This window comes from Delphinus delphis, chromosome 10 (genome assembly GCF_949987515.2).
Source record: "Delphinus delphis chromosome 10, mDelDel1.2, whole genome shotgun sequence".
Lineage (NCBI taxonomy): Eukaryota > Metazoa > Chordata > Mammalia > Artiodactyla > Delphinidae > Delphinus > Delphinus delphis.
The window spans coordinates 95,758,017-95,898,574 of record NC_082692.2 but is presented as its reverse complement, the minus strand read 5'-3'; the positions used below and the strand labels follow the sequence as shown (position 1 = coordinate 95,898,574).

The window sequence follows — 140,558 nt, the reverse complement described above, 5'->3', positions numbered from 1 at the left end:
CTTGATGCCGTCATTCCACTTTTAAATTCTGAATGAAGGAAATAATCAGATAAACACAAAGTTTGTGTGCAGCACTGTATGTCGTTTTTGAAGTCCCCTGTTGTATGCTGATGTCATGCCTTGCAGAGGAGCTGTACTAGCCCCATTTCAACTGCCTGTCAGCCAGGAGGGTGCAGGTCTCCAGGTAGCTTTGCCTATGGGGAATTTGGTACAACCTCTCCTCAGGGCCTGGCCCCGCCCCCAGGCCCCAGCCCCGCCTCCCCCAGGTCCCACCTCCCCCAGGTCCCACCTCCATAGGTCTTGAAGGGGAGCCAAATGCCTGTCGTGAGGTGCGGTGGGTGAGAGCTGCTCTGCTTCCAAGAGTAATACGTATCCGTTTTCTACTTTCCAGATGTTTCTTCTCTCTGGGGCCAATTCCATGGCTCCCTGGAAAGTGATATGATGACCTTGGGCTTGAGCCCAAAGAACACAGGAGATTTTTGGCAGGTTGCGAGTGGGTTGGTGCCAATCCACTTAGAACAAAAAACACTGTATGTTGTGCTCACGTGGCAGAACGTGTCTGCACCTGCCTCCCATGGGCTCGGGCATACCAGGAGACTGAGGGGGCAGCCAATCCCCATGGCGGAGAAGCAGTGGGATGTGTTGTAGAAAGAATTCATGGGTGGGAGTTTTATGAGAGAGCAGGCACGCACTGGCTGCGGAATCAGGACACCTGGGCTGTAGAGACCATTGGTGCAAAATCAGTGGTCACGTCAAAAGCAGGTATTTGAGACTTTCTGAGTCTCGGTTTCCTCACCTGTGTGGGTTAGTGCTGGAAGGGTTTCTAGGGCCTTTTCCATCGAGTGCACATGCACTCACGCATGCATGTGTGCGAGCACACACGCGTCCAAAATATATGTTCTAAAAAAAAAAAGAAAACAAAATATATGTTCTGTTGTATAATCCACTTGCTGGATAGTAGCTAGATCCCAGCTCACTCACCTGTAATTTTCAGCTTCCTCCTGCTGCCCTGGTGCTGTAGATGCACTTGGTGGATTCTTAGTAGCCGCTATGGAAACCTAGGGCCACCTTTCCCCTGAACAAAGCCCTCTTCCTGTGAGTGCCCGCCGTGGCCCCATCGTTTCTCTTGGCTGGGTAGAGTTCATTTTAATGAACTCTAGAGTTTATTTAATTTTAATCAAATGAGTTTATTTTACTATTTTAACAGTAACTCAAAATACAAGTGAGAAAGTTGATTCTCAGAGCTTGTGTTTGAATTTATCCAGGGTTTATGCAATTACACTCCATTACTTTTCCCTCTGAGCACCGGCAACTTGGAGTTGCTGGATGTGGCCATCTTACAGATGTGGAAACTGAGGCTGAGAGAGGGGACGTGTCTAGCCCAAGAATGCCCACCCAGTGAGTGGTGGAGCCAGGACTAACGTGTAAATCTCTAGGTTCCAGGCTGGCGCTTTACTTATCTTACCTGTGAATGTTTTCTGGGAGTCCTTACAACTCAGAAGCAGATGGGAGTAGTGGGGAGGGGGCTACGTGTGGTTCAGAGCCTCATCCACTAGGGGCTTTTGAAGCAATTCCAAATCGGGCTAAAAACCAATGATGTTCACCAAGCAGCCTGCCCTATTCATTCTCTTATTCTCTCATTCATTTATCCATCCAGCAAACGTGAGATGAGTGCTTATTTTCTCTTTGGCCCCGTGCTTAACAAGTGAGCTACCTCGTGTCTTTCTGATACATTCCCTGCCCTTGCCTTTCTTCCTTTCTTAAATTACCCAGAATCTTTGTATCACTTTCTATCAAGGAGCTGCAATAGGTGCAGGGGGTTTATACCATCTAGTGGTGAAACAGCTTTGGAAGGTTTTAGGCAGGGGAGTCTCTGGGGCAGATTTGAGTGTTATATAGGTCAGGCTGGTGCCGAACAGTGGATGGCTTGGTTCCTGTGGGGATAGGGGTGGGAGATAGGAGGCAGGTAGATTGGTTAGATAGTTTTGATGACCAGAAAAGAAATGCTAAAGGCCTAAGCTAGGTCAGTGATTGATTGCATTAAAGGCAGGAATTTGTCACGGTTAAGAGCTTGGTCTCTGATGGCAAACCTGGGTTCAAATCCTGACTCCACCACTTACTTGGTGTGTAAACATGGGCGAGTCCCTTAACCTCTCCAAGTCTGTTTCATTATCTCTAAGATAGGCTGGATGTGATCATCTCTGCTTGTGGAGTGCTGGGAGGATTTACTGAGATAAGTGCCTGGCTCTTAGGAAGCATTCAGTAGATGCCATCCATTGCTGACGGTGATGCTAGTGAAGAGGTGATGGTGATAATGATGGTGATAACAGGAATGGGGATGGCAAGTGGGGTTTGAAAGAAAAGTCAGGGACGACTCCTGGAGTTGTAGGCCTGGCGACCGAGAAAATAAAACCCAAATAGAATATATTCAGATGGTTCTATGCTTTTGTAGAATTTGAAAAGTTGGCTGTGGGATATCTTAACCCCAGTCAGTGAAGATGCCTTCCCTGTCCTCTCTGATCTCTGCGCACTGTCCCTTGTGTTGGATGGAGGTGGGGCAGCTGCTGGAGGGGCCCGTGCAAACTTCATGAGCTCCATGTTAATTCTGTCTGTTTCTTCACACTTTGCAGAACACCTGAATTATATTTGCTGAACATTTCTTTGCCTTGTCTTACGGTTGTGCATGGGACGCCAGCATCATTTCCATACATGGAAAGCGGCTGCAGAATTAGACATGATGAAAATCAAAGTTGTTCTATCTTAGCTAGATCTTGTTGTCTGCAAGGACCCCAAACCTGAGGTTTGCTCTCTGTTTGTTAAAAGGGAAATTAGCTATTCTTAGAATTAAAGACTTACTGGCAGCAAAGTGAGACTTTTCCTTGCAGTAAGCAGCATGATTTGGAGAGAACTGACGACGAGAATGGTAAATCTCCTGCTGTGTGAGCCAGTGTCATTTCATGCTGGGTCTGTGGACCACCCAGAGCCATCCCTGGGCTGCCAGTGGAATTCACCCTACACCAGGGACAGTCCTGTCCTGAAGTCAGGCTGTCCTATCACCACACCACATGGCTGCATGATTCAGGACCTCTGGAAATTGACATAGACAGGTGGATGCAGGTAAAAATAAGCTCAGGATTAATCGGCGTGGCCTGCCGGCCTGGCTTCCTCAAGCAGGCAGAGGGAGGCATCATCACACAAGCCTTCTATTTAGAGAAGGCATCTGAGCAACTGGGTTTGGATGGGCCAGGCTCTGTGGAGGGGTTGCTGGAATCTCCAAATCAGGCTTGCTGGTGACGTCGCTGGAGCCAGGGTACAATAGCCCTGCTCCGAGACCACCACGGAGCGATTAAAGGGACGGGAGACCCGCCACATCTTCTAGGAGCTTCCCCAGAGGTACTCCCTTCCTATGAAGGAGGCTGAAACCAGCACCTTGGTCTCCTGGAAAAGAGAAGTGAGGATGAACGATGCTTTGGCCGTGTCTTTAATGAGCGCTTTTCTCAATTCCGCTCAATCGGAATGTGCTCACATGCCTTCCAGAAAGACTAATAAGCGCTAACATAATCACGGACCCCAAAATTGACCTTTGCATCCTTTACAGATTCTCTTTCTAGGCTGTGACGTTAGCGGTGATGCTCAAAATATTGGCAACATCTCCTTTCTAAATCTTTAATTAGAATAAATTCCAAACATATCCAAGAGTAGAGAGAATGGTAAGTATAATGAGGCCCTTGCACCCGACACCTGATCTCAGCAATTATTAACGCAGGGCCAGTCTCGTTTCATCTCTTACCACCTCCCTCCTTCTGTTAATCCCACTGGGTTATTTGGAAGGAAATCCTAGAATTGTGTTATTTCATCCACAGATACTTCTGAATGTACAATATTAGACGGAACCATATGCAATCGCTAATCGGCAAACATATTTCTGTATAGTTGGTTTGCTTGAGTGAGGATTTGAACGTGGTCCTTCATGTTGCTGCTTCTCCTCCCACCACGTGTTGTGTCTCCATCCTTTTTCTCATGCCCCCCAGGTTTATAGTCATTCCAAGATGGGAATTTGGGAAGGAGGTAGATTTGTCTTTGGAACCCCCAAGCTCTTCTGGGGGTTATCTGCTCTGCGGGCTTCCCACCCACCTCCTTTACCTGCTTAGGACCTTTGATTCCCAGCAAATTCTGATCCGCTGAAAAAGAAGAGGATCCAGGGATGAGAGAGCCAGTGGATTGCTTGGTAGAAGGGCCTTCTTGGTACTTCTGGGCCTAGTGGGGCTGACAGTTCTGTTTAAGAATTGACTGAGGCCTCGGCACTGCTCTGTGACCCTCGCCAAGTCACTTAACCTCTCTGGGCTTTAGTTGCCTCCAATGCGGCAAGAGAGAATATCTGTTCACTGGTTATTCCTTTCTTTTCCTACTGTTAGACTCGAATCACTGTAGCAGAATGCCTAGCACGTAGGGAGTGCTCACTCATCCGCTGGGTGAGTGGGTCAGATGCCCAAGACGCGCCAGTCCTGCCCCACTTCAGGATGTTTCTCGTCCTACTCCTGGCTGTGGGGCATCTCCCATATCTGACTTTGCTTGGCTGATTGAGGAGAAAACAACTGCATACAACAGTGGAGGGAGAAGAGGTAGGCAGGGATGTTGGAGGCCACGTCCCCAGTGTCCTTGACTGGACGTCCCCTTCCTGGGTGACAGCCTGTATCCCAGCACTCAGCTCTATTTCGGTTACTGTTTGGCATGGGTCGCCTTACAGGGTCCTGGGCTCTCGGGGACAAAAGGCCAAAAGCTGCTACAAGAATGGTAATTTGAGGACCCTTGGCGCCCTGCCCCTGGGGCTTCGGTGTTCTTGGGACAAGTCAGTGCTGATATCATGGACTTAATTACTTTCTAGAGCACGTAGGGCCCTTGTCTCTGGTCTCCAGCCGGTGTGAGGCCCCAGGGAGCCTAATTTAGGAAAAGGAATCAGTGGGATGGCAGCTGTTGAAAGTGCTTGGCTCCTGCCTTTAGCCAGGGAATTTAAGGGAAAGGCCTTTGGAGACATGCCGCTCAAGGGAGAGGTCTTCCCTCCTGAGGTCTCCCAGGAAAGGCTCAACTCGGAGATGAAAGGTCCCACAGAGGTCATCTTGGCTGGCCAGTACCCTTCCCAACACCCCTAAGGAGGTGGTCATTCTTCTTGTACTTGATTACTTCCAATGACGGGGAACTCATTCTCTCTGGAGACAACTTGAAGTGCTAGACAGCACCAACCTGACTTCTGACAGGCCAGTTTGCCTTGATGCCACTTCCGTTGCCCTGATTTCACGCTGTGGAGCCACAGGGAACCCACTAAAGTCCCTCTTCATTGTGACAGCCCTTCAGATATTGGAAAGCTGCTCTCCTGTCCCCTCTGAGCTGCTTCTCCAGGCTAAACATAGCTCTTGCTGCCATCGCTCGTATGACATGACTTCAGTCCACCCCACTGTCCTCATCATTTTCCTGTGGATGGGTACCAGCTCTTTGCTGTCCTTTTGAAAGCGTGAGGCCCTGGAGGCGCTGCTCGGAGCAGAGAGAAGCCGGGCACTTCCTTTATTCCGACTCTCGCGTAGCTACAGTCACAGCCCTGCTTGGCAGACACCCCGGCTCTGGACACACAGCGCAACCCCCATGCCTTTCTCACACACGCTGCTGCTGTCAAGTGCTCCGCCCCCTCTGGGATTTGGGCAGCTGTATTTCGGGGCCCAAGTACAGGGCTCCCAAGCATCTGTCCCATTAAAGTTTCGCCTTGTTGGATTCATTCTCTTCAGGCTGTCTGGATATTTTTGGGTCCTAATTCTCTTGAGGTTGGCAGCCCCTCTCAGCTCTGTGCTGTCCACACCGTGGATGAGCACGCGGCTGTGCTCGCCCCGTGGCTGAGAAACACGATCTGTGGGGCTGGGCACGTGCGTCCCTGTCAGGCTCTGGTGAAGCCATCATTCAGCGCCCTTTTGCTGGGTGCTCGTTCAGCACCTTACAGGCCGGACATCACGTAGCTCCCGTTTCTTCACTCACCCACGGGTGCTTGGGGAAGCCGGGCTGTGAACCAGGTAGTCTGTGTGTATGCATAACCCCCACCAAAGTGACTTGTCGTTGTGTTAAAGCAGGGAGGGGGTCGTCCTGTGCACGGTTAGCTGTTTCCCGGTAGCCCTCGCCATCTGTCTGGAGGACCAGGTCTTCAGGTGCCCCTGGAACCCAGAGGGAGGCAAGCCCGACACAGCCGCCGCCTGTGTGGGTCCTGGGACCTGAGGTCACCAGGAAGGGCTGGGTCGGGGGTGACAGATGCAGGGAAAAGGGAGCCTCCTGCCTACAGGTCTGTTCACGTGTGGAACCTTTTCCAGGGGTTGGACTCAGTGGTTTTATAACTAGAGTGACTGTAGGTCTCACATTTCTCGGGTTTATTTTTTCTTGCTCCTTCCCTCCTTTTCCGCTTTCCCTGACTTCCTTTCCTTTTTCTCCTTTCTTTCAGTGCCCCCATCCCCAGCGCCCCCAGCACAGTTTGTCTCTGTACTCGCCATCACCCAATATGCCTCTGTCCTCCAGGTTGCAGGCCATTGGGTGAGGCACATGTCAGTCACCAGCATCCATGACCCGGTGCGAGGCGGGCCCAAGGTGTCGCAGGATGCTACGGGAACGCGGGGTTCCTGGGTAATCCCAGTGTCTGAAGTTCTGTCCCGTGGTCTTCGTAAACCGTTGAACTCTCCCTGGAAGCATCACACTTTGGTGTCCAAATGACACCTTCCTAGATTGACTGCACACTTGAAGGAGAATAAAATTCATCTGTTAGACTCTGAGCTTGTTTTTTGGTTTGGAAAATGTGTCCCTGTAATAGGTGACCTTAAAGTCAGCCCAGGTCATTTTGGGATTCAGAATGCTTTTGAATTTGGGAACAAAGCCTGATAAACTAGGTCGCTGTGATAAATTGGAACCAGGACCTCCTAGGTTGCTAGGAGCCTGGGAGAGCCAGGAACTCTTAGGACCTTCTGGAAAGAATACAGATTCTCACATCAGTCTTGGGTTTGTATCGTGGCTCTTCCTTTCACTGTCTGTGTGACCTTGAGCCTCTTAACCTCTCTGAGCCTCAGTTTTCCACATCTGTAAAATGGGGGTAGTACTTTGCAGTATTAACTGTGAGGATTAATTGAGTTAGTGCAGTTTCTGGTATATAGCAGACATTGTATTTATAACTTCACTCTTATGCCTCTAATAACACTGTGAGCTCTTTCAGAAAATCTGACTCTTCTAAAAAGAAAACAAAATGTTGGAGAACATGAATAATATAGATCCCATAGGGTGCTTGAATTACGGTTTCAAAGTGATTTCTGTTTTTTATGCAGGTAACTGTAAATTGGCCTTTCTTTGCTCTTAGGTTTTGTTAGAGTCTTTTCAGAGGGGAAAGTACAACTGCCTCTCAAAAGAAAAATGCAGGCCTTGCCTTTGTTTGGGACAGCTGGACACCACGGAGCAGAGGTCTGGGAGTTTGTCCTGATGACAGCGACAGGTGGGCCAGGGCTTGCCCTGACCTATGCTATGAGATTGGGGGAAATCAGGGCGCCCCCGGGGTGCTGAGCTAGAAGAGCTTTTGCATGGCTAGGACAAGAGGACAGATCAGTGCCACGGAGTGCCACACAGGAGGGACTTGGGGTTTTGCCATTGACTTCTCCTGGGCTCCTGTCTAGGGTTTGGGGTGGAGGAGTATCAAAGTGGGGACATCCTCGTGCTCCTCTGACCTTCACCTCCCTCCCCCATTTTCAAGGCCAAGATCTGAGTTCCATGTTCTCCATCCCAGCCACCATCCCCACTTATCTCCTCCCAGGACTCAGCGCAGCCTGGCTGCCACTTAGCCGGAGGTCAAACGGACCCTTGTCTGAGGGTCATTACTCTCCTGGAGTCACCTCCTTCCTTCCCCTTGCTCCTGGGTCCCGGCGTGCACCATTTTATTAGCATTTCCCAACTCCGAATTCCATGACACGGTCAGCCCATGCCATTCCTCACTGGGCCAAGGCAGCAGATTTCATCCTATTTATAGGATGAGGCACTTCAGACCTGGCAGCCACAATGGACTTTGTTTTCTTTCCTCTTTTTTCTTTATTCTCTGAGGTTTTAAAAGTAACTATTCTCACAAGTGATATGCAAATATATTCTCACCAGAAAAGATTTTAAAAATAGAGAGATGCAGAAAGAAAACAGAGTAAAATATTCAGGTTACACTTCCTTCTATTCTGACTGTGCACAGTCTGTAAGTTTCCTTCCAGTCTTTCTTCTAGGCATTTATATATGTATCTGTGTAAGTACCAGCAAATACATGTGTGTATATGTAGTCAAGAGTTTCGCCTTGCCCCAGGGGAGGTCTGACCTTTACCCTCGGCTCCTGGGAGGCGATCTTTGTTTGCCTGGGTCAGCCAGACAGTAACAGTGTGATTTAGGGTGGGGCTGGCCATTCCAGAAAGACCAACAAGGTGATTTAGGGTGGGTAGGTCAGTCTACCAGTTGACCTGAAGATTAGACCAACCACGGGGCAGTCAATCAATTAATCAATCAGGTCTAATGGCGCCGCAGTGAACGTCCTCAACTCTGAGGCTTGGGTGAGCTTCCCTTGCTGGTGACACTCTGCATGTCGTCCCATGTCAACGTCGGGCGAATGAACTGTCCATGACCCCGTGCAAAGGGGGCAGCGGAAGCTCCGCGTTTGGCATTTCTCATGGGCTCTGCCTTACGCACTTCCTCTCCCGGCTGATTTCAGTCTGTATCTTCTCCTTGTAGGAAACCGTACCTGTGAGTCTAAGAGCTTTCATGAGTCCTGTGGGTTCTAGCAAAGTGTTGAACCTGAGGGTTTCGGGAACCACTCCGAGTTTGCAGCTGGTGTCAGAAGTGAAGGTGGTCTTGGGGACAGTGCCCTCTAACTCTATATTTGACTTACACTCATCGCAGTGTGTGAATTTACATGCATGTGTGTGTGTTGAAAAGTGCATAATTGGGAATTCTCTTCATAGTTCTGGGACTTGAATCCTTTCATCTTTCATATGCTAGGAGACCTTCTTTAAGGCTCCTGTGTCTTACTTAATGTGTAAAATGGGGTTAATAGCAGCACAGGCATCCACAGGGCTGCTCTGATGAGCAGATGAATATTTGTAAAGCTCTTAGGACAGTGACTGCCATGGAGTTAGAGCTACATAAGTGACGATGATGGTGGTGATGATGATTTCCACATCAGATCATTGAAATTTAGCTTATTGCTTTTATCAACTGATGAAAGGATATCACTTCTGTTAGTTCCCTCTGGGCTTCCCACAAAGAGAGTAGTAGGTTGGGGGCTGGGCCGCTTTATGGGAAAGTAGTCTTTTTGCATGACAAGGTCGGGTGAATTAGCCAGCGGGTCTCGAACAAGTATTGATCAAACACCGATCACCTATTGAGCAAACATTAATTTGCCCACTCTGTGTGCAGAGGCCCTGCCCTGATAACTGTGAGGTCATAAGAATAGTGTATTAGGGGAAGAACGAGGAGAAGAGAATGACCCTCCACGGGAACTTTGACTAAGCGTCACACACTGTCAATCCCTGATTTCATTTTATCCTCACGGCACCCTAGGAGGAAAATGTTATGACCCCCATTATCCAGTGAGAGTTTCAGATTAAGAAATGGACCCATGTTGACACAGCCAGAATATGGCAGGGATAGATCTGAAGCCCAGGTATGTCTTGTGTCAAAGCCTGTTCACTTTGAGCTGTGTTTCACTGCTAGATAAGCCATGGACCTGGCCCTGAAAGAGCTCATTGTTTCTTTGGAGGAGGGGTGGGAGAGGGGGGAGACATGAGACAGTTAAAGAATGCCCAAACTTGGGGAAGCAAGGTCCCACTTCTGAAGTTGCCTCGTCACTCAGCATGTCATTGGACTGCTTAGAACACCTCTGACCTAGGCAAGCATTATGATTCCCGTTTACAGATGAGAAGACTGAGGCCCAAAGGGCTAAGCACCTTGCAGCTGAAACATTTCATAAGAACTTGCAGTTGAGTCTGCCTGCTGTGTCATGTGGGGGTAATAATATTGTGAATGACCATCTCTGTGACCGGGAAGGTCATGCTCCTTCAGGCAGGGGGCTCTTGTTCAGCCCCAGGACCTCTCCCGCTGTCCCTGGAAGGCGGTCTGCATCTTCTTTGACTCCCAGCTCCTTTCTCCTCTGGTCTAGCTGCTCAAGCCCTCAGGACCCTGAAAGTAGATTCCTCTGGGCTCTTGGTAATGGAGCATTCCAAAATTGAACCCAAATGAAAAATAAAAGCCTTAATTAGGTTCCTTTGCAGCTTTATCTGACGACAAATAAATGGCTGCCTCTGGAGGGTTTCCTTCGTTTTTTCCAGGCATGATTCATTGTCAGATATACACATCCTCAAGATACAGTAGAAAACTAATGAGAATTTAATCTCTGCTGACCAGAGTAGGAAAAACCCAAGTTGAAAGCAAGGATGGCCACAGGGCAGCCAGTGAGTGAGTTAGAATGCTTCTCTACATGACCTGAGTGTGGGCTTCGAAACACGGGCTGAGCTCTGAACTGCTAAAATAAGGTCCTGAGTGACACTGGCGTTTAGTTTTCTATGTGAACTTCAGTTCGTGAGGCACCCCATAGACTCTCCCCGCCCTGTGGAGGGGGCCTCCGAGGGCAGGCGGGGTACAAGCGCCACGGCCTTTTCAAGGATACCAACCGTTCCTCCCTCTGGCACAGCTGCTGCCGGCAGAAAGGTGTCCTGATCTCTCCTGGATTTTTCCTCTTTGGAATCACAGGTAGACCTGGGACAGATGTTGTGATCACCCTCTCAGGCTCTTGTCCTGAGAACCACAGGATTGCTGGGATTTGGGGAATTATTCAGGAAACTTCCGCTCTGAGCAAAACAATTAATTTGCCCATTCATCCAGCTTCTTTAAATTGGGTACCTGCTACGTCCCCATCCAAGGTGCCAGCAACTGGGAGCACAATCAGGAACACAACAGATGCAGACCTCCCAGGCAGCTTGCGTTCTCTTTCATCATGACAAAGGATTGCACAGCCACAGTCTCAGCAAGGACGCTGAGGATGCAGGGATCGGTTACTCCCAGCTTCCAGATGAGGAAACAGGCTGGGGAGAAAGCAGAGTGACTTGCTGACAATCACAAACCAGTGTCGGAACCAGGTCCTCCAAGTCACAGCTTTTTCTAAACCCTGAACTTCTCAGCCAATAAACTGTGCAGACTTCGGGGAAGTTTATTTAATGTTTCAAAACCTGAGTTTTCCCTCCGATAAGGGGGATGATAGAATATGTTCTGCAGAGTTGCTGAGATGGGTTTAATGATATTAATAGATATTAATAGATATTAATAGATAGACGTCTATCTGTAGAAAGAGAGAAAATAGACAATGATATGCTTAAACCCCTTGACATACTGCTGAGACCGTAAGAATAACCACCAATGGGCTTCCCTGGTGGTGCAGTGGTTGAGAGTCCGCCTGCAGATGCAGGGGACGCGGGATCATGCCCCGGTCCGGGAGGATCCCACATGCCGCGGAGCGGCTGGGCCCGTGAGCCATGGCCGCTGAGCCTGCGCGTCCGGAGCCTGTGCTCCGCAACGAGAGAGGCCACAACAGTGAGAGGCCCGCGTACCGCAAAAAAAAAAAAAAAGAAGAACCACCATTACATTAATAATACTAGCTAATAGTTATTAAGTGCTTCCTATGTTTCGGTCAAGTTCCACTAGTATCTCCGTTTTACAGCTGAGAAAAACTAAGTGTAAGGAAGTGGGGTCACTTGCCTAAAGTTACACGGTTTATAAGGTGATAGAGCAAGGATTTAAGGTTTATAATACAGGTATATTATATATGTATCTCCATCACCTCCTTCCCCTCTTATTTGTCCAGTGGAAAGAAAAGGCAGGGCTTCCCTGTTGGCGCAGTGGTTGAGAGTCCGCCTGCCGATGCAGGGGACACGGGTTCGCGCCCCGGTCCGGGAAGATCCCACATGCCGCGGAGCGGCTGGGCCCGTGAGCCATGGCCGCTGAGCCTGCACGTCCGGAGCCTGTGCTCCACAAGGGGAGCAACGGGAGAGGCCACAACAGTGAGAGGCCCGCGTACCGTAAAAAAAAAAAAAAAAAGAAAAGAAAAGAAAAGGCAGGTATTTTGGAACCACCAGAGGAAAGGATACAAACTTTCCTCAAATAATTTTTAATACCCATAGACTTTCCAGGGCTCGTGTAGGCTCCCGAAGGAAGACTGAGGCCTGTTTTCTTATCTGTTCCATGGGGACTATTGTAATTCTCTCAAGGTGGTTTTGAATATGAAGTGAGAATAGCTGGATTGTATGGTAATTCTATGCTTAGCTGTTTGAGAAACTGGCAAACTCTTTTTCTGCAGTGGCTGTGCTATTATACATTCCTGCCAGCAAAGCACAAGTTTTCTAATTTCTCTGCATCCTTGCCAACACTTGTTATTTTCCTTTTTTTTTTTTTTTTTAAGATATGTTTCTTTTAAAATTCTTTGTTCCATCAGAGATGTTAAAATCAACAAGGACTTCCACTTCTGGGATGGCAGAGTAGGCTCCTAACAGGCTGATCCTCCCTCAGAGAACAACTATAAACTGAATAAAATACGTAACCATGGGCTTACCCGGTGGCGCAGTGGTTAAGAATCTGCCTGCCAATGCAGGGGACACAGGTTCGAACCCTGGTCCGGGAAGATCCCACATGCCACGGAGCAACTAAGCCCGTGTGCCACAACTACTGAACCTGTGCTCTAGAGCCCTCAAGCCACAACTCCTGAGGCCCACGTGCCTAGAGCCTGTGCTCCGCAACAAGAGAAGCCACCGCAGTGAGAGGCCCACGCACTGCAACGAGGAGTGGACCCCACTCGCCGCAGCTAGAGAAGGCCCATGTGCAGCAACAAAGACCCAACGCAGCCAAAAATAAAATAAATAAAATAAATTTATTAAAAAGAAAAAGAAGAAAGGTCAGCCAGAGGAAAGCTGACTGTTTAAAAACAAAACAAAACATAACCAGGACCTCAAGCCTCTGGAAAGTGCACAAAGTAAGTAGATTTTGGAGAAAACTTGAAAGAAGGGACCCAACATTGAGTAGTTTCCAGTTTTTATGGCTTTAGCTTGAAGGTACGGTGCAGTCATGGTGAAATAAACAGTAGCTAAAACTCCAGTAGAAATCCTGCCATATCTCTGGGCTGGGAATCAGAGCTTGGTTCTGTGGGGCTACTGTGGCCACTGGAGAGTGACGGAGTCCTGGGCAGGAGAGAGCTGGAGGGGAGAACCCCTAAATTCTCCATATTCTCCAAAATGTCTCTGGCTGAACCTGAAAATACATGTGCAGGGCAGATGTAGGCAGCTTCCAGCTAAGGCTAAACAAGATCACCTGTGTTTTTATGTATTGGCAGTAAACAATTAGAAAATGAAATTTTTAGAAATTACAGTATCACCAACAATTTAGGAATAAATTTAACCAAAGATAGCCAAGACTTTTGTAATGGAAGACATCTGCAATAAGAGAATGAAGGAAGACCTGAATAGATGGAGTGGTATACCATATTCATGGATTGGGGTACTCAGTGTTGTTGAGATAATTTTTCCCAAATTGAGCAACATAGTCCCAATCAAAATCGCAGCAGGTACTTTTGTAGGAATTGATGAGCTGATGCTAAAGTTTATATGGAAATGCCAATGACCTAGCATCAACCAAAACAATTTTGGAAAAGAACAAACTTGGGAAACTTCCTTTTCCTGGTCTGAAGACTTACTATATCAGGACAATCAAGGCAGTGGTGTAGTATTGGTAAAGGGTAGACACATAGATCCGTGGAACAGAAGAGAGTCCAAAATAGACCTACATACATATGATAACTGATTTTCAACAAAGGTGCCTAAGCATTTGGGTTGGGAAAGAATGGTCTTTGCGTTCTGTTGGCCAAGGCAGGTCCCAAGGCTAATCCAGGTTCAAGGAATAGGGAAACAGACTATATCTCTTGGTGGGAGGGCAGCACATTTGCACTGCAAGGAGTGTGGAGACAGGCAGACACAAAGGACTGGAATCCTTCATGATGAAGGATGGATGAAGATCCACCTTTAAGATTCATTGGGAGCACTCAGGAGATAACTCTGCCCATGCAAGTTTCAGGTCAAAGGCCACCTCCTCTGAGAAGCCTTCCCAGATGGCTCTACCTCAAGGTGACCCACAATTACCATTTATCACACTGCCCTGTTCAGCTCTTTCATATCTCTTTTATAATCTTGTTCGTTTGTTTCTTTGTTCATTGTCTGTCTTCCACATTAGGATACGATTACAGTTTAAGATGGCTTTGAAGAAAGCCAGAAGAATTGAGGCTGGAAAAGTAGCCAGAGGCTGGGCCACAGCGGGTTAGGATGCCCCAGTAAGGAGTTTAGATATGAAGTTGTAGAGAAACAGAGAATCAGAAGTTCACAGCAAGGGCATGACCTGATACAATTGATATTTTCTAGAAGATTCTTGTGACAAGGGCAATGGTGTAAGATTCTTCTTTGGGGGATGTGTCAAGGGAGGATTAGAGGGGGTGAAAACAGGGGCATCTGAGGCTGTGACAGTCTGAGTGAGGGTGGACAAAGGGTCAGTGGGAATGGGGAGGCGGGTCTCTGAGCTCTGATAAGACCAGACCTTCTGATTTTTCAACAGAATGTGGACATTTAAATGTTTTCTGTGGAATCTCACAATGTTTCATTGTTGGCAGCTAAAAAATGCTTAAACTCTGTTGGTGGGGAGTGGGGCTGGGCTATGGCCTGAGTCCCATTGGACAGCCTCTCTGCCAAGCATAATATAGTCATGATTTCACAGGCGTAATTGTAGTTTAACTTGAACACCCGGAATCCAGGTCATTGCTCCGAATGGCTTGTGTGTGCAGCCCAAGATACGGCACCCAGGAGAGCAGGTCAGGAGGTGGGCGGGCGAGGAGCCGGAGGGGGCTGGGGGCCCTCAGGGGGGTGGAGGCCCAGCTCTTGGCCCTGACTGGGGGAACCTTGGACTCTAATACATGATGAATAGTCAAGGTACAGCTCTGCCACTTCTTTGCTTCAGTGTCTTTCTCTGCAAAATGGGAATAGTAGTCTGTCCTCAGAGCTGGTTGGTGGAGAAAACAAGGACATGTAATTACATATGTGGTGATGCCCACGTGCCACACGCAGCTCTGTACCCCCTGCCTAAACAGGTTCACTTAACAGTCACAGCGGCTCTCTGAGGGCATTATTACCCATCCCTTTTCCCTATGAGGACGCACAGAGAAGTTAAGTAACTTGTCCGAGTCCTCACAGCTAGAACGTGGCAGAACAGGATTCAACCCAGGCTTCGAGATCCGTGCTCCCACCCACCGTGCTATCCTCCCAGATGGGAATGTTCCTGGCACTTAGTCCGCCCTTATTATTCATTTATTCAACTGGTATTTCTCATGTGCCCGCTGTGGGGCGGGCAGTGCGCTAGGCTCTGGAGGTAGAGCGGTGGGCTGGGTGGGCATGGCTTCTGCCCTCGTGTGATCTTGTGGCATGTTTGTTGAGTGCCAGGCTCTGTGTTTGGGGGTAGGAGACTGCATGAAAATGTAGGTTTCATTACTAGTTATGTAGGATGAGGCCAACAGATCAGGAGAGGATGGCCATTGAAAAGAGAGTTGGGGGACTTCCCTGGTGGTCCAGTGATAAAGAATCCGCCTTCCAATGCAGGGGACGCGGGTTCAATCTCTGGTTGGGGAGCTAAGATCCCGCACCCTGTGGGGCGACTAAGCCTGCACGCCACAACTACTGAGCTCGCACACCTCAACTGTAGAGCCTGCGCGCCACAAACTACAGAGCCCACGCACCGTGGAAACCCACGCGCCACAACTAGAGAGAAGCCTGCGCGCTGCAATGAAAGATCCCACATGCCTCAATGAAGATCCCGTGTGCCACAACTAAGACCCGATGCAGCTAAAAATAAATAAATAAATAAATAAGCAAACAAATGATAAATCTTGAAAAAAAAGAAAAAGAAAATAGAGTTTGTTACTCATTCCCAAGAGGAGGGGGCACACCACGCCATGGGGGGCTAGGCAGGGGAGCGCCACATTCATCAGGCGAAAGGAGCGAGGAGAAGGCGTGGGCAGGGTCCTTTACTGTGGTTTTCATGGGAAGGCACGGGAGGCAGGGTGAGTAAGCTCTGCTGCCGAGGGCTGGGTAGTTTGGATAATTTGGTAGGGCTCTGGGCTACAGGAGGGTTTTGTGAATAGCCAGCATCCTGAATTGGACAAACAGGGTTTTCCTTTAGTTGGTGTAGAGGACTTTTTCCATCCCAGGGAGGGATATGGTGCAGAATGACCAGGGACGGGACTTCCCTGGTGGTCCAGTGGGTAAGACTGTGCTCCCGGGGCCTGGATTCGATTCCTGGTCAGGGAACTAGACTCTGCATGTATGCTGCAACTAAGAATTCACATGCCGCAACTAAGAGTTCACATGCCGCAACTAAGAGTTCACATGCCGCAACTAAGAGTTCACATGCCGCAACTAAGAGTCTGCATGCCGCCACTAAGAAGTCTGCATGTTGCAACTAAAAGATCCCGCATGCTGCAACGAAGATCCTGTGTGCCACAACTAAGACACGGAGCAGCCAAAATAAGAAAAAAAAAAAAAAAAAAGAATGACTGGGGACGGCCTCTCTGAAGAGCTGGCATCTGAGTCGATGCCCAATGGCAAGATGTGTGTGACGATCTGGGGAAGAAGGAGCATCCCCTTACACAGCAAGTGCAAAGGTCCTGAGGCTGTTACCTCTCAGTGCCATGGAGAGGCCTGTGTGGCTGGAGCGTAGTGAGTAAGGGAGGGAGTGGTGGGAGATGAGATTGGGGAGGTTGGCGGGCACCAGATCATCCAGGCCGTGACACGGGGACTGGACTTGATTCTACGGGAGACACCACAAGGCTGTGAGTAGGGAGGGACTTAGGCGTGTCAATCACCAGCTGTGGAGAATGGGTCATGGGGGGACAAGGGTACAGACCAGTTGGGAGGCGACAAGTGCCAGGTGCTACGCCGGACGATGAGGGTGCCCCAGGACAGGTCCTCCGGACTGAGTGGAGAACAGAGCACCAGGGAGCAGACCCGTACAAACCGGGGACAGAGACATCCCCCCACCCCGTGCTGGCTTGGTGAGCTTGCCTTTCTCACTGGGCCATGGGGTTCCCAAAGTGCTCAACTTTCTCTTCAACATTGCTCCCCTGCCGGGAAACCAGCAATGCTTCTTATAAAGTGGCCCCTTGCAGAGCCTTCTTGAGGGCTGGCAAAGCTGGGCTCTTCCCGGAGTGCCAGGGAAGAGCCCATGATGGAACGTCCTGGGCCCCGAGCTTCCCGCTCCACTGCCCTTGGAGTGAACTGTGAACAGAGTCCAGGAACCTGGGCCGGTGCCTTGATCTGGGCGGCTCAGCCGGGGTCGTGAGCCGTTTTTCTTGCCTCCTGTTAACACGTCCTCATTGGAGTACGAGGCTCAGAAGTGTTTGCCGGGCCAGCCAATATTTTAATGTGGATTCTGTGAGAATGGAGGTCATATTTGCCTCTCGGTTCATTGAACTGCAGTCAAAGTGGCTAACACAGGGTTTCTGTGAGCCCCTGGGGACCGGGCCAATGTGGATGAAACTAATTGGGGTGGTGGGATTTTGTTTACTTTTAAATTGAGAGCAGAGGACCAAATTGAACTGCAGGCAGAATATATGGGCAGAATTACAATAAAACAAGAAAAATGTGAGTGTGTTTAGGATCAATTCCTCCTTTGCTTGCCAACCTCAATTAAATTCTCTGAACTTTGGTCAAAAAATTACAAGGAAGACAACAAAAATAGTGGCAAACACATCCTTAATAATTGCTACTTGCTTCGCCGGTTATTAGCACTGCTTTTACAGAGGAGGTGAAAAATCTCAGGACCAGGAACCAGGAAAACGGGCGTCCAGTCCCAGCTCTGCTACGTCCCAGTCGTGTGGTCCTGAGCGAGTCACAGTTGACTTGGGGCTTCAGTTTCCTCATGTATAAAATCCCTACCACCCAAGTTATCACCTCTCCTGCTTTGCCAGCTCTCCACCAAGTGACCCTCGGCTTGTTCCATAACCTGTCTGAGCCAGAGTTTTATCATTTGCAAAAAGGAGATGAGTCACCCCTACTGCGGTGTAGGTAGAACATGTGTGAGGGTCGCCAGAAACAGTGTTTCTAGGCTGCGTTACGGTACAGTAACGCCTGCCTACTTGAACTGTCCTTACATTTTCCCCGGTGTAGTCTTCCTCAGCTCCACACTGGATATCTGGCAATGTTCAGTGACACAATCAAGGAAATAAACACCGTTGTTTCGAGCTTGCTTTTGCAAGAGCCACAGGGTGTGTCGGTTTGGGGGAAAACCGGGACTGAGCTAGTAGCCCTGGCTAATTATGTGAGGCCAGGAGCTGTGATCGTGTTTCACGTTTAGGACCCGTTGTCTCCTGATCGAGTGTGAGGTCGGTCAGACAGAAGGGGCGACCCCCAGGGTAGCTCCAGGTCCTTTTCGAGGCTAGCTCGCCTCCTGACATCAGCATCGTGGGTGGGATGGGGCCCCAGTCCTCTACCTGCAAGACCCTGAAACTGGCCTGGGAACCGGCTACTCCAGGGCCAAAATGCTTCTCCACCTGGTTGGCTGGTTAAGAAAATGGAACACGTGGGAAGTTCCCTCCGTTCCCCTCGCGTCCATCACCACGTGGGCTGTCTGGACAGAGCTTGGGTGGTAGTTTTCGCTTGCAGCGTGTGAGGAAAGGCTGAGCTTGACAGGACTTGAAGGGGAGTCATGAACCTGACCTTTACAACCTGGGCCCAAGTTGCCAGCCTCGTTTCAGGCCATTGGGCGTTTCGGAGTCCTCGCCCCCAGTGACACCCCTTTCCGCCCCTCTGATTTGAACCATGTGGTCAAATAAATGCTCTGTTCTGCCTTCTCTTCCCTCCCAACGTCCTTCCTTAAGGAACTTCCAGAAGGAGATGGGTCTGGCTTCTGTTCCTGTCTCTCAAGGATGAGCCTTAGGGCACGATCTGGTCTAGAGCTCCCCCCCCCCCCCCCCCCCCCCCCGGTTCCTGGGAGCCCTGGGGTCTGAGGGGAGGCCTCAGCTGTTGCCGTCAGTTTGATGCATAAGTGGATTGGGTGGGTCTCTGGCTGCCTGCCTGTAGCTCGTGCTACAGCCCTGCTTTAATTGATTTCATATACGAGGAAGCTATATAAATATCATTGACATGAAGAGTTCGAAAAATGTTTGCACGTGCCTGAGTTAGCCCATTAGGGGCTGCTGAAAGAATGTTCATCTCAAACCGGATCGGGAGAAAGCCAGTATTTCTTCTGAGAATGTCAGATAAGCAGACTGTGCGTGAATAGGGCTCTTTACGATTCACACACATCCTTCCTCTCCTGTCTCCCATTTGGTCCACAGCAGTGCTGAGGCGTGGGCGTGAGGGACGCTCAGCCCCACTTTGCAGGTGATACTGAGGTGAGAGAGCTCCCGTGACTTCCCGGGGCGCAGGAGAGCCCAGGGCTGAGCCCAGGCTTTCTGCTTTCTGGGCTGGTTCCCTGTTGTCCCCTATCTAAGAACCCCCAAGAAAGAGGGCCCTGGCTAGAAAAGGTCTAGGTTAAGGATGCTTGTGGGAATGCACCACCCCCAAGTGAGCTGAAGGCCATGAAGAAGCAGCAGATGCAGGAAAAGCTGTGAAAACAGGGCGCAGAAGGACATTTGGATTCACAAAGGAAACTTCTATTTGTAAAGGTAGCTCCCTGTCTCATCGTTTGAAGAGGAGGACTCTTAACAGCTGTGATTAATGGAGAACGCTTGGCCTTAAACCTGCCTAACAAACCCTCCTCAACAGCTCTAGTTCATTGGACTTGTCCTGGTTACCTTCCTGTAACTGCCCTGCCTCCATCCCCCAAAGCCCAAACCCCTTTGTTTTTGTTTTGCGGTACACGCCCCTGTGGCCTCTCCCGCTGCGGAGCACAGTCTCCGGACGCGCAGGCTCAGCGGCCATGGCTCACGGACCCAGCCGCTCCGCGGCATGTGGGATCCTCCCGGACCGGGGCACGAACCCGCGTCCCCTGCATCGGCAGGCGGACTCCCAACCACTGCGCCACCAGGGAAGCCCCAAACCCCCTCTGTTTTGTCTAAGATGCTCCATAAGCCTCATTCATCTGGCTGCCTTCTTGAGCCACAGTTTTCTTTGTGAACTCCTGGGCACAGGTATGAAATTAAAAGATTTTGTCCTCCTATTAATCTTTCTTTCATCAGTTTGATTGGTGGGCCCCAGCCAGTGAACCTAAGATGGGTAGAGGGGAAACGAATTCTTCCCTGCCCTACCCTAGTCTGCCAGCAGGGCCCAGATACCAGGCCAGCAGAGAGATGGGTGTAGAGTGGTGTCCTCGTCATCAGGAACCTCAGAAAGTTCCTCTCTGTATGTAGCAGCTGGGATTCACTCCTCCAATGGGTCATTTGGGGCTGGGGTAATAGTGTGAGTTCTGTTTCCTCTTCCTAAACCTTTTCCTGCAACACTGCAGCTAGAGTGTTTGCAGAAGGGAAGGAGAACCCAGATGTCTGGCCTCCAGATGTTATCTAATGCAAGTTCGTGTGCCTGACACACGTCGAGACCAAACCAACTGAAATGTCGGAGTTTGGAGCAGAGAAAGGTTTATTGCAGGGCCACGCAAGGGGTGGGGGGTGGCTCGTGCCCAGAAAAGCCCAAATCCCTGAAGGGTTTCAGCAAAGCGCTTTCAAAGGCAAGGTAAGGGAGGGGCGTGGTTGTTTGTTGCAGACTTCTTGGTGTTGGAATCCTTTGTTCTTGCAGCTGTCTACCTAGGTCGTAGGTCAGGTCGTGACGTTCCTGTAAATTTCCAATAAGACAAATGTTATCCTCTGCTCTGCAACTTTTTACCTTTATATGAATGGAAAAGTGTTATAACCTTAAAGGTCAGAGCCTTGAGCATGGGTTATCCTATATATTTCAGGCCATTTATATATATATATATATATATATATATATATATATATATATAAAGGTTTTTCTATATATTTTATATATTTATATATTTTTCTATATATTTCAACATTCTTAACTGAAGCAAAAGCAATAGAGCACAAAGGTTAAAGTAAAAGAAACAGATGTAATAGGGAGTCAAATTTGTTCTTCCCTATTACAAAGTTACCAGGGAGGGGGGATGGCAACCTGTCTTCTACCCCGCCGACAGGAAGCCCAGCGCTGCACGCATTTCTAATAGGGTCCCTGGAATAATCATTCAGGTCACTGCACGGTTGCCCGCAGATGACTTAGCCTTTTGAATAAAAGCCATGTAATTTTAAAGAATTAGAGAAAATATCTGTAGTTCTTCATTATAAATGGAACAGATAAGGTTCACCTTTGCTCTCTTTCTAAAGACTATTCCTTTCCTCTTGGAAAGTTTCCTAGCATGGAGGATGTCACATGGTGTCATAAAACCTTTGGAAGTGGGTTTGCCTTTGGGATAGAAAGAAGTTTCCTAGAGTGAGCAGTGCCCCGACACCAGCGTGAGCTTCATCCCCAAGTCACTCTCCGTATGAAGCCGATGGCCGATTTTTAGGGCCAGGTGTGCATTCTCCTGCAGGATTCTCTCGCCAGACGTTAGAAGGCAGTCACAATTTGGGCAAAATCTGGAAGATCTCACCCTCACTGGCAGATGGACAGTGTCTCAACCACCGAACCGAAACAGACACGTTTACCTATCAGAAGGCACTTGACACTCTGAATATGGAAGAAGCAATAAGAGTTAGAAGAAAAGCCGACCTCCAAGGCCGTGGCGGGCTGCCAGGTATTTTCTGACTTCACACCAGTTCAGCGGACGCGTCTCTGGAGCCACGTAAACTGCTGTTCGTCCTTCCAACATGAGGTGTTTTCGCTTTAGGATGTGGGTGTTTCACCTAGAACATTTGGCATTTTCTTCCAGGTCCTTATTTTAACAATCTTTTGATTCTAAAAAATGCTTTCTTAAAAAAAATGTGAATATATAGATGCAATCATGGCCCATTCCCTCAGGCCCACACGCTCATTTGGAGCTTGTGATAATTCAGCCTGTACTGAACTGATTCCTTTTAGAGAAGTTACACCGGTCACATATGGTGGGAAAACCACTTTGGCGGAAGTGGGGCGTTGTGGTGGGTGGTGGCGGGGAGACGTGCAACTTCTGAAAGTCGACGACAATTTTCAGTCTCTGGTTCCACGTGAATCCCGTCAGGTTACCAAAGCCAGCCATGCGGTTTCTCCTAGATGGAAAAGCGCTGGTTGCCCTGACCTAGAACTCCGGCTTGCCACACTCCGTCGTGCTGTGACAGAAGCCAAAGAACACCATGTCTTAGAGCAGCGCCCTTGGAGGAAGATTTCCTTACGCGAGTTGTTTCCGGTTGATGTGATGTCACCTCATCTGTGGATTTCAGCTCGCTGCACGTACCATTCACTCAAGTGACAACTTTGTAGGGGGCTGGAGGGCGAAACTCAACCACGGTGAACGTGCATCGTCCCTCCGAGATGAGTCCCCATTCTAGGAATGCCGTGTTTTCATTTCATGTGTACCTTGGAACCAAGGAAACAAGATAGTTAACCTCTGCAGATTCACAGAGGACAGCACTTTACATTCACAACTGTGTGTGTGTGTATGTGGAGCAGGATGCTGAAATGTCTCTCTCCGCGGGTAGGTTGGTCATATTTGGGCACTCGCCAGGTCTCAGAGATGAGAAATAAGAAAAGGAAGTTTGCTGATGAACTTAAAATAAAAATACAAAATTAAAAACAACAGCAGAGAAAGCAAACCACTGTTTCCAAGAGTAGAGGAGATTCCAATTAAGCCGTCTTCTTCCAAGGTCCGCTGTTGGGTAATAGAAGCCACAGCGATGATGAAAGCCAGTACTTACTGAGCACTTACTGTGTGCCAGGGGCTGTTCTAGGTCTTTTAACATGCATATGCCCACTTAATCCTCAGAACAGCCCTGTAAAGGAAATGATGTTACTATCCCCATTTTATAAAGGAGAAACTTGGGAACAAAGCGAAATGACTTATCTAAGTGACACAGTGGAGTTGGGTTTAGACTTGAGGCACCTAGCTCCCAAGCCCGTGCCGTCAGTGGCTGTGCTGGCACTACCAGACGTGTAGTATCTATTTGGTGAGCAAGGGAGGTCTGTTACTGGTCGCTCTCCTCTGATAGATGTTGATGCCATGAGTGCAGAAACCATGTCTCCTTTGTTCACTATTGTATTTCCCAGGCCTAGCACAGTGCCTGGGGCATAGGAGGCCCCGGGTAAAAGCATGGTGCATGAGTGAATCAAAGAATGAACCAGTGAATGAGTTTTGCCTGTTGTTCGGAAGACAAACGTGGAGTCTGACATAAGTACAGTCTGGTCAAGGGCCACATCAGGTACACAGTTGGTTGAGACTCTGAACATCTGGAGGAATCAGGAAGGGCTTCCTGGAAGAGGGAGCATTCCTGCTGAGCCTTGAAGTGGAGGCGGCTGAAGGGTGGCTTTTTGGGTAGGAACAAGCACTGAAAGCTCAGTGTTTACAAGCTCTGGCTTAAGATGTCACAGACACCTCCCCTGCAGAGGGGACCACACAGGCCACATATTGAACAAACACCTTCCTCCTTGGCCGGGGGCTCTGGCTGGAGCATATTCTTCTGTCCAGCTTTGGCACAGATGGTCTCTTTGCATTGGCCAAAGATGCCCGCCCACCCGCTGGCTCCTGCTTCCTCTCCCCTTATCAGCTGAAGATGAACTCCACAGAGCTCTCCTGTCAGACGATGCACAAACCATTCCCTTGTAGGGCAAAGGCTTGCAATTCCTTGCAACAATCTTGCATAATTTATATATTTGATTAAAACCCAGAACCCGTGCCAGCAGCCTGCATAATCTGGCATATTGGGATCATTAGCTGCTTGTGTCACTCTTCTATTTTAAAACTTGCCATATTTGAACTCCTGGAAGTACATCCTTCACATTTATTAAACTTTTCCCATAAAGACCGTTTAGTAAGTCTCCATCATCTTTCATGTCATTAAAAAAAAAGGTCCCAATAAAATCCTTTAGGGAATACCGTTTTATGCAGACCTTTAAAAACATGTCTTTTCTTGCCAGTAATTTAAAAGAAATCAAGACAAATGAGAGTTTTAGTAGCATGATAATTAGTTCAAGATGAGTGTTGTGACTTGGCTTCTACCCTTGCTGTTTGCTGTGCTCCCCTGGGAGCCTGCATTCCCCAATCCCGGGATGGTCTTATCCTTAGATTCCTTGGCTTGGCTCTCTTCCAACTTCTCGAACTGCTCCTTCTCTGTGCTTTGCTCCTGTAGTTTTATCCATCCTGCCTCTCTTTGCCCAGAAGGATTTCCTTTGCCACCTGCAGTTCTAACAGGGACTCTCTTTTCTACAAGGGGCCTGATTTACGTGATTTGGGGGTGGCTGTCTTTTCTTTTTTTAATTAATTAATTTTTGGCTGCACTGGGTCTTCATTGCTGCGCGCGGGCTTTTCTCTAGTTGCGGTGCACGGGCTTTTCCTTGCGGTGGCTTCTCTTGTTGAGGAGCACGGGCTCTAGGTGCGTGGGCTTCAATAGTTGTGGCACATGGGCTCAGTAGTTGTGGCTCACGGGCTCTAGAGTGCAGGCTCAGTAGTTGGGGTGCACGGGCTTAGCATGTGGGATCTTCCCGGACCAGGGCTCGAACCTGTGTCCCCTGCAATGGCAAGTGGATTCTTAACCACTGCACCACCAGGGAAGCCCCAAGGCGTGACAGTCTTTTCAAATCCCTTCTCCTCCCCTCAGGGGTTGGCTGGTTGGCACGTGATCAAGGCACTGCCAATCAGGGTACCCCGGCTGTCTGGGCACAATCATTGGTCGAGGGATAGGCACATGACCCATGTTGGGCCAATCAAAGTCGTTCCCAGAAAGCCCCAGAAAGAGACACTCCCCTTTCATTGGGCTCACTGGCTCCGAGGGTGAATGTGACCTTTATTGGGTTCTGGGGGCCGCCATCTGCTACCGTCTGGGCTGGTCTGCCTGAGGACGAAGCTGACATGGAGGAAAACGGAGGCGAGAGATGGAGAAAGGAAGCAGATTCTCAACGAGAACGTAGATTCTAGAATGTGGATTCCCTCCAGGTTTTTCTTTTCATTGTTGTTGTTTAAACTGGTTTGCATTGGACTTCCTTCCCTTGCAACAAGAGAGGCCTGGATAATATTTCTTCTGTCTGCAAGTCCAAATCCTTTCTACTGTTTAAGAACCAAAGTTGTGGGACTTCCCTGGTGGTCCAGTGGTTGAGACTTCACCTTCCAATGCAGGGGGTGTGGGTTCAGGGAGCTAAGAACCCACATGCCTCGTGGCCAAAAAACCAAAACATAAAACAGAAGCAACATTGTAACAAATTCAATAACGACTTTAAAAATGGTTCACAAAAAAAAATCTTAAAAAAAAAAAAAGCACCAAAGTTGTCCCAAACTCAGACCAGAGAAACACGATATGCTGATGCGTGCGGATTCTATTATCATAGGACCGGGGGAATCAGTCCAGGAGATCATTTTGCTTCAAACAAGTAGCATCTGAATGAACACAGATCATGGTTGAGAAGGAGCAAACATACTTCTTCCTTCAACATCGTCATCTCCAGGCTCAGCTCGTCAAAGGCATGGGTGGTCTGCAAACATGCCGTGGCACCCTCTCCGCTTCCATGGAACTGTCTCGTATTTGAAGCCAAACTTTTGGAGCCAAAGTCTGATAACCCAGTGAGTCAAGCCCTCATGTCACTATCGCCTGTGTCCTCCCCAGACAGATTTGTTGAAACATCCAGATGAAGCAGAGGGTGTAATGGCTTCAGAAATGTTTAATTCACTCGAGCTAAAATGTGAAACATCTTGGGTATTAGTCCCATCGTTTCTGGCTACGATGAATAAAACCTCACTAAAGAGAAACTATATGGTGAAGAAACGTATTACACAAGTAATACATGTATAACGCAGCATAAAGAAGAAGGAAATTGTCTCAAGTAACAAGAAAGCCAGAACTAAGTTCACTGGCTTGATGATATAACCAAGGATCTAGACACTGTTTGAGTCCCAGCTCCATCACTCTCAGCTTATTAGCTTGGTTCACTTGTGTCTTCAAGGTTCTAAGATGTTCCAGCCTGACAGCACCCAGCTTAAGAAGACGAGACTCCTTGAGAAATGGCTGAATCCAAAACTGGGGCAGGAGAAGTATAAGATGAACTGAGAGTTCCTTGTGGTGTCACAATGTAAAATTATGTTCAAAGGATGGTGGGGACCTGTTAAAGGGACATAGCAGCCAGCTTGTAAGAGCTTTTCATTGGCCTAATTTGGGACAGTTTGAACATCAAAATAACTAATGATAATAGATTATAAACAATTTAATAAAATAGAAGTCCATCACTCCAAACTGATACGAAATATGAATAAATACATAAATAGGGAGAAAACAGAGCTTTTCCTTATAGTAGAATGCTAAGTAATAAACATGGAAGGAATGATTGAATTAGAAAAAACATCAACATTTGGCAACTGTCATAGTAATAATTCAGTCAAGAAACCTCAGTGGATTCTGACAACCTATGGGTGGAATTTTGATGAGGAACCAGGAGGTTAACATAGTCTCAAAGCACCCTCCCACAAAATGCTCGTTAAACACCAAGGGAAAAGGAGTCACTTGACAATGGAAAAGTTCAGTATCATCAAGTGTTGAAAATTAATAGCAACACTAATGGAACAAATAAAAATCTTGTATTATCTGATAGCATCACTTGCATGGCCTTCCTGCCAAAAAAGCATAACCTGCATCTGATTATGAGGATATCAGACACAGCCAATCTGAGGGACGTTCCACTCACTATGTGGCTTTTAATCTTTTAAGATGTTGAGATCATAACTGTCAAGGAAGGAACTAGAAACACTTCCCAATTGAAGAAAACTAAAGAGACAAGTTAACTAAACGCAGCGCATAATCCTGGAGTGGATCTTTTTTTTTTATAAAAGACCTTATTGGGACATCTGGTGAAATTATTATAAAAGACCTTATTGGGACAACTGGTGAAATTATTATAAAAGACCTTATTGGGACAACTGGTGACGGGGATCTGAGGATCAGACTGGTAGAATGTTAGTCCCTGATTTTGATGGTGGTTTCATGGTTAGGTAGGAGAATGTCCTTGTTTGTAGGAATCACACACTGAAATATTGATGGGGTGATGGGGCATAGTGTCAGCAACACCCTCAAATGGTTCAAGAAGACAAGTTCTTTGTTGTGGCTTTTTTTCTAAGTTTGAAATAATATCAAAAGAAAAAGAAAGTAGGGCTGTTCCCTCCAGAGCAGCTCTTTTCATCAAGGAAGAGAATATTTCTAAGCAGCTCCCCAAAGGTGAAGCCTCGTTGGCCAGCCTTGAGTCACATGCTGTTTCCCCAGCTGCAGAAGAAGCTGGGAAAGTGAGTTTGTATCGCGGGAAGTGGGCTCTCCCCACAAAGAAGGAAATGGGGCGGAGGATGGCCGCACATAGGCACCCAACGGCGTCTGCCTCATTCTGAAGTTTTCATCGTTGATTTAGGCCCTTTTGGAATCCAGTGCCATGAGCAACAGTGAATCCTCGAAGGGCCCTCGGCTGTTTATTCTTTGATTTTGTTGCTAGGCATTATTCTAAGGATTGGAGGCTAAAGATGAGAGTATTTTCTCAAGAAGTGCATGGGGGAGCCTTTCTCAAACTAATACTTATAGCACAGTAGAATCAGTGCAGTTATCGCCGTAAGCCTGGGGTATTCTGAGAGCACAGATGAAGGGCAAGGGCCCCTATGATACCCTTGTAGGGAGGGTGAGGCTGGAGAAGGGGAGTGATGAGAATGGCAGCTGTGCTTCCTGCTGACATGGGGGATAAACCATGCGAGAATTAACGCCGTTACACTGTAGAGCGTATGTCTTTCCAGTTTTGGTGCGGCGTCCCGCTCAGTTATGGCAGCCCCACGGAAGAGGCAGTAATAGGGCACCGTGTGGGGAACTCCAGGCAAAGGGAACAGCCGGGGCGGCGGGCAGAGGTGGGGAAGGCTGGGTCCCAGAGAGGAGCCTGCGTGCAATGCATTTGCTTCTGGAAAGGGAGCAGTAAGCAAGGTGGGTTGGGGCCGGGAACATTAAGAAACTTGATTGCAAAGCTAAGAAGCTTTGACTTTCTCCCATGTGCGAACAGGGAGCCCCTGTTCTGTAGAGGAGAGTGCACGGCGAGGATGTGTTTCTGAAGGGTCCACCTGAGTAGTGTGTGGACAGGGTGAGTTCGTGGCAGGGAGACTCACCAGGAGATCGTTGTCAGTCTGGGCCGAAAATGTTCAAGGTGAAATACAACGTTGGGGATGGAAGGAAGAGGTGATGGGAGAGAGGACTGCGCTGAGTGACCATCAGAGGGGAAGGGGGGTGTCAGAGAGGATTCAGTGTTCCAAGTGCAAGGTTGGTGTCATTAGTAGACACCAGGAAGGCAGGAGCACGTTCTGGGTGGCATCCACTGGGGTCTGTGGGGGACATTACTCCTGTCCACAGTGGTGTGGACAGAGGCACCAGGACAAAATCGATCAGGCATCACGCTGGGGTTTCAACAGAGGAGAGATCATGTATCCCGTAATCTCTCTGTCCCGCCATCACCAACCCCTGCTGAAAACTCTCGGAAGGCTCCCCGTTGCTCGTAGGACAGAAGCAGGTCTTTTCTGTTGCCCACAAAGCTGGTGACCCTCTTGTACCTCAGCATCCGTCCTCCGTCTGTGGACCTGCCACACCCATCTTCTTTCAGTCCCATTCATGGTCACCACTGTATCTCCAACAGCAATAAGTAGATATTGAATAAACTGGTGCTGCTTCAGCCACAGGGTCTTTGCACATGCCATCCATGCATCCATCTTTAACCATCTTCCTTTCCCTCTTCGGCTACTCGGCGTCTACTGCCCTTTAGATCTCAGTTCAAGTGTCACTTTCCCAGGAGCACCTTTCCTGACATCCCTGATTAGGTCCAATCTCTTTCATTTGCTTTATAGAGACCCGATTCCCCACCCCCACCCCACCTTCATACCATCCATAGAAGCAGTAATTTTACATCAACTTGTGGGAATATTTGCCCGAGGCCCCTCTCCTGCACAGACTGTAAAGTCCAGGGGCGCTGTTCTTTCTGTGAGCACTGTACCCCCTGTACTCAGCATGTGAATTGGAATTCTGTAGAGCTCAGTGAATACTTGTGAATGAATGCATGAGGGAATGAACAGGTGCCTATTCCATTGGCGCTTCAGGGAGGGCTGCTGAGAAGCAGGTTATGTTTCAGAAGCTCCTTCTAGGACAGGTAGAATTTCTGTAGAAGGAATGGGTCTTCAAGGACCCAGCACAGACCAGGGCAGTGGTGGCAGGGGAGAGGGTCTTGATCAAAAGGAATTTCTGAATGTTTACGTGAAATAGGGAAGTCGAAATCTAGAGAAAGAAAGGGTTTTAAGACCAGAAGGACAGCTAAGCCAAGTGTTGGAAGGACTCACATGTCAGGACGAGGACTTGGTTGTTAAGTTGAGGGGCAACAGGGATCCTGGAAGGATGGGTCCGAAAGCTCCTCTTGGAGAAGGTGGACATGGCAGAGAAACACGGGGGTTGGAGAGATGAGCTGGAAGCAGAAAAACACCTGCGAAGGGTAGGGCAATAGCTTTCGTCCAGCTTGCAAACCACATGAATGGAGGTATTGTAGACGAGGTAATGCGAGCAAAATGTGGGTGGTGAAATGAAAGAAACTGGGCAGTAGACGGGCAGTTTAATAAAGAGAGGCCAGGACTTCCCTGGCGGTCCAGCGGTTAAGACTCCGCACTCCCAATGCAGAGGGCGCGGGTTTGATCCCTGGTCGGGGAACTCATGGCGTGACTGAAAAAAAAAAAAAAAGGAAAGAGAGGCCGTGGTGATGAGACTGTGAGCTCCTAAGCCTCAGGTCTTTTTCACCTTTATATCCACAGTAGAAAAAGAAAGGTCTTTTTTTCTGAAATTGTGGGGAGGAAACGAATTTGGAGACTGTAAGTGCACAGAGAGGCCATAAAAGAGAGACAGCCTCACCCGAAGAGCTATTCTGTTCGGCTCATTCAGTGTTCCGTTGGCAACGTTTAAAAAAGGGAGCGATTTCTCTTAAAAGCCATATTTCTTCAGGTTGGCCAGCACTGGCCACCGTGTCCCATGTGGCGCCCATTGGTTGAGCTTAGGTGGCCCTGTTTGGTTGCTTTGAGTCCCCTGCCTGGTCTTCCACCCAGAGGGGCTCACTCGTCACCTGCCGGGACTTGGAGAACACCTGAGTTGCTGCTCCCCGGTTTTCAAGAGGCTGCTCTTAGGTGTCCCATGAAACACGACACGCTCGTTTCCATCAGTGCTCTGGGGGTACCCGGAACTGGGGGGATGGGAGTTCTGCCCCGAGACCCTTCAGTCCCCAAAGGAGTCTGATGAGACACAATTGATGAAGAGGCACACCTGCATTTCCAGTGCCTTCCGCTAGCACCGGCACTCAGGATCTTGGCGCAAAACAGATGCCGTGAAATGACTGCCAGGTGTAAATAATGAGATCAGGGCATGTGCGAACTTCGTAAAACTTTTATTGATATATTTATCATGCCAACATTTTTTTATTTAAGATTCAAATTCCATTTGAAAGGGAGGCAACAAACGAGATCCCAGGCTGCTCCTGGAGGAGCCCCCAGCTTCACGAGAAAGCACGCACATCCTCCAGCTGTGTGATTTGATCACTCAGAGTTGCATTCTGGGAAACTCCTCCTAGAGAGCGCGGGCAGGATGTGTTTCGTTGGTAGCTGGGAAACAACAACAGCAGCAAAAACAAAATAACTGCGTCCTAAGACTTCTCAGAACATCTCCGGCTTTGAAACTACTGACCCTCAAGGATCCCTCCCCACCCGATCTAGAATATGTGTGTGTATGTGTATATATCCACTGAAGAAAGATCACTGTTTCTGTTGCTTGTTGGCTGTCTCGCCAGACCCTTAGGATGGCCTTGGCACACGTGGCTGTGCTTCTCGGTGGGATCCTGTGGATTCCAGCCGTGGGTGCACAGCCCTTCAGGAGCGTTTGGACTTGCTGCACGCTGGGCACAGAAGCTGAGCCCTGGAGATGATGTACGCCCGGCCGCCCAGCTGCTGCTCGCAGCCCTCGCAGACAAAGTGCTCTCGGTGCCAGGCCAGGTCTTCCACGCACTGGTAGTCCTCTGAGAATATTATCTGGGGAGGGGAGCAGAAGAATCGTTCAGCTCAGGTTTTGTCCCTAGTAGACAGGGCGTGGGAGACAAGCCGTAAGATGGTGGTCCCTCGTCCCCCATGCTTGTTTTGACCTTTCAATGCCTCAGTGGAGAAATCTGACATAAATCTAAGACAGTAAGTACAGTATTTGGCGAAGGTCATGGTTGCATCTTAGCTTCCAGGATCCAAAAAAAAAAGAAAAAAATCCTCCGCTATTGACAGGTTTTACGTATCTGACATCTATGATGCTGTCTGGGCCAAATCCAAAGCCCAGTTGCTTGGGCTTGGAATAAAGGAACATCTGTACAATCTGGTGAGGAACCAGAGAGCAGAACAGCATACTGGTTAAATGTGCTTTCTGATTTTGGGGTCAAACAGGGACCAGGTACGTGTTTTCACTTAAATACCAGCTGCATGACTTTGGGCAAATTACTCAACCTCCCTGTGCCTCAGTTTCCACATCTGAGGATGGGGATATACATACTACCCATCCCATGGGGTTTTATGAGGGCCGCGTGTGTTGCTACAGATGGAGTACTCGGAATGGCAACAGAGACAAAGTCAATGCTTTCTGCTTATCGCTGACCTCTCTGAGCTGCACTTTTCTCAAATGTCAGATGGAGATAATGATCCTCTGTCCCTGAAAGACTGTTGTGAGATGTCACGGCACATCACATACAACGTCTGTAGCACATTAGGATGAGGTGTTGTTACCGCGAGTATACTGTTGATCTCACAGAAATGAGGTGGGTGGGACCAGGCCTGCTGACAGCCCTTTTCCTTCTGTAACATCCTTGCCCACACAGGTATGAGGTAGGACGATTACAGGGTCTTAACTTCACACGGAGACCAACACGTGAAAAGTGGGAGGAGGCAGATATTGGCTTAAAGTGAGGAAGACACTTCTAACCCTCGTATGTGCCACAGATGAAGGTAGTGAGTTTCTCATCACCAAAGGCATGCAGGCGGTAGTTATTATTGTCATAGCCATTACTGTCACTATTCATTCACCTTAGAGTTTCCCTAGTCTAAACCCATGTTGGAGACCTGAACCCCTTTCACAGCATCTCCTAACTGTCCGATTGTGTTATGTTAATGCTACACGATTTTATTGTATCATCTTGTATTACATTCCCTAAGACTCACAGCGGCTTCCACTTCTTAGTTACCCGGGCCCCATGCCAAGCATTTTCAGGCACGATCTCATTTATCCTCACAGCAATTCCATGGGATGGGCACTGTTACCCTCCCATGTGGTAAGTTATAAAACGGAAGCACAGGGGTTAGGGACACACACGCCTCACAGATGCAGAGCCCAGTTTGAATGTGGGTCATCTGCCTCCTGGCGGCAGCCCATCATGTTCTTCTGAGCCCTTACTTAGTGCCAAGCCTTGTGCCAAGGATGAGACTTGACAGGTCCTCTGTGTCTGACCCATCCCAACAGGCCCGGGGGTGGGAACTAATTTCTGCCCCACTCTGCAGATGGGAAAACAGAGGCCGAGAGTGTGAAGGGGGATCTGAGCCTCAGTTTTCCTATCTGTGGATCACATCATTACGAAGCTACACTCCCCTGGGCCTCTGGGTCCCCTCCTGCAGTCTGGGGGTGCCCATCCCACTGGTCCTCACCTCGTCGCAGCCGGAGCACCGGGGCCGCAGGCTCTCGCAGTAATGACGGCCACACCAGGGCGCCCCGTCCTTCCAGAAGTAGATGAGGTCCACCAGCGGCTCGGAGCACTTGGTGCACACGAAGCAGGCAGGATGCCACTGCTTGCTGTAGCCTGCCCTGTCCGAGTAGACCACAGGGCTGTCGGCGGGGGCCACCCCCTTGCAGAGCTCACAGACCTGGAAGGGTGGGGGAGGAGCCCCAGGACACAAGGTAGTCAGGAGTGCATCGTGACCTGGGTTCGAGTTTCAACTCGTCTCTTTACTTCCTGGGTGACCTTGAGCAGTTACTGTACCTCTCTGTTCCTCAGTTTTCTCATCTGCAAAGTGGGATAATAATAATACTGCCTACCTAGTAGGTAGTTGTGAGGACTCCATAAAGTATCGGTTTGGCCATAAAGTTCATTTGGCTTTTTCTGTAAGATCTTATGGGCAAACCTGAATGAACTTTTTGGCCAACCCAATATTTGTTTAGCACAGTCATTCTCACACTTTTTGTTCAAGACTCTTAAAAATTTTTGAGAAGCCCAGAGTTTTTGTTCATGTGGGTAATAGCTATTGATATTTACCATACAAGAAATTAGAACTGAGGAAAAAAATTAAATAACTATTAATTCATTAAAAAATAGTAAACCAACAGCATGTTAACATAAATATTTGTAATGAAAAATAACTAGATTTTCCAAAACAGAAAAATTGAGTCAGAGTGTGGCATTGGTTACATTTTTGCAAATCTCTCATGACTGGCTCCGTAGAGGATTTCTCGATTCTTATAACTGTTTTAGCTTTTTATCTTTTGCATCATGTGGTTTTCTCTGAAATAGATGAAAAAAAATCTGACCTTACACTGATTAGAAATTGAAAAAGGGAGGCAGGCATTTTAAATAGCCTTTCTAGATAACTGTGGAGTATTTTTCTTTGCTATTACATCAAAATTAGACAAGTGTTAGTTTCTCAAAGGTTAGTTAGTGTAGCGTATCAACCAACCTTTCATCCCGGTTACATTAAAACCCACCGGTCCACCTGGCACTTTGAATGGCTCTTTTCCCTATGGAGGATTAATTTTTAATAAACTTAAAATTTTAGAACAGTTTTCGACGTACAGAAAAATTGTCGTCATAGTACAGAGAATTCTCGTATACCCCGCACCTGCTTTCCTCTGTTCTTAGCACCTTACGTTAATATGGTGTACTTGTCACAATCAGTTAACCGGTATTGATATGTTGTTATTAACCGAAGTCCAAACTTTATCCAGATGTGCTTAGATTCTACCTACTGTCCTTTTCCTCTTGTAGGATTGGATCCAGGATCCCACATTACAGGTAGCGATCATGTCTCCTTAGGCTCCTCTGGGCTGGGACAGTTTCTCAGACTTGCCTTGTTTTTCATAACCTTGGAGGAGTACCAGTCAGATATTTGGTAGACTGTCCCTCAGTTGGGATTTGCCTGATGTTATTATCATGACTGCACTGGGAGGAAGACCACAGAGCTAAACGGCCGTTCTCATCACGTCCTATCCAGACGACATCCTCCATCTGTAAAATCCAGTCATTTTGGAGTTCTCCCCTCCTCAGAACTCTGATGACGAGGATGATGCTGGCTGGCATCTCCCTGGGGCAGTTGTGTGTCCAGCTCAGGTGTTTTCCCTCCCGACTGACACCCTTACGGAAACCCGAGAGAGTTACTTGCCCTTCTAGACTTATCTCCCTTTTAAGGAGACCTATATTTCCCCCAGACATGGCCAAAGCCAGGTTCACAGAGATTCAGTGACTGCTGAGTAGCAATAGCTGACGAAAGGCAAAGCTGGGATTTGAACACAGGCCAAGCCTGACCCCAAAGCCAAGGTTCTTTCTGCTCCACCGTGCGGCCGTTACATCAGAGTCAGCAAACTACCTGCCTCTGCCTGTTCTTGTAGGAACCATCAGCGTCGAATGGGTTTTACATCTGAACTCTAATTTAGTGAAATGTTTTCTCCCAAAAAAGAATTCCATTCTTCTCACAGTAGACCAGGGTTTTGGACTGAATGGTGCCCCTCCCCCAGTTAACATGTTGAAGCCCTGACCCCCAATGTGACTGTATTTGGAGATGGGGCCTTTAAGGAGTTAACTGAGGTTAAATGAGGTCATTAGGGTGGGGCCCTAATCAAATAGGACTGGCGTCCTTATAAGAAGAGAGACCAGAGATGGATGGCTGTCTCTTTCTCTTTCTGGGTGTACACACAGGGGAGGCCATGTGAGGGTACAGTGAGAAGGTGGCCCTCTGCAAGCTAGAAAGAGGGGTCTCACCAGAACCCAACCCTGCCAGCACCTTGATCTTGGACTTCTAGTCTCCAGAACTGGGAAAAAAAATACATTTCTGTTGTTTAAGCCACCTGGCCTGCAATGTTCTGTTATGGCAGCCTGAGCTAGCTAATACGGCCTGTGTTGCAGAAACCTGTCTTAATTATACTACTGTATTTTGAATTTCAAAAAAAATTTGTGGATATTTATTTTCTCTCTTGTTACATAAAGTACCTACGTGATATCATCAACTCCAGCTCTTGGTCCACAACACCTGAGAGATAGATCAGCTGGCCCTCTACAGAAAATATTTACCGATCCCTGGCTTGAGATGAACCCTCTGTCTTACTAAGCACAAATTATATATCAGCCCAAATAGAGATATTTATTGTTTTGCTGTGTAAAGATGAAGAGGCCTATATTCAGAGCCTAAACACTTAGAATTCTTTACATACTTTAACTGCATACTTAATATACTCTTGTGTACGAAGAGGAAATAAAAATTAAAATGGTGGCAATTGGGGAAAGAAAACCAAATGACAGAATACGTCCACGTACTGAGTGTGGTCCCTAAGCACGGTCGTGGCTGAGCTAGTGTTCAGGTGAGGAGTGTGTTTGGTTAACTGCTCCTGGCTGCCTGATGATGACGTGCCTTAGAACGTGCTGGATTTTTGGTTTCGGTTATGCCCACAAGAATGACGCGTATGAGTCCTTCACCAAAGTGAACCCTGTCCTTCTGTATGTGACTGAGCCCCAGCTCACCTGGAACTCATCAGAGGGTCTGAACCAAAAATAGGTGATGGGGAATTCCCTGGTGGTCCAGTGGTTAGGACTCCACGCTTCCACACCAGGGGGCACGGGTTCGATCCCTGGTGGGGGAACCAAGATACCGCAAGCCTCACAGTGTGGCAAAAAATTAAAAACAAACAAACAAAACAAACCAAAAATAGGTGATGGATCCGCGTTCACTGACTGTCACATCTCTAGAAGTGTAAACTGTCTGGTGAGGGCTGTTTGAGAAGCAAGTGAATTTTCTGTCTGTTTGTCTTTCTAAATTTCACAGAATGAAATTTCCGGCCCCTTTCCTCCCACACAGAAGGGGCTTACTGTCCATCCACCACACCTGGTCGAGTATCACCAGGATACATCAGCGGGGCACCTGACTCCAAGTTTCCAGATGTGCCTAACACAGAAGTGGGGAAAGGGAGGGATACAAATGCACCTGGATGTGTCTGGTGGGTACCAGCAGGCGCCCGCGACCCACAGAAGGAAATAGAGGGATGTGAGGTCAGGAAGCAGTTTGGGGGTGATCACGGGTGACTCTGAACTGTGGGTTGGGACTTCACTTTGGAGATAGTGGGAAGCCATTGCTGGTTCTGGAGTGCTGGGGTGTGGTTTGCACTGTGAGGGGATAACTCTGGGAGCACTGTCTGAATGGGCTTTGTCAGGAGCCTCTCAGAGGAATGTCTCTTCCCTCCTTGTCCCCCAGCATCCCTGGCTGTGCACCCTGTTACCACCAGTAGCCAGTCCTTTTTTAAGCAAACAGTGTCATTGACATTTTATGGAAACATGCTGTCAGAGTAATGAGTCCTGTCAACATGCATCAGGAAGCAATTTCTTCTTCTGGCCTCTGAGCTATTTTCCATGCCCCCTTCCCTGTGGTCTCAAAGGACAAGAGATCTGACAGTGTCTCGGCTCTGTCAGCTGGTGGCCCCTCAGCCACTAGGGGCAGCCTCACAACCAAGAGTCCGACTGCCCAGCCTGCCTGGGGTCCTGTGATCCTGGTCCTGCCCTTCTGTGCACAAACTTATTCTCCTACCATCCTTGGAAGGGAGGTTTACAGTTTCTAAATTGCAGTGGGTGGTTGAGAGGGGGGCTAGCTGTGTGACCTTGGGCAAGTTACCCAACCTCTCTGCACCTTAGTTTTTTCACCTGCCAAATAATACTCGGAACATCACAGGTCTGTTGCATGGATTAAATGAGATAATAGAATTAATGAACTTGACAAGGGTTCAGTAATAATTAGCGAAAATCTCCTGTTATCCCTACGAAGCCCTCCTTATAGAAAGTTGAGGAGCTAAATCCATTTCCTAAGATGACAAAGACATCGAAGGCAGCATCTGCTTCTGGTTTGGAGGCCTGGGTTCCTTTCAGTAGCACCATGAGCACGTAGCTTGGCAAGAGGTCATTCCTCCCACCCATGAGCTCTGTGTTTTTCCATCTCTGTTCTTTCCCTCTGTGCAAGGCCAGAGAATCACATCATGTGAGTTTCATCTTCTGTCACTACCCCAGACTCAGCTACAATCAGTGCCTGCCTTGGTGGGCCTGCTTTTCTCCCTCTCCCATCCCACCCCCTCCAAGACAGTATTCTCAGCCTCGAGTCTGCCCCAGCATCCCTAGAGGGCCGCTCAGAGTGCTGCATCTCCCCACCCCGAGTGTCTGATTAGTAGGTCTGGGAGGGGGCAGGGGAATTTTCAGACTCCCAGGGGATGCTGGTATGGTCAGGGGACCGCACTTCGAGACCCACTGTCATAGAGCGTTTGAACATGACCTTATATAAGAACTCAGCAAAAATGACATGACCAATTAGGTTCCATGACAGCAAAAGCCAATTTGAATTCCTGGTATGCTTAAATTCTAGACCATTTTGAAGAAAGCCCAATGTGGTCATTCCCAGGTGACTTCCCCTCTAGAGAAGCCACTTTTGGTCGAGTAGAAGTCCTTTGGAACTAGGCTAAAAGGCACAGAGAAGACCATTGATCATTAGCATGTCAGTGGGTTCTCATTCAGACTCCCAACTGTCTAAAACTAGAGCCTTCTCATGGGAATCTGTCCAGCCTTTGCCTCGTGACCTAGTTTGCAGACTGTGGTCCCTCTGGGGGAAGGAGCTGTAGCACAGACCTGTCGTAGGTAGAACACATGTGACGTTTCTCCTGGTGCCACTGAAGTTCTGTCTTGCCCCGTTCAAATGGTGAGAGATTCTTCATCACAAGCGTCTAAATGAAAGAGTTCGTATATTCTGTACTTCGGGATTTTGTAAACACTTGCACTGAGAAAGCTGAGGAGCATTCTAGATTCAGCTGCCTGCAAAGCTCAGACCCTGCAGGGCTGGGGTTCCCTCCGCCGTGAGGTGTGGAAATGATGCCGGCAACTTCTTGGACCCTCCTCCAACCAATACCCGTATTCCCTTTCTTTGCATATGGTCCCGCCGTAGTGACTCGCTTCTGTAGAACAGAATGTGGTGGAAGGGATGCTGTAGATCCCTGAGGTAGGTCACAAAGGCAACACAGCTTCCACTGGCTCTTTCTTGGGAGTCCTGAGACCCGCATCCTAGGGCAGCCACACGGAGAAAACACAGAGATAGAGGGAGAGGCCGGGGCCCCCGCTGGTCCAGCCCTAGCCGTATCTGTCTTCCAAGCATCAAGCCCAGATGTCAGGGACAGAGACAAGCTCTCCCGCTGAGCCCTGCGCAGGTTGCTGATCTGCGAGAAAACAGACGATTTGGAACAGGTGTTCTAAGCCGCAGCATCTCAGGGTGGTTTGCTGTGCGGCCCCAGGTAACAGCAGCACACGTGGGCACGCAGAGTTATTCAGGCTTCTGAAATGGAAGTAACCAAGACACAGAGTGTTTCAGGAAGCAGCAGATTCAGGACAGTGGCCCCGGGTTCCACGGCCAAAGAGCTGTCTCCAGGGATGAGCCGAGCTGGCCTTCAGGGGCAGATCTGCAGATGCTGAGAGCCCGTTAAACCAGCCGTAATCCGTCTGCCGCGGCTGCCAGCAGTTCTGTTCCAATCATGCGGTTCTTTTCTGGAAGGCCCTTATCCAAAGGCCTCCCCAGTCTAAACCCAGATTGCCTTGTGAAAAGCGCACCATTACAATACAGTAAATATTGACTCAGGGGCCTTGAATTCAGGCACTGGGTTCTTTCCAACACAAATACTCAACAATTTATTTATAAACAGCATCTCTCCATTTCCTCTTATGGCGATTATTCACCATCTTTGCTTTGCAGCCTCGTCTATCGGCAGTTTTTTGGGTTTTTTTCCCTCTTTTCTGGCCCAGTGTCACGGCTGGCATCTTTAGCCTCTTGCGTTCTCTTGCCCCACACGGGCACCTTCCCGAGGTTCCTTATGGTGCAGAATAGGTGGGTGGCCGCAGGCGCTGCGGTTAGGGTCCCGGCCTTTGCACGAGGTCCCGCCGTAGCTTCATCTGGGGGGATCTGCGAGCCTCAGTTTCCGCATCTGTGACACACGGTGGGCCCTGATCTTGGGGATTGCTTTGCACGTGGGGTCAGTGCTGTGGGCCCACCAGTGCTTTGTCTCCCGCATCTTCTAGGGGCAGGTCCTTGAGGAGGGGCTCTCTCCCAAGCAAGGCAGAATGCAGGCATTTCTAACCGCGTCTCCCTCACTGGTTATCTGGTGAAGGGGGAGGATGGGGCCAGGAAGGCTTCCCAAATGCGACACTTGGACGAGAGAAGGTCAGCCTGGGGTGTTCCCGAATCCGGCTTTGACAAGTGTATCCCTACAGCGGGATGCTGATGAGTAGGGACGAGGCTTACGTGCGGTCATCTCTGTTGCAGGGGCCTCGCAAGGTGTCTGGGCCACACGGGGGCTCTGGAAGCGGGAGCTGCCGTCCTTTGGAGTCTGTGCGGGGTTTGAGGTGCGGCAGGCCTGAGTTCCAGTTCTGGCTTCACGGCTCACCAGCTAGACAGCTAGAGAGGGGGATGATATATCTTGCCGGGTAGTTCTTGGGATTGAATGAAACCACCGTGTGAAGCCTCTGGCGTGCTGCGTGGCACAGTGTAGGTCGTCAACGAATGGCAGATGACACTATCCTCAGAATCATCAGCGTCCCCAAGTAACCTCCAGTAGCAAAATAAAAGGGAACAAAGCCCAGGTCATTCATAAATGGTGAAAACCATTTATTATGGTTCTTCTAGTTCCAGGGTCAGCAAAGTACATCCCTGGGGCCAGATCCAGCCTGCTGCCTGGTTTTGCAAATAAAGTTTTATTGGGACACAGCCCTGGTCATCTGTTGAGGTATTGTCTTTGGCTGCGTCAGTGCCACAAGGACAGAGGCCAGTGGGTATGACTGAGACCTCGTGGCTCGTAAAGGCTGAAATATTCACGATCTGCCCTTTATAGGAAAAGTTCGCCAACCCCTGTTTTAGTCAATGGACTATTACGTAGCCCACTTTGCGGGGGCGGAAAAAGATAGTTGTGAAGCCTTATGAGGCAACACGGCAAAGTATTTACAGTATGGAAAGCAGGATAAAAGGAATTTTCTGTGGCAAATCAAATCTCCTTTAATGTCATTAAAATATCTCCCCTGTGAACAAGGTGGTAGGCAGATGCTGAGAAGCCTGGTAACCATGGCAATTTGCGGGGGTGGGGGCTTCCTTTGATCCTCTGTCCTCCAGCTCAGGCATGGCTTGCAGGCCTGGGGGCGCACAGTGGTTTCAAATTCGCAGAGAGGGGCTGGCAGGAAAGCCAGCCTGCCGGCCCACAAGCCAAACATCTGCTCGGACCAAGCTTTGGAAGTCCCTCGCCCACAAGTATGTCCCTTGTCGGGGCTGGAGTCGGGCTGAGCCGCCAGCGGCTGTTAAGTTTCCATCTGAGAGGCCCACCTCGTGGGAGGGAGGGGACCCACACCTCCGGTCCCTCCTTTGTGCATTCTTGTGGGGAAAGGGGGCAGGGGCGTTACAGTGTAACTTGGGACCAAATTAACACATCTTTAGGACTTCCAGCAATGTCTTCACTTCTTTCAGTCTGTTCTCCTCTTAATCACTTTCTCTGGGGCCGCAGCTTGGCCCATGAGGCAGGAGCTGGGGTCTCCCGGCAAGGATGAAAACTACGAAAGGGCGGAGATGACATTAAATGCTATGTCCTGGCTTTCTTTCGTCTTTCTTCGGTTACAAGTTTGGGGTGTAGGGAAGGGCGGAAATTCCTGGGCAGGATGACCATGCCCAGGAAATTGGTATATTTAATTTCGGAGAAAACATCCAGTAAACCTTCTAAACGCAGGGAAATGGTCTGGTAGAGTTGTTCACCGTCCGAGCATTGAGGTCCAGTGTCCGTAGGATCCATCCAGGTGGGAGAGGTCGGGAGTGGGGGCCTGGAAAGCAGATATGGGGCCCCACCGTGCTGCTGTGGAATGGTCTGGGCTGCCGGGGTGGGCAGCTCCACGGCCGCGGAACACTTCGAAGCCCCCAAGACCCCCGAGAACCCATGGTGGCTGGGACTGGGGCGGGGCAGGCACGTCCTTCCCTTGTTCTTGGCTCGCAGACGAGAGGCCCTCAAGTTCTTCACCAGGCTGGGCTGGGAGTAACTCTGCACACTGCCATCCACCCCGACAAACATAAATGCACGTGCCCTTGCTTTGTCCCCACCCTGCTGGGACCCCGCAGGGCTGGTGACGCAGAAGGACCTGGGCTGGAACCTCGCCGGCAAACCTGTTAACCTCTCTGTGCCTCAGGCTCCACGTCTGTGAAATGGGCGTAACGACCCCAAGCCGTCTTGCTGGTCGTTTGGAGGATTCAAAGAGATGAACGAGCCTGCTGTGAAGTAACAATTCCCCACCACCCTCGCCGCTCCACGCACACACAGAGGGGCAGATCAGGGAAAGAGGCTAAATAGTGGGGTGTCTTTACTTGGCCTCACTGATTTAAAGGGGCTGCTTTGGGAGTGACAGCGCTTGGTTAGTATCTGGGATTTTTGTGCCGTGGCGTTTCCTCATGAAGTGGGATGACTCTCAGGGCATTTGCCATGCCACCGCCTCTCCTGAGCTCAGGGTCAGGATGACACTTGCAGGGACCTGCCCTGAGGCCGGCATGGGCGGCCGCAGCTTTGGGGTTCGTTCCCAGACGTGCCACGGCTGTTTTCAGGTCGCCCGTCCTGACACAGGGCCCGTGGGAAGGCCTGGCGGAGGGCCTTACTCAGATCCGAGTAAGTGAAGAGTCCCGGCCATGAGGATGGGTCGGCTCAGAGGGCGCTGCTCCCATCACCCAGCTGGCCCACCGCCCTCCGGCTTCACCCAGCGCTCAGCCCGTGGGTGGGGATTCCACACAGGCGACTTGGAGAAGCCTTTTGGCGATAATGCTCCTCTGGTCTGGACAGTCTGGTGGAGGGGCCTGGGGTTGCGGGGAGGACTTGGCAGCCAGGGTCTCCGAGGAAGGGCACGACTGCAACAGGCCGCCCAGCAGCAGGACAGAGCCGAGCGAGCTCCTGGGAGAACCGCCGTGGGGTGTAGGCTGCCGGCAGCTCAGAGAAAGCAGGGCGCGTGGCCTCCGGCTACCAAGTGTGGAGTGTAGTGCGCTCTAGGATGGGGCATTCGGGGCGGGTATAGATCAGGGGGCTACGTTCTGTGCCTGTGTTTCCACCATTCCCTGTGGAGAGTTCAAGGAATTCAAGAGTGCTGTGCAGTGTTCTCAAAGCCGGACACCCTAAGCCCGGGGGCCACATAAATCTAGAAAATGCCCCCGTTAGCATCTCTCGGACCCTCCTGTATACCAGATCGGCAGTATCATTTTGACTGAGCTTAAATGTAAGGTCATTTTTAACCCTCTTTAGCAGCGGTTCTCAAAGTGTGGCCCCCAGCGTTGGCATCAACCTGGAGACTCATTAGGAATTCAGATTCTCCGCCTGCACCAACAAGTCTGGGGTGGGACCCAGGCCTCTGGATTTTAGCCAGCTTCCAGGTGACTTTAGTTTGAGAACCACGGCCGTGGCCTCCTAAAGGCTCTGAGGAGTCCAGCCCTAAAGAAACCCATTTCGTTTTGTTTAGTCTGATGTCCCCTTTACATGGCCACATGGCCCATTTGTAGCTTCATGGCCATGAGCTTTCGAGGAATAAGCTTTGGGAAACAGGAAAGAGGGGTTTGGGGGCTGAGTTGGTTCGAATCCTATAGCCTCCCTTGGGCGGCTGGGAGCTTTACATCAGATACCCTCCTGCTTAGCTCTGTCCTCGGTCCAGAGAACGCCCGCTAAATGGTAGCCGCTAACAACAGTAATAACGTCGCCGTTAGGATGATAAAGTGTGACACGTTACCATCGTAGCTCCAGTGCAATACATTTCACATGGCCTTCTTTTTGCCGCCTTTTCTTTCATAAATCACTGTTGGATTTGGGGTGTCAGTCCTATGCTTCCTCCCTGTCCCTGGGTTCTCAAGTTGAATGCCCTGACTGCTTCTAGCAAAGTCTGTGGCCCTCGTCAGGGGAGCAAAAGTCAGGCTTCGTGCTTGATGCTTGTCTGTGGTAACTGTCCTACCTGCCCTTTTATGAGAACAGGAGGAGCCCAGCACACAGGACAGCCAGCACCCATGTCCCCTTGATATGCCGCCCCCTGGGGTGGAGCAGAGCAGTTCAGGCAGCGAGCCCACAGCCAGGCCCCAATGGCAGGGCTGCTGGGGACAAGCCATCTATGGCTGGCAGGTTACTTAGCTACCTTAACAGAATTTGCTCCCCGGCTTCAAGGAGATAAACAGGGAGTTAAATACAGATAACAAGCAGGGTTTTATAACTCAGCATCACGCAGTAGAAAGAGTATGATGATCCAGCTTCTGCCCTTTAGAAACGACGGGGCCTCTGACAAGCCACCATTCTTCTCTGAATCTCTGACTGCTCACCTGTAAAATGGGGCTGGTGAAATCCACCTACCAGGTAACAGTTCGAATTAATCCAAGACCTGGAAGTACTGAGCACAGCACGTGGCACGTAGCAGGTGCTTCAGGCATGTGAACTTGAAATCTCATCGTCCTTTCGGGCAAAATGGCCACCCTAGTGGTCCCCATCTTTCGAGGATCAATTTAGTTCGAACATGGGTGGTCCAGTGGCTGAGAATCCGTCTTGCACTGCAGGGGACGCCGGTTTGATCCCTGGTTGGGGAACTAAGATCCCACATGCTGTGGGGTAACAAAGCCTGCGTGCCGCAACTACAGAGCCCACGCGCCACAACTAAAGAGAAGCCTGCACGCCACCACGAAGGATCCTGCGTGCTGCAACTGAGACCGGACGCAGACAAAAACGAAAACAAAATTTAGTTTGAACATTCATTCATTCATTCCCTTGTTCAGTCATTCATGGATCGCGTATTTATCAAGCACCTATTCTCTATATTATATAGATGACTGCTGCTGCGGATACAGAGATGGACAAGACAGGACTCAGCATTTAGAGAGGGTGATGGACGTGAGTCTACTAATGACATAATTTGTTATCTAATTAAGATTGGGGTTAGGGTCAGGAAGGAAAAGTCTGTCTTCCCAGCCAGCCCGACCCACCAATATCGGCTTCCTTCGCATTCCCTATTTACTGCCTGGTCTTGTTTAAATGCTTCCAAAGTGTCACAGCCATTTCCTAAAGTTGACTGTTGCCAAGGCCCTGGGATCTCAGGCCGCCTCTGCCCCACTTCCACACTGTCCAAACCCGTGGGCTGAGTCCAGGATAAAGTACGTTCTCAGACCAGCATTTCTCTCTTGGGAATGGCAACTGGGAAACGTCACAGACTTAAAGACGTTGCGTTCCAGCTTGGAATTACACAGTACTAATGTGTTAAAGATCGATGGCTGCTGGAGGGTGGATAGAAGGCAGGGCTGGGGACAAGGCTAGTTTATGAAACGTGGTAACTGGATCTAATGTTTTCAGAAGTTCCTGGCATGTGAATTCTTCCTGAGAAATGGTCTTTTCAAGACCATCACCAATTTGCGCTAGTGAAAATCCATTTCATTCTTTTGTCTTTTTGTCTCCTTGTTCTTTGTGTTGGATGGCAATCCCAAATGAACGGGCCCAGGGGGCGGGGGTGGGAGATGCAGGACGCAGGTTTTGGATAACAAGTGTGAGTCCCTACAGAGAAGAAAGACCCGCCCCTTCCGGAGGTACTGACGGCATCGTTCCGGCTGGCATTTCCCGGGGGTGTCTGGATCACGCGGGTGACGGCTAGCCTGTTCCCAGCAAGGCAGGTGGTTTGCCTGAGGACCCTATATATTGGGACTTTTATCTCCAAATGTCACGTAGAAGCATGAAGCCTCTTGGCTGACAGGGGTTGGGGGCCCATGAACGTTAGCAAACAGCCCCACGTGGCCCGAATCTCAAGCCCGCCAGCTCTCCCTACGGCCCTTGCAGTAAAGTCCTAAATCTATGGCATCCCAATACGGGGACAGTGTCCTCTGCCTCTTTGATTTCCCGGGGCTCGGAGGACAGTACAGGCCAATCAATGCTTGAGTGATGGATGGACGGAGGGCATGACCCTTCCGGAAGCGTGCCCCTGCTGACCTCGCCAGCCTTGGGACCCCCTGCACCCTGGTACCACACTTCCAGCCACCTGGAACTTCATTCAGTCCTCTGACTGTGCTGTGCTGTCTGAGACTTTCACCTTTTTTTGCACGTGATCACCTCTTTAAGGCAACACAGGTCTTCCCCGAAGAGCCCGAAGGCCTGGGGCACTCTTAATTATTCTTCCAAGGCCAGCATGGGCCTCACCTCCTCCCCCAAGCCTACCCTCACCCCCAAGCCAGGACAGATGCCCTTTCTCCGCACTGCGACGGTTTGCTTGCCTGTGACCTCTCCTGGATCGTGACCACGAATGAAGGCAGGAATGAGGGAACAGAGCCTGGGGCTGGGGCCCTGACCCTGCAGCCCTGGCCTGGGCGGTTTCAGCCAGACCCGATGGATGGATGGATGGATGGATGGGAGAGACTTACGTGTTCCTTGGACGGGTCGCTGATGCTGCCGTTGGTAGTTGGGGCGGCTGTCTCTGCGCCCTCGGGCTTCTCCTGCTGCTTCCCCTCCTCCTTGGGCAAGCCGCCCTGCCCGGGGAGGGCCACTTCGCCCACACCCAAGGCCTCGCTCTTATACTGCTTCACAAACTCCTCCATCACTTTCAGCTCGTTCTCCAAAAGTCCGCGGCAGCGAGAGGGGTCCTGGTCGTAGATAGGGAGCTGACGCAAGAGCTGGCGCCGGCGGTAGTAGGCGCCCTCGGTGCCCGTCACTGGCTGCTTCTCCTTGGGGATGAGCTCCATGTACTGCAGGCCCTGGGGAAGAGGAGACCCAGCACCATGATTCCCAAGCACTGGGCAGAGATCTGAGCCCTGGCGAGACCTGGGCTTCTGCAGGTCTCTGCAGAACCCAAGGATTATCCTCAAGGAAGAAGCGGGGTGAATTTGGGGAACACTGGAAAGAGACCTAAATAAGCTTCCGCTCTCCCCTGAGTCACACTCACAGATTCACAGTCTCGATGAGAATCGGGTAATTTCAGTAGACGTTCCTTTTAGATTTGCTGGCTTTGCAACAAGGATTTTTGTTTCCTTCAAAACTGAATATTTTTACCTCATTTACCTCGTGGCCATGCTTCTCATTTAAAAAAAAAAGTCGATCTAGTTTAAAATCGCTTTTCTTGGCAAAGTATAATTAAATCACTATAGGCAGAAGGTATTTCATAGTTTATTAATTTAAAAATATGCAAAGGCACCTTCTAATAGTAGATCGACAAGGTCTCAGGTCAGTCCCATTTCCACACCAACAGGGCTGGCACAGATGCTAGACCACCTGAATATTCATATGTCCGTGGATGACTGTCCAATGGCCTTCTGTTGGCTGGCTTGCTTGCTTTTGTGAGATGAGCAGAAATCTTACACTTGGGTGGGTCCCAGGGACGGGGAGATTAGGGGAAGGTGAAGGTCGAGGCCACACAGCATGAGAAAGTGTGAAGGGCCAGTTGTTGGTCCTGGACTACTGTTCTCCACCACTGTGCCCGACCTAACCCTGACCCATACCTGCCTCGCCCACCAGACGGCCTCATTCCCACGCCCCCGTGGCTGCTGCCGTATTTACCCTCTTAGAATCTTCCTGCCCCATATCTCGTCTTTGAGGCTGGCCTCACCCTGGAGTTGTGTTAACCAACATGGAAAATGCGATGCGTAATGGACAGTCCCAGCTGCGGCCTGTCTGTACGGAACAGGGTATGAGAACCTGGGGGAGGGGGTGCTACTCCAGAGCCTGGTTTGCTGAGTTTCATAATAAATGAATTCCGGGTAAGAGCCTTTTGAGAACAGGGAGAGGCAGGTGTGGGAATGCAGTTGAGGGGGGCTGTGAGCACCCCACCCTCGGCGGCTCAGCCCTGCATCCCGGGGGGCCCGGCTGAGACCTCCCGGCCCTGCGGGCTCACGCATACCCTCTTCGTCCCTGTTCCTCTGCACAGCCCCTCATACTCTCAGGGCACCTTCTAGACGCAGGAAATGGCCTGGGTGGTGCACGGAATCCTGGGGTGCCAGGAAATGTGGGTTTCTAGCTCCGGCCCTGCTGCTGCTCTCCGTGTAAGATCAAGAAAGCACCCAGCCTCTCTGGGCCTCCGTTTCCTCATCTGCAAAGTTCAGGGTAGAAAGCATGCTCGTTAGGGTCTGGGCCATTGTGAGGAGTCAGTGGCCACCTCACTTGATCTGCCTCACAAGTAAGAGGAGAGCAGTGTCACTCAGCCGAGTCCGCAGCCCCGAAAAGGGGCCAGAGTAGGCTGGCTGGCCAGAGTCCCAGGCCCTTCACCCAACACTCAGAAGAACCAGAAGCCCCGGGGGGGCCCCCCAGCTGACGACACGTCTGGCAGGGGCTGATCCCTGCTGTGTCTCGGGAAGCCCGTGGCTTTTCTCTTGATCAGCGTGAAACTGCAGGTGGCCTCCGACGAGAACAGGCCAGACGGGTAGATCTGAAGACCCTTGTCTCAAACTTTGCGGTGCATAGGACTCGCTTGGCGCCCTTGTGGGAGAGCTTCCCAGGCCCACTCTGTTTTAGGAGCCTGCAGGGGCCTGGAAGTGAGTGCTTGTATAGGTCCTCCTGGGGGAGTCTGAAGTAGGACATCCGAGGGCAGTGGGTGGGGGAAGGGATGGGACCAACAGAGGACGGGAAGCAGCAGCCCAACAGCCAGCAGGCTGGGGTGGGGCACAGGGCCCTGAGGAGATGGATGAGGGTACGGTAGGGCACAAGACCCTGGGGAGATGCAGCAGGGGCGGGGCAGGGGAAATACCCCCGCCAGCCCTTCCTATTTCTTGCCTGGGGCCTGCCCGGCTCCTAGAATCTCAGGAAGGATTTTGCAGCAGTGGAAACAAGAGCTTTGCTCATGCTGCCAGAATGGGCGTCCAGACCTGGCCAGTATCTCACTGACTCCGAGCGCTGAAGCAGCCCCAGTTGCACGGAGGATTCGGCTGATGGGAGAGCAGCCTCTTCTAGGAAGCCTGCTTTCTTCCCCCATTGGAGTGGTATGAGGAACGGTAGGGACAGCTAACACCTACGTGCTGCTCGCTGCGTTCCAGACCTTCTTCTAAGTGTCTGACCTATGTTAACCCATTTAATTCTCACAACACCCCTAGGAGAAAGGTACTAATATTATCCCTTGGGAAACTGAGGCACAGAGAAGTTAAGTAACCTCCCGAAGGTCACACAGCTAGTATGCGGTAGAGACAGCTTTGAACTCAGCAGCTTGGGTCTCAACTTCTTCTATACTGACTGTCTACAAGTTGGATGATTGGCAAAGATAAAAGAAATGTCCCCCAATCTCTGGGGGAGTTTCCTTTTGTCACCATTTCAGGGTGAGGGGGCTGTGGAAGCATTGCCTGGTGCCAGGAGGCTGTAGTCCCTGGATCTGTGTGTGGCTCTGGTCTTCTAGGGCCTGCACCCCTCCCTGCCCGACTTTGTAAGTCAGCCCTGCGGTCGAGGTTGCGCCTGCACTCACAGTGTCCTCAAAGCCCCAGCCGGGTACCAGCTCTCTGCCTTTGCTCTGGCAAGGCCCCAGCATCTGGCTACCACGGGCATGTGTTTCGTGATGGCTGGCCTTGCCTGGCTGGCCTGAGGCCCCTCCCACACTCCCGAGCCACACGCTGATGGCAGACATTGCTAATCAACCCTGATGAGGGTCTCAGAACCCACCTCAAGGCAGCCCTCAGGCAATCACTATCAGTTGGCATGGACTCGGGAAGGGGAAGACGGGGAGGGAGGCCAGGTCAGAGTGAGCTGCCGGTGGTGCTCAGAGCCTGCAAGAGAAGCTCTCAGGTGTTTCTCCACGAAGCCGACTACGGTCATGTTCCCAAAACCTTTAGCAAGATGCCTTTTCTAGGATCGGTTGGAAAGATTGGTTTAGGTTTTAAGTTTTTCGTGAGAAACTCTCTGAACCATTTGGTGCTCTGCTGTCTGGCACAGCCATACTGGGTGAAGAGGTTCCTGGAACCAGGCTTTTTCAGGACAGAAATCAAAAGAGCAGAGAGAAAAGTGGAGGAGAAGGACGCTCTTTTCCCAGGGTTGGGCAGTGGGACACACACAGACTCTGGAATCAGAAAACCCAGTCCTGATTCTGTGCTTTCTGATTCTTCTCCAGCTGTCAGACAAAGAGAGCAAATGGGCTTCACGTTACACGTTAATCCTGGTCAATCATGGCAGCCTGGAGTGCTGTGTTGAGTAGGATTCTGAGGCCCAATGAGGGCTCAGTGGGAGACAGTGCGCTGACTGCCACGGGTAAGGGAGCAGAGGATGGGGTATGAGTGAATGCCAGCCCTGCACGCGCTCCTCAACAGCTGCTGTTTGCTCTCCTGTAAAATGGGGGCAGTAATGCACCCAGCGCACAGGGAGTGGTGGGGTGTTGATATCCTTCATATACAAATACTCCATGGATGCTGGTTCCCTTCATCTTCTCCGTCTTGCCTCCCCACAAATTCCCGGCTAGCTTTCAAAGACCCATTCACCTCCCTGAGCCTCGGTTTCTTCTTCTGTAGATGAGGGTAATAACAGTACAGCCCTAACAGTGTTGGAAAATCAGAGGCGATTGTGCATGTGTGGCTCTTAGCGTAGTGCCTGGCTCATAGTAAGTACTCAATACATACTAGCAATTAGGTTTCTTGTGACTTTAGTCTTTGAAGACTTTAGTCTTTGAAGCATTTCTCTGGCTTTTATTCTGGTTGGGAAGGGTGACAGAGAGCAAGATTCAGTTCCATTTCCAAAATGTAATCAGTCCTGATCACTTGGTAATTAAAAAAAAAGTCGGAAGGGTGAGTGGGAAGAAAGTCGTCCAATCTCAGAAATGTGATTTGCTCGGGCAGGCCAGACGCAGGGCAGACAGAGCGGCCTTTATCCCATGTGGTTTTATGAGCCGGCATTAATCACGGCCCGACGATGCCTTCCTCTGATTAGTCTGGGGCTGAAGCGTTTGGGGTTTTCACCAGTCAGTTCCTGACGCCCACAGCTGGCTCTTTTACGAGCTGCTTGCTTTAGTTTCCGCTCACATCTTGGAGACCCACTGATGGCTCACCCAGGCCCGGGTGCCGGAGGGCAGACCCGCGTTCGGAACCACCCGGCACTGCCGCTATTCCGTGCCGCCCCCCGTGGCCCCCGACCTGCCCCTGCCTACCCACTGGAGCTGTCGAAGTCCAGCTCAGCATTCTGTGTTTCCTCACACGTAAACTAACCCTCACTTCACAGGGTGGCTGAGCTCATGCAGGCTGACCTGTTCTTTTAAAATATGCTTCTCAAAAAGCAAAGCTTTAAAAAAAAACCCAAGAAAACTTTGCCTCTCTTTGCTTTATCTAGAAGGGATGTTTTTCCCCCTCTTAAGCTCCAGCTTAGCACTGTGCTGCTCGAACCGTCTATGGTGAAGGATCAAGATTTGTTTGGTGTTTTTTCCACGGATTGCAGGATGATTTGTGGGCTCAGTGCACGTGATGAGAATGTAGCTCAGGCCACATGAGATTTCCACGTGAGGCTGACCACGCGGGAGCTCTGCTCAGCCGTCACGCACTTGGATGTCAAGTGCCACAACATTTTCCCAACATTTATTCTCAATTTCTGTGCTTCCGATCGGGGGCCAGTCACAAGGATTTTGTGGAGCAGTGCCAGTCCCCAGACCACACGTGGAATGTCCTTGGCTGGGAGGCGACGTGGCACAAATACGCCTCAAGCCTGCTGCATGCCCTGTGCAGTGGAAGGCGAGGAGTGAGACGGTACACAGGACAGGCATGCGCGTGCTCTCGCGGGCCTGGCTTCACTCCAGTGTAGGGGAGAGGTGATGACGAAGCACAGACACGCATGAGACAATGACGGCTCGAAATAAGAGCTTCTAAAGAAACCATGGAGAACTGGGAGAGAGAAGAAATGTAGCAGAGGGATGGGTGACATCTTCCACAGGTTGGGTAGTGAGGGACGGCCTGTCTGAGATAGGACTGGCAGAAGGAGCCAGCCATGAAGAGAACCGGGAAAGGATGTTTCAAGGAGAGGGAACAGCATGCGCAAAGTCCCCGAGGAGGGCAAGAGCTTAGGGAGCCCAGGCCTGCCGTAGAGTGGTCCAGGGCAGGAAGGTGGAAGGTCATTGCCATGCAAGGTACTCAGTGAGGGGGCGTAGCCCGCAGGGACAGGGACACACGGGTCTCAAAAGGCTCTCCTTTTCTCCCGGGAGAGATGGAATTCAGCGTCAGGCTTGCATCTCTAACACAGTAGGGTTTTGTAATCTCACTAACCTGTAGAAATCATCTGGGTCCTTGCTACTCCAGGTGTGCTCTGGGAGCCGGCAGCGTCGGCATGACCTGGGAGCTTGGCGGGACTGCAGATTCTCAGAACGGCCCTGAGCTTACTCGATGTGTTTCTGCAAGCTCTCCAGATGGCTTTTACGCTTGTGGAAATTTGAGGGGCGCCGGTCCACTGCTCTGGGTCTTGAAGGGGGCCCACGTGGGGTATCACCTGGGGCTTCGTTTAAATACTCGTGACTGATAATTCTGATCCTGCAATCTGCAGCTTCCGATTTAATGGTCTGGGGTGAGGCCTGTGCATGGGGACTTTTCTTGGGTCCTTTTAGTGGGCAGCCACGGGGTGACCTTGTGCAAGTCACCTGCTCTCTCTGGGCCTTGTCCTTCTCTGGGTGCCTCTTCCCTAGGGTTGTGTAAAGCCAATTTACTTCTCTCTTTTAAGCCCAGGAGTTAGGGAGAAGAGAGAAGTGTTCCTGTGCTCTCCCCGAGACTTGCAAAGGGCACATCCCAGGCCACTTTGAGGGAAAATGAAGAATTTACGGATGAACATGAGCACTCTGAGAGTTCTCAACAATAAACCATCCTCTGTTCAGAAGTGGGGAACCTAAAGGGAACCATGAGCAACCCTGTACTAGAGCTGAAAGGGCCCCTTAGAATTCACGTGAACACCTCTACCCATTTCATGGATGAGGAAAACTGAGGCCCAGACAGTTTTCACTTCAAGATCACAGAGCGAGGCAGGAGCAGGTTCGAAACCAAAGCTATGTTCCTACCATTTTTGCAAACTTGCCCACTTCTTACCTCGTCTTTGACATCCAGGAACCTGTGGCACGGCTCCTATTTACAAGGGCAGGGAAACAACCACTTGGTTGCAGGAAGCTCTCTTACCAGTTTCTGGGTGACTCCAGGGGGAGCCCACTCATAGGTGATGGTGTCAAAGGTGGGATCTTTCCCGGTGGCAATGGGGTTGGTCATGATCATTCGGTTCCTCTTGTAAATCCGGATGCCGTCCCCGCCTTTCACTCGGGCCGTGAGGGTGGAATACTTGGAGTCCATCAGCAAGCGGCCAATTTTCCGATCGTCTTCCAGGTCCGAGCTCAGGCAGTGGTCCTCCTGACTGCATTTGCATGACTTGCACATTTTCCTGGGGGGTGGGATGGGGACAAGTGAGATCAACCTCCAGAAAAGAGAGGCAGAATCTCCCGCTGGCAGCGCCTACGCTTTGGAAAGCAAGCTCAAAGTTTAACTTTAGTAACTTGAAAAGGTTAGCAGCAGACAAATGGTAACCGGAGCCCAAAAGGCCTTTGACGTCAGAAACTCACGTCTTCCTATCTATCTGTGGGGAATGTGGGTGTGACTTTCGTGGGTAAAAAGAGCAGCACGTTTTTCCTCTTGGTCACTGGGGTGGCAAAGGCTGGTTCATCACTGGAGATGTTCTACAGCAGGAGTCTTTACAGCCTGTGGGCTAAACTCGGCCCACAACTTGCTTCTGTAAGTAAAGTTTTATTGGAACACAGCTATGCCCATCATTTACATATTGTCTTTGGGCGGCAACAGCAGATAAGTAATTGCAGCAGAGATCACGTGGCCCACCAAGACTAAAATATCTACTCTCTGGCCCTTTATTAAAAAAAAGTCTACCAATCCCTGCTCTAAAGAATTATTGAAATTGTCTCCCAAGATTCATGAGCCTCAGAGCTTCAGCAGCTTGTAAACTCTTTAGCACTCATCCTGAAGTTAAAATACAGCTGGAAATTTTCTTCAGGAAACGGGTGGACAGGACCTGGGGGGAAGGGAATGAGTTTAGGAAACCCCTCGGGCTGGAGAGATGGATGTCCCTTGCCAAGCCTTTGTCCTGGGGCTGGGAAAAGAAAAAGCGTCCTGGGGAAGCTTCACAGTGACTTGAGGCCTGACACTTCCCTCCGACAATTAAAAACAGAAGCAGTTGGCTGCTTTGTGTCCTGCTGTTAAGGTTTAGATACCCAGGGGGTTCCCAGTGTGAGAGGAAAACCGCTCCCCTCCCTTCCTGGCCGTGTCCCCTCAGGCGTGCTGTGTCTCAGATGCTGGAACACACGCGATTTAGAGCTTGTCAGGTCAAGTGAGCTACATCAAGACCTACCGCGGGATGGGGCAGGCCTAAGCCAGAGACGTGTCAGGGCAGTTGCATGGGTGCTTCACAGCCAGGCCTGCCTGGAGGAACCCTTCTTTTCTCTTCTAAGCTCAGGAGACTGATGCATTTAATCATTTAGCACAAATTTTGACTGTGGGGCTACCAGACGCATGCCTTGATGGTCTGCATCAGTGGTTCCCAGCCAAGGTCAGATCTGTCCCCAGGGGGCATTTGACAATGTCTGGAGACACTTTTTTTAAAAAAACTTTTTATTGGAGCATAGTTGATTTACAATGTTGTGTTAGTTTCTGCTGTAGAGCAAAGTGAATCAGTTATACATATACATATTCCACTCTTTTTTTTTTTTTAGATTCTTTTCCCATATAGGCCATTACAGAGTATTGAGTAGAGTTCCCTGTGCTATACAGCAGGTTCTTATTAGTGATCTATTTTATATATAGTAGTGTGTATATGTCAACCCCAGCCGCCCGATTCATCCCTCCACCCCCCATACCCTGGTAACCATAAGATTGTTTTCTACATCCATGACTCTACTTCTGTTTTGTAAGTAAGTTCATTTGTACCCTTTTTTTAGATTCCACATATAAGCAATGTCATATAATATTTGTCTTTCTGGGTCTGACTTACTTCACTCAGTGTGACAATCTCGAGGTCCATCCATGTTGCTGCAAATGGCATTATTTTGTTCTTTTTTAAGGCTGGGCGTGGAGACACTTTCGATAGTCCCAATGGGGTGCTATGACGTCTATAGTGTAGGGGCCAGGATGCTGGTAAACATCCTGCGATGCACAGGACAGCTCCCTCCACAGCAAAGAATTATCCAGTCCCAAATGTCAGTAGTGCTGATGTTGAGAAATCCTAGTCTAATGTGAAAAGAAGGAGACCCTATCACAACCTTCAAGGAGACTGCAGTTGGGGTGGGAGAGGGAGGGAAAATCAGCTGGAAACCATAACATAAGGTAGAATCAGGTTGGGCCACGTGGGAGTCGCAGATGCTCTGGGGGGGGGGGGCGGTTCTGCTGCCTGGACCCGTTCCCCCAGGAGGTCAGGATGTGGCCCAGGGAAAGGGCTCAGCGGTGATGGAGGTCAGCAGGCTACAGAAGGTTAAACACATTTCTTCAGTGCAAGGCTGCTTCTTGTTTTTTTTGTGGTACGCGGGCCTCTCACTGTTGTGGCCTCTCCCGTTGCGGAGCACAGGCTCCGGACGCGCAGGCTCAGCGGCCATGGCTCATGGGCCCAGCCGCTCCGCGACATGTGGGATCTTCCCGGACCGGGGCACGAACCCGTGTCCCCTGCATCGGCAGGCGGACTTTCAACCACTGCGCCACCAGGGAAGCCCTGCTTCTTGTTTTTAACGCACGGGTGTGCAGTGTGACATGAAGGGGAAGAGAAGGCAGCATTTCCAGCGTTATTTGAGGAGAAGCTTCCAGTCCAAGTTCACATTCAGTGGGCTGCCATTTGAGACATGTTAAAATCGCAGATCTCAATGATAATTCCAGAGAAATTATCTCTCAAGATGAATAGGACCTAAAGACGGTACAGGGCAAACGCAAGAAGGCTTTTCTTTTCGTGCTCGTGAGAACGGGTGGCTTGTTTTATGGAACTGGGGCATTTTATTCATGACCCAATAATATGCTTTATGAGCCAGTCATGGAGGAAACGGATTCTTTAAGAAGACAGGTGAGGGCACTTTTGGTTGATGGGGCCGGGTGAGGGAGGCAGCAGCAGAGCAGGAAGCGGAGAGAGGAAGGCGAGGAAGGAAGTGAAGGAAAGCCCAGTGTCCCACCGGGTCCTCTGACGTCCCCAAACCTTCCATACGTGGAAGTGGGGGAGGAAGCTGCCCTCTGCTCTGTTGGTTCATGTAGACACTCAGGATGCTGTGCGAGGCGTCGGGAACGCAGAACGCTTTGAAATGCAAAATGCTGACAAATAGATGTTCTTTGAGATTGTGTCCACATTATTTTTCCTTTCTTCACGCTCTTCATGTCACCAGACACGTTTCTGAGACTTTACAGATGAGGCGGACACCCCCTTGGTCCCACCCCGCTCTTTCCAGGCACCCAGATTGCAGGGGACACAGACACATCTGGAAAGATCCTCAATGGTGTCACCATGGCCATTTCTGCAACCTGTCATAGTCAACCCGGAATTATGGAAATGGCATGGCCTTGGGCTCTAATCCCAGCCTGAACACTAGCCCACCACAGACCCCTGGCAAGTTTCTTATCTGTAAAATGAGAGGGTTGGTCTATATCAGGGGTTGGCAAACTACAGCCCACTGGCAGAATCCAGTCCATCACCTCTTTTTATATGGCCTATGAACTCTTTTGGGACACATGAAAATGATGAGAAATTTGAATTTCAGTGTCCCTAAATAAAGATCACAGTCACATTCATTCATTTACCTACTGTCTATGGATGATTTCCTGCTACAAGGGCCAAGCTGAATAGGTGTGACAGAGGCCATGTGGCTTGTGAAGCCAAAAACAATTACTATCTGGCTCTTCATTTATTTTTATTTTTTGCGGTACGCGGGCCTCTCACTGTTGCGGCCTCTCCCGTTGCGGAGCACAGGCTCCGGACGCGCAGGCTCAGCGGCCATGGCTCACGGGCCCAGCCGCTCCGCGGCATGTGGGATCTTCCCGGGCCGGGGCACGAACCCGTGTCCCCTGCATCGGCAGGCGGACTCTCAGCCACTGCGCCACCAGGGTAGGCCTATCTGGCTCTTTAAAGAAAGTTTGCTGACCCCTGATCTAGTTGATGAATTTTCAAGCTTTGCTGCACACCCAAATCACCTGGGGAGCTGTGTTACCTTGGGGATGCCCCGCTCGGCCCCCGCCAGTTAGATACACGCGTCTGGAGTGCGATCTGGGCCCGGGCACTCGTGACCCTGTTCCAGAGGGGATTCTCACGCACCCCAAAGCGCGAGAGGCATGAGTATGTCCCTTTCAGGAACTTAGGCACCTCAGGCTGACTTTCTATAGGTTGTCCCTCCAAGAGCACAGGAAGCCCAGCTATTGTATTACTCCACAGCCACCTATGAAGATCCTGACCCTGGGGAGAGGAGCAGAATTAACATCAAAGGGGTGCCGCGATGAGGAGATTGGGGGAATCTATCCAGAGAGACCCCCAAAGGGTGTAAAATTTTGTAATTTGCAGAGCCAGTGGTCTCCCTTCCATTTTTCATAGTATGTCCCCTGCTTCCCTCAGATCAGGGTTTTTCCCTCTGCTCACTGAAATTGGTGTGCCTTTAAAACATAAAGCTATTAGAATGATGACGACGATGATGATGGTAAGTCTCTGCATGCGAGGGAGAAGCCTTGCCCTGGGCTCTCTGGAAAGCTTGGCCTTCTGGAGGCCCGCTTCCCTCCGCCGTGTACGGTAGCTCAGCATCCTGTGAGGTTGGCCCCTGCGGGCAGGGACTCTGGCACGGCCATTTGGAAAGTGGGATGCTGAAGGCTGCTGGGGGGACCTCCCCTTCCGTTTCCATGACATGTTTGTTCTGAAAGTCTGCTTTTGTCTTCACTCTGTACCCTCCTCTCTAAGTAATTCTACTTATTCTGTGCTGCGAATATGAAGACCATTCTAATTCTACCAACCATGTGGATCCGTAATTGGATTCCAGACAGTTTGCCTGAAACTATGGAATTGTAAAGCTGGAAGGGGATCCTTGGGCCCACCAGCTCCAAGCTTCCCATTTTTCAGATGGGCAGTCTGAGGCTTAGAGAAGGGAAGTGTCTTATTCAAGCAGAGTCAGCACATGAATTCTGTCCTGTGATTATTAGTTAGGAAACTTTCCCATGAAACCAGACTGGCTGCCACTCTGACCCTTTAAATATCTTTCAAACTATTGAGAACATGAGAACTGAAGCATAAAAACAGTTTGACACGGTTTCCCTGCTAAGGCTCTGCGACCTCACTGCTCCACGAAGCCTCAAATTTAGGTCCCTATTAAGGTTGTTCCAAGGTGACACTGGATGGGCAGGACCTAAAAGCTGCAGTCTGTGTTTCTCAAGGACAAGTTCGCTTGACGTTCAAAGAACTTGTAGGATGATGAGGAAGTGGGATGAAAACAATGCTGAGAGGCTTCTGCTCCTAGCCGAGAGGAACAGTGTCCAGAACTGCCCTCCTGCCATAAACAACTAGGAAACCAGACAAAATATATCAAACACCCATTTGCAGATGCCAGATAGCAGCGCGGGACTGTGGTCCTTGAGAGAATGGAAACATTACTGCACTGACGCCACGTGTGCATTTAGGGAACATTATCCCTCGGCTCCAAGAACTCTTGAGGGAGGCATCCTTGCTTGTCTTCAGAGAGCTGATGAGGGGCCAGCCTTGTTCTCTGACACCCTGGTGGCAGATTCAGGACCAACGGGGTGAAGTGATAGGGAGGCAGCCTCTTTTCAAGGCCAGAAAGAGCTCAAGTGGCCAAAATAGATGCGTGGGGAGCTCTTCGTCCTGGAAGGACATCCTAGCTGTGGGAGGAATTTGTGCAGGGGACGGGTGTTGGGATTGGATGACCTTGACGGTCCCTGGCGTCCAGAAGACCATATGAGCTCCTCCGAAGTGGGGACTGCCTGGGAATAGCGTCAAGGAACAATCTTGTGCTTGGACCACAGTACTACATGCAGAATGGTTGACAGTGTGGGATGGGGCTTCCTACAGACCCGAGTCCGAATTCTGCCCTCTGGTAGCCGTTCCCCCATTACCCACCCTCAGTTTCCTCATCTGTAAAGTGGACATACTAGTACCTCTTGCTTAGGGTTATTTTAGCATTTAAGTAGAAAAGACTTAGCTCAGCTCAGTAAGCATTTTTGGTAACTGCTGTCTCACAGCGGAAATCAACTTCTCTGAGACAAACATCTCCCCAATTTTGTTCTTCCACTGAGTGCCCAAGGCAACCCTCTGGCAGTGGAGACAAAAGCTCCTTTTTAGCTCTCGTGCCCTACAGGGCTTAGCCTCTCTCTCCCAGGGCTGCAGGGACGGTCCCCCAGGCTGTGCCCTGCACACCTCCAGGGCATACGGTCCACACAGATGCTGATGTGAATAGTGCCCGGGGACTGTGCAGAGCGGCAGCCCTACCTCTTGTTTTCAGGGTCCTCAATGAAAAAAAAAAGAACAGCGCCGTGAGTCCAAGTCCAGCTGGATCTCACAGCCCTCCTGCCTTGGATGTGAATACCAGGTCCTGGTTTTTAAGTACTGTGGACACAGTGATTTTTATTTCTGTCCCAGGGGCACTCTTTGGTCAGAACCCCAGGGGGATGATGGTGCAGGAGGGGGAGATGAAGCCCATACCCCAAACCCCAGGACAGACAGGTCTACCCAGCGTGGACCAGGCACCAGCTAACGACTGTCCACCGCTTCCCAGAGCATCCTCACCGGGCTGAGCTTGGCAGCCTCCACCTGGAAATGGTTTATAAAGCCCTGAACTCCTCCTTCATCTTGGCCCCTCAAGGGCTTTTCTGTCATTTCTGAATTAAGCCAAGCAAGAAGGCATTCACCCCGGAGCCAGTCCACCAGCAACACATGCATCCTAAGCAGTCCCATCAGAGAATGACCAGGGTTCCCAGAAAGGACAGCCAAGAAATGAAGGCAGGCAGAGCCTCTCCTGACAAGCTCCATTACCTCCATGAATGTGGCTCGAAGCCCGAACACGTCCCCTTGCATCTCAGACAAGGCACACCTCTTGCTGACTGCTGCTGGCCCAGGGACATCTGGAAAAGGAGACAGAAAAGAGGGTGTTTTCCTTCCAAACGTCTTGGACCAGGGATGCTTGACCTCTAAAGACTTGGCATGCCAGCAAAGCGATTGTGTGGGGTTCAAAGGTCTCGAGATGAATAAGCCATCACTTTACTGTTTACCAGGAATGGAGGAGACCAGTCGGGAAAGTGGCCATGGGTTAGGCAAGTGTGGAAGGGTGGAACTTTCCCAGCAGAAATGCCCTGGGGCTCATCGCGCCTTCCCCAACCCTCACCCGCTCCCCTGATCCACTTGTCACTGGAATGGAATCTTCCAGTGAGTGCCTCCTGTCTCTCATTTATTTGTGACTTATTGATAGGGTGTGATTATACCAAAGCTACAGGCACAAACAAAGGTTCATGCGGCCAAATGTTTACAGCTCAAAGCATAGCTTAAATATTTTGCTAAATCACGGGAAATCAGGAGCATTTGAAACCCGGTCGTCTTTTGGGAGAGCGCAACGCACAAGACAGGTTTTAGTGTTCATTACCAGCCCCAGGTGACCAAAGTGCACGGCTGCTGCTTGCTGATGTATTTAGACCCGGCTGGCTCTCAGATGGGGTCTTCGAACCAGCAGCATCACCAGAAGCCTGCAGGAAACGCCCCACCCAGGAGGGTCTCAGCCCTTTCGAATTCGAACCTGCACTTGAACACAATTCCCAGGAGATTCATAGGACATGAAACTTGGAGAAGCGGTGGGTTAGTATGTGGATCTGCCAGCTGAGAAACTGACCTGACTCTCCACTGGGGGTGGGTGCTGACTTGGGATGGGAACCACATGTACTAGGATTTTATCAGAAGCAGTGTTCCATCAACTTGTGGGATAAAGGGATAAGCTTCTCATTCAACAAACTATTGATTCATTTAACCATTTATTTAGTATCTGCTATGTGCCAGGCACAGGGATACATGGTAAGACTCGCGGTGCCCTAGAGGAATACACAGTCTAGGGGGAGATGGAGAAACACATACTTATCCCCTTTCCTGGGAAGGGATTAGTTTGAGGCAAGGACAGCTGCCTCTTGTATAGTAGAAAGACATGGACTTTGGAGCCTGAGAGACCTGGATTCCACACCCAGCTTCGTGACTTAACAGCCGTGTGGCCTTGGACAAACTGAGCCTCAGTTTCTTTACCTGTCAAATGGGTACAGAGATAACGCATGCAATGTGCCCAGCCACCTTAGCCACTACAAATGGTAGCTGCTATTATCTTGCACACAGACTTTAGGAGCACAGAGGAAGGTGTTAACCCGAATGGGAATTCCAGAGAGGCTTCTCAGAGGCGGTGACTCAGGATTGGGGCTGTGCATGGTGAGCGGGCAGAAAAGGAGGAGAAGGAGGTCCTAGCAGAAGGAGGAGGTACGCAAGGGCAGAAGGGTACAAAAGGGCTGGGTGGGTAGGGTGTCACGATCTGAGCATGCTCTGTGGGGCATGACACCTCTACTCTCTCTGCTTGTAAGTGGGGAGAAGACAAGTCGTGAGGCCGTCCTCATTGCTAGTGTCAGAATTCAAACAAGGACATAGGAAGAAACAGTTATCCTTCACAATATTTCTCTTCTCCCGCCCAAGTCTTCCCGCGATAATACCCAGCTCCACACCTCCTGCGTGGTGACTGCTGTTTATACCACGTCCTCAGACACTTCACTGTTCTGTCTAATACACCTTCACAGCCTTGGGAGTAAGAGCCATGTGGCACGTATTTGAAGGGATGCATGTTTCTATTTGTGCCTATTCAGTGCTAGAGTCATGTTAAAATGGAAAACCAAGACGATGCTCACCACCGTCTCGTTGTCTGAGCTGGGGAACTTTCATTCGTGGGTGGAACTTTGCTCCCTAAAGCTGTTGGCGTAGAAAACCTTGCCTGTTGTTCCTGACGCGTTGGATTCTACTAGCTGAAATACAACGATCCCATAACACTTCATGTTTAAATGATTTGAAGTTTTGCGGGGAGGTGTATGATGTATGAATCAGGCTTCATCACTGGATGGTTTTAGGTTTACCCGGAGGCAGCAAAGCCCGAAACAGAAGAGCTACGCGGGAGAATTTCCTAAGTGGCAAATCACCCCGCCCACTGGAGCACTGTTCTAACGACTGTCGGATTTAACAGCCAGCCTACAAGGGGATTAGTCCTGATGCTTGGCCGGGAGAGCTGAACTGCTGGCTCAGGGTTTGGTTTAGATGCAAGGCGGCCCAGTACAGCCGAGCTCGGGCCCGTGGGTCGGGGGGCTGGCTCTATGGTGTCAACTCTGACATTTATTAGCTGTGCAGCTAGAGGCGAGTCGTTTCCCTGCCCAGCCCAAGGTGGTCCTCTGGGAAATGAGAAAACTGGCCTGCATCGGGGTGGCCCATATCCTGTTGTGTGGAATCCTCGTTCTCTGCGCTCTTACAAAGTGGCTTATGGCGGAGGTGGGAAGGATTATATGATCAAATAAAAATGGTGGACGCTGGATGGACCGGGGCGTCCAGCGCCTTTCAAGAGCTAGCTTATGACAGAGGCAAGAGAGATAGGAGAAGGCAGCTGTTTCAAGTCAAGAGGTCCGGGCTTCGGGGTCAGAGGTGTGCATTTTCGTCCCAGTTCTGTCCCTTTCTTCTGTTGGACTTGGGCCAGTGAGTGATTCGTGGAGTCTGTTTCTTCATCTGTGTCCCTTTCTTCTGTTGGACTTGGGCCAGTGAGTGATTCGTGGAGTCTGTTTCTTCATCTGTGTCATGGGGCCAGTAAGAACCACCCTGCCCCCTGGAGTCACTGAGAGGGTTCAATGGGCTGCCGCACGGAAAGGGCTTAGCATGCACTTATTATGCACCGAGTGTTTGCTGTTGTCAGTCTACCTCATATAAACATACTCTGAATCAGATGTTCTCAAAAAATTTTTTTTCCCAGCTTCAGAGTTCTAGGCAACTTCAGAGGAACTACTTTCCTAACTGCACACCCCATATACTTTCTTATTGTCTACTTTGTTTCATGATTATAAATGTTGCCTCTCTCACTGGATGCAGGAAGCAGGGTCGGGCTGAGTCTCTATCCTGCTAGTGGGACAGTTTCCATGACAGCAGAAGTCCATGGGTGAGAAAACTAAATGGCCTTGCGAGGAAGAAACGGAAGAAACCGATTTGGGCCCTCAGGCCACACTTGCTGCGGGTCTCCTGGCTGACAGTTTAACACAATAAACAGACATCTGTCCCCTACGTGCCATTCACCAAGGAGGCAGACAGACCCAGCTCTTCCTGACACAGAAAATGACCATCCTGTTTATCGACGAAGGGAAGACGTCAACCAGAACAGGTGTTTCCAATGAGATATTCCGGTTTGTAAACAGTGGGTCTCTCTGATGTGGATGCCGTCTCAGATGAACGATGGCAAAGTGGCTCACAGCAGCTGAGAAGACAAGCGCTCCTTTTTCCCGAGGGGAGGATAAAGTGTTTGGACAACTTTCTTTGGCTCGGGGTAGTAGGATGTGTGGTTCCTCTAATGCTGTGGAACTGAATGGTGTCGGGGACTTAAAAGGATGTGGATGAGACCAGAAGCCCCTGGGATACAAAGGGTGGGGAGTGGCAAGGTCTTCTCCCTCCTCGAGCATTTACCTTCAGTGAACCCCAAGGGAAGTCTGAAAGGGGAACAGTGCCACCGAGAGCAATGGGGGGCTGAAATGAAGGGGAGCAGAGAAGGGCAAGGGTGAGATGGAGTTTCAGGACAAGCATGAGACTCGGAATTAGAAGACGGGATTCTCCTCCAAGCCCAGCTTCTCTCTCTCCTCGTGTAACTCAGTTTTCTCCTCTGGAAATGAGTTTTCTCTGCCCTTTTTGCCTCAATAGGGCTGTTGTAAGCATCATGTAAGAGAAAGGTTGTTTGTAAAGTGAGGTAAGTATTTACCATTGTTTAAAAAAAAAAAAAGTCCAAAACTCGGATGGAAGGCAGAAAGGTGGGTGGCACACCCTTCAATGTCATATGGTGGCAATATGCCATTTTCTCTACCCCACCCCATCCCTGCAGGGATTATCTAGAGAAATTTACTTCTTGCTATCCTTAGACTCGGTGAAGTTCCATGTTAACATGTAGGTTTTTGTCCAGTAGAGATACCAATACGAATAGTTTCTGTCCTTTTGAAAAAGACGACCCCAAGGGTTACGGTTGATGGTCCTGTAGGACATTAACTAGTTATATACCTAACCTATCAATCTTGTCCTAACATTAGATTGCCTAGGAACCCCTAAGTCTTCAAATGCTTTCTGAACTGCTCTAAATAGCTTACTGGTTCCTTCATTACATAATGAGTTGAATATAATCTTTGCCAAGTTTCATTTTATAGCTGCACAAGAATCATGCTTTTACCTCTTGAAAACTGTATCTTAACACCATCACATGCCCTCCTGACTACCCGTGGGTTTGCTTTTCGAGCTGGGGCGTTCTGAACTGACACTAAATTCTCTTCCAAGCCAGGTATTCTGACTTGTCTTTTACAGGTAAACTCTATAAGCATACCTGTGTTACTGGTCAATGTGCTTTGTTACTTAAAAATGTCCCTTTTCCCCCGGGGTCCCAGGAGAGAAGGTATAGAGACCTCTTCCTTAACAGTGATGACACTCCTGTGAGGTATAGTCATTATTCCCAGTCAGCAGGTGACGTGGACCCGTGAGTCTGAGAGAGGAGAAGCACCTTGCCTCTTCAGAATGGCCTGGACTGGAGCCCCTCTGGGGAAGGGCGGTCTCCTTAGTCTGTCCTTATTTGTATTATAACTTTAAGCAAAACTGTTTTGTCTTTCCTAAGGGTCATGATTGTAGCTAACATTGATTGAGTACATCTTATGTGCGGGGCATACACCAAGCATTTTCATAATATTTAATTTAAGCTTCTTGATGAACCCACCAGAGAGGCACTCTTAGTAACCTCATTTTCAGGCGAGGAAACAGGCCCAGCGAGGTTATGCCTCCGCTTCGAGATCCAATAGCCAGTAAGTGATGGAGCCAGCAAGTGAAACCATGCAGGTGTTACTTCCTTGCTATGCTCTCATCTCCTGTGCTGTGGCACCTTCCACCACAGGTACAGCACTTTAGAGTTCACAGAGTGTATTCACATCCCTTATCTCACTTGGTTTTCACAACAACCCTAGGATGTCAGTATCTTGCATTTGCCTCAGGAGGAAAACAAGCTCACAGAACTGATAGGGTACAACGCTCAGGCCATGATTCACACTCATGCCTTTGGAATCTAGGTCCTGTGACTTATTACCACACTGGGCGTCTCCAGACCCCAGACAGCCTCCCACGAGCCTAGCCTTGACTCGGGCCTCGGGCCACTTGGGTCCAAGGGGATGGGCAGTGCTTCTGGAGGGATGGGAGGTCCTGGAAGGGTTAGGGGGAAGGGCAGTAGGACAAGGTCATGCTCACCTTGGTTCCAGAATTTCTACCAATTAACCCTGTTCTGCTAAATAAAGTGCAGATGTTCAAGGCAACAGACAGGCTTCGGTGGGAGAGGTGGCAGCCAGAGGAGAAGGAGAATCAGAACCACGGGCAGTGCCTATGGGAGAGAAAGCCAGGCCCTGGCTTCACCTAGTTTATCTGCCCTGCACTGGAGGCCTGAAATGACTGCTGGTCACGAATGCATAGGACCAGACCAGGGAGCTGGCACTCACTGAAACTCTGAAGTTTACATTTTAATTTAACCCATGCACTATAGGCAATGTTAAGAAACCTTTTCTAGATATTTTGGGGCCCGTACACTGACTTCTGTAATAACTCACATAGATATACAATTACAAATGCAATCCACGCCAGGAAGGAGAAGGATCTGACCTAGTCTCTGTGTGTGTGTGTGTGTGTGTGTGTGTGTGTGTGTGTGTGAAGCAGCGCTTCGCAAGTGAATCAGACACTCTGATTAGCATACAGATCACCTGGCATCTGGCTAGTGTGCAGATTCTAGTCTAGCAAGTCCGGGGGGAGCCTGATATTCCGTAGTAGTCCTGACCTCCCAGAAGAAGCCAATGCTGCTGGTCTGGGGACCACACTTTGAGTAGCCAGAGACTCCATCAGTGGTTCCCAGGCTTGTCTGCCCATTAGAATCACCTGGGGACCTTTTCGCACTTCCCAAGCCTAGGCTGAATCCCAGAGCAGTTTAGCTGCAATCTCTGGGGATGGACCACGGGCTGTAGGCGTTTTTGGAAGTTCCCCAGGGGATTTTAAAGTGAAGACAAGTTTGGGAACATCCAGGCCTCACCACTGGGCCCTCAGCTGTCCAGCGTGGACTTGAAGGCTCTCAGATCCTTAGCTTAATGTCTCCCCCTCCCAGACTCCACTCGCAGACCACCACCCCCTCCAATGTGAGTTTTTACAGGCCGCCTGAATTTTATTGTTGTCCTTTCATTTTGGTCCCATCTGCCCTGGCACAGGCCTGCCTCCCAGGCTTCCTTGCCAAATGCAGTAACTTTCTTAACAGCCACGCAGAAAGGAAACCACACCCTTCCTCTTCCTTTAAATTTCACTGGCTGCCTGAAGCCCCTCGGGGGCTCTCACGGATCCTGAGACCCTCTACCAGGCTTGAGGTCAGGGGTGGTCCTCCCCCTGCCCACCCGGGGCCAAAGCAGGGGCTGAGGGGTCGTGCCAGATGGAGGAGCGCAACCTGGCCATGGCTTCAGGTCTTGGCCAAGAGAACCCTGTTTCCCCAAATAGGAGAGGAAAGACTGGGATGTGTAGCCCAGACCCTGGCGGGTTCTGTCTTTTATTCCCTCCGCCTTAAGAGGACTGGCTCAGAACATGGTAGCCACAGACAAGAGTGTGCACAACCGAATGCTGGCAGTCTCTCCCCTTTTCCAAATTTCCATCCTGCGCCGTCTGACCCACGCTCTCTAGGATGACGTGTAAGTCACCACGGAGACAGGTTTGGATAAAGTGCCCCCTAAAACCACAGTGAGTCCCAGAAGCAGAAGCAACATCCTCGTCTACATTAGAGGTCATATCTGGGGGCAGAGTGTGTGTGTGTGTGTGTGTGTGTGTGTGTGTGTCCAAATCTACTGTTTCTCCCCACGTTTGCTGCTTGGGAACTTCTCTTCCTCTGTCTGGACAAGCACGGATGTGAAGAAATCTCTCCAATTAGGAAAAGAGACTCTCTTTTCCTAAGTTGTGCAATGAGGATAAAAATGCATAGACTAAACAAATTCAGATGAGCCCTACTGATCTAGTGCTTAGAATTCTGTGCATGGAAAACTTTTTCTTTTTTCTTTCTGGTTTTAAAGACCAATCCTGTTTAAAGTGACAGAAAAGGAAAACATTGGGTGGGTGACGAACTGATTGCAGAAGTGGCTGAGTTGCTAGTATTTTAGGGTAAAGACTCAATTATTTTTCCTATTACATGTGTGTGTTGAAATTTATCCCATGGACTGGCTGTGGTTGGAAGAGTTAGTCTGATGGATTTAGCTCAGGGTGTTAGGAGTGTCTGGTGTCCCAAAGAAAGTTGTTAACAAATGCCCAACAAGAGTACTTTTCACTTTTCACTCCTGTGAGAAATGGTGTTTCATCTGGGTTTTGTTTTGTCCATCAAGATACTTTGTACAGGTTCAGCTCTAGGAGAATTTGGGTTTGGGGTAAGATATACCATGTTCTCCTTTGCTGTCCTTTTTTTTTTTTTTAAGTTGAATATAGTTCCCTGTGCTATACAGTAGGACCTTGTTGTTTATCTACTTTATATACAGTAGTTTGTACCTGCTAATCCCAAACTCCTAATTTATCCCCCCCACCCCCTTCCCCTTTGGTAATCCCAAGTTTGTTTTCTATATCTGTGACTCTATTTCTGTTTTGTAAATAAGTTCATTTGCATCATTCTTTTTTAGATTCTACACGTAAGTGATATCATATGATTTGTCTTTCTCTTTTGGACTTGCTTCATTTCATATGATAATCTCTAAGTCCATTCATGTTGCCGCACATGGCATTATTTCATTCTTTTTTATGGCTGAGTAGTATTCCATTGTATATATGTACCATGTCTTCTTTATACATTCTTCTGTCGGTGGACACCTAGGTTGCTTCCGTGTCTCGGCTATTGTAAATAGTGCTGTTATAAACATTGGGCTGCATTAATTTTTTGAATTAGAGTTTTCTCTGGATATGTCCCCAGGAACTGTCCCCTTTCTCTCAATACATCCATGTTTAACAGGTACAATTAAGTTAAAATCAGGGTGGCCAGGAAGGAGCATTGAATTCACGGATGCTCTAGAGCACGTGAAGGGTGAACAGGAAGCATGGTGGGCCCAGACCCTTTGTGGGGTGAGAAGCCTGCTGCTTCTGTATCTCCCACATCAGCTGTCCCTGAAGTGGGTCCCAATCATCTACTCAGGCTCCCCGATGAGCATGTCCCAGGAAAGTCGTAGAAACCACCATCCAGTTCCTCTTCTTGCTTCCTTGATTTTCCTAGACTAGGTCCCCTCCCCCCTCCCCCCTTAAGTTCCTGACCACCATATACGACCATTTACAGAATATTTCTGATAGTTGTAATCACTTATTTGGTTCTGTTCCCCTCCGGGGGAGGAAATGATCGGAGATCCCCACGGTTCGCATCATGTGTGAACAAAAAGGGTTAATCTGGCTATGAAAACCAAGTAGGAAAACAAATCCATATGTGGACAGGGAGATATAAAATGAAAGCCTCCTCTGTGTAAGACCCTGCTTCAGCCTCCCCTCCCCGAACCCTTGTCAGACAAGCCTCACTGATTTGAGGCTGGTTCCAGAAAGGCACAAATGCCCAGACCCCCTGCCTTTGGGGTGGCTGGTTCTCAAACCGCACTGCACCCCCAGAGCTGACCCCACGCTCAACCGGCTGCCTCCTGGAAGGTTCCCCCCGATGAAAAGCGAATGATTGCCGCCGTGATTGCCTCAGCTATCTGGCCTGCTTGGCTCAGTCTGTTAGTGATGTTGCCTCGTACCACATCATCACTTGGCAGGACGGTGCGGACACCGAATGCTCAGGCAGCCGCGATAGGGGATTATCTAGCCCTTTTTTCTTTGCCTTCTTTCTGTCTGCCTTTTCGATAACTTGACTCTTCTGTGTTTTTAGCACTTTCATCAAAAAATAATCCAAGAGGCGACCAAGACTCAAATCAGGACATTTTTCAAGGGTTGGCAGCTCATGGAAAGGCCTGACAGGAAGGCTGTTTGGGCTGAATCGCTGTAGCAATTCTGTGAACCAATTGAAGCGGCAGGGCTGGCACCGCCAGAGCCCTTGCAAGGGAGCAGCCTTGAAATATTCGCAGAGGATCTTTTATTTCCTTTCACAGGTGATGGGGCTGGGGCCGCTTCGAAAGAGAGCAGTACTGAGGGGGGCAAAAAAGTCCCATATCCTAAATTCAGTCGCTGACGGCTGGGGGCTGGATCTGTGTGACAGCTATGGAAAATCTAGGGAGTTGTCAGCCCCGGCCCAGGACTCTGACTCCTTTGTTTAACATTCTATTGGCAGGGCAGAAAGCAACCCAGCCTCTTGGGCTGCCAGCTTCTCCCTGACAGCTGATGTTTACGTGTGGTTGTATCCATAGCGGGTCCACAAATCCTCTGTGTGAGGGACCCTGCTGGACTCAGGTGATAGGATTTTTAGGACTGAACTCTTATTTCCCTTTGACTCTAGCTCCCTTTCAACCAACTGCAGACGCTGCCCGGGGTACCGTGCATAGCGCATCGCCAAGCACAGACAGATCAAACCAGCCCAGGGGGCAAAACCCTTCTCTCCCGTTTTTTGAGAATCGCTCGTTTCTAGAAAAGCCCGCCCATGATCTGAACATGTCTCTGGCTGCTTACTTAGTCAATGTGAGGAGAGGTCCTCCTGCCTCGCGCGCCGCCCAACCCCCCAGACTTTTTATGGACCTTTTGAGACACTCAGCTTCCCAGAGCATGCGCACTGTTTCTTCAGCTGTGAAAGGGATTTCCACAGGGCAGGAGCTGACCTGGCATTTCTTGCCTAACTTAAGTGTTTCCAGAGGCTCCGACACGATCTTTTTTTTTCCTTGGAGTTGTCTTTTTTCTTTCTTAGATAGGCCCTGCCAGCTTTGGGGGAGATGGAAGTAAAGCCCCTTGCTCAGAGCCAGAAGTTATCCGGTCCTCCTGGGAATCTTATTTACAGGTTTACGAAGTAGCTCGGGGGAGTTGAGATAAAAGAAAATAAAGTCCTTGCAGGGAGTCTTTACCGCCCCCCCCCCCCGCCCCTTTCCCAAACGAGAGCAAGCTTGGTGCCCCCAGGTTACCCTCGGAAGTGAAAACCTCACTGGCTGCGTGGTTCTTAGGTTTGGACCCCTAGTAGACTCTTCCTCAAGTGTAAAACTGTGAGCTTGAGGCTGGCAATATTTACTCATTATCTCTCTCCAGTTTTCCTACGACTCTCCTGATTCTAGAGGCCTGATGTCTCAAGAACGGCTTCCTGTAAGGATGTAATTTGGGGTGTGTGCATCTGAATTCTGAACTTGCAGCATCACTGAGCTTTCCAAGGATAACACACTGTTATTGGGGTTAATTTTGGAAACGGGGGCGGGCACTTAGCAAACCAAGTTGGAGGATTTTTTATCTTGCCTATCTGAATCTTAAAATCTTAAAAGGAAATGTGCGTGTAAATGTACAACACTGTTATTAAATGTCTGAAGGCTTTGCTTATATAAATGATTCCTGCTGGGAGTCTCACGGTTAACGTATAGGACAAGGGAAGCATTGAGACGCACGTTTCCTTCAGCCAACACTGGTGCCTTGATGGAAAGAAAGCACTTGTGTTTTTCATGAGACATTTTCTTGGTTTAAATCAAGTATCCTTCTTATAAATGACTTCTCTCTTCTCTCTTTATTGCTATTAAAACTAACATTAAATACACTTTCAAATATTTCATCCTTTCCTTGATTTTCCCCCTACATAAAGCACTAGTTGTCCATACTCTATAGAGTTGAATTCAGCGTTTATAAAAACCTGACACAAGAAAAGCACTGATTCTTAGAAAGGGAAACACCTTAGAGAGGGTTTAGGCCAAGTTTTTCACTTTTATGAAGCAAAAATTAGCAGATGGTCATTCACTTTGCCACTTTTCAAGGTCCCACCTTTGAAGGTCATGGAACACAATGAATATGTAAAATCAGAGATACTGAAGCTAAGTTCCTTTCCAGAAAATTATCTCTGGAGTAAATTTAGAATTATTCATTTAACCATATGCCCTAGAAAAGATGCCAAATTCCTCTATACCTCTAAGCCAGCCCATATGCAGTTCCCTCTGCTTGGACCATCTTCCTCATCTCTCTCCCTTCACCTAACACACTCCTGTTCGTCCTTTAGCTACCCCTATCACAGGGTCTTAGAAAAGGCTGTATCTTGTACTCCTTTGTGGTACCCATCATGATTGTAATTATTTAATCATGGATATAACTCTTTAATGTCATTCTTTCCTGCTGGGCCGTAAGTTCTATGGGGGCAGGGTCCCTGTGTGTCTAGTTCATTTCTCTATCACCAGTGCCTTTGGCAGTGCCTTGCACGTAGCAGCTCCTCAATAAACATGGGTTTCAATAGCTTCCTTGGTAACGCTTTCAGTTTTGCCTTCGAGCAATGCTTCTTGGTGCAGTAAAAGCTACCACATGATAGAGCTCTTCCATTTGAGGCGGCTGTCTGCAGGACAAGTTGGAAGAAGGTCCACCCTGGTTTCCTGTGGTTTCCAGAATTCTAGCCTTCCCTGGTCACCCAACCCGCCTGGGCGGCCCTTCTCCGCTCCCCTCACTTGCTCCCCTGCCCCCTCCAAGGTTCCAGCACTGGCTCTGGTCTCCCCTTGGTTCTCAGGATGCTTCTCTCTTATGCATCCATCTGCTCAAACGGCTTCAACTCTTCCCTCTGGCTCTTGGCATCATTTCCAGGAGTGTGTTCAGCTCCTGCAAACTCTCTGTGGATAGACTGATGGAACTGCCAACTCACCTCCTTTGCCACCCAAACCCACTGGTTCTCCCACGTTTATGGAATCCCTGCTCATCCAGTCACCTGGACCTGCGGTCTGAACCTTAGTCAACTGCTGGAAGAAATGCTCTTCTTACCGGGCGGAGGCTGGCTTTTCCTCCTTGAGGGGCCCATTTCTAGTTTGTGTCACCCCTTCTGTAGTGGACCCCAGAAGGTAGGAGATGGGAGGACCAGTTTCTGAACCTTCTGGAAGGGAACTCACTAGAAGGAGAGTCAGACTTCTCTAGAGAAACTCAGAATGGAGCAAACGCAGGCTTGTCCATGAAATAGAATATATACAAGCACGGGGAACTTGTGAAAACTCAGGCCAGTCGGGAGAGTCATCAAGTTCTGCAGACTTTCCTTGGCATTTCTGGCCTTGGCCCGTTGCTTCGCAACAGCCCTTCATCTGCTCTTGCCCTTGACGTGATGCGCCGGCGGAGTGCTGGCGGAGCATCGTACATGCTGGAGTTGAACCTGAACTCCGGCTGCTTTCTTCACTGCCTGTGTGACCACGGTGAGCAGTTCCTGCTCTCTGAACCTCGAGTTTTTCAATGCATCATCTTTAGAACGGATAATTCCTACCAGCTTCGCGGGGTTGTTGTGAGAATCCAGTGTGGTAATTTATACAAGAGATACTGAAAATTGGAAAGTGCTGCAGAGATCAGGTATTATGAAGTATTAGGTGTTTATGAGGCCCTATTTCCTTCTTCCTGAATCCTATCCTCAGTATACCATCTGTGTGATTGTTTATTTATAATTTTTCTTCATCACTTTTAAAAAACCTACTTCCTAAAAAAAACCTTTATCCCTAAAATGTATAAAAATAGGAATTAAGCCACAGACATAGAAAACAAATTTATGGTTACCAAAGGGGAAGGGCGGGGGGGAGGGATAAATGAGGAGTTTGGGATTAACAGATATATACTATCGTATATAAAAGAGGTAAACAACAAGGACGTACTGTATAGCACTGAAAACTATATTCAATATCTTATAATAACCTATAATAGAAAAGAATCTGAAAAAGAATATATATCTACACACACGTGTGTGTGTGTGTATAACTGAATCACTTTGCTGTACACCTGAAACTAATACATTACAAATCAACTATGCTTCAATAAAAAGTTGTTTGTTTTGAAAGAACAGGAGGTAGCCATAAAAAATACAATAAATATGAGACAACAACATTCAATTCTAGCTAATACTCTTGCCATTTTAAAGCTCTGAACCTGAGGACCGCTCTCCATCTGTTCAAAGTGACACTGGACAAGTTATCCAGGTGTTAAAGGCATTTTAGCACCAGGTGCAGACTTCCTCCTGGATATAATCCAAAGGATGAAAGAACTGAAAAGGGAGACAAATTCTGACTCATGTGATTCAGCATTGTTAATGCATGTCTGGGTACCAACTCAATTCATCTGTGACCAACAGGTTCATGGCCCATAGTCCTGGAACCCTGTAAACATGTTCGGTATAGATGAGAAATGGTTTAGAGGGAAGACGGGGACCTGAACATTTAATTGATGTTCATCACATTAGCTGTGTCACTGTGGCAATTTACCTCATCCCTCTGAACCTTAGTTTACTCATCCGTAAAATAGGACTTGCGTAAAGATTAGGAAGAAACTATGTAGCACGATGCCTGGCACGTAGCCTGTGCTTGATAAGTGCAGTTAATATGCCAAGCGCAAGGGCAAGGCTTCTGTTTTTGCCCCGCATACCAAGAGCAGGACTGGTTCAAGTTTCTGGTGATTTGGTTCCGAGGAGTATGGAATGACTTATAAAAGTGAGGAGAAAATGTGGGGCCATTTTTCCACTCCCAGAGTAAAGAGGAGAATTAAAGTGATTAACTGGACCATTCAGGTTTTCAAAAGATGGGAAGAAATAGCAGCTAGCAAAGCAATTTCGCCCAGCGGAGCTTTGAATAGGCTTATCTACTCTTTCAAAAAAGCGCTCACGGTCAGCACAGTGTCAAAGGCTGGGCTGAAGCTGTAAAGTACCGAGAGGTGTTGATATTAAGCATTTTTAAAGAAGGGAATGCCGACTCTGAGCCTTCAGGATGAGAAGAAATATGATGGGTCCAGGGCCCTTCTCAGAATTTCTTGCACTTCAAAGAGCATGTGCTTGGCAGGAATCCTGCCACTTTCCTGAGTTTGTTAACGTGGCTGAGGGAAGGCAAAACTCTTAAAATCCACACAGATGGAACTTTTCCACTGGCTCTATTTTGGTATAAATATTCATTAAGGACTAGAAACTTAAAGTAGATATCGGCCTGAGCTATGAGTGGTTTGGACTAAATTTCAGCCAGTTTTCAGTCGTCCCTCTGGATCTTATCTCTCAGAAGGGCCAACCCTTCTGAGATGCGGCTGGCGTTGTTGAGAGGTCCCAGCCAACTTCCTCCCCAGATCAGAGAAATCACTGGAGTTTGGTCTCAAGAGACTTCCAGCCAGAAACAGGGGGCCTCAAGGTTCAGGCGAAGGTTTCAGTTTGTTGTCTGAAGGAAGGAAACAAATGAAAGCTTGGCTCATCTGCCATCTTAAAGTCCATCCTTTTATAGATGAGTCTGAAGGAGGATAATAAAACTTGGGACCAGACTTCAAAAGTTCCGAGTCTGCTTTGGAACGGTGTCTTCCCCATCCCCCTCAAGAAGGTTTTAGATTAAGCAACGTGTATGGGGCTGTGGAAGAGGTTAATAGTCTCACCTAGTCTATTCCATGTCTGTCTGTCTTTCTTCTTCTCTCTCCCCCTTTCTATCCTCTCAGGATTCCTTGTCTCTGTCAGGAAGGAGAACCAACCTGCTCTCACTCTTTTTGATACCTTTCCTTCTCTCTCCTGTATCCTGATTCCATCCCATTTCCTTTTCTGTCCATAATATTACTGAGCCCTTACTGTATGCCAGCCTTTCCGAGGTGACACAAAGGAGAATTAAGGCACGATCCCTGCCCTCGAGGAGCTTACTAATGGAGGATGTAGGGACAAAAAACATGTTATGGGACAGGAGTTAGGCGGGTGGGACAGTGATAACGTGTTCCAGGACCATTTGGGAAACTAAACGTCCATTCAGTAGGAGAGCAAAATCCATGCTGGGAGAGAGAACTTTGTCTGCACTGCAGGCTTCATGGAGGAAGGAACGGATGGGACTTTGGCCCATGGAGAAGAAGTCCTTTTAGTATGCGAGTGAGGAAGAACAAGTGTTTTCAGGGAAAAATTGACAGATCAGGTTGGGTAAGCAGAATGTTGTAGTGATGGATAAGGCTGAACAGGGCCCCATCACGCAGAAACTTTAATGCCAGACTAAAGTCACTGGAGAGATTCTAAAGTGTCCTAGTGGCAGCTCCCTGGAACAAAGCTGTCTGTTACAGTGGTACCTCCCCGGGGCTGAAGCAAGAACTCAGCCCTCAACCTCTTTGTGCCCACATCCTTCTGCTTGAATATGCAGCCCTTTCCAGTTATTTGTCAGATATTGTCTTGATTATTTTCTAACAGTGCTTCAAGGTAAAATTTACATGCAGTAAAAATTCAGAAATCCCACGTATTCACTTGAGTACTTTATATGTATATCCCCTGGGACCACCATCCAGATAAAGAACACTTCCTGTGCTCCAGAAAGTTCCCTCATGCCCCTTTCTGGTCAGTAACAACCTGTTCTTAGCCACTGTTCTGACTTCCGTCACTGTAGATGGGTTGTGCCTGTTTTTGAATCTCACACAAATGGAATTAGACAGTAGGTCGTCTTTTGAGTATGAGTTCTTCTGTCCAACTTATTTAAGATTACCCATGTGGATGCATATATTAGTAGTTTTTTTAATACTAAGTAGTTTTCTGTTGTGTAGATGTAAAATAATTTATTTATTCATTCTCCTGTTGACGAAAGTTTGTATTATTTCCGGAGTTTGGCTATTATGAATAAAACTTCTCCAACTACTCTTGTCCAAGTTTTTTGGTAGACATCTGTGCACCTGTCTCATGGATATAGACCCTGCTGGGTCACAGGGTAGGTGTATGTTCAATCTTATTAGAGGTTACCGAACAGTTTTCCAAAGTGGGTGTGTCACGTACATTCTCCCTGGCAATGTATGTGAGTTCAGCTGCTCCATGCCCTTATAACACTCGCTCTTAAATTTATTTTATTTATTTATCTTTGGCTGCGTTGGGTCTTTGTTGCTGCGCATGGGTCTTCTCTAGTTGTGGCGAGCGGGGGCTACTCTTCATTGCGGTGCACGGGCTTCTCATTGTGGTGGCTTCTCTTGCTGCAGAGCACGGGCTCTAGGCGCGCAGGCTCAGTAGTCGTGGCGCACGGGCTTAATTGCTCCGTGGCATGTGGGATCTTCCTGGGTCAGGGCTTGAACCCGTGTCTCCTGCACTGGCAGGCGGATTCTTAACCACTGCGCCAGCAGGGAAGTCCCTCAACACTTGCTCCTGTCACTGTTTAATTTCAATCATTCTGTAGGGTGTATAATGCTATCTCATTGTGCCTTTAATTTGTATTTCTCTGATGAGTCATGAGGTTGAGCACCTTTTCCTAGACTTATTAGCCATTTAGACATCTTTTTTTGTGACATGCCTGTTGAAGGCTTCACCTATTAAGAAAAATAGATTGCTTTTTCAAAACTATTGATTTATAGAGGTTATTTATCTATTTTGGGTTACAATCCTTTGTCAGATATATGTACTATGAATATTTTCTCTCTTTGGGTTGTCTTTCGATTCTTAGTGGTATCTTTTAATGAAATCGAGTTAATTTTGATGACCAGCTTTCATATTTATTTACTAAGCATTCTCTCCAGACGCAAGAGTCATAAGGATATAAAGCTTAGACTACTTTCTTACTGTTCTAGCGTTCCATAGAGTAATAAGCTATGACAACGTTGCAAATCATCTTTAAAAGCTTTTCAGAAAGATATTACCCTATTTACCAAGGTTTTCTTCTTTTCCTTCATAGCTGCCTCTGATTTCCTATTACCCACCCCCCCGTTACTTTTGACCAGTCAGGTACTGTGCATGTGGAACAGTGTTGATTTTTCATGAGTGTTTATGATATGGGTTTGGAGTTCTTCCCTTAGTGATTTAAAATTTCCTATTTCCTTTCACTTGACATGTCTTTCCACTTAAAAAAAAAAAACAACCCTCTTCCAAGGAACAGGATAGTTTGGTGGTACAGAAGTGGCCTTCGCTACTGGGTGAGGATGGAAGTACCTACCTGGAGGAGGTGACACACGTCCCAAAACTGATGCCAAAACAAAAAGTGGGGGCTGTCTGTGGGCCATGTCACTCCGTTAAAAGCATATTCTAGGCTTCCCAGCAGGTAGGAAGTAAGCCAGGAAATAGATGCTCTGACCTCAGTCTTGACCAATGTGTAGGACTTGGTCAGTGAACCAGAACCAGAATGTTAGAAAAACGTGGCCATTGCATCCTTGAACCAAGGAACTGAGAAAACAGAGAGGACCAATGGGGAGTGGTGGGAAGTTGCAGAGAGAGAGAGATTTTAGCTCCACATAAGAAAGAGCTGTCTAATAATTAAAGGGGTTCAAAAAACCAGATCTCTTGACGAAGTTTCAGTGCTTGCCAGTGGTTCTTACAGCATCTGGCACTCTGGTTCATCTCCCAGTTAAGGTTTTGGATAGGCTACTTGGACAAAATAGTTTTGGTTTTTTTTTTTTTTTTTTGCGGTACACGGGCCTCTCACTGTCGTGGCCTCTCCCGTTGCGGAGCACAGGCTCAGGACGCGCAGGCTCAGGGTCCATGGCTCATGAGCCCAGCTGCTCCGCGGCATGTGGGATCTTCCCGGACCGGGGCACGAACCCGCGTCCCCTGCATCGGCAGGCGGATTCGCAACCACTGTGCCACCAGGGAAGCCCAGACAAAATAGATTTTAAGTCTTTCTGAACCCGAGATGCTAAGACACCCTGAATTCTAATCCTAGCTCTTCTACTAATTACCTCTGTGACCTTGAGCACATGACCTAACTTGCTGGATCTCTTTCCTTCTTTGTTAACAAGGAAGTTGACCCAGGGAACCTGTAAGGCCCGTTCTACCTCTTAAAAATTAATTCTAATTGCTGAAATATACAGTATAACAATTATTCAAATAAGGATATGATGATTTCCTTTGTGATGGTCTCAGCCCTGGGCTGGGTCCAAGGAAAGGTACAGGGTGGTGACAAGAGCCGTTCTAATTAGTGTGAATCTTAGTGTAAGGTGTGTTTTCTCCACAGGCTGTTTGGGCCTGTTGGCTGTGAATGAGGACAGACTCGAGGAAACACAACTTTTCTATCAAACCTCACCTCTTTGTCAGATCCTTGCAAACACAGGGATGATCCCCAGAATTTCATTTTCCAGATAACTGGCAGGGAATCAGCTGGGATTTTTATCCCTCCTCTGTTTAACGTACCACAAGCAACTGAAAAAAATCAACTGACAACACTCATCCCAGTGGCGTTTTGATATCCAGACCATATGGTTTTCATTTTGAGGCATCACCTGCTCAAAAACATGGCAAGAAGAGACCCACAGTCTCAGACCAAGTCAGAAATCTGAAGAACGGAGCAAAAGGAATTGTTTTGATGCAAGAGTCTGGATCTCGTTACTCAAGTCTCCGTATTTCGAAAGGCTGATTTTCCTCCTCGCAGTTTATCAGGGAATCCTCTGTAGGATTTCTTTTCCTCTAATTACCATTTAAAGGACTTGAGAATTGGAAGGTGAATAAAACTTGGGGTGGACACACCATCCTACGGTCCTCTGAATTGTGTTTTCACATTCTGCTCACAAGGACCGCATGCTGAATTTTGCAGAGTGTGCTGTGTGTGTGTGTGTCTCTGTGTGTTCCTTTCTTTCCATATATGTTGCATACCCTCAGTTAACTTTTTTTTCCTTTGATCACAACACAAATCTACATCTTCCTGCAAAAATTCAAACTGACTGGGGGTGAGCTTGCTGGAACTCCTTTGCTGAGCTTAGGAGTCTCAAGCATGCCAGCTGGCAGGCTCTGCTATCCTATCACCCCCAAGGGTTTTGGTTGAGAGGCGAGAGGAACAAGTTCTCATACGAGAAAGTTACAAGACATGCCTGATGGATGGATGGATACGTAGGAATGTATTTCTCTGTAGTTCAAGATGGGTGATATTCCCCAAATTAGAAATCAGATCAGATGGAGAATATGCGTCTCAGACTTGGAACGCATAAAACTGGCCTGTGACCCGATCCCATTACTCATTCATCCTTGTCTTTCAACACGCAGCTCAGATGCCGTCTCCTCGGTAAGCGTTCCCTGACCTCCCCAGGTGAGGTTAAGTACTTCCTCTTCTGATCTCCCTCACTCCCTCGATTGTACCTCTGATCAAGGCCTTTGGCACTGCTTTGGTTCTCTGATGGCCAGACTGGCTGTTCTGTCTCTCAAACCATCAGCCTCTGGGATTTCTTTCCTTTTTACTTCTCCGCTTCCCAGCTCAGTCCCTGGCTTATAATAATTACATGGAATACGTGTTTGCGCAGAATAAATTCTTAAAGTCAGCCAAATCAGAGGTGGGTAATAAGTGTCATCAAAATAATGTTTTCATTCTCTTTACCATTTCACTCTTATTGGCTGTTTCAATAGTGATGATAATTCTTGTGTAACACACATTCATTAGTTGTCAAATACTGTGTTAAGAACTTAATAGATTATTGTTGTGATGACAATTTTTAGGCCCACTTTATAGATGAAGAAACTGAGGCTTACAGGTAATGTGATTTATCCAAATAGGAAACACGTGGCAGAGCTGGGATTTGAACCCAGTTTGTCCATTCTAAGGACCTCAGATCTCAATCCACTGTGATTGTGTGTGTACATGTGTGTTTATATATGCATACATGTGTATATTTGTGCACGCATGTGTGTAGAATACTGTTAAAGCTTTATGTCCACAGAAGTCTTAATCTATTTGAGCCCTTTTGACTGTCTGATATGGAAGTGTCCCTTCTCAGAACCATGTTTTAAATGCACAGATTAAAATATGTAGGATTACAAAGGAAATGAATATTACTGAAATAAGACCAATATATAAAAACAAATCTGTAATTTAGTAACATACGGGCCTTTGTTAAATTAATTAACAAGACCAGCCGTGGATTTAATTACTGTTATTTCAGAATAAGGACAAGCATGAGCGGTATGCCCGGCATTTCTCTTGGCTGTAACAGGATTATGAAAACATCAGATTTCCATCGGTATGAAGGGAACGGGGTCTATTTCCAGTTATCATTTTCTAACTTAAATGTCATACACAGAAACAAAACAAAAAAAGGCATAGGGGATGCTGAACGGCCAGGGCTTTTGTCTTCATTTATAATGGAAGGAAACGCTATATTTCAGTTAGAGGTTGGGTATACAAGGATGCAACAGTTTTCTTAATTTACGTCCCTCAATTCTATCCACGGATCCCCGGTTAAAAACCTCTCCTCTATCTACTAACAAGATTAAAAACAAAATCTCCCTCCCAGACTTCCTCTAAAATAAGCCTCAAATGCTGACCCCTCCCCCCATCAGAGCCAGCCCCCTTAACAAGGACACTGGTGGCCACAGGGCCAAAGCTGGGGTGGGGAGCACAGGTGTGCCTCGGCAGGTGGGTGGCTCTCTTCCAGGATGAGGGCAGGGCTGGGCTCCACGTTCCCTCCACCTCTTCCAGTCAGAGGATTAGCCAGGTCAGTCACCTTGGTGGGCAGCCTCGTGAATCAGTACGTGGAAATGCCTCTTAGTCATATAGCCCAAATAGACGCTACCTTCTTAAGGCAGGTTTCTTATGGGGCATTAGTCAGCTCAGAGCTCTCACCCCATGCTCCTGCCCTTTGGTGCCTCTGACACCAGCACCAGGAAGGAGAGAGCCTGGGGTGTTGAGCTGCCTGAGAACATGGGCTGAGCACAGACAACCGGTCTACCGCCAGTGGCGAGGGGGCTGACGGGGCCGCTGCTTACCAGTGGTACGTGAGAGCTGCCACTAGCCCCCTTGCCTCAGACTTCTCTTCACTCAGTGCCCTGTTTAAAATGCAACAGCTGGGGGCAGAATTGTCGTACTTATTTCACTGTTACACTGTAGAGATGACTGAGGTTGGGAGTGGCTCAGATGTGTGCAGTGCTGAAATCTGAGGGTAGACAGCAAAAGAGGAGGAAGAGGGGTGTGTGTGTGTGATGGGGGAGGTCAAGGAACACACAGAGTGAAAGAACACTGCCATTATTTGGTTCTTCTCTTACCGTCATGTAAAACACATTGCACTGGACTCAAGTTAACATGGCAGGAACCAAAACTTTCTTATTCATTGCCCTGTACTGAGTGCTCAGCCCATAATAGGTACTAAATAAATATCTGCTAAATGAAGAAATGGGTGACTGTTACCCTGTCTTATAAGCAAGACATCCGAGGCCTTGGCGAGGGTAAGTGCCTGGGTCAGATCACCCAGCTGGGGCCAGCGAGCGGTCTCAGCAAAGGGGAGGGCTGCTTTTTGCAAGTGTGGCAACCACACTCCCAAGGCAAATTGTTGCCATTGTCATGACTTTTGCAGACGATGTGACCAGAGTCTATTTATGGCCAGGTCTAAGTTTAGCTACAAAGAGAAGCTCCTGCAGTCTGATACCTTAGAAGCCACCTGTGACGTCAGTGAGCTGAACTTGGTCTTCCACGTTCTAGCACTTAACTACCTATGGGATTTCTGCACTGGGCTGATGAGAGGGCATACCAATAGCAGGAGGCAGTATTATTTTCAGAACGTACTACGCATCCAGGCCCTTTACCTGCTTTATCTCATTAGACTCCTGCTTAAATATAGCACTGTTATTAATTCTCTTTCTCAAATGAGGAACTAGAGGTCCAGAGAGGACAAGCAACTTGGTTGCAGACCTAGGAAATGTCAGAACTACGTGTCACGTCTAGATCTCCACGCTTGCAAAGGCTGCATGTTTAGCCACTTCTCCAAATGGCCTCTGAACCATGTGGCCGAAGCTACGTTCACAGCCAAAATGTTCACCTGACCTTCTGAGCTTTGAAGGTATGAGGGTGACACGAAATCAGGGTACCATGGCCATGGAAGTGACGGAAGAGAGAAGATACCCTTTTCTCCTTCATTCTTAAAAGATGCTGTGAGTCAGTGCATCTCTGCTGTGTCCCATGTAAATTTTGGATGTGACATTTTCCCCCCATGTCCCATCTGCCACGTGAAGGGACTGACCAAGCAGATCACTAGATCTGTCTCAGCTCTTTTATATAATGATTCCTTCACATTTTCTCCAAAGATTAATTTTAAGGACCCCATGTTTTCAACTAGGAGGAGGAAAAAACAATCAGTCCATGCACACATCATGTGGATTTGAAACAGCCGCCATGGGCTGGACCGTGGCACTAACTTTGTCCTTCAGAAGAGTGACTTGCCAAATACAGCCTTTGGTTTCTTCTCCCTCGGCAATCTTATTTCCTTTTAAAGCATGTCCTGGTGGGGGCTTGGGCTGTTTTGCTTGGTCCTGATTCCCGTGTTATTGGGTAGACCGTGAGTCAGGCTGACCAGGCACGTAGAGATACACATTCCAGAGGCCAAGCTTATCCCCAGGATAGAATTTCCTGGAAGCTCTGGAACTTGGATCTCTAGGATTTTTTTTTTGTCAAGTATCATTGCTTCTTCAGTAATTTCTGGATAATATTGTATGATTCTTTAGATTGTCTCTCTACCAGCTTTCTCTCTAGACAGTTCTATCAGACTTCTAGAAACCCAGGAAGGGAGAAATCCAGAAAGTCCTTCTTCTCTACCTGGGAAGTAGCTTTGCCTTGGCGTGGGTGATGGTATACACCTGGCCGTGGCCAAGAACTAGCAGAGAGGCGCAGATGCCTGGTAACCTTTGGCAAATGCTGGGCCATTCCTGAATCACACTGTCAATGTGTAGGAAGACCTTGATCTCTGTGTGAAGCCTGTAGTAATAATCCTAGTCCTTCACCAGATTTCTGCTTCTGATGAAAGCCTCTGGTTTCCTCCTGTAGCGGAAAGAGCTTCAGTTTTGGAATCGGAGAAGACCGGGTATGAGTTCTTAACTTGTCATCATATGATCTTAGGCAAGTCATTTAAACCCTTAGCGTTCATTTACTCATGTGTAAAAAGGATATTAATATTTTTGCACAGTAGTCCTAAAGGTGAAGAGAGATAGGATGTGAGAAGACGTCAAGCATCCTGAGTGTACTCAAAAGACATCTCTCCTTCCTTTCTTGTGCCCTTCCCCAAACTTGTCCATCCTAACAGAGAACAGATGAGTCTTCCTGCAGATCCTTAGGGGACAAGAGCCCAAATGGATGATGAAAGTAAGACCAGCACATCCTTTCTGAGAAAACATGTAAACACGTCTCATATAAAAGAGCAGACAGTGAGCAACTGGATTTCCACATCAAATATTTAGGCTTGATACGAAATACAAGTTTCTGCCACTAAGAGAGTCTTGGCCCACATAGAAGACCTGACTTCTTGTTTTACTCTTTCTAGAAAAGCTATCTAGACAGCATTTCTGGAGCATCTGCAGATCTGTGCCATGGATATGTGCTCAGCTCCCAGAATGGGTTCAGGATAGCCCCAATGTTGCGTTAAGGAAACAGTTCGATCTTGAGGGTCTCCTGTACAAGTAGCTGGTGGCCCTGCATCTGGTGGAGTCACGGCAGCTGCCAGCCAAATCCTCTTCCTATTAGCAAATGAAAGGGAAGGGGGGATATTTCCAAACAAAGCCACTTAGAGAGCAGCAGCTGTCTCTTCTTTCTGGAGGTCCCGAAAAGCTGTTCCCCAATTCTGCTTTCAGTGGAACTGAGTTTTAGTCCTGTTTTCCCATAATCATGTGTTATTTGGGAGACAGTGTGGTATTCAGGAGAGGTCAGCGGACTGCAGGGGGAACAAAGTCCGGTTCTCATTCAAGGTCGGCCACTTCCTAGGGAAAGTGACCTACCCAAAGTCACCGGTAAGTGCTTGCGGTTACTGTAATGACTCGACCCCCGCCCCAGCCAGAAAACTTTTCTTATGATACATATTTAAATGGTGTCGGATGAACACTGGGGAGATAAGAACTCCCAGGGTCTGTGCTTATCAGGACAGATTTCCACTTTATTATACAGACACTATTTTGAATGTGCAAGTTGGAAGGAAAGATTCTCCTTGCCACAGTCAAATGGAATACCTCTTGTGGAGCCCAGTTGACCCTAGTGCGGGGGGGGGGAGGTGTTACAGGAGGAACTATTCCCTGACTTGTCTGCTCCTGACTTACCCTCACCGGAAGTAGCAGGAGCGGGGGTGGGAAAGGAAGATGCACATGTGAGTCTGTGCACCTGTCCCTCCTTCCTGGTCCCCAGGCCTTTGCTGAATGTAGCCCATTCTTTTTCTCCCTCGTCACCTTTAGTCAGTTAACATGGAGAGAAGATCAAACTACGGGAAGATCCGTCAGGGATACCACGGGATCCAGAGGGGAATACCAAAGTCATTTTTCCCCTGTCCTGCCTGTAGAACTGCTGGTAAGCCCTGGGCTGCGAGAAGGCCTTGGAGCTGAGATGGCTTAGAATAAAGCCGAGAGATGATCTGTGAGGTACCTTTCCCTGCCTTCCACCACCTCAGGGGGTGGATGCATTGGTGCAAGTCAGCTGTCAACTGCAACCCCATATATTCAGACGTGTCTGCACAACATGACAAGCATCTGCAACTTACAAGCAGTGGCTTCAGCATCTGTTTGGGGAGATCTTTAAGAAGGACTTGGATAATTTCTTTCTTTTTCTTTCTTTCTTTTCTTTCTTTCTTTCCTTCTTTCTTTCCTTCCTTCCTTCCTTCTTTCTTTCTTTCCTTCTTTCTTTCTCTCTCTCTTTTTCTTTCTCTCTCTCTTTCTTTCTTTCTCTCTCTCATTCTTTCTCTCTCTCTCTCTTTCTTTGTTTCTCTTTCTTTCTCTTTCTTTTTTTAAATATGGCTCTCTTTGGGCCAAGTTGTTTATACACCTATGGGCATGTATCCAATGGCTTGGCTATTAAAGTCTTTAAGTGACAGCTTAATATATTTCTAAGATGGAGGAAGCCAAGGACAATTCTCGAGGAGCCGTGTTGATGTTGGATTGGCTGGCCCAGGCAGTGTGCCAGCAGTTTTGCACGCGGCAGGAACTGGAGGTGAAAGCAGGAAGGGCTGAATTATGGAGGGGAGGGCAGAGCTGGAGGACAGGAAAGCCAGGAGGGACGTGATGTGGAGAAGCGTGGAGGGGGACGCCCAGCTGAACCTGGCAATGCACTAGGACGAACCATTCTTTCATGCTCCTCTGACATGGTGCTGAGGGGTGAGAAATAGAACCCTCCGGAGCCGGTCCACTGGCACACTCACAGTCAGCAGTGAACGTGCTCTCTGATCTTTTTGTTCTAGTCCTTTCCAAACTCCTGCAAATGGCTCTTTGGCAGCCAAGGGGCCTGTATTCTTACAGAGCCTACTGGGCCCTGGCCCACCTTCTTAGCAATCTCAGAGAAGGGGCTTGACCTGTATGGGTCTCAGTTTCCTAATCTATAAAGTGAAAAGAGCTCTGTGTCTGCTTCCAGGCCTACCATTCCAGCACTCCAGAGTGAAATGCTCAGTGACTGATGACCTCTGTTGTGTAAGCAGATTTTGTATCTGTTGGGCTAGAATGAAGACAAGGTCATCGGTCATTGCTGTAGGTTATCAAGGCTGAGCAGCTGGCTTTCGCTCAGCCGAATGAAAATTAGTTACTCGTCAGACAGGCCAGTCAGCTGAAGAAAAAAGAGCACGTCCCTCATTCCCCAAAAGACTCCTTTCAGCAATCACACACCCGCTGAAATACACAACCACCACTGACAATAACAATGGCTACATCTATTTGCGCTCGTGTGCTGAGCCCTTTGTACGCATCAGCTCATTTCACGATCACGGGCCCCTTGGGAGGGAGATGCTTTTAGTGTCTCCCAATTTTCAGATGAGGACGCAGACTCAGAAGCTTACCCAAGAGCACACAGCTAGTAAGTGGTGGAGCTGGGATTTGAACCCAGATCTGGTTACAAGAATATTAACCGCTTAATAAACAAGAGAAGAGCACATCCACAGTGGTGGCTGATTCCACCAAGAGAAATGGCATTTGGCCTTCCAGGCTTTTTGTTACCAGGGCATGGTGGCTAGTTCCTGATTCTCAGGGAAACTCTCCATGCTAGGAAACCTCTTTCCCAGTTGAAAAACAAATCATGACTCAAGAGCCGCCAACGGGAGCATTCGACTCAGCACAGATGAGAGGACGTAGGGAACTATTTCTACGCCCTGCCACGAACTATGGATGTGACCCACGGCCAGTCCCCCTGTCTGCCCGGAATTGGATAGATGGTCTCAAAGCCTCCTCCAGGTTTGGGATTTTATGTTCTCTCTCTTGAAGACTTTTTTTCTGACTTTCCAGCTGCTAGGGATTCCCTGCAGCGCCCATCCCTTTGGGGGCAGGGCAGTGGAGTCAGCTTGTAGCCCATTTGAAATAATTTCTCATTTTGTAAACAGGTCCCTTGAAGCTCTAAGGGGCTATGAAATTGTTTCAGAATGCCTAAGTGTGATTATGCCTCCTGAAGCCAAATGTTAGAAAACCCCCACTGTTGCAGATTTTGAAAGTAAATTATGCAATAAAAGTTGTGCAGCGTGCTGTTGACGTGATCCAGTGTTTAATCACTGCTGTACAGCTCAGGAAGCACAAGCTTATACAAAAGCAAGTGGCGCTTTCCCCTCGTTCCCTTCCCTTTTCTTGACTTTCTGAGTTGATGACATGGGTTAATCAACCAAGTGGTCATCCTCCTCTGTCACAGTCCCAAAGGGTAAAAAATACCCGCCCTTTCATCTCTACCCACCACATTCTTCCGCTAAGCCTGTAATTGGATCTAAACGGAAAATAAACGCTTTGCAGGCCAAGGAAGTTGGCACTAGAGGGTGACAGGTCGGAGGCTGTGTTCCACCTCTAATCCGGATAATCACACGCTCCCATGCAAAGGAAAGTAAAAGCAAGCCTTCCTCCGAGCGGTGGCCAGGGCTGGTGCTGAGGAGGGGTGTTCCGTGTATCCTGTTTCCCTTCACCCACTAACCGTCCACTAGCTTGTAGTGAAAGCACCCCGAACCATCTGATTTTCCAGTGGACAGTGAGACGCTGCCCCTTTAGCTCTGAACTCTTTTACATTGGCTGAATTTGGGGAGGCAGTTCAGACACACAAATATCCCGGTTGCCGCCACAAGTTAGAAAACAGTAATGCACGAATTGTACTGTCCGAGAACACCACGGTCTTAGCCCGTTCACTTGTAGTTGATTGAGTCCTGCTGTGCGTGGCGTGCTGCATCAGGACAGAGATGAGCGAGAAAGGTTTGTCCTCCAGGAGTTTAGAAAGGTGGGTAGAGAAGTGAGAGCAGTGTGTGCCTGACTCACTGGTGGTAGAAATTACTGGGTATCTTACCAAGGTCTAACATGCGGTGAGAATTCCAAAGGAGGAGAGGTGACTGGTTCTGCACACAGTCTGGCAAATGCAATGGGGGCAGGTACATTCCAGAGAGATGCCCTGATGAAGTCTGCCCTGGTGTACACATTCAGAAGGGTCTCATGCACTCTCTGTATGCGAGTCTGGGGCAGGCCAGCCATGCAGTGGCGTAGCTGTAAATCAGATGCGTGAATCCTGCACCTCTAAGTGGCTGGCTTGCATCTCGGTTCTGACATAGGTTTTTTTTTTTTCCCCCTTCTCATTCTACTCCTGCACGCCCCCCTCCACCCCCCCCCCCCAACGCCTCTGGTAATGGCAAATGTCTAAAGAGGAATTTGCCCTGTAAGACCAAGTTCTCTTTGGGAGATGACCCTACAGGGTACCATCGCTGTTACTGCTTCTGTGAGGGAGGTGGGACCTATCATCCCCCTATGGGAAACAAGGGAACTGAGGCTCAGAAAAGGGACTCGGTCATTGTGATGCAGCTAAGGGGTGGCAGGGCTGGGGTTTCGATGCCAAAGGTTTTCCTTAGGCTCTGCTGCCTGCTGGGAGCAACTCTCTGTGACGCTGGGCCTCAGTTTCTCCACTGGTCTAGGCTGTCTCTCGGCTTCCTCCCAGCTCACAGGTCCTCTAAGCCTCTGGCCTGTGCCCCCTCCCAACTGCCTGCAGGTACGTAAGTGGCGGTGGTTGGAGCTAGGGCACAGCTGCAGGCCCCTCAGGCAGTAATTCACCCGTGACCTTCTGGGCTCCCGGCCAGCCCTTCTTGAAAGGGAAACGTGCAGACCCTGGGGACAGAAATTAGTTCCCGTGTGCTGGAATTGCTGCCACTGCCAATATCACCAACTAAAGAAACGTGTGTGTGTGTGTGTGCGTGCGTGCGTGCGTGCGTGCGTGTGTGTGTGTGTGTCTGAAAAACACAAAACGCTAGGATGACAGCAAAAAGGGAGATTCCTTGTGAGTAAATATAACCCCCTCCCCAAACCTTCACCTCAATCACAGGAGGGGGAAGGTAGGGTCTTTCCCCCCCACTACAGACCAGAGAATTACCATTTCAGAAAAAGTTCTACCTTATTTAAATTTTAATTAGCATCATCAGAGAACTAAGATCCTTGGCAAAAACTTTACACAACGGCCTTTAAGAGTAAAATTTGGAGGGTGTGCCTGTTAGCTCAAACATGTATTCCCAGCTTTTCTATTTTCTGTTAAGTCTCGGAATTTAATGAATTTCCTTCTCCTTACTTCTAGGTAAGCCGCCTCAAACACAGAGGAGAGGGAAACGGGGAAAGAAAGAATCTGGGTAAGTACGGACAGATCGCAGCTCACCTTCTGAACTCCTGGGTTGAGGTCCATGGCCACCTTTGCCATCCTCTTCTGTGGTGGACAAACAGCGCCTGGCTTCTCAGGCAGAGGCGCGAGGGCGCGCAGCGGGGACAGTGGTGGCTGAATGGCCAGGATCGCTGGCCCAGCGCGAGCTCTGCTCGCAGCCCGGCGCGGCGGGGCCCTTTAATTGGAGAGCGGGACTCCCTCTAAAACCTCGCCAGCCAATCGGCGCGGGCGCTCGCGCTTGGCCAGCCAATCCCAGCGCACAGCTCCCCCCTCCCTTCGGTTGGTCTGGGTCCGGCCGGGAGGCTGCAGCTGAGTGAGCGCTGCCCTTACGTCAGTGCGGCCGCGGCCCCTGCCTGCCCGGGCGGCGCACATCTGTCCCTGAGCGGCAGGAATCCGTCCCCACGCCCTTCTCCTTTAAAGGACAATGGGCAGAGGGTGGGGCGGGCGGCCGGCCCCGCGATCCATTCAGGTCAAAAGGGAGAGTGATCAAACAGGAAGGCTCGGGTATTTTTAGTGAGCTGGGTCCAAAAATAAATGCTGAGCTGTGTTCCCCTGCCCACCCTTTCTGCCTTGTGGTAGAGGGGTGGGCAGGTGGCGTTGCAGCAGCTTTGACTAAGCTGGCTAGCTTTTCCCAAACCTGGGCAAGTTTTCCAATCAGCGGAGAGGAGGTGAGATTGCAGTGAGTTGTGATTTGTGTTTTAAACTTAATGTTTGTAAAGTATTATTCTGCCTTTTATAACTTGCTTTCGTGTCAGTCCTCCCCGTTCAGGGAGGAAGAGAACACTGTCCTGATTTTATAAGTGGCAGCATGTACATCTTCACTCCTGTAGTCATATTTTCTCATTGTTGTCTAGTAATCATCTCAGGTATTGCTATTGCTACCATGATAATGAGATGATTGTCACTCCCATTTAACAGAGGAGGGAATAGGATCAGAGAGGGTCACTGGGACAAAGGCGAAGTCTTCAGCAAGGCTTTAACCTGAGAGAGGGAGCCTGAGAGCTCATCTGGGGAGAAGGAACACAGGATAACAAGCCATAAACTAGGAAATTCCTATTTTTTTAGATTAATTGAGTCATGCAGGTCTGGACAAGCAAGATTCCATCTGTGGATTTCTCACATCCTTGGGAGGAAGTCTCTTGCAACATCTAACATCATAAGTCCTAGAATACAAAATCGGCCAGGTCTCACTGTGTCATGCTGTCTGCCTATAACCCACAGCTGTTAAGCCAGTTCCACAGACCTGGGTTCCCAGAGCCATTTTCCCAGCCTAGACAGAGGATTAAACACAGCCCCTTTTCACCTTTTTCCCAGACAAGAGAGTACTCTGTCATGAGGTTTCCGTCCTGTAACCCACATTGGCAGTGCCCCCCTGCTGGAAACCAGGGCTCAAGTGGGCTAAAATAAAACCCGGCTGCAAGAATGCAGGGTGGTTTCAAAGTACGTCGTGTGGGACTGATGTGAGGGGACAGGGAAGCTGCAGGTCACTTTCTAGGGCTTTTTCTCTTATTGGAGATGCTTTCCTTCTTAAAGCCTCCTCCAGTTTGGTTCTTAACACATCATCATCCTCAGCAATCCCGAACCTTGACCCGTGATCCCAAGTTGTGGTTCTTTTTTCACATTCCTGGAAAGGGCTTTCTATCTGTGACTCCTTTTTTCCGAGACGTGGGATGATCTTTTTCTCCTTTCATGGATTTCCGCTCTGATTAGTGTTTGTCTCGCTTGCTCCCACCTGTAGCCCCGACACCTAGCCCATGACTGATGCTCAGAACACATCTGGGGAATGAATGGAGGTTGCGTTCTGGCTTTGAACCAGCAGTGAGCTGGCAAGGTGGGACTGGGAGAGATGGCTCAGTGCCACCCCTAGTCTGGTTTGTCCAAATTTCCTAGGTGGGCTGCATGATTAAACCAGGGTGTAAATTAACCGTGGCTGACGGACGGAAGCCTGGACTGGGAGAGGTTTCCACGTGAATAGCCCTTTCAGTAGCAAATCCTAGAAACAATGGTGTTGAACTGGGATGTCCTGCCAGAAGCCTTTAGACTTCAGAGCTGTGGGAACAGAAGCCAGGAGAATAACAAAGGCAGGCTTTATCCCTTGCAAACTAGGCAGAAGCCTACCCAGTGAAGTCATTTCCCACTCTCTTCCCAGCCACCCTCCCTGCCCCATTTTGAGAAATTATTGTTCCATGGAATAATTTGACTTTTATGAACTGTAACACTGTTTAGCTCCAAAAAAGACAGTCTTCCCCTCTTCTTATTTTTACCCTTGGCTACAGTTTCAATTAAGGAAGCAGGTATTGTGGCTCTTTCTCAGAATATGAGTATCAGAAGCTACTGCTTGGGGGCCTCCCTGGTGGCACAGTGGTTATGAATCTGCCTGCCAATGCAGGGGACACGGGTCCAAGCCCTGGTCCGGGAAGATCCCACGTGCCACGGAGCACCTGAGCCCTCGTGCCACAACTGCTGAGCCTGTGCTCTGGAGCCCGCGAGCCACAACACTGAAGCCCGCGCGCCGAGAGCCTGTGCTCCACAAGAGAGGCCACCGCAGTGAGAGGCATGTACACCGCAGCGAAGAGTGGCCCCTGCTCACCACAACTAGAGAAAGCCTGCACGTAGCAACGAAGACCCAACACAGCCAAAAATAAATTAATTAATTAAAAAAAGAAAAGAAAAAGAAGCTACTGCTTGGATGGCCTTGTCTCTCCTTTCTGGAAAAGAACCTGTCGCAGGCAGAGAGCTGCTCCCTGCTTCCTGTAGTGCTTAGTCTGTTCTCAGTTGAAGATGCTGACTCTGACTCTTTAAATCCTACTCTCAAGCCAAAGGTTCCAGGGGACCTATAGTCAGAGTTTTGACTGGACACCTGGACAGAGTCTTATAGTCCGGACTGTTCTGGAAAATGGAGGCAATAGGGCCCATTATATCTCAGCCTCACTCCATCTCTGGGGTCCTTTTGCTTCTCTTTGGGAGAAAATGGGGTATCTTTCCAGGTTGGAACAGCAAAGAGATCTGATTTCCCCAAGGTTCATTGCTTGGTGGTGCTGGGGCTTATCAGAAGCTTCATTCATCCATCAAGTAGTTTTTGGGGTGCCTGCCTCAAGCCAAGCCCTGTTTTAAGTGCTGGGGACACCCAGGTAAATAAAAGAATTCTTCCCCTTCAGGAATGTCTTGGTCTGATCAATTTCACTGGGGCTTTTTGATTCACAAAGCTCTTATCTTACTTGACCTTCAAGACAACCGTGGTACAATTCTAATTATTCCATAATAATTCTAATTATATCTCTGGGAGAAAATGGAGATTTGGGACAGTCACGGGTTCCATCCAAGGTCATACTCCAGCAGGTGGCAGAGGTGAAATTCAAACTCAGGGCTTTTAGCTCCAGACTGTGTCCTCTGAGTTATCACGCTGCCTCCCATAGTGACTGTCAAGGATTGATTACAGGACAAGAGTCAGCATTCAGAGCAAGGTGATGGTGTCGTTATCCTTGTCATTGGGTTTGTCCTAAGTGGGACTTTTTGACTCTGAGTTTCATGCTCTTTTCACTGTTCATTCATGCATTCAACAAACATTGAGCTGAGAACTCTAATGGGTGAGGCCCTGAGCTGTAGATATGACATAGACTGAATAAGACTGGAAAGGTTCCTGCCCTCATACAGCTTCTATTCCGGTTGGGGGAGACTGGCGTGGAACAGGTGAACAGATCATTAGATGAGGGAACTAAGAATGGCAATGAGGGCCTCAGAGGAAATAAATGGAGGAGTGAGTCACTGGATGTGTGGTTCCTTGAGATCAGGTGGTCCAGGAAGGCCTGACTGAGAATGTGATGTGTGAGATGAAACCTAAAGAGGGAGTTCGAGTCAGCATGGCGATGAGCAGAGTTGCCACAGAAAGAACATTCCAGAAGGATGGAGTCATGAGTGCTAGGACCCTAAGGTGGGCATGGGCTTGATGTGTCTGAGGGATCATAGGGTCATTACAGTTGGAGAGTAAGGAGGGACAAGGAGAATTTGTGAGGAGACCTTGTGGGAACTGGATCACCTTGGATGCTGTTAAGGAGTTTTAATTTTTTTTTTAAATTTATTTTATTTATTTATTTTTGGCTGCACTGGGTCTTCGTTGCTGCATGCGGGCTTTCTCTACTTGCAGCGAGCGGGGGCTACTCTTCGTTGTGGTATACGGGCTTCTCATGGCGGTGGCTTCTCTTGTTGTGGAGCACGGGCTCTAGGCACGAGGGCTTCAGTAGTTGTGGCACGAAGGCTCAGTAGTTGTGGCTTGCAGGCTCTAGAGTGCAGGCTCAGTAGTTGAGGCGCACGGGCTTAGTTGCTCCGTGGCATGTGAGATCCTCCCGGACCAGGGCTTGAACCTGAGTTCCCTGGGTTGGCAGGTGGATTCTTAACCACTGCACCAGCAGCAAAGTCCCAAGGAATTTAAATTTTTTTCTGAGGACAGTAGGAAACTATAGATCAGTGCTTTCCCACTGAGATATAATATGAGCCTCATATATCATTAAAAATTTTCTAATAGCCGCATTAAAAAAGAGTTATAAAAAGGTAAACTATATTTAACCCCATATATCTGAAATGGTGTCATATCCACTTGTGAATGATGTAAAACATTATTGAGATGTTGTATATTCTTTTTCTGTGCTACATCTTTGAAACCTGGTACGTATTTTATACTTACAGGGCGTCCCAGCTAAGGTCAGCTACTTTGCAAACGCTTAATAGCCATGCGTGGCCAGTGGCTACCATACTGGACAGGGTGTTATAGAGCTTTAAGTAGGGGAGTGGCAGTATCTGATTTGCTAGTTAACTCACAGCAAGGACACCCAGGAGTTTCTAATAGAAACTCAGTTGGTAACTAACAACCTCTGATTATCAGAGTGTGAGGCTGAGAGGCTGGGAACCCACAACTGAGTTTCTGGCCTCCTATGTGTGTTTCAAGCATTGAGCTGGGAGGGAAAAGTGATTTCCTCAAAGTAAGAGAGCTAGAAAGAGGCCAAGCAAAACCTGGAACCCAGATCTTTTAGTTCCATGCCAATTTAGAAAATCCCCAATCATCATGGCTCACAAAGATGATGTTTTTACTGTTATAATGTAGCAAATGTGGCTTAGTTGTTTTAATATGCAAACATGCACGGTGGCTTCTATTTGGTTATGATTTTCGTTAACATATTGTTTTCATTAAAAACACCGAACACTTAAGAGTAGGTAGATATCAATAATCTGTGAACCACATAGTATACTTTAATGTGTATTAATTGATATAAATATACCATGAACTGCATCATATATTTTCATGTGTATCAGCTTGGACCATCATTTGTACCATATATATGTGAATTGTTCACGACTTGAATTTTTTGGTTTCTTTCCTGCCATGCTTACAGTAACTTTAATTTTAGAATAACTATGTAATCTTCTCCAGATTTTTGGATGGACTGACTCCTAGATCAAGAAAGGCTTTGCCTGTAAGGCCAAAGCATCTGGATGAAAACAAAACATGATTCTTGGACCCAGCTATCCTCCTGCCTTAGAGCCTGTCTTTGACAGGGACAGTGAAACGCACAAGAAGATCTGTCCATTGCAAAGGAGCACTGGGTCACGAGTCCAGAGCCCCGCATTTGATTCTAGCTCTGCTGAAAGCGGTGTAGCTGCTGTCATCCACAAGGCCACTTGCAACTCAAATTTGTCATTAGTTACTGGGAGCACGTGATCAATTTCCTCTGAACATCAGACATGTATTGCGCCTGATGGTGCGATGGAGCCATTCCCTTCTTTGCCAGGTTGACGAGGGAGTGGAAGGAGCACGAGATTGAGACCCAGAAAATCTCCGTGTGTGTTTCAGCTTCATCACGGGCGTGAGCTCAGTGATTTGGGCAATATATTTAAGAGTGTCTGAGTCCTTGAAAAAAATGAGGATAACAATATTTATTCCTCTTGCCGTACAAGGCATATCTGTACGTTCATCTATAACTATCTGTAGTATCAGAATTCTAAGATGCTGTCCAATGACCCAGGCCCTTATATAATCCCTTCCCCGTGAGTGTGGGTGGTACCTCTTAACTTGCTTCTAACGAACAGAATGTGGCAAACGTGATGGGATTCCACTCCTGTGATGATGTTGAGTCTTATGGCCACAGTGAAGGGATTTTGCAGATGTAATTAAGGTCCCTAATAGGGAGACTATCCTGTGTGGGCCTGACCTAATCAGGTGAGCTGTTCACAGGAGGAGCCAGAAGTCAGAGACAGAGGAAATCTCTACCTCTGTCCTGCTGGCCTTAAAGAAATGCGCTGCCACGAGTTCCACGTCTGTAAGGAGGTGAATTCTGCCAACAACCACGCGGCAGGATGATAAACGAGTACCGTTGTAAGTTGCTAAGTTCGTGGTGTATTGAAAACCAACATACTATCACCCTCTTCGCTCTTGGATATGGTTAAAAGATTTACTTCTCTGCTACTTCCTGGGGAGAAGATGTTTGGTACCTATTTTTAAAAGAAATACATCTGCTCCCCTCAATTCTTTTTTTTTTTTTTTTTGTGGTACGCGGACCTCTCACTGTCGCGGCCTCTCGCGTTATGGAGCACAGGCTCTGGACGCGCAGGCTCAGCGGCCATGGCTCACAGGCCCAGCCGCTTCGCGGCATATGGGATCTTCCCGGACCGGGGCACGGGCCCGCGTCCCCTGCATCGGCAGGCGGACTCACAACCACTGCGCCACCAGGGAAGCCCACCTCAATTCTTAACGCTTCCTGGGGCAGGAAGTTACATGAGTGTGGCCTTTGGAAAGCAGCATTTACTCTTACCAACGAGAACTTTCTAGTTATGGTCCTGGCGGACTGAACCTTTTCCACATATAATTTCCATAGGTGTAGTATTTACTGCTACCTTCCGTCTATCCATCCTCGCTGTGTGCGCGCGTGCGTGTGCGTGCGCGTGTGCGTGCGCATGCGTACGTTTGTGTGCTCGCACGTGTATTTGCGTGCGCGCGCGCGCATGCGTGTATGTGCGCAGGTGCGTTTGCGTGCGCACGCACGCATGTGTCTGCGTGGTAGGAAGGAAGTGAACAGGTGCTCGGTGTTTTTTCTGTGCCCGTCAGCGTTTTATGTGGTTAAGCTTTAAGACCACCCCAGGTGGTAGCTATTGTTAATCCCATTTACAAATGAGAAAATGAAGCTCTGCTGTGTTATGTGAGCTGCTCAAGCCTCAGGGCTAGTTGGGATCCACACCCAACACGGATCATTGAGGAGATGCCCGGCTTCGGGGTAAGGGCTCGGCCTGGACGATGGCGTAGAGATAGGACTCCTGACAGCTGGGGATCATTTTGGATGTTCCCTGTGACCCCTCCAGAGCCCCTTTTCCTGTCGCCTCCAGCTCTGGGCCTGGGAGGCCGACCCGCGTTCTTCATGCACAGCTCAGCCAGCGCAGGAGGCCCCGGTTCGAGATTAGAGGTGGGTGTCTTAAATCTCCCCGCTTCTTCCCTATTGGCCTGGGTTTTGGAGGTGGTCGTGTTACTCCACCTGCAACCACAGCTCCTGTCAGCCTGGGGACAGCTCTCTCCCTCTGCCCCTTCAGGCTGGGCGTGGTCCCTGCCTCCTGTGGTCGCTGGCCCCGGGATGCTTGCTTCTCCCAAGTGGGTTCATGGAACGGTGCTATTTTCTCCCTCGTTGATTTGCCCTTTCGTTAAACCCCCTTCAGTTCCCCCTTCGAGTGTTTCCAGCTAGCCCCCTGACCCAGAAGCTAAAGTGGGCTTTAGAGAGGACCCCTTCCCTAGGTTGTGGCGATACGGGCTGCCCTGTGGTCTCCCACGTTGTCGTTTTGGCTCTTGGCATGTGAGTTAGTTAAAAGAATCTGAGGCTTAGCGATTAATTAGAATAGGAAAACCAGATAGAGATGCTAGGAAAGGCAAGACAGAAACTTGGCAGCCTTCTCTTGGGCAGCTCTGCCGGCTGCTTGTGAGTCTCGAGGAGAAGACTGACCGTGGAGTGTCTTCGGCTAGTGATGGTGACTTGAGGTCTCTCCCTCCCTTGTGCCTCGGTCCCCTGGTTTCTGAAAATGGCTTGAGGAGTGAATGCGGGGCTGTGTGCAGCAGCTGGGTCTGGGCCCCGATGGCCCTTCCAAACGTGAAGCATTCCCGTGCCAGGCCCCAGCGAACAGGGTGCTCGTCTTGAGTATTTGAGGATGAGGCTTGTGCGTGAGACACTGGGGAACCTGGAGCAATTTGCCGAGTTGGACCCTCTTCCTAAACTGGAGTCACTGGAATTTGCTGACCTGCGTGGAGTTTGCAACCAAGCGGTAGGTAGCAAAATATTGATGCTTGTGTGTGGCCTGGCACACTGGCCCAGGGTGTTGATATGACTCACTAAGGATTAAGGGGCAAACGTGCAGCTCTGAGTTCCTAGCCTGAGAATGATTGTGATCTTGGGGGTAGGGGGGTCCTGGGAGGGGTGGACGAGCTTGCAGGGGGTGGGGTGGAGGATTTACAGTGGCCTATCCAAGGGGGAATTCCCAGCTTCGAGGGATGTGCTCAAGATAATTGGTCCAAGTGCCCTTTCTGAGCTCGCATCAGCACAGCTCTGCCAGGCTCTGTCCCTGAGCGATTTCACTGCATCCTCCCAACACCTTCCTGAGACGGTGGTCTTGTCCCCCTTTTACAGTAGAGCAAACTGAGCCCTAGGGACGTTACATAATTTTCCTGAGGTCACATAGCTGGTTGCAGAGCCTGAAATTGGACCCACATGTGGCAAACTCCAAAGATGGTATGAATAAAAACTACAGAACAACAGCTAAAGCAACAGCAACCATTTCTTGGGCTGTTCTCCATGTGTCAGGCTAAGTTCATCACATTTAATTCCTACGGTGTAGGGTCTGAATCCCTAGCATAGACATAAAAAGCATTTCAGCCCTCTGTGCCCACAACACACACTTAAAACCTGTGGTCCAGTTGTAGGTAACCCTCAACAAGCTAATTATCGCAACTGTTTAGAATAAAATCTATTTGAGAATAACTTTAACGCCCCAGATAATGGGGAAAATCAGGCCTGTTCGACCCATCGTGAAATCTCTAATGAGCGAGAGGTCGGGGGGAGCCTTGTAGCACCGCGGTTTCCCAGGAGAACTTAAGGAACAGAGAGGAGATAAAAATCAGTATAGTTAAAGTAGTCATTAACATCCTTCCTCATCATCGTGTTTTCCGTTCTGTCTGCCATGTTGGCATTTTAATTTTCCAAAGCCTTGTGAACCTGTGTTACCTGGTAACATCTCCTCATGGGATGTTGAAATCATTCTGTACTCTGGAAAAAAATGGTGACGGTGCTTTTATATGTTACCTTTGAGGGCAAAGTTGACACATGTGGGTTTCGTTCAGATTGAAATGCCTGACGTCCTGTCTATGAACCTGCATTATTGGCAATTTGGAACCAGTTTTGTAGCTTGGGCTGTAGGCCAAAATTAGACTGAATTGTGAAGGAGGTGATTTCTGGTTTGATCCATTTCGTGTTTCTTGTCTTTCCTCAGTGATTATAAATTAACTTGTCTGAGCAGCCCGTTCTGACCTGCTCCCTGTGTCTTATTCTACGCTGCAGACTTGTCATTCCTTTTCTGCCCTTCACAGCCTACCTGTCCTCAGTGCCATGCTCTCAGGGCTCTGCTCAGTCATCCCCTCCCTGGGTTCAGCATGTACTTTGGAGAAAAGAGGGATGGTTTTGAAATCAGGCATATCTGAGTTTGAACCAATTATTAGCGATGCAGCGTGGGCAAATGAACTTCTCTCTTAGATTGTTGTAGCTGTAAGATGGAAATGAGGAGCCCCACTTCAAGAGGGTGGTACCCAGCTTTAGTAAGGGAATGTGCCCAATCCATTGCAAACAGTACAATGTACTGTTGTACAATGTACAATCCCAAGATTCCTGTCTCTTCTAACATCCACCCAATTCTTCCTTGTTTATCACAAGTAGGGTCAGCATAATGGTTCCCCATGATTGCTTCCTCTGTCCTGAGAGAGATGAAACTACTGCTATGGACCGGTTCTGCAAAGATTGTTTTACTTGCATGCCTGCGGCAGATGGTGGTCGGGCGCACACAAGGGTGACATTGTCAGATGCTTAGTGAGCATTTCCCCAGAGCCAACAGAGGGACTGGGAGTTGGACAGGACCTCCAAGGTACCCCGTCCCCACTTCTGTGGCACCCACGAGGGTGTTTCCTGCTGTGTGCTTGAATGCTTTCCGTGTCCAAGAGCGCATTCGCTGACCAGAGAGTTCCAGCAGTTTTGGACAGCGCTCACTGTTAGGAGGGGCTTGGTTACCTTGGGCTGACATCTGCCTTCCAGGATGTCACCCATCTGTTCTTTCCAGCCTTTGGAATCTCTTTGGAGGGCTCTCCTTTTCTCACGTGTTGACGGTTGATCTATTAGAAAACTGTGGTCCTGTGTTCAGTTCTTCCCCTTCTCCCCTCCAGATTTTAGGTACCACTTTATCCTGCCTGAGTTTCATCCCACCCTTCTATTCCACTTTGTCGGCGGTCACCCTTCCCTCCTATCTCGGTGGGCTGTGGTGCAGCCTCTAGAGGGGTAGGTGCACCAGCTTTGATATTAGACAGATTCGGGTCAAATCCCTGCTTGGGCACCTACTGGGAGCCTCAGTTTACCTATCTGTAAAATGGAAACAATAATACCAATCTTACAGTACTGCCACGCAGGTTAAATGTGCTGATGTCTAGAAAGCATGCTGTCTAGCGCCTGGCATGGAGAAGGTGTTTGATACCTGGTGGCTATGTAATTATTATTTAATTATTATGCAGTTACTGTTTGCTTAGTTTCAGGTAGGTAGTCATCATGCTTCATTCACTTAAAATCTTCCCAGGGCCCCTTAAGGTTTTGCTCAGCCTGGATGTGGGGGTCCTTTCCTCCATCACAGCAGGAAAATGGCCTTAAGTAAGTGTTTCAGTTATTTCGTTACAATCACAGATTCTCAGGAGGATAGGATAGTCAAAGTACCATCCAATGGTCATTTTCAGTCTGTTAGTTTGAGGCAGGTTATCATTTAAAAACAATTTGCATCTTCTCTGGCTAACTGTGTATGTCCTGAGAGGCCCTCTGGGAATGCAGCGCAACGTCCAGACGTCCGTGGGCAGAATTCCAGAGCTTCTGAAAGATGAGCGTGTCCTGTGGCTGATGGACAAGGTATGAAGACACCAACCCCCCCCGATGGAGTCCAGCAAGGCCTTGCCCCTGAGCTGCCTTTCTGGAAAGACTGGATGAGTTCACCCAGAAGAAGGGGTGGGCGATTTCAGGGAAGATTCTTCGTTTTCAGAAATTAGTCACTGAAAGATCTGGGGCCTGCTTCCTCTTGATTCTCCCAGTTGTTCTCACAGCCCAAGACAACATCGTTTGGCCATGATGTCATCTGACACAGATAGACACGCCGAGGCCAGACGCTGTCAAGCAGATCCCGGGTTATGATGGAGTGGGGGAGGGATGTGCAGTTTGAGGGCCACATGAGTGTGGAGTGAGTAATGTTTTCCAGTAGGGTATTATCACCCGTCCCATCACTGATAGCAGGGAGGAAGAATTGGACTCCTTAAGATACTGAAAACCAACTATTTTATATCCCCCCAAAGATCGTACTTGTCCAAGTTAAAATCCTGTATTTAGTAGTCTTGTGTTTTGTCATGCTAGGAAGTATTTTCAGATCATCCGTTGAATGTAGATGATTAATTTCAGTCATTCATCTGTTCATTCATTCATTCAGTCACTCAGTGGGTCATTCAGTCTTTTGGTCTGCGGTTCATTTGGTCACGTGGTCTCATTCCATGGATCCATTGATTTTGCAGTCTTTCAGTCATTCGACAAACAACCATTGCACATCTCTTTCTGTACCGAAAGCTCTGCTGGGTGTGGGGCATGCAGCAGTGATAAAAAAAATTCACAGGATCTACTGTCCTGGGGAAGACAGATGTTAAACAAGCAATTACAGCAAAAGGTGATGAATGGGGATCATGGAGATAGGAAAAACATGGGCCCCGAGGGGAAGAAGATCAGTTTGGCTGGATATTACAGTTCCCTATTACCTAAAACATCAGATTCCAGTGGCTTAACTTCCAGGGTGTCTAAATAAATGACTCCAGACAGTCCTCCGTTAGAAAGAATCAGAGCTCGCATTTATGAAACTCTTGGTATGTGGCCAGGTACTGAGCGAAGTCCTTTACAAAGATGGTCATACTTAATCCTCCCAATAACTCTGAGTTAGGAACTCTAATTATCCCCATTTCACAGATGAGGAAGCTGAGGCTCAAAGAGGATTAGCAACTTGTCTGTAGTTGCACAGAGTGAAGTGACAGAACCAGGATTGAACCTTGTTCTGTCTGCTCCCAGAGCTCATGGTGATAACCATAGATGCTTTTTTCCTCCCTGTGCCCAGGAACTGGGAAACCTGTAACAAAGGCACAGAGAACTCAAGGCAAAGAGAGCCTCTGGACCTTCCTAGCTTACTTCCAAAGAGCCAAGCGGTCTGCAATGAGGCTGGCAGCCCACGGGAACAAGAGCAAGAACTTGGGGTGACCAGGTCAGAGGGCATCTTGGTGTGAGCTGTGTTCCTGCCTCCCAGAAGGCATGAGAACGCTTTGAGGGAAGCTACATGTAAGAGTAGAAAGACCTTAGGCAGTGCACCCCAGAAATAACTCAATGTTATGCTCATACGTGCATTTTAAGTGTAGCTAGAGTAATACAAACTGAGTTAAGAACCTACTGCCCACATGACATCTTTATTTGGTTGTAAAGCACTCCGTTATATGCACTCGCTTTCCTTTTCGATGATCAGAAAAAGAAAATGAGTCAGTCATTTTTGCATAAATAGGTCCTCTATTTCAAAAGAAAATAGTTTTCTTAGAGAACATAGCCTTCTTTCTATTTTTTCTCTCTCCTTATGTCCCCTCGTCCAGTTCAGTAATAAATATCTCCCGTCCAGATGTTAGATGACTGTGAGCTAATTTGGAAATCTTCATGCTTAATTTAGAAGTGATTCATCTGCACATCGAGTAGTACCTAAGTTTGGCCCGGGATGGCGATAGTTGTAGCAGTGGTGGTGATTCAGGCTTGCCAGTGAGTGGTCAGCCTTCTATCACTCGAGATGTGACTGAACTGCTGTGATGACTCAGCTTGAGTCTGTACAGTTGTGAATATGATGGTGAGCGCGCTCAGCAGCTTCTCTTGGTGTCCCCCACGTGGTCTGAGCTGACTCTGTGCTCACAGGGGCATATTCTCAATGGAGGCATGAGTGAGTCATGTTTCCTCGTGTCTCCCTGTCCTTTCTGTTCGGTGTCTGCAGTTACCACAGGCTTAGTTCATCCATCATCCCTTCCCCAAAGGGATTCTTTTACCCGATGTCTCATTATCATGAAAGATGGTCCATCATTAGAGAGGGATAAATTTGGAGTCTGAGATTAACAGATACACACTACTGTATATGAAAGAGATAAACAACAAGGACCTACTGTATAGCACAGGGAACTTTATGTAATATCTTGTAATAACCTATAATGCAAAAGAATCAGAAAATGAATATATTCTTTTAGGTATAGATTCAGTTATTATATATTTAACTGAATCACTAATATATATATATATAAACATGTATATATAAACTGAATCATGTTGCTGTACACCTGAAACTAACACAGCATTTTAAATGAACTATACTTCAATAAAAAAAAAGACGCCTCCTTCTTTTCCAGATTCACAAACAGTGAGACTCAGAATCCAACTAGTCTGCCTAAATCCCATATAATTATAGTGGTACTGTCTCTTCTTGACAACTAGTCCTGCAGTACTGCAGCTATCACCAGCACTCCTCTTAGTGCCAGCAGGTGATACTCGGTAACACTGTGTTACAGCCACTGGTTGAGCTCTTTATATGCTGTGTCTAATTTCATCTTTGTACCGATCACATATGGTAGGTGCTATTTGGATCCCTCTTTTGCTGAAGAAGCAAAACCAAGGCTCAGATAAGCAAAGTTACCCACTTGAGGTCTCATCGCGAGTAAATGGAATTATCTGAAGCCAACTTGTTTGGCACTGTCCTTTAAGCACCACAGCAGTGCCTTCCACCTTCATGGTCTGTCTCACCACCTCGTGTCAAATCACCTCTGTGCTGTTACTTATGTAACAGTGATGGCCTGGCACTCAGCACACTCAGGAACAAGGCTGCAGAAGCAGCAGTCATTTCCAGAGTGCATTGCTTTCAATACACTGGTACTTGGACTGCAGTCTGCATCACCCATCGAAGTAAAGCCCATGAAGGAAAACAGAAACCTGGATTAGCGGGGACGCTGCAGGAGGAGCTTGGCAAGTTCCCAGTGTCCTCTCTGTCACCGATACTTTTCTTATCTATCTGCAGGCAAGAGAGCCTTTCTCTAAGAACTTCCTTTTTGCCTCATGACTTTTCCCCTTCATCACACTATAATTTTGTTTCCTGTAGAGAGGACCTTAGTTCCTTCTCTCTAGGAATCATCTAAGGGCATCCAGAAGGTTTTGTGTAAGCTTTATTTCCCGGGGTTGGTCAACTCTGACCTCTGCCCGGGAGGACCTGGTGTGTTTGGACATTGGAAAGTATTCTGTGGTTTCAATTTCAACGGACCTCCAGGGAGGGATGAGTCCCAAGGGCAAGAGTGGCTCCTGTCCTGGGGACCCCACCCTGGCCCTCTGGTCACCCACTCCTTCCAGGCCAGGCTTAGGTTCCTTAGACCCCAGAATTTCCTGCTTGAAAGACTCTAATGCCGCTTCCAGAGCAGAGCGGTCCTCTCCCCTGGGACCATTCTCCTCCGAGGATGGACCTTGGCACAGTTTACCAGTAGGCCTGATGGCGAACCAAGAGGTGGCCCTTCACGGCACGTGGATAACGTTTGAGAATCTGCGTATGTGTAAGCAAGATCCCTTAGAGTGTGGGACAGCTCTCGGGGTGGATAAAGAAGGTGGAAACAGAAGTCACAGGAAAATCCAAGAGCTTGGGATTCAAACCTAGCCTTCCAGGTAGTTTTAAAGACATTTGTCACAGCCGGAAGATAGACCGTATTTTTATTGAGCAGCGTGTCAGCTTGATTTATAAATTCTGTATATTTGGACATACCGTATATAGGCCTCTGCCTGTACCCTTTTCTCCTGGGTTCCTCAAGTATTAGGGATAGGCCTTCAGCTACCACTAGGGCGACCAGTTTGTCCTGGTTTATCTGGGACTAAGGGGTTTCCCAGGATGCAGGATTGACCCTGCTAATGGAGAAAGACCCAGGCAGATTAGAACAAGGTGAGTTGATACCTTGAGACCACCCACTATCTGTAATATACTGATTGCTGTTGATTTGTATAACTTCACAGAACTCCTTTTTGGGGCAAGGAAAAGCTATTTACATTTTCATCATAATAGCACACTAGAAATTCCATTTAATGAGAGATCTGTTTCTCAGAGTCAGGAGAAAATTAAAGGTCATTTTACCACGGGCAGGCCTCCCGTCTCCAGAGCAGGATGCTACCCTTAGCTGTGGCCTTTGCAGAATTCCCACAAAATCAGCAGTGAGTGTTTATTGACCACTAAAAGAAGTTGCGTCATAAAAAGGAAATCAAAAAAGTTTTCTATATCTTGGATGGTCTTTCTCCCAGAACATGGAGCCTGGGCTGGTGCCCCTGGCGTTATCCCTCTCCCAGTTCTGACCTTGCTGTCCACAGTGACTCCGTTCCAGACGGAGTCTACAGGTAACCAAGGGCTGTGGATGTTTTGGGGCATTTGGACCCTGAAGGAAGACTAGGTGGGAGCACCTTTAACCAGGCAATATCGGGAGGTAGGCAACGTTTGTCTCTCCTCATGCTGCTGTTTATCTACTTTTCCTGAGTTCTTGGGAAGAAGACATTCATTCATCCATCAGCTGAGGCCAGGAGTAGTAGTTTTCCAAGCAAAAGGGACTGCGAGAGCCAAGGCCCTTTGGCAGGGACATGCTTACCTGAAAATCTAAAAGCAGACAGAGGGGTGTGCTGGGAGAGGGGGAATATGGAACAAGATGGGGTCTGAGGGTCTGAGAGGTGGGTAGGGGCCAGATCACAAGGGACCGCAGAGCCATGGTAAGGAGTTTGGATTTTAGCAAAAGGGCAGTGGAAACGTAGTGTGGTAGGCTAAGTAGTGATCCTCCCACAGATATCCACACCCTCGTCCCTAGAATCTGTAAATGTCATCTGATAGGACAAAAACAGACTTTGCAGGTGTGATGAAGTTAACGATCTTTCGGTGGAGAGATTAATCCAGGATTATCTGGGTGGGCCCTGAGTGCCACCGCATGTATCCCTGTGAAGAAAGAGCCAGAGGGACCATTGTCACAGAAGAAGAGAAGGCAGTGTGACCGGGGAGGGGGAGATTGGGGTGATGCGGCCACAAGCTGAGGAAAGCCAGCAGCCCCGAAACACTGGAAGAGGCGAGGAACAGATTGTCTTCTAGAGTCTCCAGAGGGAGCGTGGCCCTGCCAACACGCTAATTTCAACCCAATGACACTGATGTGGACTTGTGTTCCCCAGGACTGTGGGACAGGGCATTTTTATCATAAGCCACCATGTTTATGGTAATTTGTTACAGCAGCCAAAGGAAATGGATACAGGCAGTTCTTAACTTTAGGCTGGGATGTGACGTGATGGGACTTGCATCTTTCAGGGACCACCTTGAGTGCTTAGTGGAACAGAGGCAGGCAGAAGTGGGAGCGGAGAGACCAGCTGGGAAGTTCCTGGCAGGCACACGTGAGCTGTGACGCAGCAGTGGACGTGGAGACAAGTGGAGCTTTCAAGGTTCTCTCTGGAGGTAGGTCGAACGACAAGACTTGCTAACAGATGGCCGTGGGGAGAAGCAGGCTCTGAAAAGGCTCATCACCGACTGGGTCTGAATGTAGATGTGCTTTTTCTTCTGGGGAAAGCTTATAATTTTAAAAAGAAGCACAAAGAGACCACAGTGATGGGCTTTTAGGCTCTTTAATAGCCCATGTGTGGAGAAAGGCACTGAGTGGGTTGTGGGCTTGGGGAATTGCCCCACAGTCCATGGTGTCATGTTGCTTAGCTGGCCTGCTCTGTTTATAAGCTATCACCAGTCCTTTTCCAGAAGTAGGTGGGCTACAAATCAACTGATGATACCTTTCTTGCCATCTCAAAGGAAATTTTTGTGTTGCTCCTGGGTGCAGGAGGTATCTGAAAGATGTGGTTTGAATGCCACAGTGATGGTGTCCTTAGGACATTTCAAAGCTCTCCTGTCCTGGTTTTCAGTCTTCAGCACGTATCTGATTCACCTGGGGAGTTTGTACATCAAGCAGATTCGAAAAGTATAGCTTCAGAGGTTCTGATCCTAGGTTGTGGCACCGTGTAAGGCAGGGCTTCTCAGGCTTTAAAGATGCTGATTCAGCAGATGTGGGTACAGCCTGAGGTTCTGCATCTCTGACGAGTTCCCAGGTGATGCTGTTGTTGCTGGGCTCTGGACCACACTTGGAGTAGCACGATACAGGGATCATTTTCAGATTGTTAAGCCCTGTGTGCCAAGGATGAGCCGAACCCTTAATTTGGGTGCGACGCTACACGTATCAGAAACAAAGGTAGCCAGACACGCTGCCACGCCCTCCCCGTGTGAGGGCCCGGCTGTGATGGGGACGCAGCAGATCCTTTCCTTCTCTAAACCAGGAACACTCGGCATTCTCTCCTGCTTAGCTCATAGATGCCTCCTTGCCAGACCCAACAGGGGCCGGCTTCCCAGACTGGGTTACGAGGCTGAAGTCTACCAGGCTCACCCCTTCCGGGAGAACCATGGGCCAGACGACTTCCTCGTCCCAGCGGCGTCCATCTTGCTTGGGGCCTCCTGAGGGCTGGCTTGCCATCATCAGCTTGCTGTTTCTAGCACACAGTCCTGGCCACACTCCTTCCCCAATTCAAACCCTGCCCTGGCCCGGATTTGGCCAGGGTCAGGCTCACTGGTCTCCCCACCAAGCTCCACTCCCATCTCCAGCCTCTACAACTCACGCATGTATTAGTTCCTCATTTCATATGGTCGCTTTCTCTTCTCTCTAGGCCTGAGGAGTCACAATTTAACTCAGAAACCATCCTTCATATCCCATAGAAGGGTATCTGTAGTCATGAGAGGGGCAGGATTTGGGCATAAAGAGACAGTGCAAACTGGTGGTTAAGAGTGCAGGTTTATCTCAGTATACATCCCAGCTTGGTTGTACCTCAACTGTGTGACCTTGGGCAAGTGTTGAGACCTCAGTTATCCCATCAATAAAATGGGGAAAGTGAGACCTTTTTCTCAGGGTTGTTGAAAAGAGTCACTGAGCCATTGCACAGTTAAAATTAAAAGGCTTTATTTTGCAAGGGGCACATTTTAAGGGTGGAAATGAGCCGTTTAGATTAGCTGCCGCCGTTTGTCCTTCTCTCTTCTCTGCTAACCTTGCTGTCTTCTCCCCTCCTCTCCTGGCTCTTAGGCTCTTAGGCTCTTGGGGCCTTCATTGAGGTGCAGTCCTCGGCATTTCCTCCAGGTGAAATTCCACAGAGGTGGGAAGAATTGATTGTATTTCAGAGACTGTTTTTGAAAATTGCCCGTAGGCATGGTTTGGGGCTGTCCACTCGGCTGGGCTAAACACAGCCCTTTAAAAGGAAATGAAGGGAAATGCTCCCGATTCCGGCTGTTCGTCCAAACTTGGAGCACACAGGAATCTCTAGGTCCAAACATTTCCCCTGTAAAGCTTTGTTTACCTTGGAGACCAACATCAACACAATTAGGTTTCAATATCAGCTACGTGGAGGTCAAGGGCAGCGGAAGCCTTTTATAAATCTGGTGTCGGGGCCACAGTTAACGCCCTCCTTTCTAGATGGGAAGGAGGAGACATTTCAGGGTTGCCCATCAGATTAAATAGTCAGGAGCCGACATAAGTTCCAGACGTGGTCATCCCTAGACATTTAGAGGTGACTCTTTGAATCCGTGCAGATAAGGTCCTAGCTGGGGCCCTGCCTCCTCCACGGCCGTCCAGATGAGACATCGTGGTCCATGGGTCACCTTAGGAGAAGAAATAGAGGCTTTGGCTGGCGTTCATTCACCTACATTCATCAGCAGATGTTCCCCAAGTACCTAGCGCGTGTCAGTCACAGGTGGAGATGCCACAGCTGTGCAGGAAAGGCAGAAATCCTTGGCTTCCTGGAGCCCACATTCTACTTAGGGTAGTTGTTTGAGTCTAAGAAAATATCTGCTTGCTTCAGCCTGAATTCAGAGACATAAAGGATTCCAGGACCTGGGGCCTGGTTGGGGGAGGCACCTTAAAGATTATCTGGTCTGTTGGTTCATCATCTTTCTTAGGGTCTCTTGGGCTGCACCCCACAGGCATACAAGCCCTGTACTTGCTCAGCTTTAAGACCAGAAGAGCGAGCCCGCAGTCAGCAACAGAGACATCCATGGTTTAATGAATGGGGGAGCTTGTATGTCTGAAGCAGGGTCCCGGGGCAACACCTCACTGTGTGAGACGGACAGAGGGCAGGACATGGCGGCAGTCTTTGCTCTGGGGTGGGGGAGGGGAAGGTTACCAGTTACAGGGGAATTGATGTCTGGTTGGCTCATCAGTTACCAAGGAAACCAGCAGAGGGGCACACTCCTCACTGCCCCTTTGATAAGCTATGATGGTGGCTAAAGTTAGGCCAGTCATTATATGGTGCCTGGGACAAGTATGTAGGAAGGTCGGTCAGGTGAGTAGGGTGTAGGTGAAGCAGGCCCTGGTCCAGCAGGGGATGTACAGAGAGCAAGAGAACAGCCATCTTGGTCACACGCTTCTTTGAGAATATTGTAGAAGCTGTGAACCTGCATTCCAGCTCTGCAAACTTCTGCCTTTAGTTTCAGAGGGTTTGATTTCATCCTGTCTACCTCTAGCTTCCAGCTTCTGATCTGGTTCTACCAGAACATTCCGCATTCCTCAGCATCCTTGCTAAGAGGGGCTTATCACAAGGTATGGATTTTTTTTTAAGAGATGGGAACTTGCTACCTCTCCAGGCAGCCCATTCCATTCTAGAACTCTGCGGACCGCAGAACAGTTTCTTCTTCGACCCTGTTCCCTGCCTCTAAGCCCTGAGACTGGGCTCTGGTACAAATACGTCTGTCACCCTATTCACGGGTGTCCTGATTTTTTTCTTGAAGGGGCGGAAAGAAATGCCTGCTTCAGCTACACTGCGGGGCTTGGGGCTTGTTGTGGGCTTGGCTGCCATCCTTTTCCCTGAAAGGGAAAGACTCCAGTAACATTTCTCCTCCTGGTCTCTCGGTAAAGATACTGGCCTAAGGTGGGTCTCCTTCATCTCCTCCACCCCTCTGTTTGCCTTCTTAGCTGAAAATATGACTGGATTTGCAAGTTAGCCACAGGAAACAGAGACATGTTTTTAAGGCTGGCGACTTGCTTTTTGAGCCTGCCAGTATGTATAAAGGTTAAATGACTTCTCTGTCCCTTGTGTTAACGTGGGACGAAAAACTCTTTACCTGCAGCTGCTGGGAGAGCGGTGTCAACAAGCACCCCGACACACACACACCCCTTTCCTGCTGAAAGCCAGCTTTCTTTTAACCCGAAGTCCAGACCGGGTGAAATCCTTCAAAGGGCAGGGCCAGAGGCTCGTCTGTGAGAGTTCTTTCTGTAGGGAAAGCGCGGGTACATCACGAGCTTTGAAGAGGTTGCTATCCAAAAAAATGTCAGCTGACGATTTTGGAAGTAACCGGGTCTTGTCATCTACTGGACAAGAGCTGGGTGATATTTAAAAGCACGAGGCCCAGGAGAGCAGAAAGGTTGTAATGATTCACAGGATCGGTGCAGCCCTGAGGTCGAGGGAGTCAGAGCGAAAGGAATTTTATTTTCTTTAGCTCACTTGAAGCTGTCTTCCAGCCACATGCAGATTATGGGCGTGTGCCAACCGCCAGCCCGCAGCTGGTGCCTGGGAGCCGGAGCCTCACAGCATCCCGGCCAGAAGGAGTCACTGTTGTCGTTGTCACTGGTCCTCAGCTTCGCAGGATTAAATTAATAACGACTCTAAGTTCACGCCATGTGAAAACTTACATATTTTAATAATGCAGTGAGCACTCATGGCCTGGCCTTCAAGTGCAGACACTAACTACATCTCGGTATATTGGGGTCCCTCCCCCATTTCATCCCTGCCACCGGCTCCGAGGTGGCCATTGTCCTGAACCCCATTCCCACCAGCCTCTGGCTTTTCCTCTTGATACAATTGTATCTCATGTGTGTACATTCATACTACATGTGTATATTTCATTTTAGTTTTTTTAACTTTGTATCAAGGGACTCATAATTAGAGGGCCGTGGCCGAGATCATCTGTATTGTGCCCTTCTCCTGGTATATCTGTAGAGATGGCCTTAGAAGATTCCACTGGGGAATAGCCCACAGTTGATGCAGTCACTGTTCTGCTCCGGGGTTTTGGGTGGTTGCCAGACTTTTGCTCTTGTCAACACTGTGGCCTCAGTTTTCCAAAGCGGCTGCACCAGTTTACACACTTACCAGCAACTTATAAGAGAGCCTTCAGATTACATCCAGTTCAGTGTGTGGAATCGTCACATTTAAATGTGTTTTCCAGGCTAATAGACATAAAAAAGTTGGTCTCCTGTTGTGGTACTGATTTGCATTTCTCGATCGCTAGTGACGTGGAAGATCAATTTATTTATTTTGGGCCTTATGTTTCCTTTCCTGTGAACTGTCTGTTTCTTTTCCCTGCTTTTTCTATTGCATTGGTTGTGTTTTACTTACTGATTTTTGGGGGGTTTCGTTACTAATCCAAACGGAAGAATATCTGCACTTCATCAGTGGAGAAACCGAGTGTCCTAGCGGTGAAGTGACTTGCTTGAGGTCACGTAGCGATCCATGGAGGACCTGTCTGACCCAGTGTATATCCAGGATCTCAGGGCCACACCGTCTTCCTACTACAAAGTCCGTGGGCCTGAAACGCGAGGTCTGGCTCCAGCCCCTGTGGCCCCACCCGTGGGCTGGAGGTCGTTGGATGGGTCCCTCCATCTTTGGGCTTCAGTTTCTCCTCGGAACCACGACAGCTTTTCTTCCAGCAAAGCTTCGGGACCTACCTCAAGCTTCTTTGATTCTTCTGCTTGTAGTACCTGTGTGGCGGATGCGTTGGCACTCCGGCTTGTCTGGTCCACAGCGTGGGGTGGGTCGTCTTGGAAAATGGTGTCTGGATTGGCAACACCAAGGAATTTCCTTGCTTTGGGGTTTGGGGGTCCCGGGGTGAACAAAGATAGTGCTAACGTCTTTCTTACTCTTCCTTGATTTCATTTGCTGTCTCTTTGTTTTCAGGAAGCCATTGACTACACCTAGCAGAGGGAAAATTAAGGCTAATCATCAGGATAGCTTTCGCTTGTCTTGTGCATCCAAGAGATAACTTATTAAGCACCGAAAATGGCACTGACAATGGACCAGGCACACTGGGCGCGTAGTATACTTAGGGTGACAGAGACTTGAATTGAATACCTTTTGCTAGTTGTGGGAACCTAGACCAAGTTCTCCCATATTTTGGGTGGCTTCCGTAGTTTGGCTACGGTGAATAATGCTGCCATGAACAATGGTGAGTACTTTTTATAAATAAGAAAACCGGGAGGTAAACTGAGATATGATATGCTCTGGCACATGAGAACTCAGTAAATGGTAGTGGTGATGAAGGTGGATCTTACCAAGGGGAGGCAGTGTCAGTGAGAAAGTTCCAGAACACTACCTGAGGGACGAGCTGGAGTCCTGGAGGTCTCCCAGGTACACGCACACTTGAAATCACACAGATTGAGAGAAATGCATCCCCACCTAGTCAGAACTTTTTATTTAGGGCTAGACACTGGAGAGAGAGACTAATGGTAGCAGTAAAGATTTGTACGTGTGCCAGACCCTGTTCAACTCATTTAACGCTCACAAGAACCTGATGAGACAGGAGACAAATCCCATTTTACAGATGAGGAAACTGAGGCACAGAGAGTTCACTTAACTTGTCCCGGGTCACAAACTATAGTCAGTGTTTGGGCCAGGGTGGAATCCAGGCTGAGTGGCACCAGGGTATCATTACAAAACGTAGGAAGCCAAATCCCTGTCCTCGGAATGTCGCATGTCCTAGGACATTTCAACGTAGTGCGATTGAAAGCACCTGGATGGATTCACACTGAGTGTTGATGATGTTTGCCTCTGGGGAGAGACACTGGGTTGAAAGAGAATTTATCTTGCTTTTTATCTCGTTCCCTCGTGTACTGTTAGGATTTTTATTTATTTTTACATTGAATATTTTTACACTGCTAATAAAAAACATCGCCACAGGGGCAGATATGAAACAAGTATGACAGAGGTGACAACAGAGATGTGGACCCATGCTGTGGGAGCCTGGAGCGGGTGGTGGAGGGTTTTGCAGGATGAGTAGGAGTGCACTGGATGGAGATGAGCAGAGATTATTCCAGGAAGGACCACTTGAGTAGGAGCAAGTATAGTTGCCCTCAAAGTAAGAAGAGCATTGGCCTAGGGTGTGGGACATAGGACATACCCAGTTAATACTGGATCGCCAGTCCAGCGCCCCAGGATATAGGCTGTTTGTGTCTCTCTCCTGGATTCTACTCATTATTATTCTGTGAGCTAGGATTTTGGGTAGCTGTTGACAAAGAACCAAGCTGTGCATTTCTCACGTTCAAATCTGGCCGTGCAGGGAGAATGTGAGGTTACCCCTCATTTGGCAAAATGAGCTCACGTAGTCAGGAGTCAGTCTCCCCCCATCTCACAGGTTCCCTTCCAGGCAGGGTCCCCCTGACAGTCTCCCCCTGTACCATCCCCTCCTGCAGCTGCCGGCACTGGCAGGGGAGGAGGGGTGCTCTTCCGGGAGCTTCCCCACAAGCCTCGGACTCCCTCTGAGTAGCCCAGACTGAGCTGCCAGCAGGTCCGGAACCAATCCTTGTAGCCGGGACCATGGAATATGCCAACTGGCGAGACCTGGTTACATCAGGCGCCCTTGGGACGGACAGTGGAGTTCTCCCCTCCTGAAACCCGGGAACCCGAGTGGGAGATGGTAGTTCCCCTCCAGGAAAATGAGGGTGATGCTCCCGGAAGAGAGGAGAGATGGTAGGCAGGCAAGGCCCAACCAAACCGCAAAGGCAGCTTTTGAGAGAGAAAAATGGTTCCATCTACTATGGTATGAGCTCAGGTATGGAGCCTCTGATGTGTCCATGTGGAAACCCTACGCGTCTCTTTCCAAGCTCATGGAGACGGGGGTTAACGAGGGGAAAACCATCTTAGAACGTGGCTCTTTCTGTTTCTTCCAATTTATCTCTCTTATCTCCATTTTTGGATATTTTCAGGCTGGGGAACTGTGACCCTTTGGAATACATTTTTAATATTGTTTCTCATCCAAGAAGGGCCTTGCTTTTATAGCCACTCGTTCAGACCTACTGCTCTCATTGTTTTCATTCTTGCTGTTTCCAAAGGTGAGTTCCAAAGGCTGGGTCAGGGCATTTGCGTGAGGGGGTAGAGTTCATTCCCAAAATATTTTTGAAGCTTCAAGGTTGCCATAGATGCAGAAGTTAGCGAGGTCACATGTCTCTAAGAGGTCTGGGGTGTGTCTTGTGGCTTTGAGAAACCTACATTCTTCAGACAGTTCTTTTCCTGACTCATAAGCGCTTCTCAACAGGCCGGGTTGGGTGGTAATGCACAGACATCCACAACCTAAGGAAAGGGCACCTGATTAGGGATTCAGACTCTGGAATCAGTCTTGTGTTCAAATCCTGACTCTGCCACTTACTAGCTGTGTGGTCTTAGGCCAGTTGCTTAAACCTCTCTGGGCTTTACTTTTTTCATCTGTAAAATGAGGATAACACTAGCCTTGAGAACACTAGATGAGACAGTTTGTGTAGAACCTAGCCCAGGGAGAGAAGAGGCCCAGTCTTTGTCCTCAGGAAGTTAATAGTAAAATGATTATTAATATAGTAGACAAGCGCCTATAGTGTATTACGGCAAGAATGCCAATGGTGGCTTCTAGCTCAGTCTGGATTCCAACCCTGGCTGTCCACTTAACAGCTATGTGACCTTACCTCCCTGAGTTTTAGCCTTCTCGTCTGTAAAATGGGGGTGAGGATACCACCTTGCAGAGTGAAGACGGGAATGAAAGCAATTTATGAAAACCACTTGGCGTGGTGCGTGGCACAAAGCGCGTGCTCAGCCGGCAGTGCTGCCCTTAACCTCCCTTTCTTTCTGAGAAGCTGGGTCAGCTCGCGTCCCTGTGCTGGGGGTCGGGGCGGGGGGGGCGTCGGCTGATGTTGTCACGGCACGAACCAGCTGAATTCACTGGGGTAGAGAAGAGAGAGTATTCACAGCCTGTCTCAGACATTGGCAACCCAGTGTGGAAAACCGCCAAGTCCCCGCCTCTGGGTATCCAGGGAGTACTTGTTAAACTGTTTCCCCTTTTGACAGAGTTTGACTTACGGGACAGATGCCGCTGCTGTGCGCAGAGCACGCATCATTCGCCCTGTGGGGAAGTGTGTGCCAATGACCGGGAGGAACCTCAGCTTCTCCCACGTGGCCAGTGGTTGTCCTGTGGCAGCTAGCATGTTATACGTGCTGCCTCTCTCACCATCTCAGTTCCCAGGCAGCTCTGAGAGCCCATGTGGCGTTTTACTGCTGTGACCCCACCTAAGAGAGAACACTTTAGGAACAATTAATTGCGGTCTAAGAATCTGGGTGGGAGTACTTGGCTTCCAGAGTGAATAATTCTCTCAATACAAACAGTGCGCGGCCGCCTCCCACCTAGAGGATGCTGCTTCCCAGCCGGGCACTGCTGCAACAGGGCGTCCTAAGCAAGAGCCAGGCGACAGGGCAGGGTCAGAAGCAGGAATAAATGAAGATGGGTTTGCCTGGAGCTGAGAGACTTACAGATTCCCTTTGGGAGCCCTCAGCAGTGGGACATAGTGAGCATATGAAATGACGCTTGTTGCTGGTCACCTTCTTCTCCCTCTAACCTGCTGTCTCTTTTTCTGTTCAAACTCTTTCCTGTCTTTCCTTCCAGTCTTGTTTCCCATTCTGCCTTATGTATCTGCCTTATGTATCTGCCTTATGTATCTGCCTTATGTATCTCATCGTCTGACCCAGGAGTGTCTTGCAGGGCAGCCCCGCTCACAGTCTGCTTGAGAGAAGTGGAGAGCTGCCATCGACCAAACGGGTCCTCTTAAAATTTATTCCCTACTGTCCCCTTTCAAGGGCCTGAAAGTCCTACTCTGCCGTAAGACACTGGGATTTCAGGAGGCTCGTGTCGTAGGTGAAATAGATCAACCAGGTGACGAGCACCAAAATCCACTGATGCGCAATGTGCTGGTCAGCTATTGCTGGGTAAGAAATAAACCCAGAATCTTAGGACAAGAAGTATTTTGCTCATCGGTCTGTGCATTGGCTTCGGTTGTGCTGGGTTGGCTGTGCTCCACATGGCTTCATTCTGGGATCAGGCTGAGGGGGTCACGTGTCCCTGGGGGAGCCCATCTCATGGGGATGGCAGAGGTGTCAGAGGGTAAGCTCAACTGCACAGGCACATTTCAAGCCCCTAATTGTATCACATCTGCTGACGTCTTGTTGGCCAAAGCAAGTCACATGACAAAGCTCAAAGAAAAGGGAAAGGGTTGTATAACGTGCGTTTGGTGGAGGAATGGCATGGCTTCGTCGCAAATGGCGCCAAGTGCAGGGAGGGGTGAAGACCTGGGGCTGATAATTCAATCTGTGACAACCATTGACACCTGAGTATGAATTAGGTGGCTTATTTCCAGGGGGAGTAGTGATGGGAAGGCCTGGCAGACAGGGCTCATACAATTACGTGAGGGAAGGTGAGAACATAAAGCCCATTTATCCTCTAGATGTGGCATAGATTTGGAACCTGAAGACGACCTGAGGGCACTGGATAACTAAGAGCCGTGGTTCTCAAACTTCATTTATCAGGATCAGCTGGAGAGCTTGTTAACACAGACTGCTGCACTCTACTCCCAGAATTTCTGGTAGTAGAGAATTTGTCCTTTCAACACATTTCCAGGTATGCTGTTCATGCAGGAACTACACTGTGAGGACCACTTCCCAAGGGACCTGGTTATAACCGAGGGCGAGTGATATTCATTAGAGATGGTCATTGCTCTCCCCTTTGATTTCATGCCAGTCCTATTCCAGCACCTGTGTCCTTCATTCCCGTTCATCTCCCTCTTGATTCTGTGCCCCCTTTCCTTCCCAGAGAGCCCCTCAGTCCTTCTCCCTAACACCTTGACATGTGTTCCCCTTCTCTTTGCCCCTAGAGGATGCTAGGACCCGGGGTGCCTGTGTGGCTGGAGTGTGCCCACCACACACACTAGTCACTGCCTGGCAGCTGAGTCGCGACCTCCTGGAGGGAAACACTCCATGTTTTCGATGCAGATCACTAGTCAGTGTGAAGACAGTGTCCCAGGAAGGTCCCTTGGTTCTAGTTATGATGGTTTGGTTGTTTTCTTGCATTGCGGCTCCGCCATGTATTTGTACTTTCTCTTCAAAACTATGTTTGGTGCCTGGTGTCAGCCATCTCAAGGTGCTGACCGTCATGACTTCTGAGGGATGACGACGATCCCCATGGGACTGTAACACGTGTGTCGTGAAATTTACCCAGGAGTTGGGGAAGTGGTTGGACCTAAAACCCAACTCGTGCTCAGCAGCAGCCCAGCGCCAGTGCTGACCAGCACCATCACTGAACTCCCAGTGAGCCCAGGTCTGCCTCCTGGGCTGGAGTGCGCGGTGAGCAGGAGGATGGGTGCCCCAGCATGTCCTTGAGCTCCTCCCTAAGCAAGTCAGTGATCTGAAGATGCTTCTAGCCGGTTCCCAGAGAGACAGAGAGCTGAAAGAGGGGGCAGCTTCTACCCTGGGGCCCACCAGTGGCTCCCTTATGGCGAAGCACCCCAGTATAATTGGGGCCCATGTTGTGCACAACAAGATGTTTTCTTTCTTCTTTTTCCTGTAGACCGCAGAGTCTCAGTCGGCTATGTTCTTGGCCACAACGTACATCCTCCTTTGGGACTTTCTTGCCCCCAGCCCTGGCTGGGGGGTGTAACAAGTCTCTCTTCTCCCTTCTGCTCCAGAACAGAAGCATAGGGACATTTTTCTTAGTTTAACACTAACTACCAGAGGACATCACCACCATATTGGCTACTAGTTTACCAGCTTTGTCTCTGAAGTAGTGAATAAGAGCATCATAGTCTTCATGTTCTTGATCGCAGGCTCTGTAAATGCTAATTGCTTCTGATTTGGCCTGAGTGCAGAAGGCACCTTTAGTGAAGGCACCTTTGTTTCTGTAAATGACTGAATGACTTTAATCTCCTTTGTATTAGTTTTCTGTTGGCGTGAAACCATCTACCACAAATTTAGTGACTTAGAACAAGACAAATGTTAATTACCTCAAAGCTTCTGTGGGTTTGGAATCCAGGCACAGCTTAGCTGGGTCCCCCACTCGGTCTTATCAACCAGCACCCCAGGTGCCAGCCAGGGCTGTGGTCTCATAAGAGGCTCAGCTGAGGAAGGAATCACCTCTGAGCTCCCTTGGCTGGCCACTTTGGTTGTAGGACTGAGGTCCCCGTTTCCTCTCTGGCTTTTTTCTGGGGACCCCTCTCAGCTCCTGGAGGGCCCCTTGCCACATGACTCTCCCTGTCTGTTTCACAGCATTGCAGCCAACAACAGAGAGGGAGCTTCAGTCACGCTGGTCGGCTGAGGTGGACACTTCCTCTTTTTAAAAATTAATTAATTAATTTATTTCTGGCTGCGTTGGGTCTTCGTTGCTGCGCACGGGCTTTCTCTAGTTCCGTCGAACGGGGGCTGCTCTTTGTTGCGGTGCACGGGCTTCTCATTGTGGTGGCTTCTCTTGTTGTGGAGCACGGGCTGTAGGCGTGTGGGCTTCAGTAGTTGTGGCACGCGGGCTCTAGAGCGCAGACTCAGTAGCTGTGGCACACGGGCTTAGTTGCTCTGCGGCATGTGGGATCTTCCTGGACCAGGGCTCGAACCCGTGTCCCCTGCATTGGCAGGCGGATTCTTAACCACTGTGCCACCAGAGAAGCCCTGAGGTGGAGCCTTATATGATGCTGTGTAATCGTAGGAGTGGGAGACCATCACCCTTGCATATTTCATTTTCGTCATGTATTGTTAGTTTATTCAACAAATATTGATCACACACCTCTTGGGCACTGTTCCAGGCACTGGGGAGACAGTTGTGAACTTGACAAAGTCTCTGCTCTCATGCAGTTTGCATTCCAGCTAGCGGAGAGAACCAATAAACAATTAAACAAGAAATGCATAAGCAAGTTGACTAGAACATGCCAGAGGAGTGCTTTAAATGGGGGTGATCAAGCAAGGTGCTCTGAGGAAGTGGTGTTTGAGTTGAGCCTTGAACGATGACAAGGAACCAGCCATATCACCATTTGGAGAAAAATTTAAGGTAGGGAAAGAGCAAGTGCAAAGGTCGGTGTTGTGGTTCCTGGAACCAAAAACCTGTTATTATTTCCTAAGGAACCAAAACCCTGTGTTGTGGTTCCAAGGAACTTGTCCTGTTTGAGGAACTGAAAGAAAGCCCATTGGCTGGAGCTGGTGGGAGATGAGGTGGAGGATATCGGCTGCGGGCTGATCTCGTGGGGTCTTACGGGCCGTGGCAAAAGTTTGGATTTGATTCTTGTATGATGGGCAGCCACTGGAGGGTTTCAGTAGGGATGTTATGTAACGTAATTTATACTTTATGAAGCTCACTGTGGTTGCTTTCAAGGGAGCAGAGTTTAGGGCAGCAGGCATGGGAGACTGTAGACCTGTTAGGACTCTGCCTCAGTTTTCCAGGCAGTGAGACCTTCAGCTTGGGCTGAGGTCACAGCAGTGGACCTGGGGAGAAACGATGGGAATTGGAATATATTTGGACTTGCCTCATTTACCTTTGAAATACGTGAGTCGAACATGCTCTGGTTTTTCAGTCGGTAGAGAAATCAGTCTTCGAATTGAAAATGATCCATTTCTTTAGCTTTGTGAATGTTTGAAAAAAATTTTTAATTTTTTTAATTTAATTTTTATATTATAGTTGATTTACAATGTTGTGTTAGTTTCAGGTGTACAGCAAAGTGATTCAGTTATACATATACATATATCCATTCTTTTTTAGATTCCTTTCCATTATAGATTATTATAGATTATTGAGTTCCCTGTGCTATACAGTAGGTCCTTGTTGATTATCTATTTTATACATAGTAGTGCGTATGTGTTAATCCCAAGCTCCTAATTTAGCCCTCCCTCCACCTTTCCCCTTTGTTTGAAAATTTCTGTAATAAAAAGTTAAGGACGGACTTCCCTGGTGGTGCAGTGGTTAAGACTCCATGCTCCCAACGCAGGGGGCCTGGGTTTGATCCCTGGTCAGGGAACTAGATCCCGCACACCACAACTAAAGATCCTGCAGGTGGCAGCGAAGATCCCGCATGCTGCAGCTAAGACCCGGCGCAGCCAAATAAATTAAGTAAGTAAGTAAGTTTAGGAGGTGATGGAGATCGTCCCCACGGACTACCTCCGGCTGCCCGCTCAGAGGCTCCAGCCATCCGCTCTCACCAGCATGAGGGCTTGCTCCAAAGTGGAGCCTCAAGAAATAACTAGAACTTCACTGACTGAAGAGTTCCACATGCTAGGCCCTTGTGTAGACTGACTTCTGCCCCCGTGGTGTGGCTGTGGGACATCCATAAATATTTCCTCTCTGCTTCAAGGAGGAAAAAAGAAAGGGCCGCTCAGCTCCCAGGGCAAAGGATTGGAACAGATCTTGTGCTGCAGCTCGAAGCCAATGCGTCTTGTTAACATAGAAGCATAGTCTCCGTCATGGCTAAGGGCACAGATTCTGGAGTTAGAGTATCTGGGTTGAATCCCTGTTCTGCTACATCACTCTGAACAAGTTGCTTAGCTTCTCTCTGCCTCGGTTATCTCTGTGAAGTGGGACAATAATAAAACCAACCTCATTGAATTTAATGAATTCACACTGTGAAGCACCGTTGCAGAATAAAAGTAAATGCTATAAAGGTGTTTGCTACATTAAAAACAATAAGTCAGATGTTGTAATTGTCTTGAAGACCCTCAGGATGTATAAGGAACCAGTTAAAAATGCAAGTTGATTCGTCTGCCTTTACTTTAAATGTTAGCACATTTATTATGGGGGAAAAATGTGAGATTTGGTGTCAAGTGGAATTGATTTAATCCCCAACTCTTCCATTTACTGGCTGTGTGACCTTGGGTAAGTCACTTAAATTCCCCAGAAGCATTGTTTTCTTTACTGGTAAACAGAAAGCATAATTCGAGTGGGGTGCTGGTAAATGGTTGATGACGAGCTCTCTGAAAACAAAGAGCCCTTATTTGTAGTTTGCTGATTTCTTTGGAGTAAATACACCCACTGTCGCTGACTTCAAGCTATCTATGTGAGGGCACTAAGCACACAGTTGGGAAGAACTGTACACAGTCTGCTCTTGGAGCAGCGTGTTGGCTGCTGTGTGTTTCCTAAGGAAAGCAGCGTCTGCCATTTACCGAATGCTTAACATGCATACACTTATAAGCTGACCTAAGTGCAAGAGAATATTTCACTTTAACTTCAAAGCAACCTTACGAGGAAGGTATCGCTATGATCTTTATTCTACAATAGAGGCCATCGAGGCACAGATGGGTAATTCACCCAAAGTCACACCTCCCGTAGGGATGCCGGTCACTCAGTTCAGTGTCTGACCCCTGGGAGACACTCAAGAAGAGACAGACATTGATGTTATTGTTTCTGTGACGGAAGGAGAGGTCCTCCTTAATATGCACTCATTTCTACAATGTTCCAGTGGTTTTCATTAAGTCACCCCCAATTGTCATACTTCTAAAGGAACTAAAAATTTTCGTTCTTTCCGTGAAAGATGAGAGTATGAGGTTCAAAGAATTGATCTCTTAATTATTTAGATAACAGCTGAAGATTCGACTTTGCTACATGCTTGGCAGAAGGGTTAGGGATGGAGAGAAGATGTGGATGTTCATTGAGTACCTCCTACCTGCTAGGTGCTTCCTGTGCATTTAGTTGTCCCAGCGGTAGAAAGAATTATCCTTGCTGTGCTTCCCATTCAACAGATGAGGATACTAAGGCTCAGAGAAAGGCAGTGAGCTGTGCGGTTTTTACATTATAAGTAGCTATGCTGGGATTTGAACCCAAGAACGTGGGCAAAACTTGCTTCTTTTCACCGTAGCATACTGCTCGTGCTTGGGCTCCCCCGTTGTGCGAACTTCAACACAACTGTTGAAGGCCGTTTTCTAGGACTTAGATGGGAACTCTCTGAAATAAATAGTCTGGCCAGCTCCAGAGCGTCTTCTGGCAGCTGGCCCATCCCTCCTCCCTCTGACTGCCATCAGTAAGAGCAGTAGCTCAGCCATGTCACCATCGGTGGCTAGAAAAATACAGGGGCTCCGCTGTGGCCCTCTGGTACTGTTTATATGAAACTGCTCAGTCTATGCCCCTGGGATGCCCCGAGCTCTGGCTTACGGTTGAGGGAAAATATTAGCAAGTGCTCCATTTCTGGTCACCATCTGTAACCCATTCCCAAAACAGGCGGTCCGTTTTAGCTTATGACCAAGTTAACTTCGAGACTGCAGAGAGACAGCCCTACTTGTCCCTACTCACGTTCATCTATTTGCTTTAGGTCCCGAGCCAGTGTCCAGAGCAAGCCTGAATTTAACTTCTTATCTTCATGGCCGGAGGGCTAAGTGGATGAGATTACACGAGAAAGTACCATTGGAAACACGGACAAAAATACTACTACTGTGGTATCTGGGATTTCCTGACCCAACAAATTGAATGGAAAGGGTTGTTTTTTTCCAGCGTAAGAGGGAAAGCAAGCCCGTGTATTTTTCAAGCGCTACAAGGAACCCTAGAATATCCACATGGAGAGGGTCTCCACTTCCCGTATTTATTCATTCCTTCACTCATCAGATGTCATTTGAGCATCTTCCATGTTTCAGAAATTGTTGGGTGTCCAGGTTACAAGGTGAATTTGGCATGATTCTCATTAACATGGTCTAGTTGGGGAGGCAGCTTCAGAAAACAATCCTGTAAATACATCTAAAATTGCAACTGTGAAAAATAGTAGGTAAGGGAAGTATATGGTCCAGTGAAAACACTTAATAAAGGTCTATTTGCCAAACGATGGGGGCCATGGGAGGCTTCCCCAAGGAAGTGACATTTGAGTAGCAAGGGGGAGCATGATGGCTGAAGTGGAGCGAGAACCCCAGGTAGAAGGAACAGCGTACGCGAGGCCTGAAGGTTGAAGACAGCAGGCTTGTCTAAGAGTGGAAAGAAGGGCAGAGTGGCTGGACCAGTGAGATTAAGTAGGAGGGAGGGATAAGCTGAGACTGGGGAGGGGTAAGGAGCCAGGTCATGGAGGGACTTGTCTCCAGGTTCAGGATTTTGCTCTGTCTCCTGAGAATAAGGGGGAGGCGTTGTAGGTTTCCAAGCACCATGGTGACGTGATTGATGCTGTCCTTATAGGATAGCGTGGAAGGAGGGACAGGTGGGTGGAGCGTGGGGCTGGGGAGTTCAGATACATCTTTTCAACAGCCAAGGGGAGAGAATGATGGTGACCTGACCTGAGATGGTGGCATTGCAGATGAAGGGGGACATTGAAGACATTCCATCCCAGGGAGATTTAGGAAGCGTGTTGGCAGGACTTGAAAGGTTTTTTTTGTCGGGGGGGGGTTGGGGGGAGGGGAGAAGAGGTAGCAGAGATAAATTCCAGGTTTATAGTTTATGTCGCTAGGTGGATGTTAGTCTCTTCTACTGACATGGGAACATGGAAACTTTTTTCCAGGTTTGTGGAGTTCATTAGTCAGTTTAGGCTAAGTTATGCCGAGGTGACAAATGACCCCCAAATCTTCGTGGCTTACAAAAAACGGACTTGCTTGTCCTATTTGGCCACAGTGGTCAGCTGCACCTCTGTTTCACATCCTCTTCACTCTGGGACCCAGAGTGACAGGAGGCAGGCTATTCATAGGACCGAGGGAAAAGAGGGGAAACCATGTGCTGGTCCTTAAAGCTTTTGAGATGACACACCTCACGTCTTAGTTTTCATAGGACAAAGCAGGTCACATACCCCTGCATGAGTGTATAATCCTCTTATATAGGATTATATAAGGGGTGGACAACAGGTATTTTGAACACTATTAAAAATCTGCAATAGGGAAATTTAAAATTTTATCTTTATCATCTGTAAAATGTGGATGATGATAACATTTACTTCATAGGATCATTGTGATGATTGAATGAATTAATGCAGGGAGAGTGCTTAGGGAATACATTCAGCATACCCCGTGGCTCAGAAAGGAGAAAGAATCTGCCTGGGATTCCTGTTTTCGTACACATCCACTCCATCTAACTCCCAGCTGTGTGGTGAAAGTAAAATTCCACCTGACACACGTTTACTGAGCACATACTAAGTGCCAGGCACTGTGCTGAGCTGACATTCAGACAGGAAGACTTCTTTTTGAAGGAATTGCTGGCATAATAGGGCAAAAGGGTGTGCCAACAAGTGCAGAACCCAAGGATTGTGTAACGGTGCTAAGTCAGAGTGGTCAGCTCTGGACTTGCGTTTTCTTTCCTTTGGCTGAGGAAGCAAGTCTGAAATCCCCAAGGTGTCTCAGAAGTGGTGATTCTTGTCCTGGGTCTTGAAGCCTTGAATGGTTCATCAGATAGGCAACGTGGGAAGGGCATGCCAGGAAGAGGGAGTGGCATGTGCACTCACAGAGCCAGAGCTGGCTGGTACGTTTGTAAACTTCACACGGTGAGTGAATGGAGCGTTAGCACGCATGTCTCCACAGCCTGGGACTCACCAGGAATGCTGGGTCGTCGAGGTGCGCCTAATGATCTGTTTTCAACCTCTCAGCCCCTTTTTGTTCCATGGATATTTGAGCTGAGGGCGGAATGAGGAGAAAGAGTTAACTTCAGTTGGAGAGCGGTTTCTGCATCAAGAGAGGAGAGAGACAGTTGACAGTTGTCTTAGGGAAAGGAATTTTGAGAAAATATTTTAGAAGGAATCATTAAAGGACATCGGCCAAATGATGCAGTCTAATCCCCTTCTTCAGTCTTCTCTCCACAGACCGGCAGTAAAATTACGCTTTATGGTCTGAATGCTCTAGGGCGTGGATTTGCGTGTCTCTGTATTTGTGTGTATGTGTGTGTAAGCATGTGTATGCGCGGGAGAAGGTGATATGTTGAACTTGACTGTAGTGCAGTGGTGAGCTGGCCGTGAAAGTCCAGGTACGTTTGGGTCCCAGATAAGCAACTTGGCATGGTTAGCATGTACTGTAAAATGCAGGCACTGTCAGGATATGAAAATACACAAGCAGGCAGGGCCAGTTGTAAATGGTCTTGAATAACAAGCTAAGATCTTGAACTCTAGCACTCAAAATTGAAACCTACTTACAGGTACACAAGATTAATGTTGTACGGGGGACTAGAGAAAGAACTACAGTCCCTTGGTCGAGATGTGTCCTCACACGCTCTCAGGAGTCTGCCAAGACTGGTGTGATTGTGGAGTGAGAGAAAAAGGGGGAGAATTCAGTTCAGTTTCAAGATAAACAGTATTGCTTAACAGAAACCCAAACCTACCATATCTCTATGCAGTGTTGCCATGGAAAGAGCTATTTTCATCAGATGTGCGAGCAGGAAGCCACATAAAACAGAGGAATGGCCAGAATGGAGGCTTGAAATATCCCTGGGCTGCCCTAACTTAGGAGCGTTTTTAGACAAGGCAGTTTCTTCATGTTTATATGACAGGAATGAGAAAAATGAAAGGTCTCGACCTGTTCCTTCCATTTTCCTGTTGAATGAGAAAACATGCCTTAAATCCACGGAACAGATCTTCCAAATAAATGACGACTTGCTGAATGAAGAATGGTTTCTGGATGGCACGTCAGCGATCTCACATCCATCACCACGTTCCCCTCCCAACAGCAGTACCATCTTGGGATGATGTAGCGTATCTCGTTGCTTCCCTGTTAAGTGTACGCATTGCAGATGTCAATCCGTGGTGGTTGACTTTTTCAGGGGCATATTATGCTCCGGTGAAAACTGAAAGACTGTAATGAGGGCATACAGATCTTTCCAAGAAAAATATGTTTTAAAAAAGAAGCACATTCATAACGTTGGAGAAAAAGAGGGTGGGGTCAGAACCTGGAGTGGGATGCTGAAGCCATCTTAGGGGTCTGAAAAAATGACTGGTGCCCAGGTGAGTGGGGAAGTTAGGGGCTGGGACAGGAATTTTCAGCGTCTTGGGTCTCCGGGGATTGAAGGCTCCTGTCGAATGCACCAAAAACCAGGGAAGCAAACAATATTTTGTTAGCATGTCTGGCTCCTCTGTGGCCCTGTAGTCAGGATCTTAAAGTTGACACAACCCTTGAGGCTGGAGAACAGAAGCGTTTGCCATTTGAGGCAGCAAAAGCCTAGGGCATTAGGTCTTGTGTTTTCTGGGCAGTTTTGGTGGGTCGGGGGGAGCAGACCTCTGCTTGAGAAGTGGATGTGAAGATGCATCCATTTCAGAGAGAGATGAGAGGCCCAGATACCAGCCAGACGTTATTTCCTGCTCGTTCTGTGCGATCACCCTAATAAACATGGGTTTGGAGGGCAGAGCGCACAGACTAGACGTTTGACTGCAAACAATTCTGTTTGACGTGGGGAATGCAGGGCAAGCTTACTTTCTCATGGCTGGCAGCCTTTCTTCTTAAAGTTTTGCTACAGACGTGAGCTGTATGGGTTTGCCTTCTCTGGACAGCTGAAGGTCAAGGAGTACAGAAGCCACTAGAATGCCTGGGTCGTGTTGGAATGGCACCCAGTTCAATTCGAAAAATGTTCACTGAGCACCTACTGGGTTTGAGGCAAAATGCAAGACTTGAGAATACAAAGAGAAACTGCATGTCCTTCCCTCCCTGAAGAATTCACAGCCTGTCGGTACACACACGGACAGATAGCTGTGGTTAATGCTAGAATCCCAAAACAGTGACGTGAGGTGCTAGGGCTGGACCTTTCATCTTCTGTGTACTTGACCCCGTTCAACCCTCCCAGAAATTCTGTGAGTTGATGCTATTCTGACCACCATTGTTCAGATGAGGAAACTGAGGCCCAGAAAAATGAACCCTTTTCCTGAGTACCCATAGCTAGTAAAGCATGGGAGCCAAGATTCATGAGGTTGTCCAAGGACGTGAGAGTGGGCAGGACATGCCCACCCCGTAGGGAACAGCATAGGCGAGGGTGAAAAGGCAGAGGGGACAGAGGAGCAATGAGTCAGCCATGGCCCCTGTCTGGGCTAAGTGTCAGGGGGACAGGGCCAGAGATCATTCATTCATCTTCTCAACAAATATTTTGAGTGCCAGTCGCTGGTTGGGATACTGGCCACGTAATGATGACCAAGACTGGACAGGGCTCTGCCCGTATGGGCCCATCCTTCAGCCAGGACATACACAAGTCTGTGAACATGCCAGTAGACCACATACATATCAGCTGCTGGGATGCTGGGGATTCACGTAGCACCATGGGAAACTGGTCCTGTGGTCAGGCCTCCACGACAGCGTGACATTTAAGTTGAGATCTGAAGACCAAGTATGAGCCAGCCATGCCGAGATCACGGGGAAGGGCATCTGGGGAGGAGGTCAGCAAGGGCAAAGGCCTCTTGGTGGGAAAATTGGGGCAAAGAATGTGTCCCAACCAAACCTACGTTGCCGTGTGTGCTTACGTTTATCACGTGATCACCGTGATGCTTGATGCCTCTTACAGGCTCGTGCAGGACGGCCTCATTTTGGAAATTCTCCTGAAGTTAGTGCACTGACTGTGGGTTCTGAGTTGCATAAAACCCACTGACATGTTAACCTGTTCAGTCCAACTCCTCTTCCAAGACAGGCAGCTTGGATTATTCCTTAGGCCGTGCACTGTTCAGATGTGCCTGCTGGGTTTGTTCTGCTCTGGCCCTGTCCCCACCCTTTCCCCTCTGAACAACTCTGCCAGCGATTCAATTGCCACATTTTGACCAAATGGCATCAATTATACTTCCCCCTCTGTTTTCACTGGGGCCATGAAAAACAAGCTTCATTAATAATCTCACAAGTGTTCCCTTTCTAAACCTCGGCTAAATGAGGTTTTAACGACTGAGATCATTTGAAGACTGTCAGTTTCTATTAATTAAACATGAACTTCTTTTCCCAACCACCTATCCGGCTCTTGGTTTGGAATGATTCTTGGAAGTAATTTTTGTTGTTCAGCTTGAAGTGGAGACTATTGAAATGCACAGACTGGTCACTTGTTTCCTACCTGCCAGAGAAAACTTAGGTGGAAGCTGTGAGGAACGTTGGAAAATGCCAAAGAGAGCCAGTCACCTGACCCAGATCTGACGGCCATGTGACTGGAGCTGACCGGTCAGCCCCCTCTGGCCACAGGGTTTGGGTCAGGGTTGACGCATGGCCTGAGCCAGGCCATTGAGTGTCAGATCAGGGACTTGGGCTGGAAGATTGGGGAAGATGGTCCCCTTTCTCTTGGGGTTGTTGAACGAGGGGTACTTGGGCCTGAAGCTGCATGTGGTGAAAAGCAGAGTCCAGAGACGAGGTGAGACAGCTTCCTAAAAATATTATTTGAATACCTGGAGCCAGCGATGTCTTGAAGCCAGTACAGTCTCAGACTTCTCAATCATGAGCACCAATACATACAATTAACGTTCTCTGAGACTTCTTTGGATTGGGTTCCTGTCGCTTTCAACTCACAGGGTTGTGTTGAAGACGCGTCCGCACCTGCTCTGTTGCTCCGCCTCTGGTAACCATGTCGATTTGCTTGTTCCTTGACCTCATTCAGGAGACATTTATGGAGCTCCTGCTGTATGCCAGGGGCATGGCCACTGCAGCAGACTGTGACCCTTATCCATTTCTCACCCACCCCCACCTTTCCTGGCTGGCAGGGTCCCTAGTAATTCACTCTTGCCTTTCTCCATAGAGCTGCGTGCCAGGCATGGTGACACTTTCTCCATTCCCTGTGATGGATGTAGTCCAAGCAAATCTTTCTTTCTATTTTTTTTTTTTAACCAACTTTTGCCGAATTATAAGGGGTATGTGACCAATTTCTGGTCAGTGAAATATGAAGGGAAATCATCTGGGGAGGGGGCACTTTGGGGAGTAACAGTAGGGCAGGAAAAGTCCCTTTTCTTCTGATGAATATTATTTCCACGTCAGACAGTAAGAGCTATAGTGAGACAATGGCAGAGCAAAAATAGGGGGGTGCAAATCTGCCACGGAATGACATCACCGCGCTACTGAATTAACTCTGGGTCCTCTGAACTTCCCGATAGGTGAAATAATAAGTGGCCTTCTTGTTGAAGACGTTGGATTGGGTTTTCTGTTGCTCACAATCAAAAGGATTCTAGGGGCTTGCCTGGTGGCGCAGTTGTTGAGAGTCTGCCTGCCGATGCAGGGGACGCGGGTTCGTGCTCCGGTCCGCGAAGGTCCCACATGCTGCAGAGCGGCTGGGCACGTGAGCCATGGCCGCTGAACCTGCGCGTCCGGAGCCTGTGCTCCGCGACGGGAGAGGCCACAGCAGTGAGAGGCCCGCGTACCGCAAAAAAAAAAAAAAAAAAAAAGATTCTAACAGGTGCAGATGCTCCATAAACAGTGATGCAGAATTGACAGCAGTGTGCCCAACCAGGAGGGCCCACGGAGAGTGAGCGCGCCATGTTCTTTTTTAAAAAAAAATTTTATTGAAATATAGTTGATTTACAATGTTGTGTTAGTTTCAGGTCTCTAGCCAACTAACTCAGTTATACGTGTATATATGTATATATCCTTTTTTTGTATGTTTGTTTGTTTGTTGCGGTATGCGGGCCTTTCACCGCCGCGGCCTCTCGCGTCGCGGAGCACAGGCTCCGGACGCGCAGGCTCAGCGGCCATGGCTCACGGGCCCAGCCGCTCCGCGGCACGTGGGATCCTCCCGGACCGGGGCACGAGCTTGCGTCCCCTGCATCAGCAGGCGGACTCTCAACCACTGCGCCACCAGGGAAGCCCTGTATATATCCTTTTTAAAAGTCCTTTGTATTACAGGTTATCACAAGACTGAGTATCATTCCCAGCACTATACAGTAGGTCCTTATTGGTTATCTATTCCATATATAGTTGTGTGTGTATTTTAATGCCAAACTCCCAGTTTATCCCTGCCCCGCTTTCCCCTTTGGTAACCATAGTTTGTTTTGTATGTCTGTGAGTCTATTTCTGTTTCGTAAATAATTTCACTTGTATCGTTGTTTAGATTCCACGTTTAAGTGATATCATATGATATTTGTCTTTGGCTTACTTCACATAGAATGATAATCTCTAGGTCCATCCATGTTGCTGCAAATGGAGTTATTTCGTTCTTTTTTATGGCTAATATTTCATTGTATGTATATATACCACATCTTCTTAATCCATTCCTCTGTCAGTGGACACTTAGGTTGTCTCCATGTCTTGGCTGTTGTAAATAGTACTGCTGTGAACATAGGGGTGCATGTATCTTTTTGAATTATAGTTTCCTCCAGATACATGCTCAGGAGTGGGATTGCTGGGTCATATGGTAATTCTATTTTTAGTTTTTTAAGGACCCTCCATACTGCTCTCCATAGTGGCTGTATCAGTTTACATTCACACCAACAGTGTAGGAGGGTTCCTTTTAGTCCACACCCTCTCCAGCGTTTATTGTTTGTAGACTTTTTGATGATGGCCATTCTGACCAGTGTGAGGTAATATCTCATTGTGATTTTGATTTACATTTCCCTAATGATTAGTGATGTTGAGCATCTTTACATGTGCCTGTTTGCCATCTGTATGTCTTTTTTGGAGAAATGTCTATTTAGGTCTTCTGGAGGGCACCATGTTCTACGTCTGGGTTTTCACTATGTGATCTTGGACACTCGGAAAACTGGGCCCGGGGGACTGACTTCCTGGTGATAACCAGATCTGCTTGAGACCCATAAGTAAGAATTGCAGAGTCAGTTTATCAGTTTGCATTTGAAATGTAGCTCCTGTTTGGACATTCTCTCTCTACAGACAAACCTACATGGGAAGCCAATGATAACAAGAGAGTAGCTGGCTGAGCTTGGAGTTGGAACCACAACTAGGAGACTTAGTTCTCTGTTTCGTGATTTTACTGGCTCTTATCACCCAGCCCCCAAGACCAAGGCCTCTGTTGCCACCGTCCATCCACCCGGTCTGCAGTTCCCCATTCTCGCTTCCCTCTCTGTTTCCTCCAGGCTTGCCATCCTCTCTGCCTAGGACACGGTTTCCATAGCCAGCCTCACTCACCTGGCGGCCTTCTGTTTGTCCTTCAAATAGCAGTTTGGTGTCACCTCCTCCAGGAAGCCTTCCTTGACTGTACCCTCCCTCCTCGTAGTCTGTATCAGGTCCCCTCCCAGATTGCTATAGTCCCTTTGTGTTAACCTAAGTGTTTTCATTTCTGCCGTTGAGTTGTAATTGATTTGTGTCTCCCACTGAACTTGGTTCCCCCTATATCCCTAGTTCCTAGGGCTTTGCTTGGGCAAAAGGTGATCAGTACAGGTTTGTTGAATAAACAATGAATGAGTGAATAATTGTGAAGATATTCCCAGAGCCAGCCCCATCCCCAGTCTTACTTTGTGGTTACTGGCAGTGGCCTCTGATGACTGTTTTTTGGTGGGTTAGTCCTCCTGTAGTTACTTAAATTCCCTTAGCTGGTTAATTTCAGCTACTCCCAGTCAGTCTGGGAGTCCTGCTTTGGATTCAAACAGACCTGTGCCCTCCTCTATCACTTACTTGTGATCTTGGGAGATGTTCTTAATGCTTGAGAACTTCAGTTTCACCATCTGTAAAATGGGGCTGATGGCAATACTCTATCTCATAAGTTATGGTGAAAATTAAATTTAAAAAAGCATATGAAATGTTTTCCACAGCATCTGAATTACACTAAATGCTCAATTTACATTCTCTGTTATCATTATGAAGCTTTGTTTCCTTCCTTCAAACCGGGGCTGGAGAGGGCGTGTTCCTCCTAGGATTATTGACGGCTGACATTCTCTGCCCTTCATCACAGAGTAAGAGAGAACTCGGGGCTTCCACCTAGCGTTTCCAACTATTATGTTTGTCCATAAATAGTTAAAAAAAAAAAAAAAACACACCAGAATGTAAGAATGTTTGAGTCCAGCCCAAGAATGTATGTTATGTTCTTTAAAAAGGAAATGTCAACAGAGTGTTGGGTGACAACCAGTCTCATGCAGATCCTTCCAACAACACGAAGAGGGCATTCCATGGAAAATAGCTCTAAAGGGCCTTCTCTGAGGGAAGTTAGTTCTGAGTTTCCCTCTAATTCAGAGGGCAAGGGGGCCAGATCATGAGACAGAGCAAAACTTTTGGAATGAGCATCGTAACAGCCTAAGGGACCCAGCCACTCCCTCTGGAGCACTGTGTGTGTGGGGGGGCCTTAGGGAGGGAGCCTGGCCTGGCGGGGGCGCTTGGGTGACGGGACACACATCAGACTGAACAGCCCAAACTCTCCCACCTCCTTGCACAGGCTGACGTCTCCAAATCTCAGTTTTCCCATCTGTAAAATGGGCATAAGGATAGGTAGCTACCTAAGGAGAGATGTTAGGAGTGAGTGTCCGAGACACACAGTGCCTGGTGCAGAGGAGGTTGCCAGTCAGTATCGGTAGGTTTACTCCTTTTATTACTACTGTTACTTCTGTCGCTACTGTTACTTCTTTCATTACTACTACTACTGTGACTTCTTCTCTTACTACCACTATTCCCTTTACTACTAATCGATCACCACTACGACTACAACCTCTGTTGCTATGACTGCTACTGTTACGATTTCTTCCATTAGTACTACTTCCTTTATCACTACTATTTATCTTTTTCTTTTCCTCCTCCTTCATCTGTTACTGCCATAACTTCTACTACCACTTCTATTACCACTACGTATTTTTCCTAATTATACTACTGCTTCTCTCAGTAGTACTTCTAGTACTATTGTGTTTACTATTCCCTCTTCTGTTACTGCACCTCTGCTTCTACTACGATGTACTTAAAAAAATTGATGTATAGTTGATTTACAGTGTTGTGTTACTACTGTGTACTTTTAATATTACTACTAGTGATACTTGTACTACTTCTTCTATTACTATTACCACAATAGCTCATCATTTAAGTCAATCCTTTCATTTTATAAATGGGGACACATAGGCTGAGAGAGAGGAAGGAACCTGCCCGAGATGCGAATTTGCTAGGGGCAGAAGTGGGACGGAAACCAGGCCTCCTGACACACAGGGCTGTGTTCCTTTCATCCCTCCGTGGGTCGGCACTGCTGGACTCCGTGCTACATGGAGATTCAGTCATGAACACTGAAGATAGTTAACTAATTAGAGATGAGACTCAAGGGAACACTTACCGGCTCTGTGACTGTCAGGGAATCAGTTAACCCTTCTATGCCTCACTTTTCTCACCTGCGAAATGGGGATTATAAAGCGTCTATGTCGTGGGGCCGTTGTCGGGTGAGTCACTATAAGTCTGAAGTGCATATACCAGGGCCTAGCGCCCTCCTAACCATCGGGAAACTCATGTATCCTTGTCCTCCAGTCCCAGCCCTCTGCCCGCCATCTCTCTCTTCAGTCTCTCCCTTCTCTGCAAAAGTAGCAGATAACTCAGCCATTGCCTGGGCAGGTGTCAGAGTGGAGAAGCAGCTGGTGTAGCTCCTTCCTGTGGGCACCGCGGGCTGAGAAGTCCAGCCATCTGTCTGTCTCTCCCTCCCTGTCTCCTTCCTTTTCCCCTCTCCCTCTCCCCACTTCCCTCCTTCTCTCTCCTTTAACACCCCCCCCCCCCCGTTAGTCTCCTGCTTCTTTGCAGGAGTCTGGGTGTGTCTGGGGCTGGGGTGCGGTTTGGGGATGGCATCTTTCCTTTGAATAAACACCACTGGGGGTCCTGAGACCTCTGCCTCAGCAGAGACCAAAAGCATTGGTGCCGGACACTGCTTGGGTGTAAATCCTCCGTCTGACCCTTGCCCACTTTGTGCCCTTGGGAAAGTGATTTCCCCTCTCTGAGGCGCCGTGTCCACCTCTGTAAAGACCTGAACAGATGAAAAGCTTGTAGTATAGTGCCTGGCGCATCTTAGGTGCTGAGTTGGAGAAAGTCCCGCTTCACGTTGCGTGCGTGTGTGCGTGCATGTGAGAGAGAGGGGAAGAGAGAGACCCCGACACAGCAGACTTTCCCTACCCGTTTACCTGTTCTACCTTGCGATGCTGGGAGAGGAGACATGGCACGTGGGCGGGCTGGGGTTTCTGCAGCAGCTTCTCGTGCCCTGAAGGAGCAGGGAGCAGGGTCTGAGCCGTTCTCCTGTCCTCCTCTAGCTCGCTTTCTCTGGAGGCAGACCAGAGAGGCGCCAAGAGCGTCGGGGTGGAGGCAGCAGTGGCCTTTGGGTGCCGGGCCCGACTCCGCGTCTGGCCTTGGGCGACCGTGGACATGGTGAGAAGGGGACCCAGCACCAGGAGCTCATCGTGGCCAAGTATCATGAAACAAGCATCACAAAACAAGAAAGTGAAGCCCAGGGAGGCCAGTGACTTAAGACCAGTAGTAAGAGTAATGATGACAAGCTGCCGCTTGGGGGCACATACTCTGGAGCCCGCCTGCCTGGGCGCGGACCCTGCCGGCTTCCTTCCCGGCCGCGGGCTTTCTCTGAACCTCAGTTTCCTGATCTGTGACAATGGCACCTAATCCGCTGGGTCGTGATGAGCGTGGAATAGTGCCTGGCGCTTGGTTAGTGCCCCATAGCCGCTAGCTGTTACAGTTGTTATTTATTGGCGTTATGATCTCACTGAACCTCACGGAATTCCGTTCATTCAACTTGTCTGACTTGGCCTCGCCACGCACACTGTTCCGTTTGACACAGGGTGGGGTTTTCCGGCAGCAGGCTCGGACATATTTATGAGTGCACATGACCTTTCTCTGGGGCCAACACCAGGGAGAGGATGGGCAGGAAGTGGGAATGGGCAGAGGGAAAGCCGAATGACTCTGGAGGTCCCCCAAGCCGCCTCGACTCTCTGGGGGCTCAGGAGGTGTCCCCTGTGGTGGAGAAAGGGCCAGGCCTTTAAACCCCACCTCTCTCAGTCATGGGCTGCTCCCAGGAGGCTGGAGCTTGGGGGGACAGTGCTCTGCAGCTGAGGCAGACCCCCAAGAGCCAGGAGCCAGAGAAAGCAAATTCCTCCCCGAGGTGGATCTGGGCAGCACAGTTGTGGGTCCGCGGGGCCATGTGCTGCTTGGACTTGTAGGTTTCCATGATCTGCTGATCACCTAATATGGGGCTTCTCCTGAGTTCTCCCAAGGCAGACCCAGAGCAGAGAGCACCGCAGCTGGAAGAGGTCCCGCAGCCTTCTCATCAGCTCCCCTTTATTTTCCGATGGGGCCTCCGAGGTGCGGGGATGGGAGTTGACTAAACCAAGTTCCCTGAGCTGGGATTAGAAGCCAGTGGAACTGAAGACCTGGATTTTAAACTTAATTTGATTTTAAATAATACATATTTCATAGCCACATGTGGCGAGTGGCTGCTGTATCAGACAGTGCCCTTAGCCCTAGCAGAAGGCATCCTGTTAATCTCACGAGAGAGCCCTTAATGTCATTACCACAGGCTGCGAAGAAGGCAGACACACGAGGGTTTTGAGAACTCTCTTCCCTTCCCGCACTGAGACCAGTTTTCTGCCCGTCTTCTCAGTCTCTCTTAACATCCTTTGTTTGATTTCAGTCCACTGGAAGGGCTTTGTTTGCAGATCATGAAGATTGCTTCCTCTGCTCTGCTCATCTCTGCTTCTGCTGCTTGCAGATACCTAATTTTCTGACCTGCGGACTAGTGATCTCTTATATTCCATTCATAAGGCATCCATGCAACCTTACCCCTCAGGTGCCCTGATTTACACGGGGACCTGGCAATTTAGCTCCTCAGGGGTCCACACTTGGGTTTCTGCCGTGCCTTCCCCCACCTCATTTCTGTGATGACGCATCATCATTCTCCCTCTACATAATCTTCTCTTCCTGCCTGGACGCGCTGGCTGCCTCTTCAGCCATCCGCAGGGATGATGCCCGGTGCCTTGTGGCAGCGGTGATTTTGCTGTATGTATCAGTAATGATCAGAAAGTGGCAACCTGCTATTCATTGTTAGAAAGTGTCATGGAGCCTTAAGTCTCTGGTTCTGCTCGTGAAGATGAAGATGTAATTCTAGGTAACAGATGGCCTGCAACCCACCCGTTGGAATTCCATCAAGGTTGGGTCAGTTTCTGGGCAATGCTTCTTAGCTACTTTAGATTCTGAGACCTTTTTTTCCTCCTTCCCTCCCTCCCTCCCTTCCCCCCTTCCCCCCCCCCCCCCCCCTGTTTCTCTTTCTCTCTCTCTCTAAACTATTACTGACTGTGAAAAGGCTACCGTTTACCTTATAAATAAAACCAGTAAGATAAAGGCACTCATTACTTCATAAATTGTAAGGGTCTCGCTTACCTTCCTACAAATCCCCACTTTCTGGATTCCCATTCGAAGGTGAATTTCTTTAGCTGTAATTGATTTAAAGGAATAGCTTTCATTGTTCTGTAAATTAAAGATTCTTGATCTGAGTAACCATAGCTGCTGCCTTTAACGAGTATTCATAAAGGATTCCACGTCAGAATAAACACTTCTTCTTCCTTTTAATCCTCAAGACCACCCTGTGAGTAGGTATTAACATTATGCCCGTTTTACAGATGAAAAGGGAAAAATTGAGGAAATGACTCGTTTCAAGCCACACAGTAGGAGAATCAGGGTTTGAACCCAGGTTTGACTGCAAAGCTCACGCACTTGACCCCTGGCCACTGTAGTGACCCCTGTCACGTAGTGAGGAGAGAACTGGAAACCTCTGCAGGAGGGCTCTTAGTAGATTGCTGTTGTTTTTGACTGTCCAGCAGTCTTTCCCGCCCTTTTTTTGGTAACGCATCTTGTCTTAGGCCAGGTTCCCTGAAAGCAAACCCTGAGAGGGGATTTGGGTACAAATGAGTTGTTAAGAAAGTGTTCCCAGGAGACCCTGGAAGGAAGTGGGGAAGTAGCAAGTACCAAGCAAGTAAGGTCCCAGCCTCGCCTGATCCTGTGGGTGCCCTGAGGTGTAAATTGCACCTGACTTGAGGTAAGAGAGCTGGGTTTTCCTACCCCTCCCACCCCAGCTAAGGGTCGTCATGGGAGACGGAAATTCCCAGGCACTCTCAGCTTCCTGAGCCTACAGGTGACTCCAGCAATCCAAGGACTGTCCTTTGAAGAAGGTTGCAGGTGGGAGGTGGAAGCAGCCATGCTGGGCAAGGGGAAAAGAGAAATGGCGGAAGGGACTCAGGGAATCTGGGTGGAGCAGACGGTGGATGTGGCCACTACACCCTCAACTCTCCATTAAGGAAATATCCCTTTTGCATTCCTGTTGGACCAGTCAGTCAAGATCAGGGTTTCTCAACCTTGACACTACTGGTATTTGGGGAGGGGGGTTCTTTGCTGTAGGGGGCTGTCCTGTGCGTTGTAGGTTATTTAGCAGATCCCTAGGGTGACAGCCCACGGATGCCTCGGAATGTCTCCAGACAGTGTCAGATGTCTCGGGGGAGACGGGGGTGGGTGGGTGTGCAAAATCCGCTGGTCAGGATGGTCTGCCGTCCCCTGGCTGGGGGATGCACGTTGGACCCTGACTCTCCCTCCCAGGAGTTTTGCTGGATGAAACAAGAGCATATGTGTTTGGGGTTGATTAATCAAGAATGCCGTGTCCTGAAGAGACTGGGCCTGGCTTCTTTCTTGCTACCTAGATGCTCATAGATGCCCTGGTTTCTGGCTTTTTTGAGGGCTCTTTCTTTCCTCCCAGTTTTTCTCTGACTTTGTGAGTCATCCCACATCCTTTAATATATTTCTTCTCTGATCAAGTTAACCTGAATCAGTTTCTGTAGCTTCTGATGAAAGACTCTTAATGGGCGCAGTGATGAATCGGTTAAATTTTATGACATGATAACACTGAACCAAGAAATAGAAAGAGTCTGTAGACTCAGAATGGAGGAGAAAACTCTGCTAGACCAAGATCACATCTCCTTGTTTCGAAACCTCCACTTTTTCCCTCTTTGAAACCTTCGCATGGATCTGTTTCACAGTTTCCTGTCATTCCAGCGTTTCTCGGGTTCGTTAACTGGAAGAGTCAGCAATCCCCTTGAGGAGAGCCTCTTTCTCTACTTCGCTGGACGTTGGCTACAGAACAATCTATTGCTTCAGGAGAGATTGTCTTCCTAGGAGACATAGACCTGGAATTTTTTCCCAGGATTTGTCTCTTCCATGCCTCAGATAAAGTTCGTCCTCTCCAAAAAAGAGGGTGTTCTTTGTTTCTTGCATGGGACCTAGGAACCTGCATTTTAAACAGTCGCCTCCGTTAATCCTGGTTCAGGGGATTAGGAGACCACATTCTGAAAAACACTGCTCCGGACAGCTCTTTGAGGACAGATGACAGCTTTTTTTTTAAATATAAAATGTTTTTTATTAAAAAAGGTTTTTTAAATTTGTTATACAAATTTTAAAAGTTACTTTACATTTAGTTAGTACAAAATATTGGCCACATTCCTTGTGTTTTACAGTACATCCTTGAGTGGCTCTTACACCTAATAGTTTGTACCTCCTACTCTCCCACCCCTGTATTGCCCCTCCCCCCTCCCCACTAGTATCCATAGTTTGTTCTCTATAACAGATGACAGCTTTTAAATGATCTTCTTGGGCTAGAGCTTTGGCCTCAGTCTAATAAATGGATTAACTGGGATGGTTGACAAGACCAGGACTTGAATCCGAATCTTCAGTTATATCAGTAGAAAATGCAGGACATGTCGCTGAGCTGCAGTTGATGTAAAAAATGAAAAGAAATCAGTTTGTGCTTTTATTCAGTGGTAGGTACTGAGAAAGCAAAGGCAGCTTGAGGCTTCCTTAAGAGAAATATTGTTTCTAAAGTGAGGGAAGTGATAATCCTATACTTAATATAGTGTGCAGACGATACAGAGACTATCTTTAGTTCCAGATGCCACACATTATATGGATACACTGGAGTGGGAAGTGAAGCTAACATTTATTATTAAGCACCTACTATATGCCAACTACACATTTTTCTCATTTATTAGCCTATTTTGTCTCCACGCATGCCGCCAGTGATCCTGTGATACGTAGATTATACCCATTTTACAGGTAAGCATAATTGAGTCTGCCAGAAAGGGGAAGTAACTTGCCCACTGATTTTCTCCTTCTGTATAGAATACCTTGGCATCTCTCTTGCCATCAGTACCTCTAGCCTGGGACGGCTACATGCTACAAGATACTCACTATAACTATAGTAAGTTGTCAAGATGCCCCATCGCCAGCCACGTTGTATTGGAAGATAGTCCTTCGTAGCCTGGGAACCAAGCCACACGGCTTCCAAGTTCAACATTTCTTCCTGGAACTCTTCCAGCACAGCGTTGGGATGACTTACTGTTTGCTTTGGGTCTCTGGTATGTGCCTGGTGTAATATTTACCAACTAGTCGGCTCTGTGGACACAGCAGGTCGTGAGACTGTCTGTGTTTGCTCCACTGGGCTTCCTGGCTGGGCCTGTTTCCATGGTAACGGCCTTTCCTCTCAGCAGCCTTGAGGGGAGGTATAAAAGAGCACACTGTTAGGCGTTGCTCTCTGGGGACTGATGGGGTCGCAGTTTTCTCCTGGATCCTTAGCAAGGAAAGTGGGTTGGGTCCTGCTCTTAAGCATCCGGCTGTGTTTTCCTGTGCCCTGAAAACTATCTTCTCAGCTTTGTGTTCTACATCGGCCAGGGAGGTTTGATGATGTGATTGGCTGATGAGAAAGGATTTCCCTCCGGAGGACCGTAATTGGATCGTGTGTCTTTTCACAGTGCAGTCATCTGAAGTTCACCTGCCAGGGATTTTCTCTTCTCCTGAATAGCTCTCCCAAGTTTCCCTTCTCTGCTTTCTTCAGATCTAAGCATTCCTGATTTAGGAAACTGTAATGGCCCCCAGAGAGCCCTCCCAGACCACAGCTTTCCCCCTCCGGTCTACACCCACGCACGGTGTTTCTAAACCCTCAGTGTATTGAATCGCTCCTCTGCTGCAAACCTCTGGGGACTCCCTTTTGCTACTAGATGAGCCCCGACCCCTTTATGATGGCATTGGATGCCCTCATGCTCGAATGAGCCCAGCGCTGTCCAGGGGAGCTACAAGGCAAGCTGCCTTTGCCATCTCGAATTTTCTAGTAGCCACATTAAAATAGTAAAAATAAGCAGGCAAAATTAATTTCCGTAATACATTTTATTTATTTAACTCAGTACATCCCAAATAGTATAATTCAGCAGGCAAACAATATAAAAATATTAATGAGGTCTTTGCTTTCTCTGTTTCCACCGAATCTTCAAACTCTGCTCTGGATTTTACGCACAGCACATCTCAGTGTGGACCAGTCACGCTTCAGGTTCTCAGCAACTACTGGCACCAGTCTAGTGCCCCTGCCCCCCACCCCCGCCAGTCTCCTCGTGGTCCACCTTCCCAATTTCCTCACATTTCCCAGGCCCCCAGGCCCCCCCAGACTTTTGCCATCCTGTGAACTTGTCGTGCCCTTGACCTTCTGTGCCTTTGCACCTGCCCTTTCCTGTTGATAAGCATCCCCCTCTGTACCTGAACTTCTATTCATCTTTTAAACCCAGATCCCATGGTTTCTAATGTCATTCCCTGCAAGCCTCTTCTCTCCTCCCTGTTGTCTTTTTTTCCCTCCACTTTGAGTGTTTCTCAAATGTAGCCCTGGGTGTGTTGTATTGTGATCACTCACTTAGAGGTCTTCACTGTGGGAACCAGTCCTGAAGGGACAAAGGCGTGCCTTGGCCACTTCTGTGGCTCCCAGGACATGTTCATAGCAGGCAGTGAGCACATCGTTGAGATTTTGCAGCTCCTCTTCTCGTACATGCAGGATCCCGCTCCGCTCCAAACTCTTGTCGTCCCTCGACTTGGGATGTGTGAGTGGCAAAGCGTGAACCTCGCTGAGCATTCCAGGCCTTTTACATGCCGTTTCTCTCTTTCGATCTGAATTCTCATCTACTTCCTGTATCAGACAACATACCACTCAGATGAATGTTATCCCACCTGAACAGCACGGGGAAGATAAATAGGTTGATTTAAAAAACGTACGCAAATCCCCCCTCGTTCCCCCAAATAAAGTGCAACATATGCACATATGTCAAAAGTTAAAAAAATAAAGTCCTGATGTTTGGGATCCTCCAATCTACCTTTCCCCCCTGCCAGCTATACCGCTTAGCTGTTGTACAATCAAGGAGAGGGGTTGTATTAGAAAAATGGAGTCAGTGAATTAAAGAAGTGCTTGAGTCTGCCTTCTGAGCCTTGTGCCCGGTGACTCACCGTGCTGGTGACAGTGCGTCATGTCCCTGGGATGGATGTCATCGTACAGGTGAAAGAGCCCAGATTTAAACACGGACAGACCTGGATTCCGTCCTAGTTGAGGCACTTCCTAGCTGTGTGAACTTGGGTCGGTAAGAGCCTCTCAGGCCCTCAGTGTTCTCACCTGTAAAGTGGGCTAGTAGTGGTCCTGCCCCTCAGGATGTTCAGCGGCTTCACTGAGACCCTGTGTATCTGAGATGCAGATGCCAGACCCTACAGGTGTGGTATCTCCTTTGGCATCATTAGGAAAATCAGTCGTCCTTGACCTCGAGTGATCTGGGTGTAGCTTTCCGTAGCTTTAAGACTTTTCTGGGACTTAGTTCAGGAATTTTTTTAGGATTGAGATTCCCTGGCTTCGTTAGCCCTGTTTCTAGCAGATGTTGCGTTTGGTGACCCCTAGTGGTTGGATGAGGTAGTTGTCAAAACTGAGTGCGAACCCTCAGATTTGTTCTCCCGCTGTTTTCCCCAACAGCCCCTCCATCCCTTTGTCTGCCACCTTCCTTTGTTCCTCCATCTCTGTGGAGTCAGGCAGCATCTTTCCTGCAACATTCCTCAGCAGTCAAACCGAACTGGTCCGTCCCATCCCCTCTTCTCCAGGAGGGCACTGCCAGGAGGACCGGAGCTAAGGTTTCGATGCCGGGAGACGGAGCGTCCCCTCTGCCTGGAGCCCTGCGATCATCCTCTCTGCCG

At 48.6% G+C, this 140,558-nt stretch overlaps 1 protein-coding gene across 1 annotated transcript; it reads right to left on the bottom strand.

Moving 5' to 3' along the window:
- Window positions 1-30,612: 30,612 nt before the first annotated feature.
- LMCD1 (LIM and cysteine rich domains 1) lies at window positions 30,613-88,462 on the bottom strand. The gene is made up of 6 exons (XM_060022961.1): window positions 88,324-88,462; window positions 59,489-59,577; window positions 52,618-52,873; window positions 45,940-46,269; window positions 32,929-33,144; window positions 30,613-31,284 (listed from the first exon to the last, which is right to left on the bottom strand). Exons 1-6 carry the CDS (start codon window positions 88,363-88,365, stop codon window positions 31,126-31,128), a joined length of 1,092 nt encoding a protein of 363 aa, XP_059878944.1. The 5' UTR covers window positions 88,366-88,462; the 3' UTR covers window positions 30,613-31,125.
- Between the last annotated feature and the right edge of the window lie 52,096 nt (window positions 88,463-140,558).

Excerpts from the sequence above, each read along its gene's own strand:
- LMCD1 (XM_060022961.1), bottom strand. The coding sequence starts at position 88,365 with ATGGCAAAGGTGGCCATGGACCTCAACCCAGGAGTTCAGAAG. Across the intron at positions 52,874-59,488 it reads TTCGAGCCACATTCATGGAG|GAAAATGTGCAAGTCATGCA; the intron begins GTAATGGAGCTT and ends CCCACCCCCCAG. Across the intron at positions 33,145-45,939 it reads GCGACCCGTCCAAGGAACAC|GTCTGTGAGCTCTGCAAGGG; the intron begins GTAAGTCTCTCC and ends CCACCCTTCCAG.